We start from the raw sequence: 144,179 nt of genomic DNA on the forward strand, positions 1-144,179 counted from the left end.
CGGAAGAAGCTGTTCTTGTTGTCCATGTAAATGCACCTGGGGTTACACATACTGTTCATGGCATAATGGCAGTCTGGCTCTGATGTCATCTGATCATCCTGACATGTATTCTTTGACCTTTTCTAACCTCTTGGTGTTGTAGGTACAATGTAAAGCAAAGGCCCATCTTGCAATATAACATCGGCTGTTAAAAAATTTAGAGTACACATTTACGAACTCCCTTCCCGACAGGCAATAAGCTTAATAGCCATTAACAACCACAGGAAACATTGGAAATCTGAATGCCCTCACTTGCATGTCTTTTCAATGTGGAGCAAACAACACCAACAGGAGACCAGGTACCTAATTTTGCACTTAGCAGAGCGCAAAATAAGTGAGGAGCTAACAAATTCAGTATTCATAGATTTTTCTGTCCCTCTTATTCAACAGAGTACCATTTCTGCAGCACATTTCTTGTCCTGACAGAACAGTAGACATATTAAATTAATTTTGGACTCAGATAGATAAGCACATTCCTCCATTGCTAACCAAGGGAGTGAGGATTATAAACTAGTTCTCCAAAAATAGGAAATTATGAGTCATTGTGATGCTAAATCAGGGTTATGATAGAGTTAGCTGACAGGAAAAGCAAATTTTACTGAGACCTCTGATCCATTCTGTTTTAGAGACAATACCAGATTTATGGAAAAAATAAACCACTAATTGATACCAATTTACACAAGATTGACTGATTCATGGTTTAGGTTTCTGTGGCACACTGAGTTTATTGTACATTTTCTTTTTATAGTACCATGTGTTGACAGATTTACAACCTTATTTAAATACTTTTTGAAGATTTTCCCCCCAGTTCTGCTGAAGGTATCAGTTTGACACTGGCATCTGCTATAGAGCATTGCAAGTCAACAATACTGAGCTTTCACTCTTGCTTTAGTCACTCCCTTAGGGAAAGTAGAGCCCTGATATTCCCATTTACACCTGCCCATGACCCATCTTTTGTTTCTTTACTTATCATCTCCTTTTGCCTTGTTTCTCTCTCCACAGATGCTGCCTGACCTGCTGAGTATTTCCAGCATTTTCTGTTTTTATTTCAGATTCCCAGCATCTGCAGTATCTTGCCTTTGTAATAGTTTTAAAGGATGCCACACTGGGTATGCCCCTTAATATATTAGATTATTCGTGGAATCACTGCTCCAGCTTCAAAAATACTCCACCACAATTAAACTATCAATATTTAGTCTGCATACGTGATACAAACGTATAGTCAATACCTTAATGTAGTCCCACAAATAATAAATATTGTGTTCCTTTTTAACTCGGTTATTCTGCTTGATTCAGGGGGCATGCAATTATATCGTAGCCACTTTGTCTTCCTCCTTAGTGTAAAAAGTTGGAAGCCTTGCAATCTATGTTTTCTTGCAGAACGTATTGTCTATACTGAAATGCTAATGAGTAGGTGTAATTTTATTAAATTCGGTTTTACGGGTTGAGTTTTTTAAAATTCAAATGTTTATTTTGTCCTTTTCTAACTGCTGCAATTTATCATCAAAATGGAAAGTGAACATCGGATTCACTTTGCTGTATGCACAATATATTCTGCAGGAAACGTTAAGCACCATGTCTGTACATGGCATGAAACACGAATCATAGTCACTGACGTCTGCACTGAAAACAAACAGTGCCATGCAATATTAAATAGCCGAGCCTGGCATCTCAAATTTACCGACCACTTTTCTATTCACATGTCTTAGTGAAAGGAGTAGAATAAGGTACGGTAAATTAGGCAGCGAAATAATACTACAAATGGCATATAGATTACCGACTTAATAAGTGCCAACATATTCTAGACTAAGTATACTGCGGTTGTACAACAGCAAATCCGACAGGACTTCACTGGATCCCTGGCGTGCATGAATAATTGAGAAGGTGGAGGTGGAAAAAAGAAACACTTTGATGTGAGGACATAGCCCAGTGCCCCCACAGGATTTATGTCTATGTGTTACAAGAAGTATTAAAATCGAACGAGCCATGTGGAGTAAAATGGAAATTTAGACGGTTTATAATGTGTATACGTTTTAATGGCACGGGTGATTTTACTAGTACAGTACCGTCAAATTGTAGGAGAAATACATAAAATGCTATAATTTTTACATAACCAAATAAAACCAACAATGATGAGTATCGTTTTACACATGTCGCTTGGTTAAACTTACAAAGCAATGTTCGACCGAAAATTGAAACCATCTGAACTCACAAATAAATTATTTAAAAGGTCTTGTGTCTAGTCACCTGAACCTATTGATCATTAAGTGATAAATGCGACCTTCCCGCTTGTGATGCTTGATCCATTAAAAGGACGGACGAGGATTGAACATTGAAAATTTGGCTCTGCGTGAACTCGCCTCTGGAGCAGCCAAGGAAACCCGACTGTGGCTGTGCGGTTCTGGGAGCTTTCAGCACCATGGAAAGTAACAAGCGCCTTATGCAGATCATCAAAGAAATGCGTTCAGACATGAAGAAACTGGAGTCAGAAAACAAGGCCCTACGAGTGAAGTTAAGTCAGTCTGGGAAAAGAGCAGAAATGTTGGAAAAAGCAACTATTTCCGCTCTTCAACAGCAGCTAAAAACCGAGGAGGCATTAACGCACGCTAACCTGCGCAGAAATATCTCCGCCCCTATACTGGAAGGAGAAGCCAGAGGTAAATAGTGCCAGTGTGAACTGGAAAATGCAAAGAATATACAGAGTATCCGCATTTGCCACTGATCGCAGTCATTTTCAATGTCCAGCTACTTCCTACCTTTCCAGGCATGACTTATTGCTTAATAACAACAGAAAATGCTGGAAAAACTCAGCAGGCCAGGCAACATCGGTGGGGAGAGAAATAGAGTCAACGTTTCGGGTCAAAACCCTTCTACAGAACTTTAAACAACTTCGCCTTCTGTAGAAGGGTTTCGACCGGAAACGTTGACTCTGTTTCTCTCTCCAGGGATGTTGCCTGGCCTGCTGAGTTTTTCCAGCATTTTCTGTTGTTATTTCGGATTTCCGGCATCCGCAGTATTTTGCTATCGTATGACTTATTGCTTACTTGGCGCTACTGACATGTCTGTGTTGGTTTCAAGTTAATCTTCTAGTTCACACTTCTGCTTTAGACACGTATGTGTTTACTGTTTATCGATAATGTCAGCACATTTCAAATGTTAAATTGACCAATTCACGTTTTTCTTCCATCTTCAGCAACTTTGCCTCATTTCCAAAATAATCGTATAAACCGAGTTGGTTTGCAGAAAAGAATCTCAAAAGAACAAATTGTTAGGAAAAGAACATGCATTTACATAGCGCCATAACACGCTCTCGCGCACGACCTCGCAAACGCTTCATCAGTGACTCCTAAAGTGTAGTGACTGTTATTTTGCAGGCTAACCTATAGTGACACCTCATAGTTATTATGCAGGCACATTACTATAAAATAGTAATCCTTTCCCAGAATTCTCCCAAAGCTTATTTTCCAATAAGCAATAAAGTATGTGATATTGGATTCTCTGACTTAATGAAGTGTTGCATAGGGATCACTTTTATTTTGAACCTGGAATCCTCTTACTAAGGATTCGATGAGAATGGATATGGGAGGCGAAGTTGTTTAAGGCCAAGACAATAATAAGACAATAGTACAAAAGCAAAATACTGCGGCTGCTGGAAATCTGAAATAAAAACAGAAAATGCTGGAAATACTCAGCAGGTCAGGCAGAAAGGTCATCGACCTGAAACGTTAACTGTTTCTCTCTCCACAGATGCTGCTTGACCTGCTGAATATTTCCAGCATTTTCTGTTTTTATTTAATAAGACAATAGTGTCATGTTCATTCTAAATGACGTGGCTTCAATTTTAGGAGCTGTACCGTCAAAGTACGTAATGTGTGAGATTAACTAATCTGTAAAATGGTTGTTACCCTTATATACGATCAACCTGAGTACAATTTGAGTTCTGAGCAGAAGTGGAGTGGCGGCGACATTCTATATATTTTGATTTCAATAAGATGTATTTTCGCCAGTGTCTGAGAAATGCATTGGACATATAATGCACAAATTAATTTGCAGATAACACGATGACCGTGAGACGCTACTCCATATCATCTTTACGTGCCTTCACTGTGGGCAATAAACGTTAGAAATCTCCAGATCAGAATCAAACCGATCAAATGAGTGAGCAAGAGGAGCCAACATCCGTGGCAGCGACTCAGCCTTGCACAATAATGAAACTCGCTAAAAGCCAAGGAATTCTTGCTCGATTGCCGGGCACTAACACCTCTGAAGAGAAATATCCCCAAGGAACAACCTTGCAAGAATACGTCCATAAGTGCAAGTAAGCAATAAAATAAGCCTCTTGAGATCAAACTGAAAGTTACAGCTGACTGTCCAGAAATAGCACTTCAACCAGACTAAAAAATGTAAATTCAGATTGAGAGAGTGCCTGTGACTAAATATAAAATGATTCTGTAAACAACTCAGTGATTGATTAGCCATCAGCCCTAGAAAAATAGTTGAGGTGATATATTTCTGAGTTATGATGACTAGATCAGTTTAGTGAGTGTGTATGTTATCTTAGGTTAAATTATACTTAAATATAACTATTTTTATAAAGTGTTAAATGTCATACAAATTTACACTTGTATGTATCTAAAGTAAAGTAAAGCTGAACGATTAAGTCTATAACATTTATTCAAATAACGATGTAGAACAGAAGGTAGTTGCTTTCGGTATTAAATCTATAATTGTTTCAGATACTAATGTAAATACTGCGGATGCTGGAAATTTGAACAAAAACAGAAAATGCTGGAAAAAAGCAGGAGTTCTGCCTGAAGCGTCATCCTGTTTACTCTCTCTACAAATGCTGACTGGCCTGCTGTGTGTTTGCAGCAATTTCTGTTTTTGTTTAAGAAACCAATGTTTTGTGAAAATTATAATTTAATTCCTACAACAGAGGAAATGTGATATTAGAATTATTAAATGAAGTTGGTGCAGTGCCAAATGTTAGAAAGTTAGAACAGATATCAAATAACTTAAATCATTGGAGCAGATACATTCAAGCACACTGTACCCTTGTATCCTTGTGTAAATTGTATATTTTATATGGTCACAGGTCCGTACTAGATTCAACCAATATTTCAGTTTGAATTGCTATCATTCTAGTTTTGACCAATTAAATGCATGCTGACAATTGCTCAATAACAATTTCAAATGATTTAAGATCATTGCAATGTAAAGAAATGATAGGCGGTAGAGTATTCTATGTAACACTTCAAGTTATGTAGTGCAGTGAATATGTTTCTTCAAATTCTCTCAACAGATTTAAAGTGAAGTCTGTAACCTTTCTTTTGCCTGTGGATGTTGCATCTCATTCTGAAAATCAAGGCCCTTCCCAGCACCCAGAGAATCAGAATTGCGATCAGCTGTCTCCTATTCAGGAAAACGATTCCTAAGTAATTTGCTTTATATTTGAATAGTTTTACATACACATTTGTATCAAATTGCTACATTCTTTCAGGAAAGGGTTTCTTTACCTCGGAGAGGTATAGTTTCCAGACCTACGAAATCTGTAATTCCATGAATGTAAGTAACTGTTGTGGCTCAAATGTGTACCCATAGTAAACAATGACTTGAGGAAATTCAATACGTGTTTGTCTGCTGACCTGAATTTCTACTTCATTGAGAAACTGGTGTGTGCGTGCAAGTATGTATCTGTGTGCACCTTGGTGTTGTGCTTATATCTACCAACGAAATGGAAGATATAGCAAAATGAGATAAGCAGGTCCAAAATATCATTGTTCAACGCAAGCAGGAAGATTTGGGGCGATTATACTCTCCCTCCTCTTTTACCACCCAGACACATTTGAAATAAACATGTCCATTTGGGCAAATAGGCTGCCATTTAACCCGTGCGTTATGAAAATATTTTCTTTCGCATCAAATTTATAAAACAAAATCATTAAATGTTGCGTTTATTTAGCCTAGTTTGTTTTTTTCTTCTGAAACCTTAATGCATGCATATATTTACTTAACACTGGAGTTTTAGTTAACTCTGGTACGTGAAGATGGGTTGGATGAGGGCGATGAAGAGTTTTTTTAAAACTCAGTGAGTTATGATCTGGAAGGCACTGCCTGAAAGGGTGGTGGAAGCAGATTCAACAGTAACTTTCAAAAGGGAATTCGATATATACTTCAAAAGAAAATATTTTGTAAGGCTATGGGGATAGAGCAGGGGAGTGGGACTAATTGGATAGATCTTTCAAAGAGCTGACAAAGACAGGAGGGGCTGAATGGACTCCATCCTTGCTATAAGATGAGGAGGAAATCATTAGGTAGGATTCCGTTCAAATTAGGATAACGGAGCCAAGTTAAAATTTGGCACATTCTTAATAATGTATAAATCTGAATATTTATTTTATATAATGCCTTCAGTGAATATTAATCACGATTCATAAAAGTAAAATATTAAAATTGTATTGCCTTCTCACAGTGTCATATGTGGCAGATAGTCTGTGGGATCCAGAAGCATAAATGTTGTGCAGTACATTAAATAGATTTACATACATTGTCAGAATGGAGTGTTCATTGTAAATTACTGAATTTTCTGATGTAACGCACAATTTATCAGGCAATACATTAATAAAACTGTATTCAAGAATGTGTATATACTGCCCCGTTTCCTTTCTCTTTTCAACATAAATTTAATGTGTTGTTGAAGTAATTACATTCGGAGCAATTGGGCTGTTTATTTAGCACAACACATAACATTGTGAAAGTTGAATAAGAACTGGTAATCTTTTTTGTTTTTATTTAGAGCATTTATAGTAAAATGCACAAGTTTGATTTGATGTTTTTCTGACTGGGTTTCCCTGTTGCTTGTTCATCATGATCCTTTGAAAGCTGATGGGGGTCACAGTCTGATTGCTGAATGCTATGTACACTGTGCAGACTGCCATAACTTTCCGAGTCACGTGTTTTTCCTGTGGGGGGAGGAAAAAGAATCCCACATTATTTCCATTTGCGACTTCCCACCACTTACTTTATTTGTTTGAAAAATGAAGCGAACCTGCCATGTCCTTTATTATTGGATAATTGTTTTCTGGGACAACCTCGGGCCTATCGGTGTATTTCATTGCAATGGTGGGTCGCCGATCCTGATATGTATTGCATCTGGCATCTATCCAAAAAAAAAATGAAGCACTTTAAAGAAGAAAATACAATCTGTTCCAACATTTGGAAATTGTAATAACGTTTTATTATTTCTCTGTAAGGGAAATCTAGAAATGGAACTACTAACTGGAATATCTCTTAGATGCTCCTGGAAAAGGTTCTGGAAACAGCATGGAAGGGTCATCAACACATAAATTATTCCAATAAAAGATGTAACTTTTTTCTAAAATTACCTGAGTGCAAGAACGAATAATAGTAGTGTTGGGTGCTATAATTATTGTTTGTTTATGCGAAATAGATGATGAGGGTTTTGCAAAATGGGACATTTTCCAGCTGGCAACTTTATCAAGTGCGACCAAATACACAATTGGTTGGATGAAATGTGGAGCTCCTTACCTCACTTAGCCAGTGTCCCAGTCTCTCCATGCCCCCTTAGTGCTAGGTCAATTACACTACATAGTTTACCTGGAGGGGATACAGTTGGACTTGGAATGAAGACAGATTGTGCAGTGTAAAGTCAGGTGCCAAGTCACTGACTTTACAAATAGTGCAACGGAAAGTTTAAAAATAATCTCAAACAATGCATAGAGCTGTATGGGAGCTTGGAAAATGTATTTTACTTTTTGAATTTTTGTGCTGATCAATGTGAAAGATGTTAGTGCTGGGCATGGAATACATTCCAATTGAAGAAGCCAATTTGTGCACAACAAGGTCCCATAAACATCAATGAGATAAATTACTAGATTGTTTTAGTGATGTTGGTTGCAGGATAAATATTGTCCAAGACACAGAGAACTCTCCTGCTCTTCTTAGGTGCCATGGGATCTTTTATGCCTACCTGAGTGGGCAGACAATCTGAAAGCCAGCAATCTCATTCAGTACTGCATTTTGAAGAAGTCATTAGGTGCTGTACTGAAGTGTCACCCTGGAGTTGGCTTGAACTCCTGACCGATCTTCTGACTTGGAGTGCTACCAATGAGCCAAGGCTGAAACCTAAAATATTAACATTTTTGATGGGGTCTTGGCAGTCGAAGTGGGGGAGGATTAAAGGTGCAGGTAGCATCTTGGAATAAAAACAAGATGCAGCCTCCACTGAAAATTGTCAATTAAGCAATGTGGCTATCTTGCATCCATTTAATTGTCTATTGTGTCCTTTTCATTTATTTCACATGTTACACATCACCTAGCAATGCTGGATGCCTGCTGCATTCAAGCATTAGTAGACTCTGGGGCAATTGAAGCGATAATGATGGAAAATGTGATGCCACTCCATTATTACTGCCTCATTTAAATATACAGGAAACTTTGGTTTATCTGGAGGTTGTATGTCCGGAAACCTCGATCTAACGGCAGAAATCAGCAGCCATTTTGGTTAGTTTTTTTTCTTCTCCTAGCATTTTTTTAACAGTCAGGCGCTGGAAAGCGTCTCTGTAGCTTAGCAACAGCTTCAGAGACGCTTCCAAGGTACGGGCCGAGTGCTTACAAGCTGTTGCTAAGCAACAGTGTTTGTTGTCAGATACAGAGATGAAAACCTCCGTATCCTTCAACATTAGCGCTGGTCTATCCGGAATTTTTGATAGATCGGCAGCAGCTCGGTCCCGTCGGTGCCGGATATCGCGAAGTTTCCTGTACCTGCCCGCATTTGGATGGGCACTACTGGTATCTGGCAGAAATGATGCCAGAAGATCAGAATGGCCATACAAATGAGCAAAGTTCCTGTATTTCTGGTCCCCACCCAATTTTCTGTCCCTGCCCAGTATCACCAGAAAATATGAACAAAAGAGAGAAGGGAAAAAACAGCCATATACTTCTAGTATTGTATTTTGTTTTATGATACTGGTCTAAAAAGTTAGGTAATTGACAAGTAATTTTAAAAATCTTGTATCTGCATGCACTTCCTGTTAACGAAACCTTACTTCTTGTTGTCACACTTGTGTGCAATTTTTCCCATTATAAATTCCTATCAAATTTATAATGGAAACTGCCTATGTTCATTTGTCACACTGTAATTATGCCCTCCTGTTGGCACTGAACAGGCCCAGTGTTGTGTCTCTTAGCTCCTCAGTCTGTACTGCAGGTTAATTGCTACACTCAAATACGACTTCTTTGCATCCCAACTTGCTGTAACTTTTGCTTTGCATCCTGGTCCAATTATCTTTCACCCTCTAACCCCACTTTACCTGAAGACTACACTTGGTCTTGACTCCCTGTTTTAAACACCACATCATCTTTTTGACCTAGATATATACCTATAATCATAAACTTGTGATTATGAAAATAAATCCATAACCATATCCAGAACCCAACAAACCTTTTGTCAATGCTATATTTTTCCTGGAGAACTGAAGCTTTGCAGCCTCAATCCACCATATGCTTCAGAACATTTAACTTGCATTTTAACATTTGTGGCTTTTGAGTTAAACTGTACCTTTTTGATTGGCATCTTCTGCCTTTGATTCAGGTAGGGACTGCACAGATTCTCGGCCAGAATCTGACTCCCTTAGTGGCCTGCCCAGGATTTCATTTTCTGACGCAACCAGGTTTCTAACGAGGAAATAAGTGCACATCTTCCCTTTTCCTTTAACTTCAATCTCACCTCTTTCATGTATTTCAAAGTTTTTATCCTTAAGCGCTCTGAAATAGAAAACAAATGAAATTAAATCTCAATTTATCATTGGAGCAAGGAAGAAATAAACATCCTCTACTTGTGGCTTCAATGGAAAAGAAGATTTTCAGCTGGCTGCTTAGTATTCTGTAACATTTATATTTTAATAAAGTGCATGTATAACATTAAGGTTATGCTACAAAAACATTGAACTGAATCTTTTACCGGAAAGCACTGGGACTGAGGTGGATCTTGTTTGGTACGCCATGGCTTTCCATTCTTGAAGCTGTGTTGACTGTATCTCCAAAAAGGCAATATCGAGGCATCTTTTCACCAACCACTCCAGCCAGGACTGGGCCAGTGGTTACTCCAACTCTTATCTTTATAAAGAGACAGAGGCTACTGTACTCACATAACTAATATGATAATTAAAAACACAAACATGGCTCTGCAATTTATTACTTTGCACTATCCAATTTGAATCAATCAATAAACTTTATCTTTTAATACTATTGAAAATAATAACGTACCTGGATAGGTTTTCCAGTTACAGGATTTGTTACACCTTTAGCTGCTATGATCATTCCCAAGCTAAAATTTGCTACCCTCTCAGCATGTGAAGATACTGGTACAGGGACTCCTCCGACCACCATGTAGGCATCTCCTATTGTCTCCACCTTTACAATTTGGAATAAAGATATATCTTTAAAGTATCACATTCAGGGGACTTGAGATTATATTAGTGAGGCTAAATTATTACTGTCTTGTCAGTGTTAATTAGTGGCAACTGTTTTTCTGTGAAAACATGCATGTCAATGAAATCCTACCTTCTTACTATACAGCATTAATCCTGCATTTAAATAAGTAACTAAAATACAATCTATTACTGCCTTCCTGCATACCCATTGAATGAAGAAAATTGATACCTTATAGACATCATGGACTGTGGTTAGTCTGTCAAACTTCAGGTACATGGTATTGAGCATAACCACTATTTGAATTGGTTCACACTGAGCGCAGATACTAGTAAATGTCACAACATCACTGAACAGTATGGTACACTCCTTAAATTCACCTAGAGCAGAAAACGTGATATCAGTAACAATTTAACTAACTGTGAAAATCATTGTTAATACTATTGATCTCTTGAAACTTGTCAGTTTGACAGTTCCATTTTTATTAGAATTAAGAAAAATATATAAATTTTAAATTGTTACTATGCGAATGGGGGGAAAAAGTTCGGAACAGTTTCTTTAAGCATGGAATTATTTATTCAAGGAATGATTTGCCACAGGGTACAGTTGAGGCAGAGAATATTATGAGGGTGATTTTCACATATCGTGCAGATCGAGGGGCAGTGAACAAAGTGATCACGCTGCCCGCCCAATGTCACCAGCGAGAGGCCCGAACCATTTTCATGGTCGGGCCTTATTTTAATTTGAGTGGAGAGCTACCAGCACTCAGTGGTGGTAATTTAAATTTTTAATCAAAGACAGCAAACTGGTAGTCCATTTTACACTTTGCCAGGTTTCACACACTCCACCCAGTGGAACTTCAAAATGACGTTGGAGTCCTCAATTTAAATATTTTATTAAGGCCCCTGCCTGTTTTGGACAGGAGCACTGGCTGCACATTTTTAGGCCCGTTCGAAAATCGACAGGCTTGGGCGGCTAGTGAGCGGTAGGTTTTTAAAAAATTGTCTTGCCTTTTCAACATGAACATGGCAGTAGGGAGATGAAAATTTCCCCATGTGTCTTTTAAGGGAATAGTAGATAAACATTTGAAGCAGAAGATACACAGCTATGAGGAGAGTCCAAAGCTGTGGTATTCTGCCAAAATAAAAATGGAAAAATATAAATGCTGGAGATCTGAAATAAAAACAGAAATGACTGGAAATACACATAGGTCAGTGAGCATCTGTAAAGAGAAAAGACAGGTTACATGTGAGGCAAGGTCTTGATCCTGATGTGACAGGGCAGTTGCCTCCACAGTTGCTCATAGGGTGACTTCCCAATCCTGACCAGATAATCAAGGAAGAGAGATTCTGTGTAGACAGACACTTTCTCCCAGCCAAGAAGGGTGGGGAACTCAATGATACATTAGCACAAAGCTTAAATTGGTAGAATAACACCACTTTAAGGATGGATTGCTGCATGGACTGAGGAGATGTAAATACCAGATAAGAAAATGAAATAATTTGGAAAATGTCAGCATTACAGGAATCGAGGTATTGTTAACAACAATTGACCTTTGTAAAGCGCCATCTCTGCATCTAGCATTTACACACCACCTGTGGTATTGCTGTGAAGTGGTTTCTACTCCACCCTTCTAAAGATGGTGTGTTAATAGAGTCGTGATGTCAGATTGCATCAAACTGCAGACCGAGAAATAGAAGCCCCAGCATTTGAACTTGTGGGGCCCACACACACATTACAGACTGCAGTGTAAATGAGATGCTCTCTGTAAAGGGAGAGCACATCTGGAACTTTGCTAGCAAGGCAGGAAAATATTTAAATTGAAGGAATAGGTTTGTAGAATTGGTCATCGCTCCTAAGGATAATACAAGAGATCATTATTAATTTCTCATAAATTTTATTAACTGTGCACTTATGTTGTGACATCATCACACACATCATGAGGCAATAACATCAACAGTCTTCATAGACATTTGAATCCAGGAAGTAAGATGGTGTATGGAGGAGTCAGTATTGAGCAACTTTTCAAACCTGAAGTGAACTCTGGAGCGAATTGCTCCCAGTTTCTTGAAGTGAGAAAGTGCCATTAAAGAGAAACACTACAATTGCATGTAGCTGAACTTCAGTGGCTGACTATTGGTTGTACAGGGCAGTAAATGCTCAAATAATGATAATCCTTCCAAAGAATGTTGTATGGGGAACATGCTGCAACAGTTATCAACTCTTCATTATCTCAAGTATCTTCCTATTTTCATTTTTGAGCTCTAACTTTAACAATGAATCAATCCTCTACAGTCAATGTGTTCATATAATATTAATATAAACTACTTTAAATCCATTCACCTGCCTCAACTTTTTTGCCTTCTTTGAGCTGGTTAGCCACATGCTTTGGTAGCATTGCATAGAGCAATGCTTCTGTCTTCTTCTTTTCTTCCTCTAAATGCTTGGAGAGAATTCTCAGTTCTTCTTTTTTTCTTTCAAGCTGATTGGATAATTCCATCTCAGCAAGCCTCTGCTGATTCAGAAGAATAAGATCCCTGGTCACATCATGAGAGGCGATGTCTGAAATGTGCATGTGCCTTTCTTCAAGCTCATGCAAGCTACGCAACAGAGGAGAGCATAGATACAACATGCATTGTAAATATTCCATCCACACCATTTGACCTGAAGGAAGATGATGAAAATCAGTGTGAGAAGCACCTATTAAATTCCTTTGCAACAGTAATACTTTGGTAACTGTCAAAACATTCCATGCTTTAACTGGTCTGGAGTACATTTCTACCAAATACATCAGTCTATTAACTTCTATTACATTTGACCCCCTTAGAAATCGCTGAGATTTTCCTCTTCATTGGCTATCGTGTAGTAAGCAGGATATCTGGCCACCTGATGGTCATACTGCTGACCTCAAAAATGTTTCCAGAGTCAATCTAATTTACATATTTTGGCAGCTCCCAACGGAGTATTCACCTGCACAAAGGAGACGCCCTGGGGCCAGAATGGAAAATCCTTAATGAGCCCCTGCTAGATCCAGTGTAACATGCCAATAGGGGAGTGTGAATCATTCGCCCGGTGATCGATTCCACTCCCTAGAGTGGACTGTTGAATTTTACTAGCAATAGCAATTCTATGATGGTAATGATAGAGTCACATCAAAAGTCACATTTTCTATCATTACCGCTTTATTTTGTTATGTCCATCCCTTACTAGGCAGAGCATCCAGTGGAAGTGAGATTGGAAAATTGCTACTTGGCCAGAACTAAGCAGAGATTCAGTGGGACACATCCCTGTCCAATTTCCTGCCTTTGCCTGAGTTACTTTTCTAGTGTAACTCGAGAGTAAAATCTTCCCAAATCTCAAATGGGAATCCAATGGAAATGTGCTTCAGATTTAAATCTTATTTAAATTTTGTATAAAACATTGAATAAAGATATAAATACATATGGTGCATACAAATCTATAAAGAGAAAGATCATTAATATTAATTTACACTTAAGAGACAAAGATGGTTATTGTGAAAGCTTTATTATGTTCACATTTCAGATTTGCAATATAGTTTAATTGGTCATTAGTTTTTCTATCCTGATTTATAATAATGTAAAGATTCTTTACAAAATAGTAACACTGATCAAAATATTGAGTTCGAAGCAAAGCACTCTAAGCCTAAGCCTGTTGGAGATCCACTTTGTGAACTTTACTACTTTGGTTGTGCCATGAAATGCATCCCATAATACAATGTCTTAGAATCTTCTGATCTGTTCATACATATTAACAACTTGCCATTATATCACACCTTTAACATAAAGAGATGTCCCAAGGTCCTTCACAAATAGATATAAAGAAAACAGATGTCAAGCCAGGAAGGGAGAAATAGGAGAGGTGATCAGAATCTTGGTCAAAGAGATGGATTTTGAAGAGGTTTTAAAAGGTGGAAAGAGACATTGCAAGGTGATCGAAATTTGGGTCAAAAGAGATGGATTTTAAAGTGGTTTTCAAATGTAGAAAGAGAGATGGAGAGGTTGAGGCAGGAAGTTCCAAAGACTAGGACCCAGGTAATTGAAGGACCTGCCACCAAAGGTGAGGCAAAGGAAGGGGCGGATACACAGAAGGGGAAGTCAGAGGAACATAGTGTTCAGGCGGGGATACAAGGCTGGAGGAGATTGTAGAGATATGGTGGTGGAAGGTCATGGAGGGATTTATGGACAAGGATTAGGAGATCAGGAGCTCATATAAGCCAGCAAGAACAGAGGAGATGGAGATGTGGGACCAGGTGCAGGACAGGATACATGCAGCAGAGTTATGGACAAATTGCAAGATGTTGGATGGGGAGCCAACAAGGAGAGCACTGCAATAATTGAGTCAGGAGTTACAAAGGCATAAGGGTTTCAGGTTTCAGCAGTGGAAGGGCTGAGGTAAGTGTGGAGGCAGGCAACGTTGTAGAGGTGGGCATAAATGGTCTTGATGATGGCTAGGATGAGAGGTTTAAAGCTTGGCTCGATGTCGAACAGGGTGCAAAGATTGTGGACAGTCTGGGTCAGCCTGAGACTGTGGCTGAGGGAGGAGTTTGTGGCAGAGACCGAAAACTATGGCTTTGTTCTTCTTGATGTTGAGTAGAGGAAGATGTGTCTTGATGTTAGAAAAGCAGTCTGATAGAATGGAGGCAACATCGAGAGAGGATAAATGGAGTTGTGTATTATTGGCATAAAGAAAGAACTGATATTGCTTTTCCTTTTTAGATTCAGTGGCCTAGAAATTGGGTTTTGGCTTAGCCAGGGCTTTAGCGCCGGAAGTTAGTGCCGGCGCTAAGTCCCCCTGCGCGCGCCAAAAATTCAGCAGGGCCGCGCCCAAACGGCTGCCGGCGCTACTGAAGGGCCTTTGCGGCGGTAAATCGGCGCTAACTGCCGTTTCGCGCCGCAATTCCGGCGCTGCGGCACCCGATGCGGTGCGGCAGGCTCGGGAAGTGCAGGCCTCCTCCTTCCGTTAAGGAGGAGCTGCCTGCACCCGGCCGCGGCCCGCGCAAATCTGTCTAAAAATGAGCCCGGCACCTCGGACAAGTGCCGGGCTTGCATCTGTTCCGGGGGGTGGGGGGGAGAAGTCCGGGGAGGGAGCTGCGGGCAGGCGGCCGGCGGGAAAGCGGCCGGCCGCCGCGGGGCCTTTAATGCGCCGGCGCAAACTCATGCAAGACTCTGTTGCTAGAGTCTTAGTTGCGGCTGCCACGGGCGAGGCGGCCGCAACTGAATTTCGGCGCTAGGGCCCGTCGGCATGGCAACCGGGACGCTGCGCACACCGATGACGTCATCGGTGCCGGCGCAGCGCTACCGGTGCAACGCCGATTTAGGGCCCCAGGGAATTTTTAAACTGGCCATAACTCTGGCGCTAGTCCCTCTAGCGCCTCAAAAGCGGCGCTAAGGCAACTGAATTTCTAGGCCATAATATATAATGTATTTGACTTTTCAGGGGAGATTTTTGTTTAGTATTTTTTGATTTTAAAAAGTTAGTGAGCCTTTAAAAATTGCAATTGCATAGAACTATGGTAAACAACTTTTTCTTTTATTCTTCCTATTTAGTTGGTTTTTGAAATGTTTTTGTTGAGTCATATTAGGGTACTAGCTCAGACGGGATATGGAATTCACTGTGCAGAACCGCTGAATTTATGCGCGTGCACAGCCGATGCTCAATCGTCCCTGGATTTAGGACTCTCTCTTTGAATGCCAATTCAATTCATTCTTATTTTTGGGCGCCATAGCTCCTTGAAGCCAATACCCTGATGAGGTCATTAGTACTATTTAAACAACATAAAAAATATAACAAGAACCTTAGTTTTAATTATAACTTTTTTTTTAAAAAAAGGTTGCGTTGGTAATTGGTTTCGAGTAATGCTCATAAAGAAAGGCTACCTGCAGACAGCATTGCCATTTAATTTATGGACTGCAAAATGTGAAGGGCTCTATTTTAAATACATGTGAAAGCTGACCCCATGATATTGTCGAGGGGTAGAATGTAGATGAGGAAGAGGCGAGGTCCAAGGATAGGTGGCAGTGTGAGAAAGAGAAGAGAAGCCATTGCTGCGTTTGGATAAGTAGGAATGGAATTGTGCAAGGGAATGTCCCATGGAGCTGGACAATGTAAGAAATAATGTTGTTAGAAGGTGTGATTTACAAATCCAGTTCTTTTTCCATTATTTTTACACTGCAACTTATATTTCACTTTAAATACATCTACCCCATTTTAGAAGTTGTTTCATTTTTTAACACACCTCTTAGTTCCAGCATTGGTCGCTGCTTCCATGATTCTGGCATCATTTCCCGTTTTGTTCTTAACACAAACTGGCTATTAATGAATTTCCGCACACTTGGTATTTTGAATGTTACTTCCGGGTGAACAATGATGAAGTACTCGTCAAGTCGGATGTCCATTGTCTGAAGACCTGGGACTATCTTCTGTATATTTATCCCTGCTTGTTTTACCCTGAGCTTAAAAGGCCAAGACCAAGTAAAGCATTCAATAATCAACATTTTCACAATAAGTAAATTGAATCATCAGCTTGCAATACAGAATGCTGGGACATAAGGCATCTTTCTTTTGTTCAAATATATGGAGTTGATAATTGTTACCTTTTAGAAAGCCTTTCATTAGCTTTCAAACCAGATGCAACATTAATTTCTAATTAAGGCCATATTTACACTCCACGTTTAGTATTGCTACATCGTGGTTTCTGATTCATTCCAGTGTCAGACCAAGCCCTGACTCCAATTTAGACTGTGTTTATACTATTATGAAATGAAACTGCTTTGCCCCAAAATTACAGTTGAAGTGTAAACGCATTCCCAATTAAAATTTCCAATCCTGATTTAAGGACTTAATTGTAGATAACACGTTAAGGAAATACATTGGCAATAACTAAGCTAATTTAATCTAATTACAAAATAAGTGTGTTTTTGCGGTACAGTATTTGCTATTTCAATACTGTGTATCCAATTACAACTTTGTAATTCAAAATGATTAAAAGTATCTAATTTGAAAGCATACAAAACCAGTTGTGCATGATAATAGAACACTGATGAAGCAGGTGAATTAAATACATATCAGTTTATAGGATAAGGAAGTTCCTAATATTGATTCCATTTTTTCGTGAAAAGGCTGGATATGAGGAGATGTTTGATCTTATGAGGGACTAATAGCTGCATTAAAAAGGAAAATACATCTCAGTATTCCCTTAATGACTCAGTGGATTGACCCAGTAAGTAATTGAGCCATACAGACTCGGAATCATAGGGGGAAAAATTGGGTTGGTTTGCGCCTTTCGTTGGTACCCCCGGGGGGTGCTAACGGGGCGCAAATCCCCTAGTGCCCGGGCGCAGCATCGCTAACGCCTCCCGCAAAATTCAGCGGGAGGTTAGCGGCGGTGGCAGCCATTAGCGCCCCGCTGGCGATGACGTCATCGCTGTGCGCAGTGCCCCGCTTGCGACCCGGTCGCAAACTTCCCTTGCGCCCCCCTGACCCATGGATGATATGTGCGACAGCATCAGGGGGCGGTTTTGCCGCGGCGGCGGTGCAAGTTAAAGGGGCAGGTATCGGGCGGCCATTTTTATTTTGGCCGACTGCCAACACCTGTCCCCTTTCACTTTTGTATGTAGGGTGTCGGCCACGATCACTCACCCAGCTCCCCAGTGGTTCGGCATGGCCCTGATGAGTGCAGCACTAGGCCACTCCCCTTTAATCGGGGAGGAGGCCTGCAATGATGTGACACTACGAGCTGCCGCGACATTGAATAGTAGCGCCCCAAGCAGGAGGTGGAGTGCTTTCCAGTAGTGTTCCACCTCCTGCTTGGAATGCTACTACTGAATTTACGGCCGAGGGTCGCTAACCTTTTCGGGGCCCTAAAATTAGCGCCCCGGCGACATTAGCACCCCAAAAGGGGTGCCACCCAATTTTCCCCCCATCGAATCTTACAGCACAGAAGGAGGCCATTTGGGCCATTGTGCCTGTACCAGCTCTTTGAAAGAGCAGTCCAATTTAGCCCCACACCCCAGCTTTTTCCCCATAATCCCGCAAATTAGTCCTCTTCAAGTACGTGTCCAATTGCCTTTTGAAAATTCCTATGGAATCTGATTCCACCGCCCTTTCAGGTAGTGCGTTCCAGATCTTAACCAGCCTCTGTGTGAAAAATATTCACCTCATTTCCCCTCTAGTTCTTTTGCCAATTATTTTAAATCTATGACCTCTGGTTACCAACCCATTTGCCAGAAGAAACAGTATCTCGCTACTTGCTTTATCAACACCCCTCATAATTTTGAATACTTTTATTAGGTCTCCCCTTAACATCCTCTGCTCTAAGGAGAATAATCCCAGCGTCTCCAATCTCTCCACATAATTGAAGTCCCTCATCCCTGGTGGTATCCTGGTAAACCTCCTCTGTACCTTCTCCAAGGCTTTGACATCCTTCCTAAAGTGTGGTGCCCAGAATTGTACACAATATTCCAGCTGAGTCCTAACCAGCGATCTATAAAGGTTTAGCATGACTTCCTTGTTTTTGTCTTCAATGCCCCTATTTACAAAGCCAAATAACTCATACGCTTTATTAACCATCTTATCAACTTGTCCTGCCACCTTCAAAGATTTGTGAATATGCACCCCTAGGTCCCTTTGTTCTTGCACCCCCCTCAAAATAGTACCATTTAGATTTTACGGCGTCTCCATGTTGTTCCTCCCAAAGTACATCACTTCACACTTATCCACATTAAATTGCATCTGCCATGTGTCTGCCCATTTCACCAGTATGTCTATGTCCTCCTTAAGTCTGTTACTGTCCTGCTCGCTATTTACTGCATTGTCAAGTTTTGTATCATCCACAAACTTCAAAACTGTACTCCCTATACCCAAGTTCAGTTTATTTACATATAAGAAGGAAGGTCCCAGGTTCATCCCTGTTCTGTGCTGTGTTTGCCAATCTGAGATGCGCAGCAGCAGGAATGCTGCAATTTGCCTCAGAGCCCTTGGGTTAAGCTAAAAAATCAGCCAACTTACCAATCTTGATTGCTGTCCAGTGGTCCCTGCATGAGCACAGGTTTGAACTCTGCTGTGATGGTCAAATAGGCTGTCAACATTTACTGTCAAGGCTTGCACATGAATAATGGACACTTAGGCAGGTTACACTATGGTACCTAACACACATGGAACCTATCCCAGCAAGAGGTCAATGTCTTCAGGAGAGAAAGGCAAGAACTGAGGGGAAAATACATTTTAATCGTCATTTGCACAGGCCCTGGTATATCAATAACACATTGTAAAAGGACAAATAGATTGAAGACCCACCTCTTGGTTGAAAACAATGTGAAAAGGAAAAGAATTACAAAATGTTTTTATATCTATCCATAGTCTGTCAGGGTAGGCTGGTTCAAACCCTCTTAGCAGTTTGCCTATGAAGAGAAACAAAATATAACGTGTGATTCCATACTTTTATATTCATGTGACTGATATAAAATATGATGTGCAGACAGTTGAATTTACAAATACAGGGTAACAAAATTATTTACTATGTTTAGGCACTTTACAAAATTATCACTCAGAAAAATGTGTATGGTACCGACAGGTGTTTATTTTTCAAGTAAATAAAATTTTTGACACATGGAAAACAAAGTGCTGCAAAACTAATGGCTTTGCATCCTTTTGTTCTAAATCATCTGTACTGATTTTGGAAATGGTCCAAAGGTTACCTTTTCCCAATTTGACAATCCCACGAACTGTTTCCCAGTGGTTTTTCCTGACAGGGGATCCAGAGACACAACAAGTTCTGTTTCTAATCCTATTCATTGCTCTTTCCAAATCCTGAAACACAGGATTTTATTGTATGTGCATTTAAAACATTTTTATTTAGTTTTCGTCTACTTTCGTCTACTTATGCATCTGTTACATAAAGTTCAATAGTTAACCAAAGCAAAATAGTATCTCTTTGATGTCAACAACAATTTTGCATTTATAGAATACTTTTAATGTAAAAAAAATCCCAATGTGCTTCACAGAAGCATAAAAAAAATGGATGCTGAGTCACAGAACGATGCACTAGGAGGGGTGACCAAAACATTGTTCAAATAGAAAGATTTTAAGGAAGGTTTTAAAGTAGGAAAAGGAAGTGGAGAGGTGGAAGAGTATAGGGAGGGAATACCAGAGCTTTGGTCCTAGGCAGCTGAAGGCATGGCTGCCATTGGTGGGGTGAAGGAAGGGCAGATGCAAAAGGTAACAGAATTACAGGAACAGAAAGTTCATGGATGGCGTTGTAGGGCTGGAGGAGGTTATAGAGATGGGAAGGGATAAGGTCATAGAGAAATTTAAGCATAAGGATGATAATTTTAAATTTGAGGCATTGGAGATTTGGGAGCCAATGTAGGCTGGCAAGAACAGGGACTTGGTGAACAGACTTTGGATGGGAGGTATGATACAGGTAGCAGAATTTTGGATGAGCTGAAGATTACAGAGTGTGGAGGATGGGAGACTGACCAGGAATGCATTGAAATGATTGAGTCTTGAGGTTACAAAGATGTGGATGAGGATTTCAGCAACAGAAGTAGAGGCAAAGGCAGGCAATGTTATGGAGCTGCAAGAAGGCCTTCTTTGTATTAGAGAGGATTATGGGGTTGAAAATTCAGCTCAAGAGTCGAATGGTGACTTTGCAAACAGTTTGGTTCAGCCTAAGGCAGTGGACGAGGAAGGGGATGGAGTTGATCAGCCATGATCGCATTGATTGGCGGCGCAGGCTCGAGGGGCCGAATGGCCTACTCCTGCTCCTATCTTCTATGTTTCTGTTTCTATGTTGGTGGCAAAGGTATGGAGTTTGTGGTGGAGCTGAAGACAATGGCCTTGGCCTTTCCAATGTCTAATTGGAGGAAATTGTGGCTAATTCAAGACTGGACGTCAGACAAACAGCACAGAGGCAGTGATGGGGTCAAGAGAGGTGGTGGAGAGGTAGAGCAGGGTACACGTGGAAGCTAGCCCCATGTTGATGATGTCACCAATAGACATCATATAGATGTAGAGGGGGTTCGGGCGATTCCTTGGAGGACTAGTCGGTTCTTTTGGCTATTACTATATTAAGAAAATTTAAACTTTGCAACATACCAATTTATTTAACTGTTTTTCACTTTGTTTGCGTGTATCAGCCAGGTACTGTGGCTTTGCAGACAATCTGCTGCGTCGTTTATGTGAATATGCTGGTTTCTGAGTTACCAGAAAAACGACATGCTCCTTTTTACCCGTTCGTTCCTCCTCTTCCATTTGGCTCACAATCTCCATTGTGATCTCACTGTTAAAAAAGTCCAGAGCTACTGCTCCAATTATGCCTATTAAAGATAAATAGATTAATATTTAATGTTATGAAGGTTACATGTTTTCACTATTAAAACTAACAATTTCATAACCAAAAACAAAATTCCATCTTAAATGGAAAAAAAAACTAATAATCAATATGGGGTTACTCGGAAGATGTACTGTATAATGCAAGACCCAATGAAAGTCGTGCAAGTACTTTCATCATATATTACATAACCTGGGTTTAAGTATACTTACAGTATTAAATAATGCACATTTATTTCCTTTGCAGTCAATAAAAATATACACTGTAATATGAGTCATAGAGTCATAGAGTTTTACAGCACAGAAAGAGGCCCTTCGGCCCATCGTGTCTGCGCCGCCCATCCATCCCTGTCCAGTCTAATCCCATTTTCCAGCATTTGGTCCATAGCCTTGTATGCAATGGCATTTCAAGTGCTCATCCAAATGCTTCTTGAATGTTGTGAGGGTTCCTGCCTCTACCACCCTTTTAGGCATTGAGTTCCACATTCCAACCACCCTCTGGGTGAAAAAGTTCCTCCTCAAATCCCCTCTAAATCTCCTGCCCCTTACCCTGAATCTATGCCCCCTTGTTATTGACCCCCCTACTAAGGGGAAAAGTTCCTCTTTGTCTACCCTATCTATGCCCCTCATCATTTTGTACACCTCAATCAGGTCCCCCCTCAGCCTTCTTTGCTCCAAGGAAAACAACCCCAGCCTGTTTAGTCTTTCTTCATAGCTGAGGCGCTCCATCCCAGGTAACATCCTGGTGAATCTTCTCTGCACCCTCTCCAAAGCAATCACATCCTTCCTATAGTGAGGTGACCAGAACTGCACACAGTACTCCAGCTGTGGCCTCACCAGCGTTTTGTACAGCTCCATCATAACCTCCCTGCTCTTATATTCTATGCCTCGGCTAATGAAGGCAAGTATCCCATATGCCTTTTTAACCACCTTATCTACCTGTTCCGCTGCCTTCAGGGATCTATGTACATGTACACCAAGGTCCCTCTGACCCTCTGTACTTCCTAGGGTCCTACCACTCATTGTGTATTCCCTTGCCTTATTTGTCCGTCCAAAATGCATCACCTCGCACTTTTCAGGGTTAAATTCCATTTGCCACTTTTCCGCCCATCTGACCAACCCGTTTATATCGTCCTGTAGCCTGAGGCTTTCCTCCTCGCAATTTACCACCCCACCAATTTTCGTGTCATCTGCGAACTTACTGATCATACCTTTTACATTCTCATCCAAATCATCTATGTAGATCACAAACAACAAGGGACCCAGCACCGATCCCTGAGGTACCCCACTGGACACAGGCTTCCAGTCACAAAAGCAACCTTCGACCATCACCCTCTGCCTCCTGCCACTCAGCCAGTTTAGGATCCAACGCGCCAAGGCACCCTGGATCCCATGGGCTCTTACCTTCTTGACCAGTCTCCTATGCGGGACTTTGTCAAAAGCTTTACTGAAGTCCATGTAAACCACATCCACAGCATTTCCCTCATCCACCCCCCTAGTCACCCCCTCGAAAAATTCAATCAGATTTGTCAGACATGATTTACCCTTGACAAAGCCATGCTGACTATCCCCGATTAATCCTTGCCTCTCCAAGTGGAGACTAATTTTGTCCCTCAGAATTTTTTCCAATAATTTCCCTACCACAGATGTTAGGCTCACTGGCCTGTAATTCCCTGGTTTATCCCTGCTACCCTTCTTGAATAATGGTACTACATTAGCTGTTCTCCAGTCCTCTGGTACATCCCCTGTGGCCAGAGAGGTTCTGAAAATTTGTGTCAGAGCCCCTGCAATCTCCTCCTTTGCCTCCCACAGCAGCCTGGGATAGATCTCGTCCGGGCCTGGGGATTTATCCACTTTTTGGCCTGCTAAAACCGCTAGCACCTCCTCCCTCTCGATGCTAATATGTTCAAGTATGTCACAGTCCCCTTGCCCGATTTCTATGTCTGCATCGTCTTTCTCCATAGTGAACACAGATGCAAAAAATTCATTTAAAACCCTGCCTACATCATCTGGCTCTACACACAGATTGCCACTTTGGTCCCTAATGGGCCCTACCCTTTCCCTGGTTATCCTCTTGCCCTTAATATACTTATAAAACATCTTAGGATTTTCCTTTATTTTGCTCGCCAGTGTTATTTCATGGCCCCTCCTCGCCCTCCTAATTTCTTTTTTAAGTACGCCCCTGCACTTTTTATACTCCTCTAGGGCTTCTTCCGTCTTTAGTCTTTTGTAACTGCCAAAAGCCCCCCTTTTATTCCTAATGCATTTTTGTATATCCCTTGTCATCCAAGGTTCCCTTTGCTTGTTGGTCCCACCCTTGACCTTTACAGGAACATGAGAAGAAGCACTGCAGAGACTGAAATTCAAGAAAGTCATTATGGATCTGAGATGGATCTGTCCGATCTCGTAAAAGGGCAACAACAATAAACTGGCAGAGAATTTTTAGAAGTATTTTCAGCTATGCGTCCCTCTTGTTGTAACAAAGGTTTGGTTGGCAGCCAAACACCATAATATAGCAATAGCTTCCTGAACTTCTTCAGCAGGAAGTTAAACTTTAACCTATGGTCCCAAATCCCCTGTTTGGTTTTTCTTCAATTTTCTTGATCCAGAATTTGCAAGAGCAGAGCACCTCACAGTATGTCCTGTTTAGTTAGACATGTTCCTGGACCCTTCAGCTCAAAAATGTTTTTCCCACAAAGTTGCTGGAAGTGTGAGCTGATAATAATGTGGTGTGGGCAACAGGGCATCTGGTGAACAATGGGACAAACAGTGCATCTCCTTAACCAATGAGATTAAAGGATTGAGAAAGAAACAGAGGAAGGACCGAGAAGGAGAGTGAGTTATAGTGGGTGAATTCAATGTCAAATCAGGTACAGAAAGAGAAATGAAAAGAGGGAAAGAAAGATTTGATTAAGAGTGAGAGGAAAGAGACAGAAAGGAAAAGTAAGAAAAAAAATAAAAATTTGTTATTTTTAAAATCTCCAACAACAATTCACAACCTGAAGGAATGAGACTCCACGGGGGAAAAATTTGGTTGGTTCTGTTGTATCCGTGTGTTAATGGAGACACGGAATGCAGGAGTTGGTTTAACAGGTGTTTACTGAACAAAGTCTGGAGGTGAACTAAAAGATACAAGACGCTATACAGGCTTATATACCCGAGTGGTCACTACCGGTATTACAGTACACAGGGGCTCTTAAAGGTACATACACTACAATTCCTCCCCTTTTAGATAATTAGTACATAACATTTTAAGTAATCATTAATTAACATGTTTACAAGAACAATAATATACACATTTGCTGCAGTTAATCAATTATAAGTCAGTCTCTCTGGAGGCTTCCTGACTCGGTCCGGATAACGCCTCGGTGGTGTAGTAGTTTTCGGTGGTGTAGTAGGTTCTTTTGGCAAGGTCGATTCGGCTTCAATGCCAGTGTCGGGTTCATCTGGTTCCAGTATCACCGGATCGGAGGTGGATACTATGGGTATCTCTGCTTCATCATTAGGCGTATAGAGTTGCGGTGTAGATTGTCCCTTTTCGGATGACTCTATGATCTGGTCAGCATGGCGCCTTATTATGCTTTCTCCAATGTCCACGGTATACATCAGCGGTCCTAGTCGTGTACAAATAGTTCCAGGCTGCCATTTCTCGGTACGGTAGTCCCGGGCCAAAACTTGTTGACCTATCTGGAAGGTTCGAGTTGGCCTTTCATTCATGCCTTGAAATTGCCGGTTCTCTACGTCCCTTCTGATGTTTGGCTTGATCAAATCCAGCCGGCATCTTAGTCTTCTATTGAAAAACATCATGGCGGTGTAAGATTCGCAATTTTCAGCAAACATCACGCAAGAAAACTGGATAAAATAAGACTGTTTATTGACCAAAGTAAGCTTGCACAGAAAAACCTTTGATAAAAGGGCATACAAAATGGCCGCCAGGCCCCATGATCAGTTTCTGAACCATTTTATTTCTGTTACTGCAAGCCAGACAGGCTTGTGGATTGAAAACAGTAAGCCCGCGAAAGCCAGTATCTGGGAACCGAAACTCAGAGGAACAGCATACATATTCAATGGATTACAAGTACAGGATGGGGCCCATCAAGATATGGGCGGACAATGCAAAATCACTCATACCCATTTATTGTACAAAGGAAAAACCGTTTACCAGCCATCAAGGAAAATCTCCGGACCGATCAATATGCGAACCGAGCCGCGGTGACAATGCAAAAGACATTAAAAGACATTATCGGCCAGGAAGGCCAGTTTAAGTTATCACCGGCTCCGTTACAAGACAAAGCGCCCCTGCAGAGATTTCTGCCCGCCAAAATTAATACAAAGACAGGACTATGATTTGGCGGGAGATAAGACTGTTCCAAAAGAGTATAACTATGGATTGAAAGTCCATATACGTTACTTCAACTTCTTCGGACGGTGCCAGGATCGGCGCCTCTTCCACTTCGGCAGATGCAGAATCGATGAAAACGTTTTCGTCTTTTTAAAGACGGACGGTTTCGGTAAAAAGACAACGTGGTCGGTGTTCAGCCAAACAAGGCTCGGCCACGACGAGAAGACGACGAGGGTGGCCCGGGTACTGGGGTCGGGAGATCATCGACGACCCAGGCCGACGGAGAAGAAACCCTCTGGAGAACCAGCCAGGCCGGAGACAAAAAGACAGTCCGGGCCTGACACTTCCGTGTCTCAACATCCCATCTGGTTGTTGGTCTGCTCCATGAACCAAAATCGACAACAGCTTGTAGCTGATCTTCAACCTTGACGAGCACTCATCGAGGCTGTGTCTACCCCATCGCCTCGAGAGAGAGAGAGAGAGAGAGAGAGAGAATATCGACTGCGCCAGAAGTTTCCAAATCCACGTGACGACGGAAAGCGGTGCCAAAAAGGCTGCGAACCCCCCTTTCTCGCGATTTCGAGAGTGGTGAGCATGATCCCAGGTTCCCCAGGTCGAAACTTAGTTTAGGTATAGGGGAGGGAGTTAAGGGAAATCGTAATGTGTTTCCCCTTTTACGATGTGCCGTGTGTTCCCCATTTCCATAGAGTCAAGTTCATAAATTTGTGCATGATTGTAGTTACTTTAATCTGTGCCTATGACATGTATTTTGTAATGCTTCAAACTGTTTAAAAATAAAAGCATCCATTTCGTGCTATTCAGCCTGGTCTATTGAGTCCTTTCTCTGCACTACTGTTCTCTGCATCTAAGTCCAAGGTCTAGAACCGTAGGGGGAGTGGGTCGAACCACTCAAGGGTAATTCTTGCACGAAGCCTGGCAGGAGGCCAGAACGGGCAGGAGAGCAGGAAAAAAACCCCTACAGCGGGAGTTTGGTTTGTAACCACATGTGTTGCATTCCTGTACGCAAACAAGAAGTTATCTACCTTATGTTGTAGATTTATGTCTTCATTACCCATGGCCTTTATGGCCTTCTTGAAGGTCTGGACAAACCTTTCAGCTAATCCATTGGTGGTGGGATGGTATGGGGCGGACGTGTAGTGCTTAACCCCATTGTTTTTTAAGAACTTCCTGAATTCTTCGGACACAAATTGCGGTCCATTATCAGAACAGATCTGTTCAGGCAGCCCATTCCTGGCAAATATGGTCCTTAATACTGTGATGGTTTTTTCCGTGGTGGTGGAGGACATCTTTATTACCTCCGGCCACTTGGAGTGTGCATCCACCGCGATTAAGAACATTGAGTCCATAAATGGACCAGCAAAGTCGATATGTACCCTTTGCCATGGAGATGAGGGCCACTCCCATGGATGTAGAGGGGCTTGTGGTGGGGCGTTTTGGACCTTCTGGCATCCTAGACAGCTCTTGGTCATTTCTTCGATGTCTCCATCGATACCTGGCCACCACACAAATGCTCTGGCTAGGTTCTTCATTTTCACTCCACCCAGATGCCCCTCGTGAAGCTCCTTTAGCACTTTATCCTGGAGTTTGGGTGGAATCACTACACTGGATCCACACATCAAGGTTCCTCGGCGCACTGACAGCTGTTCTCTTCTTTGCGAGAATGCTGGCAACAGTGGTTCGCCATGTGCTGGCCATCCCTTCACCGTTAAATCGTAGACTCGTGAAAGAGTCAGGTCATTTCTCGTTTCCTTTTCAATGGTAGAATTTGTTACTGGTAGACATTCCACTATGGTTGAGTGGAACATCTCCACTGGGTCCACTGTAGGTGCCTCTTCTACTGTTGGCAATAGTAGGCGCGATAAACCGTCAGCATTCCCATGCTGTTTTGATCCTTTGTATTCTATGTCATATTGGTGTGCCCCTAGGAAAAGGGACCACCTCTGTAGCCTTTGCGCTGTCATAATGGGAACGCCCTTTTTAGGGTTGAATATTGAGACGAGGGGTTGATGGTCAGTCAACAAGGTAAATTTTTGTCCGTGTAGGTAATTGTTGAATTTCTTCACTCCCCACACCAGGCTGAGTGCTTCCCTGTCGATCTGGGCATAGCTACGCTCAGCTGAGTTCAATGAGCGTGACGCAAAAGCTATCGGCCACTCCGAGCCATCAGGGAATCTATGCGATAATACCGCTCCTACGCCGTAAGGGGATGCATCGCACGCCAGTCTGATTGGCAGTGATGGGTTGTAATGAGCCAACACTTCCTTGGACGTGATCAAGCCTTTGCATTTATGGAAGGCACGTTTACAGTCTTCGCTCCATTTCCAAATTACTCCCGTTTGTAGCAGTGCGTTAAGAGGGTGCAGAACAGTTGACAAGTTCGGTCAAAATTTATGATAGTAATTTATCAATCCCAGGAACTACCTTAATTGTGAGACATTTTCAGGTGCTGGGGCATTTATGACTGCTTCAATTTTTTCAGGTGACTTATGCAACCCTTCTTCGTTAATTATATGGCCACAATATGATATTTGTTTCTGGAAAAACTCGCACTTGGGACGATTTGCTCGTAGGCCCCGTTCTCTCAGCCTAGTGAGCACCTGCTCCAAATTGGCAAGGTGCTCGTTGTCATTTTCTCCTGTTACAAGGTTGTCGTCTAGGTAGCATTGAGTCCCCAGAATCCCTTGCAGGACTTGCTCCATAGCTCTTTGCCAGATAGCTGGAGCTGATGCTACTCCGAAAACCAGTCGATTGTACTGGTACAGGCCTTTGTGTGTGTTTATCGTGAGATACTTTTTAGAGGCCTCCTCAACCTCCATCTGTAGATATGCCTGTGCCAAGTCAATTTTGGTGAAACGTTTCCCTCCGGATAGTGAGGCAAAAATATCTTCTATCCTCGGAAGAGGATACTGTACCGTGTGAAGGACCGGGTTTACAGTCACCTTGAAGTCCCCACAGATGCGAATTTTTCTCTGTTCTTCAGACTTATCATTATTCAACGTTTTCTTCATGACCGGGACGATGGGTGTTGCCCACTCGCTCCAATCTACCTTGGATAACACGCCTGCATTTTCCAAATTCTCCAGCTCTGCCTCGACTGCTGGACAAATTGCGTATGGCACCGGCCTTGCCTTAAAAAACTTGGGAATTGCCGCATCTTCCACTTTTATTGAGGTGGTGACGCCTTTCAAGGTTCCTAGTTCCTGTTGAAACACTTCTTTGGCGTTGGCCAAGATGTCTTTTAATCGTTCAGGTATGACGTCATCATCATTTTTTTGCTTACTGGTCACCGTCAGTGCCTGAATGGAGTGCCAGTCTAAACGTATCTTCCTGATCCATTCACGTCCCAACAGCAGTGGACCACCATCTTGCAGAACGTATAAATACAACTTCTGCATTTCCTTGCCGTTGTACACAACAGGCACCCTTATTTTCCCTCTGGGGTATACTTTCTGCCCCGTATATGTCTTCAAGATAATGGATGTGTCTTTCAAAGGTATATGCGGAAATAGCCGCTCGTAATCCCGTCGACTTATGATGGTCAGAGCTGATCCTGTATCTAGCTCCATTTTAACTGGGGACCCCGCTATCGTGAGGGTAACCCAAATGGTCTGGTAATCTTCTTTGGCAATTACATTATGTAATTTGAGACAGCTTAGTCTCTTGTTTCCGGAGTTGCTATCGCTCTTCTGGTCTTCGGAGCTACTGTCCGTCATCATTTGTACCTTTCTGTACTTTTCCTTATTGATTTTTTTTCTGTCAGTGGATTTTTTGTTTCCAGATCGGCATACACGTGCAATGTGTCCCATCTTTCTGCATTGCCTGCATGCTTTGTCCTTGAACCAGCAGTCCCTCTGGTCATGGGTGGATCTGCCGCAGCGATAACATCTCTCGAAACCCCGTGTCATTTCATGGGTGCCGAAGTCCTGTGGCTTTTGCTGTATCTCTGCAGCTCCTCTTGCTGCTGCTTCGTATGATACAGCCACACTGAAAGCCTTGTCCAGTGTCAAATCTTTCTCAGAAAGTAGCCTTTTTTGTGTTCCTTCACTTAGGAGACCGCAGACGAATTTGTCTCGTAGAGAATCTGCCAGTCCTGCCCCGAATTGGCAGTGCTTTGACAGCTTTCTTAATTCGGTGAGGTAATCAGCATTACTTTCATTCTTGTGCTGATTCCTCCTGAAGAATTTGAATTGTTCCACTATCAGCAGCGGTGTTGAGTTTAAGTGCTCCTGTAGGGTATCAACAATTTCCTTAAAATTCTTGTACATCAGTTTGGCTGGAGTGATTAAGTTTCGTAACAGCCCGTATGTCCTTGCGCCCATCAGATTTAGAAGTACCGATGCCTTTTTATCATCCTCTACTTCATTCGCTGTGCAATATACCTCCACTCTTTCCACATATGTGGTCCAATCCTCTATATTATTATCGAAAGCAGTAATATTGCCAGTCTTAGGCATCCTGAAAATCAAAAATGGCGCCTCCCGTGCTTTCCTTTCTTCCCTGCCGAGAAAAAATGGCGCCTCCCACGCTTTCCCACCACTGCCGCTGCTGACAACGCTGTTCTCCGCGGTTTTTATTTACACAGATATTTTTAATAGTTGGAGACTCGTTCCCGCCGGACTCTCTGGGACTTTTCCCTCCCTCTGCTTGGTCCGAACGCCGACTTGCTTTGCAGCGCCGGCCGTCTCCCGAGTGCTCCACCCTCCGTCTCTGTTTGCCTCCGCCTTCCGACTCGCTGCTCGGCCCCGCTGCAGAGCCACCCGATCGAGCCCCAGCCCACCACCCAGGAAGGATTAGTGCAGTACCTGCCACCAGCCCGGCTAGCTGGTGAAACCACAGTTTTTTTTTTTTTTCTTCGACCTTCGTCTGAGGAATCGATCTCCTTGAGGTGCTGCCGAATTGCAGGTAAGTCCGTTTCCAATTCGTCACCACTGTTGTATCCGTGTGTTAATGGAGACACGGAATGCAGGAGTTGGTTTAACAGGTGTTTACTGAACAAAGTCTGGAGGTGAACTAAAAGATACAAGACGCTATACAGGCTTATATACCCGAGTGGTCACTACCGGTATTACAGTACACAGGGGCTCTTAAAGGTACATACACTACAGGTTGCGCCACCCATTAGCGCCTAAAGAGGTCAAGAAGTGGGGCGCTAACCAACTAGCGCCCGGGCGCAGTGAACCCTGCGCCTCTTCCCAAATTGAGCGGACATTTAGCGCCGGCGCTAAACTGTAGCACCCGCTCACTGGCGCACGCAGATCATGACGTCATTTCAGTGTGCAACGCCCTTGGGGCGCACCGGACCAGAAATTCAGTGGTGCCCCCCTCCGTTCCGCCTGTCACTACCAACGACAGGTTACCTGGAACGTTTTCCAGTCGCTGTCGGGCTGGGGGGGTCGCTATTTAAAGGGGACTCTTCCTGGATTATTAGTGGTAGCCATTTTTGGACCACACCTTCTGTGAGAGAGAGAGAGTTGCTCAGAGACAAACGGAGAGCCATTTCTGCAGTGAGCCAGTGCTGGCTGAGGAACTTTAGCCTTCTGAACATAACTTTGCAGTTGGTAGGCTTCTCAACCGGCATAACTTTCAGTGCGCACTTACTCTGGGGGCTGCATTGGATGGGAACGTCGTCCTTCTCAATCATATTGACAGGGCACAGAGACGCAGGGATAGAGTGGCAGGCATGGCCAGACGGAGGAGGGCCAACAGACGTCGGCACACGAGACCTTATGCTGCCAGGGTTTTCCGCCAACAGTTTTCGTATATCAACATGTCGGAGGAGCAGTGTTTCCGAAGGCTGCGCTTCAGTAAGGAGGTGGTCACTGAGCTCTGCCACCTGCTTCAGCCAGATCTGCAGCCTCAACTAAGGTGCAGGACATCTCTGTCGGTGGCTGTGAAGATCACTGTGGCTCTAAACTTCTATGCCAGTGGCTCCTTTCAGGCCGCTGTTGGGGACATTGCCAACATCTCACAGTTCGCGGTGCATTGCTGCATCCGTCAAGTGACTAATGCCCTCTTTAAAAGGAGACGGCAGTACATCTCCTTCCCAATGACCCCGGACAAGCAGCGAGAGCGCGCAGAGGGCTTCGCAAGGATAGCGGGCTTCCCCATGGTGCAGGGCGCCATTGACTGCACGCATGTGGCTTTGCGGGCGCCTCTAGAGAATGTGGAGGATTTCCACAACCGAAAGGGGTTCCATTCTTTGAATGTGCAGCTGGTCTGTGACCACCGACAGCTGATACTTGCTGTCAATGCCCTCTTTCCAGGCAGCAGCCACGACGCCTTCATCCTGCGCCAGACTTCTGTGGCAGACCTTTTCGAAGCCCCGGCTCACCCAGGAGGCTGGCTTCTCGGGGACAAGGGCTATCCTCTGTGCCCTGGCTGCTGACCCCGCTCCATTCGCCCAGCATCCCTGCTGAAGAACGATACAACGAGAGCCATCAAGCGACCAGGAACATTGTGGAGCACACAATCGGTGTGCTGAAGCAACGGTTCTGCAGTCTGGACCATTCCGGAGGAGCCCTTCAGTACTCACCTGAGCGAGTCTCCCACTTCATGGTTGTGTGTTGCATGTTGCATAACCTGGCAATCCTCAGGACCCAGCCAATGCCACCAGACATTGAAGCACCAGAGGAGGAGGAGGAGGAGGAGGAGGAGGAGGAGGAGGAGGAGGAGGAGGAGGAGGAGGAGGAGCAGCAGCAGCAGCACCAAGATGGGAGGGAGGCACAAACTGCAAGGGCCGTCCATCAGAGGCTTATAGCAAGTCGCTTCTAGGCCTCTCTGAGGGAATGCTTTCTGCCATTCCAAGAACATGAATGGAACCGTTCTGCTACCCCTAAGCCGGTCAAGGCAACAATTTGTGCAAAGAACAGACATGGACATTGTGAATAAATAAACTTCTTTATTTAACAAACTGTGTATCCTTCCCACATGACAAAGCAATGGAAACAAACACCAAAACAAACAGACTGCCACATAACTGGCTCTCATACCCTGGAGACAATGTCCAAAACATAACTGGCTCTCACACCCTGGAGACAATGTCCAAAACATAACCAACATTCAGACCAGCATCCTTGGCCTTGAATGAAAGAAATAACATAATTTAGCAACACCTCCTACTTTTTGTCCCTCGATGGTGATCTGCTTCCCTTGCGGAATTGCCCCCTTCCCGTCCTGCAGCTCCTCCATAATGGGACCCCAGTGGCTGCAGCAAGACTGGGGGAGGCCTGCTGACTGTCCGAAACTGAGACTGCAGATGCCCTTGAGGTACGGCCTGGACCAGCTCTGGGCCTGGAGGGCCCGGCTGCTGACTGCTCCAACTCTGCATGGGCGGCAGCAGTCTGTCCTACAGGTGGTGGCAGCTGCAGTGGAGAAGTGCCAGTGGTGACATCAGGAATGCTGTTATCCTGAGAGCGGACAGCAGCTCCCTGGTCGGCTGACACACTGGCACTCTGACGGGGCAGCACCGCGCATGCGCAGCAATCGGCTGGTGCACAGATTGCTGGCCTGCTGTGGTGCGGCGAGGGCCCCGGGGAATCCTGCCCAATCCAGCGAGGGTGGCAGCAGTCAGTGCTCGCGTGGCCTCAATCTGCGTCTGCATGAGACCAGCCACTGACTGCGTGGCAGCACTCAGCGCTTGTGTGGCAGGTGCCAGTGCTTCGCCGAAGTCCTGGACAATCCTTGCCAGTGCTGCGCTGAAGTCCTGCACACTCCTTGCCTGTGCTGCGCCGAAGTCCTGGACGCTCCTTGCCAGTGTCTCAATGGAATCGGGCATCCTTGCCACTGCAGCCATGAGCTCAGTGTGCCTCTGCCCAGCCTGGGCGCTCATTTCTGCGAGGGGACACACCTCTTCTGTGTTCTGTGCAGCAGCACTGGCGGCCCGACTCGCCCGCCGGGGAGACGCGTGCCCCCGAGCTTCCCTACCCCCCTCGCGTTGCTGCAGGCCGCTGGGTCCTGGAGCTGCATCCTCCTCAGACCATTCCGCCCCGCTCCCCTCCAGGGAAGGCATCTCCCCAGTCTGGACATGGGCTGGCTCGCCTGAGGGTGGCACGGATGGTCCGGCTTCCTCCTCCTCGTCGCCTCCAAAGTCACTCGCACTGGCAGCTTGAGGGCCGCCTCCCGAGCTGGTGATGCAGCATCTGAAAGCAGGGAGATTCAAGAGTGGCTTTAGCGAAAGGACAGGGTGGCAGCAAGGGATGCATGAGTGCTGCAATGCTCTGAGTTGGCTCGAGAGTGAAAAAGCATGCTGGTGTGGGGAACAAGTGGAAGGAGAGAGGTCAAAAAGGTGATGACTTTACCATTGCTGTCCACAATGGGATCGGCATCTACAGAGGCGACAGGGCCAATCATCCGGCTTGCCACAATCCGATGGACTCGCTCCTCCAGGTCTGTGAGGGTCTGCAGGTGAGGCCGGCCTCCTCCGGTCCGATGCTGTTGCCTTCTATTATGGGCCAGCTTGGCCTGCAAGAGAAAGGACGGGGTGTGAGGAAACCTGCAGCCCTGATCTGTGATGACATGCCTCCCATGGTCGATTAGCCCTTACATTATGCTGCCCTGATCTGGGATGACATGCCTCCCATGGTCCAGGAGCCCTTACATTATGCACAGAGCTGAATGTGCGTGTGTGTTTCCAGAAAGGGCCATGGGTGCTGGATGACAGCTGGCCAGTGGGGCTTTGCACACCCTCTGGCCATAAAGTGAGGTCCAGATGGAGGGATGAAGATGATTCTGAAAAAGGCACTCACCCTGACGACCCGAGTGAGGTTGTTGAACTTCTTCCTGCATTGCACAGGAGTCCTGGGAACCATGCTGCTGGAGGTGACTCTGTTGGAAACCTCCCTCCAAGCTCTGCGATAGTCGCTGTGCTGAGGCCTCCTGCCATTCTCTGGGTAGAGTACAGATCACCTGCGCTCCACCACGCCAACCAGAGCATCCAATGCCCCCTCGTTGAAGCGCTGCGCTCTCTCCCTGGCCCTCTCCATGTTCAGGCAGTTGTCGACGCCACAGGTAGGTTACCGCCGAGTTTGAGGCCTACGATGCGCAGCGTGCGGCTGGAGATGATGATCGATCCGCCCCTTTAAGAGCTGTCCGGCGCCAGCGTGTCTGGCTGCACTCGATAATTGACAGCACCTGCGCTGCGCCCGCCCGCGGAGATATTGCGTCGCGTCGCCGGGTTAGTGCCTTAAGACTGTCATGTAGCACCTGATTTAGCGCCGCAATCACCTTCAGGGGCGCAGGTACCCAATATCACTGGAGGTGCCGATAATTTGCGCCTGGTGCTAAACTTTGCACACCACCAATACTAACGCCCCAAACGGGGCGATACCGAATTTCTCCCCCCACACTTTTAATTGTTCACTTTCTGGGAAAAGGAGGTTGATTGGCATACATTAATAATTATCACTTCTTTAAAAGGGTACTTACTCTGTTAATCACTGGACATAACTCTCTGTGTCGAGTTTAATGGGCAATTAATGAGCAAATTCAGCAACTTCATGAAAGACATGGGAAGGTTAAGGGTGAAATGCGGTTTTCACAAAGCTAATGGTGGATCAGTGCAAATCAGCCAGCAACTTGAGGTGATTCGCAATTCATAAGTTATTTCTTCCTTGCCACAAGTTTCCAGATGATTTTCATATTAATAATGGCATGCGCCATTCAGACGCCGTTATTTTTTTCAACAAATTCTGGACCATTGAGTGACTTGCCACAAATCTGGGCACTGTGCAGCTGAATTCATGGCCCAAATTTTCCTGTGGACTTGCAGCAATGTTATAGGCACCCTTGAATGGTGCAAAAAAAAAGGGAGGTTACGGAATAAGTGACTTGCACCATTAATTATGCCACTCTATATGCACCACTCTACGGTTACCCTTTCTGAAAACAGTTAGAAGGTAATTATCGTAGTTCCACCCCTCATTGGAATCAATGGCAATCGCAATTTAACCCAGTTTTCACTCTGCTGCCACTTAGACTGAAATATAATGGTGCTGGTGGCCTGGCAGCAGCGTGATTTATTGACTCTGTAATGCATTCATTGATTGATTTTAAATGACTCGCTAACTATGTTTGCTGATCGGGACTTTATATTACTAACCAGTTACAGGAGGTATTTTACACCCAGCCAGACCTAACCTCTGCCTTCATTAATAATTTTAAGTCTTGATTTATTAATGAGAAAGTTGTTCCAGGCACAAAACTTAACTATTGAGTAGTTGAATGCGTTACATTTATGGCTTACTTACATTTGATTTTAAAACAGAATTGGAGGATCCCAATTCTTTCCTAATCCCCAATAGTAGCAAATACTATTGATCGTTTCACAAAATGACAAAATACAACCGAGTATGCTTCCAAACGCTAATGACCATTGCCGAGATTCAACTTTGATCTCGTTCTTTGACCGGAGTTAGTTCTCAAGTCGTTGGTGTAAAAGAAACCTTTAATGAGCCTAAGTGCTAGAGTTGGGGGGAACTCCATGAGCATAGCAATTTAATAGGATGTAGAGATCAGTTAATAAAAGGATCTGTCAACCAAGCCACTAACTGGGAAGGATCTGCTCCCCGAACCATTAGCTGAGCAGGATCCGCTGACAAAGAAGTTAGCTCATTTACAATTTCATGTGCGGAAATGGAGTCTACATCAGAATCTAGGTTACAATGAGGCAACAGTAATGTAGCACTGCTGTTGAGTTCATGTCTCCAATTACCACCACAACAAAGAAATTGCACCGTTAACGACAAGATCAATACATTGGCCATCGGCTGCGCAGCTTCTGATTCACTGCTATGCCTGCAGAGGTGTATTCTGATTAGAAATGCAAGAAAATATGGGGCAAAACTGTGGCAGATGGAATTCAATGTGGAAAAGTCTGCGGCCATCCACTTTGGACCCAAGAGAGATAGATTAGAGCATTTTCTAAATGGTGAGAAGCAATGTCCTCCATAAGCTGCACTGCCACCTGCGCGGCCTGCCTCCCTCAATGCGCGGCCCATTCAAACGTTTGCGCATGCACGGTATCTATAATGTAAAGGCCAGTGAGCGGCCTGCCCAGGACCGTGCAGATGGCTGCGTGGCCTCGCAGCTTAGCAGAAACATTGGCGAGAAGCTAGGAACTGCGGATGAGCAGAGAAATTTAGGGGTCCAAATACAGAAATTCCTAAAAGCTGGTGGGCAGATACAAAAAAATAATGTAAAAGGCTCATGGAATGTTGGCCTTTATCTCAGGAGGGCTGCAAGTTATGTTACAGCTGTACAGAGCTCTGGTTAGACCCCATCTGGAGTCCTACATTCAGTTCTGTGCTCCCGCACCTCAGGAAAGATACATTGGCCTTGGAGGGGGTGCAGCGCAGATTCATCAGAATGATATTGAGGCTAAAAGGGTTAAATTATGAGGACAGGTTGCATAGACTAGGCTTATATTCCCTTGAATATAGAAGATTAAGGGGTGATCTAATTGAACTGTTTATGATGATTAAAAGATTTGGTAGGTTAGATAGAGAAAAATTATTCCCTCTGGTGGGAGAGTCCAGAATTAGAGCTAGGCTGTTCAGGGCTGATGTCAGAAAGTATTTCTTCGCACAAAGGGTAGTTGAAATCTGGAATTCTCTACCACATAAAGCTGTTTGAGACTAGATCAATTGAAAATTTTAAAACTGAGATTGATAGATTTTTGTTAGGCAAGGGTATTATGGGTTACGCATCCAAGGGAGTAGATGAAGTTAAGATACAGATCAGCTAGGATCTAATTGAATGGTGGAACAGGCTTGAGGGGCTGAATGGCCCACACCTATTCCTATGTTCCTAAGTTACCAATGGCGAGATCGATGCACTAGACGGTGAAATTTATGGTGTATGTCACTGATCCCACCGTTGCAGGAAAATCTGGGTCAATGTACTTAAGTGGCTCATTAGCTACTTGAGAAGTGTTAATGATTGACTGACTGTGAATTTTATTTGTTATCACTGTAAATTGCATTTTAAGAAATGCATACTGCTGAACTGCGCATTTCCAAAATGTTGTTAGTGGTTTGCCACATCCTTTTCCTGCCCTAGTCCTGAACTTGCATTTTCTGTAGTTTCTCTATCTCCCCTCATGCCTTGCGCGCTTATCTTGTCCATGAGACCCACCTCTTGCTCTCTCGACCCTATTCCCACTAAACTGTTAACCACCCAAATTCCCTTCCTGGCCCCTGTGCTAGCTGATATTGTTAACAGTTCCCTCTCCTCAGGTACTGTCCCCCTCCCTTTCAAATCTTCCAACATCACCCACCCTCGACCCCTATATCCTTGCAAACTACTGCCCCATCTCAAACATCCCTTTCCTCTCCCAAATCCGAGCCTCTCGCAACTCCATGTTTGAACCTCTCCAATCACGTTTCCACCTCATCACAGCACAGAAACAGGCCTTATTAAAATCACATCCTATGTGACTGTGACCATGGTACACTATCCCTCTTCATTCTTCTCAACCTGTCTGCCGCCTTTGATATGGTTGAACACACCCTCCTCTTCCAACACCTCTCGTCCATTGTCCAACTCTTTGGGTAAAGAAGTTTCTCCTGAATTTCCTATTGGATTTATTAGTGACTATCTTATATTTATATCCTCTAGTTTTGGTCTCCCTCGCAAGTGGTAATGTTTTCTCCACGTCTCAGTAATTCAGTTATGTTTCCAACCTGCTGATGCAGATTATTTTTTTAAATTGTATTTTGTTTAAGAACTTGGCTGTGCTAGTGAACCATTTTGATGTTACTAATATATAAATTATTTTTAAAATTTACATATTTTAGGAGCCACATAACTCTGTGTTAGACCACCGTGTTTGCTTTGCATGTTATGTTTTGCATGCGTGTCTTGTTGCGCGAGGCCCCTTGCGTCGGAGCGATCATAATATGATAGAATTCTTCATTAAGATGGAGAGTGAAGTAGTTGACTCAGAGACTAGGATCCTGAATTTAAATAAAGGAAACTATGATGGTATGAGGCGCGAGTTGGGTAGGATTAATTGGGGAATGTCACTCAAAGGGTTGACGGTGGATAGGCAATAGCAAACATTCAAAGATCGCATGGATGAACAACAGAATTTGTTCATCCCAGTTTGGCATAAAAATAAAAAAGTGACTCAACCGTGGCTAACAAGGGAAATTAGGGATAGCATAAGATCCAAGGAGAGGACATATAAATTGGCCAGAAAAAGCAGTAAACCTGAGGATTGGGAGCAGTTTAAGATTCAGCAAAGGAGGACAAAGGGATTAATTAAGAGGGGGAAAATAGAGTATGAGAGTAAGCTTGCAGGGAACATAAAAACGGACTGTAAAAGCTTTTATAGATATGTAAAGAGAAAAAGATTGGTGAAGTCAAGCATAGGTCCCTTGCAGTCAGAATCAGGGGAATTTATAATGGGGAACAAAGAAATGGCAGACCAATTAAATATATACTTTGGTTCTCTCTTCACAAAGGAGGACACAAATAACCTCCAAGAGATGTCAGGGAACATAGGTTCTAATGAGAGGGAGGAACTGAAAGAAATCAGTATTTGTAGGGAAATGGTGTTAGGGAAATTGACGGGATTGAAGGCCAATAAGAACATAAGAACATAAGAACATAAGAAATAGGAGCAGGAGTAGGCCAATTGGCCCCTCGAGCCTGCTCCGCCATTCAATAAGATCATGGCTGATCTGATCCTAACCGCCAATCCACTATGACAGGACTATCTCCTGAATCGAACAGCATTAGACACACGAAAACAGGAGCAGGATCAGGCTACACGGCCCCTGGGCCTGCTCCGCTACCCACAGGGCCATGACCTATCCGAACCTAGACTCATGTCCAAATTCCTGCCCATTCCCCGTAACCCTTAATTCCCTTTTCTACTAGGAAACTGTCTATTTCTGTTTTAAATTTATGTAATGATGTAGCTTCGACAATAAATCCCCAGGGCCTGATAATCTACATCCTAGGGTACTTAAGGAAGTGGCCCTAGAAATAGTAGATGCATTGCTAGTCATCTTCCAAAATTCGATAGACTCTGGAACAGTACCCATGGATTGGAGGGTAGTTAATGTTACCTCACTATTCAAAAAAGGTGGTAGAGAGAAAACGGGGAATTATAGACCGGTAAGCCCAACATCAGTAGTGGGGAAAATGCTAGAGTCCATTATAAAAGATGTAATAGCCGATCACTTGGAAAACAGTGACAGGATCGGACAAAGTCAACATGGATTTACAAAAGGTAAATCGTGCTTGACTAATCTACTGGAATTTTTTGAGGATGTAACTGGTAAAATAGATAAGGGAGAACCAGTGGATGTGGTGTATTTGGACTTTCAAAAGGCTTTCGATAAGGTCCCGCATAAGAGACTAGTGTGTAAAGTTAAGGCACATGGGATTGGGGGCAAGGTATTGACTTGGATAGAGAACTGGTTGGCAGACAGAAAGCAAAGAGTTGGAATAAACGGGTCCTTTTCCGAGTGGCAGGCAGTGACGAGTGGGCTACCGCAGGGATTGGTCCTAGGACCCCAGCTATTCACAATATATATTAATGATCTAGACAAGGGAACTAGATGTAGTATCTCCAAGTTTGCAGACGACACAAAGCTGGGTGGGCATGTGTGCTGTGAGGAGGATGCCGAGAAACTCCAGATTTGGACAGGTTGGGTGATTGGGCAGAAGCATGGCAGATGTAATATAATGTGGATAAATGCGAGGTTATCCACTTTGGTGTCAAAAACAGGAAGGCAGATTATTATCTGAATGGCAATAGATTAGGAGAAGGGGAAGTGCAACGAGACCTGGGTGTCCTTGTGCACCAGTCGCTGAAGGTAAGCATGCAGGTGCAGCAGGCGGTTAAGAAGGCAAATGATATGTTGGTCTTCGTGGCGAGAGGGTTCGAGTACAGGAACAAGGATGTCTTGCTGCAGTTGTACAGGGCCTTGATGAGACCACATCTTGAGTATTGTGTGCAGTTTTGGTCGCCTTATCTGAGGAAGGATGTACTTGCCATGGAGGGAGTGCAGCGAAGATTCACCAGGCTGATACCTGGGATGGCAGGAATGATGTATGAAGAGAGATTGGGTCGATTGGGCTTATACTCGCTGGAGTTTAGAAGAATGAGAGGGGATCTCATTGAAACTTATAAAATTCTAACAGGACTAGACAGACTAGATGCAGGAAGGATGTTCCCGATTGCCGGGGAGTCCAGAACTAGGGGTCACAGTCTAAGGATAAGGGGTAAGCCATTTAGGACAGAGATGAGGAGGAATTTCTTCACCCTGAGAGTGGTGAACCTGTGGAATTCTCTACCACAGAAGGCAATAGAGGCCAATTCATTAAATATATTCAAGAAGGAGTTAGATATATTTCTTAAGGCTAAAGGGATCAAGGGATATGGAGAGAAGGCAGGGACAGGGTACTGAATTTGGATAATCAGCCATGATCTCATTGAATGGCGGAGTAGGCTCGAGGGGCCGAATGGCCTACTCCTGCTCCTATCTTCTATGTAAGAGTAAAGACTTATTTTGGATTGAATAAAAAGTCGCATGTAATGAATAGTTTTGAAGGTGTTTGAAAGGAGGTCAGACATTGTTATTTCTGTATTATGTGTGTAAATGTTTGCCACAGAATACAATAAAAAAAAGTAAAATATGCCAAATTTTAAAAATATGTACCCAAATCATACAGAAGGTTATTTAGGCTTAGCTCTAATTATTCTGTAATGTCTGTTGTTTGGCATATATGGTTAATAATACAAGCAGGGCAACAAGGGTTATGAAATAGAGTTCATCAAAAAAGCACACCCTACTTTACTTGTTATTTAGAATCCATGATGGAAGAAATATACCAGAGGGATGAGCTTCAATGGATTAAATTACCTTTTATAATTCCTGACTTTGCTTATGTTCTTGTGTACTAAGGCTGCATTCCAAAAATGTTAGTCTTGGGTAATATCTGCAATTTGATGAAGCCTCTTTCTGAGTAATTTTACATAGTGTTTTAAATACTTTAAACCTTCTGTAGCCTGATTTTCTGTAATGTTGCATCAATAAGATCTTCCAAATTTATGTTTCTAAATCCTTTGTCTGAAACATCAAACAGTAATAATGAGGTTAATTGAATGGAAATTAATTCAAGGTAAGGTCTCTGTTCCCATTATTTCACTGCATGGAATGCTTTTATCAATAAGTTATTTGAGCAATGGTTCGAATTCTGTTTTCTCGGAGTAAAATGGACTGGACAGATCATAAAATGTCATAAAGGTTACCATTCATTTTTCACTTTCTTTATCTTTTTCTCACTCGGCATTGCATCACCAGCCTCCACCACATTCCTACTCTCTTCAGAATGTGAACACTCATACGACAACACTTGGTGCTTAAAGTGAGCGTGTGATTACAGGTAGACTATCCTTTGTCCGAAAACCTCGGGGCCAGCCGTGTTTCGGTTTTAGGAAAATTTCGGTTTTCGGAAGGTGCGCGAAAACACTTCGGTTTTCAGAGGTAATTCGGTTTTCGGGAGTGCGGATAAAGGATACACTATCCCTTATCCGAAAATAACGACTATAAATACTGTAGTTACAGGGATAAATACTGTAGTACAGTTTATTTGTAAGGAAAACATTCAGTAAAACTTCAAACATGTACAGGTACAAACTAAGCTAAATACCTGTACATAAACATGCAATAAAAGGTACATTACATCTGGCTTGAGGATCTTGGAGAAGATGGTACATCAGTGTTGTCATCATTGTCATCAGGTTGGAGTTGGACATCTGAAGATGGGCCAGGAACAGGATTCTCAAGTGATGAAGCAGCATTACATCTGGCTTGAGGATCTTGGAGAAGATGGTACATCAGTGTTGTCATCATTGTCATCAGGTTGGAGTTGGACATCTGAAGATGGGCCAGGAACAGGATTCTCAAGTGATGAAGCAGCATTACATCTGGCTTGAGGATCTTGGAGAAGAGGGTACATCAGTGTTGTCATCATTGTCATCAGGTTGGAGTTGGACATCTGAAGATGGGCCAGGAACAGGATTCTCAAGTGAAGAAGCATGACTACGACAGACGGCCTTTTTAAAGACTTCTTCCAGTGTCATCTATCTCATTAACATTGGTTTCTGTCTAAGCAGTCTCTCTTTAATTGAGTAAACTTGCATAATCTCTTGCTCACTGATAAATGCACGTTGTTCAAGGCCAGCAATTAACTGATCACACATTGTCACCATATCGTCTATGGGGATTTTTTCACCTGTGTTCACAATGTCATCATCATCATCACTACTGTCCTCATGCTTGTCTTTATTTAACACCATTTCAGCAATTTCCCCATCACTCAATGAATTCACAACAGGTGCATCATTGTCAATGTTCAGCACTTCTTCGATGTCAGCTTCCTCTAACGTATTTACACTTTCGGATGATAAACCTTTGGCGTAAGTGAGGAGGTTTGATATCATCATCTTCTCCTGACTGACAGGAAATCCTTCAAACTCGTCATCTGCAGGTCCATCTTCATGAAACATCGTTGAAGGCCAAAGTCTGTGCCAAGCATTTTTTAATGTTGGTTTGTCAACATCGTTCCAAGCATTAGCAACTGCATAAATGGCATCCTTAACATTGAATTCTTTCAGGAAGCTTTGGATTCCTTCGCCTCTGTTGATTGCATCAAGCATAGAGTTCAAAAAAACGTCTTTATACTTGCTCTTCATGGAGCGTAAAATTCCTTGGTCACAAGGCTGTATTAAAGATGTCACATTAGGGGGAAAGTTAATGCCGAAAACATAACTTTTCACAAGAAGTTCAGGAGGGGGATGTGCGGAGCAGTTTTCCAGGAACAATAAAATTTTGCAGTTTTCTTCCAGTCCAACTTGCCTGCAATGAGCTCGTGTCGCTGGTACGAAGTGGTTATTGAACCAGTGAGAAAATATTCCTCTGGTTACCCATGCTTTCCTGCTCGCATAATAATGCACAAGTAAATTGCATACACCTTTCAAACATCTCGGATGTTGGCTTTTTCCAATCACTACCAACTTTAACTTGTGTGTGCCTGCAGCATTGGCACACCCAAGAACAGTCAACCTGTCCTTAGCATCCTTAAAACCTGCTGGTGCACTCTCATCAGCCGTTGCTAATGTTTTTCTAGGAACGTAGCGCCAGAACAGAGCTGTTTCATCAGCATTGTAAATTTGTTCAGGACCGAGGTTTTCATCCGATATTATTTTTGCAAACTCATCTATGTAATTTTCAGCTGCTTCATGATCAGCAGAAGCTTTTTCACCACAGATTTTCAGATATCTTATACCATGACGCTTCTTAAATTTATGCAGCCAACCTTCTGAATATTCACACTCAACTTCAATGTTCAGTTCTTCATGGTATATTCTAGCTTGCTTCATGACCATCAAACCAGTCAGTGGCACACGTTCACCTCAGCGTTGTCGAATCCACTCAATCAGCACACGGTCAAGATCTTCATTTTTTGCCCTATGCAATGTTTTCCTAATTTTCATTAGTTTATGGTCATCACTGTCAGTGTAAAATCTCAACAACTTGTCTTTCTGTTTCTTTAAGTCATATACGGTGGTACTTCCCACACCATATTCTTCAGTAAGATGTCGCACAGACACACCACGATCAAGCTTCTGCAATAACTCCACTTTCTGCGATATCGATAATGAGCGATGCTTCCTTCTCTGCTTCTCACTGTTACCCATTGGGGTATCTGCAGCTCTTTTTAGCATTTTCACAAATTGTTAAAAGCCAGCAAATATCTAAGAGAGCAGCAAATATCTAAGAGAGCAGCAAATATCACACAGAGCAGCATAACACCTGCGTGGGTCAAGCATCGGCAGCGTCGGGTCATGCTTTGCGCCACTTTCGGCTTTCAGAGGTTTTCTGGTTTCGGATGTGCGGATAAAGGATGGTACACTATCTCTTATCCGAAATTGGGTGGGGTTCGGCGGGGGTGGGGTACGGCGGGGGGGTCGGGGGTCGGTGGGGGTCGGCGGGGGTCGTGGTCGTGCGCATTTCGGTTTTCAGAAGTCATGCTTTGCTCCACTTTCGGCTTTCAGAGGTTTTCTGGTTTCGGATGTGCGGATAAAGATTTTGGTTTTCAGAAGTGCGGAAAAATGCTACACTATCCCTTATCCGGCTAGGCCTGTAAGTCGTGCGCCACTCTGGTCATGTCGTGTGCACGACTTACGCTGACCGAAAAAACCTTCGGTTTTTAGAGGGTTTCGGTTTTCGGAAGTCCGGATAAAGGGTAGTCTACCTGTAACGCCTTCCTATGCAATTCATTTGTCTGATATTTTAACAGAGGTGTTAACCCATTTATTTTAAACACCTCCATTAAAATAGTAGAATGCTATGTTTGCCCCATGTAATTTCAAGGCCTTGAAGTATTGTTGCTGGCTCATGAGTTTCCTTTGTTTTGTAAGTGATCTACAACCTTGACAGCAATAACACTCAGGTTTTACTAAAAATAATTTACAGAATATAAATCAGCAACTTCCCCAATTTGATTTCCCACTTTATCATTTTCATCAATTGTTGATTGCAGTCAATCCTTGTAAGTGTGCTTATAATTGTTTTGCTTTAATGAGGGAACTTTTATAGCATATTTTCCCCCATGATGACAATCAAACTACTGAATTGAAGTACATGGCAAATTAATGGATTCATCTTTGCACTGTGAGCACTTGAACTATCAACAGTAATGGGTAGATTTCCAACTTGAAATCAATGGAAATGAAAAGCAGGCGGTATGTATAATGGGCTACCAATCAGCAACGCTAATTTTACACTTGGATGACAAGTTGAAAATCAGGGGCTAGATTTTCAGTTGCTTGCGCCAGCAGTTAGCGCCTTAAGAGAAGTGATTTTCGGGCGCTATGCGTGTAGCGCCTGGGCGCAGCGCAGTTTGCGCCCCGCCCCAAATTAAGTTGCCCATTAGCGCCGGTGCAAAGTTTAGCGGCTGCCCGGATGCGTGCGCAGAAAATGACGTCACATCCTCGTGCAACGCCCTTTGGCCGCCCCGATTGCAAACTTCAGTCGGACCGCCCCATTGTGCGCCTGGCGTCCAGAGCGTTTGTAAAATGGAACGCAACACACCCTGGGGAGCGCAAATTAAAGGGCACTCGTACAAAAGGCACTCTGCATGTGTTGTGTGGAAGTAAGCTGTGTGTTGTACTGAACGGCTCCTCCTCCTCCTCCTCCTCCTCCTCCTCCTCCTCCTTTGCATTTGGAAAAAAAATACATGCACCCTTCCCCTTTAAGAGCTCACTGGCACCAGAGTGTCTGCCGTGTGCTGCGCCCGAGCTCGGGTGTTGCGCTCTCCACCGCCGGCTTAGCGCCTAAAGATACTAGTGGAACGCCTCTTTTAGCGCTCCACCAACCTCTTAGGGCGAAGCCACTGAATTTCCGGCAACGGGGCGCTACTTTGGGGCGGGCGCTAAGCTTAGCGCCCCAAAACTGTCTATACTGAAAATCTAGCCCCTACCCCCTAAATGTCAAGTGCAGATATCATCTTATATGTGCAGGATGTTATCAATCAGTTTTCCCAGAACAAGGTCAGAGACATCCAAATGCGTGATGCATGTAAATATGAGTAAATATTTCACTGAACCTCAGCCCACATCTATTAAGCGACTGTGATCCAAAGAAAAAAAATTCCATATAATTTTACTGAACGTATCTGCTGCCTTTAATCAAGTGTGGCACAAAGGCCACAACACAGATAAATTGATGACTCAGTTTCATCAGTACATAAGAGTGTAATGGAGAGCTAGACCTAATTGGGTATAAATTTATCTTGGGCTGCAGGGCAAAATGAGCGATAGCAAATCAGCAGCACATTTTGCACGCCGTTTTCCAAGTCAATGGAAAGAAAATCGGGGAAGTGCAAAGCGGGCTGTTGACGTGCTGTCGGCCATTTTGTGCTACATCCCAAAATCTGTCTATGCTGTATAAATTCAAACTTAAGTTTCTTGTAAAAAGCAACACAAGACCTGCAATGGCAGCCTCCTATTTTAGCAAAGCACTTCATTTGACACTTTTTTCCTTGTCCACCACCAGAAAGGAAGTCCACCTGCAAACTTGAGAACAAATTAAATGAGCTAACTTTATGGTCATGGTTGTGACAGATATCCTCCCATCACAGCACATATTAAAGAAAAGTGTTTAAAATTATGAAAGGAATTCATACTATTTTCAATATTGTGTGGTCTAGAATGTCAGGGCATAGATACAATTTTAAATGTAAGAGATTTAGAACAGAGGGCAGGAGAAACTCCTTCACACAACAGAGTTGCGAGGCTGTGGAATTCACTTCCAGGGTTAGTGGTTGATGCAGAAACTATCGGGGTAATTTTTAAATCCCAAACCCGAACCTAACCTGCCCACTTTTACTGAGGCGAGATGGGATGTGGGCAACCAGCCCGCTCCCAGGAGGCGGGTTGACGTAATAAAACTCACTACGCACTTGGTTTGAGTATAAAGCAAGGCTTTAATCAACTTGTTTCAAAACATGGAGGTCTAGTTATCTTTCACTAGTTCCTGTTTACACAATGTCCTGGAAGCCGGGCCCACGCCTGAGTATTTATACTCCTTGGACGGCGCCACGAGCTGGCCGTCCATTGTTATTTCATGAGTCTTTCTTCATGGATCATAAGATTCATAACACAGGTTGGCCATTTTAAATATTATAATAAGGCTGCGTGCCTCATATTGAACTTGTCTTCCAGGTTTAACCCTGGCCAGCCAGGTTTCCTAGGCCTCAGGAAACCTGGCAGCTGAAAGGAGGTGAGGACTGCTTTGTGGCAAAGTTACGTGCCTTTACAGCAATTGTGGGCCAGGAGAAGCAGCAGTGTTTCTCCTGCAGACCCCCAAGCTTAGCTTCTTCCCTGCTCACCATCAGCCCAACCGCCCCCCTCCCCCCCACACCATCCAAAGATGCTCCGGGATCGGGATTAGACCCCCCAGGATTGGGGATCGGAACCCCCCTCCCCAACAGGGATCTGGGATAGGACCCCCCCTGGGATGGGTATCAGAACTCCCCCCACCCCCCCAGGATCTGACCGCCCCACACTCCCACTAATGCAGCTGCAAGCTCCCTACCTGCTCCTGGGGCTGCGGCCTTCTCCGGAGCATTCCCCGCCTAACAGGGAGCCAAGCCTGTCAATCAGGCTGGCTTCCAGGTAGGGAACCTGCTGGAAAAAAAAGGCACACGCACCACATCGAACAAATATTGGCCCCCCCCACCTCCCACTCACGGAACCTGCGCCAGTCAATATCGGCGGCAATATCAACATTCAAGATTAGATTGGATAGATGAAGGAAAATGGGTTGAAGGTACAGTATATGGGAACAGGATGGGTAAATATAATTAGAACCATTTGCTCGTGTGGAGGTTTAACACTAACATGGACTATTTCCAAGTTGAAACTTCTGTGCATTTCTATGTAAAACAGTATTAGAGGAGGTAACTAGCCATTGGATTTTAAAATGATGGATAAGAGGAATTTGGGGGATTGTTTCTGTAAATTGTTAATTTCAAGTGTGTTCATGGTAATTATCAATAGTCAAAATTGTCATTGGGAAGCTGTTATCAGTCTCTTCAGAAATCGGTCCTACAACCCCTGCTGTGCACAATCATTAAATGCCTTGGTGAGGATACTGTTATAAGAATATTTACATTTGTGAATTAAATTAGATAGAAATAGACAGAATGCTCGAAAGAGAGAGATGTTCAAAGAAAAGTACATAGACTTTACAGCTGTACAAATTAATAGATGTCATTTAATATTAAGACATGCAAGATCATGTATAATTGTGATTCAAAATACTGATATGTTACAGGCTGGAGATTAAAATGCAGCTGATCAGGATTTTGCAGGAATGTTAAGAATGATTAAATGAAAGGCAGCAGGACAGGATTTGGGCACAATAGTTTAGCACACTTGTCAAACAAATAGCATATCTGTTCTCAGTTATAAATATAAGCAAAGATTAAGTTAGAATGAAACTAGGTTAAAATCACAAAGTGAATCACTTGAGAAAGTTACTTGAACCAGAAAAGCCATACCAGGGACATGATTATTATTAGCTATGGAAGCCATAAGGTAACATCACTTGGTGAGTACCTTCTTCCCACTTGGAGATGCTAATGTAGGGAACAGACTACCATCTAACCCAGGATATTCTGACCGAAGTAATACATTGACGAAGAAAACTGACACATTTCTGATTCACGAGGAAATAGATGGATCTGGATCTGCTGGCAAAGCAGGGGACATGGATTGTGTTACTCTTGAATGAGAATGTAAATGATGTAGGCTGAATACACTAAATTACCTTTTCTCATTCCTACCTTATTTTCTAAATCAGCAATAGCAATCAAATAAATGTGAAATGGAAAATGCTGCACTGGTGCTCTCCTGAAGTTGGGGTGAAGGCACATTGTTACGGAAAAATAGAGGAGGCTTTACTGTATTATGCTTGATGCTGGCACTGTGTGTCGAAAATTGAAGTTTCTTTCCATTTCCCAACACTAATTACTCTCAAAAAATGATTAATTGAAACTCATCTGACATTACTTTGATAAGATCAAGTCCTTTTAACTATTCAAAGTATTCTATAGACTTCTTCTGATTTTACCAAAAAATTAAGTGCAAATATTCGGGGTAACTTTCTGACTTTGTGAATCTGACGAGCTGCTTCACCTGCTGAAGGTGCATATTAGAAACGCAGGCATGAGTCTTTTATTTTACCATTTAAATGATTAGCCAGAAAATCATACACAACACCCTTCTAAATTTCCAATATGAGTTGCCGGTGGAGCAGTAAAATTACCCCAATTATGTTTACTTGAACTACTCAGTTGCCTTCCATTAGTCATGTTCTTCAAACAATTATAACCTTTTTCTTTTAGTTTCTTCTGCCATTGTGTATGGTTTTGCTTTCAATCCATTTGATAGTATTTTGTTTAATTTCATTAATTTATGCATGTTTTTATCATTGGTAATTAATCTTTTAACATTTCCTTGTGTGTGCAATTAATACATACCTTCTCTTACTTAAGCTATTTGGAATGTTTGGGAATACTTTTGGAAAAAATAGTATAACTACTGTAAACTAAAGTTACCGGCGTTCCACCCTATCCCATGGGTTTCCCAGCTGGCGAATTAGGTTAAAATTGTCCCCTTACATCTCGACATCCTTCACTCTGAGATTTCTGGGTCTTTGCCCAAGGAGTGGAGCATGCCTGGACGTGCAATAGGCACAGGCCTAATACCTCTCATTTAAATAAGGTAGGGAGGGGACCTTCCCGATCCTACCACCTCGCTTTCCTGTGGTTTGGCCAGTCAGGTGTCTAGGTACAAGGGCGCCCAAAGAAGCTGGCAATGGGTTTTGTGTGGGTGAACGCCTCAGATCAGAGGGTTAGCAAGGCCAAAAGTTTGGTGACCCATTCTTTTCTTTGCAGCACCACGTGAATTTTCAGGTCTAGATGCTTTATAACATTTATTACTCTACAACAACAGCAAGAAGGAGCAAGACCAGCAGCCAGACCTGCAGTTACACTTCTGTTTCTGCTCTTGTTTCTTGCAACAAGGCTCTTCCAGGAAGCATGGCTATGCACCGGAAGTACAACTGGGCCCTGTAAATGGATTAACCCATCAAATTTGGGTGCTGGTCGGCCTGGATGCACTGAACCTGTCCAACACCAGATAAAGGAGGGCCAGGAAAATCAGCCCCAAACTTTCTTGCAGTCTGATTATGGGCCTACTTGCATGGCTTGTGGTCCTTTAATATTGCAGTTACTGGTTTCACATTGATTTCTGCTTTCGAGTGATGCGAGTTAGAAACACTGAATTATACTGTTAGCTTCACATTCCTCTCTGCTTCAGCAAAGTAGAGCTGTGCACATGGATGCTAAATGCTCCATTCAGCTTACCCATTAAATTCTTAAAGTTAGTGAAGGACCAGCTGCCTTGTCGGTTCATTATATATAATATCTACTGGATGTTATTAAAGGATCAGAAATCTTCTGCCCTTCCGGCGCACTCCCACAAGGGCCAGGAAATAGACTGAGCCCTAGATATGCCAGATGCTGTCCTGACATTGAAGATTCCATAGGGCTTTATAAGGGGCAAAGCCTCTGCCCACCCCTTACAAGGCCAATGAATTCAGATGCAGGGGATAGAAAGGTTGGGGCAGTAGAGTCTGATAAGGGGTTAGAAAATATTTAGAAGTGTGAATAACTATGACTGATAAAATTCAATACAGATAAGTGCAAGCTCTTGCACACTGGGAGAAAAAAATGGGGGCCATATTTGTCTAGCTAGTTTGATACTATTTATTAAAGGAGGAGCAGATAAAGATCTAGGAATAGAGAAACTCAATAATGACCGTGGCCACTCATGGCATAGCTGTAATCAACAATGGCAAACTGAATACTCCGCTCTACTACCAAAGCAGTAGAGCCCAAGTCTGAGATCATCATACTGAAGCTGCATAGTGCTTTGGTCAGGCCACACCCTTCAAAATTGTAGTCAGTTCCAATCACCAAAGCACAAGGGAAATATTTAGACCCTGGAAGTGGTGTACAGAAAGTCCATGGGCTCGATTTTACCAGGCCCGAGGAGGTGGGTTTGGAGGCGTGCGAGTTGTCAAAATCGCAAAAAATGGCGGGCGAGTCCGATCCCGCCTCCACCCCGCCTCTGAGCAATTTTCCCACATTTGTGGTTTCAGACCCCATTTCAATCCCGCCTCCAAGAGGCGGGATAGGCCCTTAAGGCCCTTAACAACCAGTTAAGTGCCTCTATAATCCCATTTTGAGAGGCAGTTCTGATTTTACCACATTTCCCCCATCCTGCACGTTTCCTCTGGAACACACCAGTTAATCTTGGCGGCCTCACAAGTGGATTGCTTACTAACAGCTGCAGCTCCACCATTAAAAAGGAGTTTTCACCGATGATCATTTGCAGGTGGCAGAACTTTGTTGTCTCAGGTCTGGGGAAACTTTTAGCAGGCATACTCATTGTTGTGGAAGTTTGGAGCCTGACACCCATCTCCAGTGTGACCTCCTGGGAAACCCCTCTCCCCACCTTGACTGAGCGCTTCCTCAACTGAAGTATATACTAGAAGCATGGGAACCATTTATTTCCTTTCCTTCTGGACATCAGATTCGGACGAAGACCAGCCACGGCAGCAGCAGAACCCTGAACAACAGCACCACCAACAGCAGGAGCAATAACATGAGCGCCAAGCTGCTGCTCACCCACCTGAAGCTGCACAGGCCAGAAGGTGCCAGCGCGCAATCACATTGCTGCCCAGGATGCAAGGGATGCACTCATGTTGGCCAGATTTGCTTAGCCTGCACAAACACTTTTGCCTCACACCTTCTTACCAGAGCATCGACAATGGACAAGAACCTGCGGATTCCTATCACTCTGACCACCATACTAACAATTGCAAGTCGCCCTAAGCCCTCAATGTGGAAGTCCCATTTGGGAAATGACACAGGCCACAACTTCTACAGTTTGCCATCAAATCTGTTTATCATAACAATTCAAGGATGGCTTGTCAAAAATCAATACAACAGAACACCCAAGTGACTACCCTTGTGACTACTTGTGCTTTATCTTCCTCTTACGCATGCTCCTACGTGGTGCTTCCCCTGTGGCTTCAGCAGATGTGGAGGCCCCTTGCTCACTTTCTTGCTGCTCCTGTCTCGACACCTTTGGTGGCTGTCCTCTGGGGTTGTGAACCTGTGAGGGCTCGGCAACAGTCTGCTGCTCCTGAGGCTGTGCAGGGGCTGAGACGCCCATCTCAGTTGGGTGAGGACTCTGGTGGGGCTGTAACCGAGGGCTTTGCAGTGGCATGGTCGTGTGAGTGCTTGGAGAGGAGCCCCCACTTCTTTGTTGTCTGCCACCAACACTCCTCTCATGGATCAGCCCCACTTCAGAGCTAGCAAGTGGCCTGACAGCACCTTGCTGCACTTCAGGGGGGCCACAAGGACCCGTTTCTGCACTGGAAGTCCTACTCTAGAGGACTTCCATGAAGGTCTGGTTTCTATGCTCAATAGCTGACCATCGCTCCTGAAGAGATGTCAGTCTATTCTGAACAATGACCATGTTTTCAATACTCTGGCGACTAAGCTCCTCCATGGCCATAGCCATCCTCTCCTCGACTGTAGCCATCCTCTCCTCTATGGTAGCCAGCCTTACCACGGAGTTAGCCATCCTTTCCACGGAGGTTGCCATCCTTTCTGTGGCAATGCGTTCATGCGCCAATGCCTCCACAAAGGCTCTGGTCATGTTCATGATGGAACCTCCATTCGCTCCACACTCGCAGTGACCCTGGAGACAAAACCTGCCAGAGACTCCTGCACCTGTTCCTGGAGTTCCAGCACCGCTCCCCTTCTGGATGTACCCGGAGGCACAGGGTCGACATGCAGCTGAGCCGAACTGGTAGAGTCCTGCGCCCTCCGATGAGGACTCTCCACTGCTGTCCCTGTCTCCACCATCTGCTGATGCTCACCTGTGAGCTGTGATACACCAGGTGACAACACTACTCTATCTCACGAAGGTCCCACCAAGGTGCGAGTATCTACGCTGGTGCTGGGTGTGCTGAATTCTGCTGACGGTGCTCCCGCAGAGGTTGCAGCTTCCTTGGAGGAGTCTTGAGGCTCAGGCTGTTCCTCCTGGACAGTGGGGACGGGGGCTCTCGATGGTCCTGTGGGGGAGTAAAGGAAAGTGTTAGAGATGTGAGGTAAAGGTTGCATGCTCATTGAATTGTGCAGATGATCATAAGTCAATCTGTTAGAGCATCAGAATTATTGGCCCAGAAATTCGGGTCCCCACGGGTGAGTATGCGCTGGGTACTCACGCGTAGGCCCAACGAAAGTGCTGGTTTCATGCATGCACTGCGCATGTGCGGGAAACCGGAACTGCTGTTCACTTAAAGGATGGGGTTCACAGGTCGAACGCGTGCGCCGGAGAGGCAGCGCGTGCGCCTGGAACTTACGTTTTTTTTGCCGGTTTCTCCAGGAGGGTAAGTCTTCAGGAGTTACACTTTTAAAAAGCAGGCGCAAGGCCTGCTTTTAACAAGGTAAGTGGTGAATTAAGTAAAATTAAAACATTTTTTCCACAGGTTTATTATTTTTAAATACTTTAAAGAAAGGTAAGTTTATTTTTAGCCCCGTCAGAAACTGTAATTAATTTTTTCAAAAATTTAAATTATTGTTTAAAATAGTTATTTTATGTAATTTATAGTTATTTAAAAAATGTGACATTTAAAAAAAATGTATTTGAAGTTTGTGTTATGTTTTGGGGCTGATTTGTATTTATAGTTTTGACAGCTCTTCCTGTCAAATTTATGAATGGGCATTCCCTGCTACCATTGGCTCTCCATGGCCCACGTGATCCCAGGGGACGCTTTGAACTAACTGCGCCCCTGGGATATGCAAGCACTGTGCGCCGGCAGTTGGAGGAGGCCCAAGATCGGAATCCCACGCGGGCCCACAGCTCAACGTCCGGCGTGCTAGGTAAGTGCAGGTCGGAGGCTTGCACCCGCGGGAAGCCTCCGACCCGAATTTCTGGGCCATTATCAGTCACTCATGCAATGTCAATGAGAGAGATGCTAAACTATTCTGTCACCAGCTTGCTGTGATGCACCCGTCTGTCCATCCCCCACTTGCGAATCGTCCTCCACTCCGGCGATCTCCAGGGCCACCTCCCCCGAAGTGGTGAGCTGGGCTACTGAAGGTGGACCTCCTCCTGTCCTCGCTCTTTCGCTCTTATTGTGAGCTCCCTTTTCCTGCAATGAGGGACACAAGTGGAGCTTGAGTGAGAATGAAGGAGTGAGTGTAGAGAATCCATAGCATAGATGCTTAGAAGGAGACAAAGGGCCCTCCCTGTGTGTTGTAAGTTGTTGTCATTGCATCACAGTGATAGGGAGTGTGAGGGCTGCATGGTCGAATAGTTAAGTGAATGTGACCATAGAGAGAGAGGAAATGGGTAAGGGTGCAGGGATGTAAGTGTCAAGTGGGATGTGGAGGAAAAGGTTGGCAAAGCAGATTGCTGGTGAGGAGAGGTGATGGGGATCAGATTGAGGGTGATAGGAATGTCATACTCATTTTTCCTGTGCGGAGAAGGTCATGAAACCTCTTCCTGCACTGCAGCCAGGTTCTGCTGCACATAGTAATTGCGTTTACCTCTTGGGCCACTTGCAGCCACACAGCTTTAGTCTGCTGGGGAGGCTTTTTCCTCCCTGAGGAAGGGAAGAGCACCTCCTTATTTGCTCTTGCTCCCTCCACCAGAGCTTGGAGGGAGGCCTCATCGATTCTTGAAGCACACTTTGGTTTACTGGTGGACATAATTGATGAAGGAAGCACTCAGAACAATGGGCATAAAGTTTAAAGGCTGAAAAAGAAGCAAGGCTGCTTGCAGACCTTAAATCCAGCAGCATTGATGATGTCATCGGAGGTGACTTTCTGTATGAAAAGGCTCATTGGGCCAAGGGTTCCCACACGCTGGAAATCAAGTGCCCAATTAGGGCAAAATCGCACTTTTATCCCACTTCACATCGGAGTCGGGATCCTGACACGATGGCCACCTGGCATGCCCCCAGCACCCCCCCAACCAATGGCAAAATCCAGCCCCATGAGTCTAATCCTTAGTGTCAGAGGATTGAGTTAAGAGGAAAGGTGAGAAAAACTTGCACGGCTCAGCCTTGAAAGGAGGTCAATGAGACATGACATTATGGAGGTCTGCACAATATCAACAGGAATAGAAAAAGCTAACCCTGAGCACTACATCAAGTTAATTAATGATTGTCAGACACGAGGATGTAGGAACAGATTGGTAAAAGGCAAGTTCAAGACTGATGTCAGGAAACACTTCACACAAGGCGCGATTAATACAATACCTGGAGTGGTCTTGCAGGTAGGCTTGTGGAGGCAAACTTCTGGAGTTATCACTGTTTTCAATGGAAGATGGAGTAGATGGGCCAAGTGGCTTCCCTCAATTGTACTTATCTTTTACATTGATATAAAACCCAAACCATTTCACATCAACAGGAAGGTGATAGTATAACCACAGCCTAAGTTTCTTCAGTATTGCATCACTTTGTTATCTGAACTTGAAGGTAGTGCCATGTATGAATTTGTTACAATTAGTATAGTTGTAGATACATGCAACAGAAGACCAATGTGAATTGGGCTGGTCAGCCATTGTCACATCTTCATTCTCACTTTAACAGATACAACCTTGACTTCCAAAGGAAAATGGTGCACTACTATAAAAATAATCTTATCTGACCATTCTTACCAGGGACAATATGACACAATCCTTTCCTGTCAGAGTAATAATGCAGTAGCATTGAACTGTCTTCGTTTTTTTCCACCCTGAATGATGGCGCATTCATCTCCTGCATAACATTAATGAAATACTAAAATTGAAACGTGTTGGATTGCATTGATTAATGTAATTCCATGATCAGTACTTTAACATCATACGCACTAATGACAATTAATGATCACTATTCAAGAAAGGAGGGAGAGAGAAAACCGGGAACTACAGGCCAGTAAGCCTGACATCACTCGTCGGGAAAATGCTGGAATCCATTGTTAAGGAAGTGGTATCAGGGCACTCCCAGTGCACAGAAAGGAGTGGTGCATCAGAAGTTTTTCCACTTCAACTCAAAGAATGACAAGAAATATTATGCATATACTCTTTACAAGTTGCCTGGATATATAACAATCACAGGTTTGTTTTGTGCAAAAACCCACTGCCATGCTTAGGAGTCTACAAGCCAAGCTACAGAGCAACCACCTACATAGGTTTTTTTGCCTGCTATGTAATTCATACACTTTCCTAATAGGGACACGTCCCACTTACCTAAGTTTCGAGAGCTTAAATATTGGTTGGAAAGAGCTGAGGTTTAGGAACTCCAAAGTGTGCGCAGGGTTACTGTTGTAATTTTACCAGCTAAAACCATACAGTTTACCCGTACAGAGCACTAGTAAGCTTCACACTGTTTGTTCAGACAGTATCACCCTAACCATTAGAGTTTTAGATTACAGGATTATCTGGAGGCAAATGCGAAGAATCCCAGCCACTTAGTGGCAGGTCTTTCCCTCTAAATTGCATTAGTGATCCACACTGTTTGGTTAATAATCAACAGTGTGCCAGAATACACAGAGCCTACCTGGCTCAGGTATCAAATAGTGGAGTCTGCAATAGGGTGTTTACTTGGTTCCCATCTTCTATTGGACAGTATATCATCTTGGAGCCCACTCACCCCTACGGGACACAAATAACCGCACCGCCCCCCCCCCCCCCCCAAACCCCTGGAGGAAAATAGCACACACAGTCTGTAGTGTAACAATTATGAGTACAGCAAATAAGCAATATTTATGTCTTTTGTGTGGCATCCTGGTATGTAAAGTAAATATTAATTGCATATAGGAATAGAAATTGGATTTATAATATTAACACGCTAATAGTTCAGGTCTTGTGTTTGCGAATGGATCTATTCATGCAATCCTAGAGTTTATTATTATCCTGAAACAAAATGTTAAATCAGCAGCATTATACTGGTTGTTAAAATTCTTATAAATTGGTCTATTTAATAAATATACAAACTTCTATTGTATTCAACTGACCTTAAAGAACCCCAGATAACTTCTTTAAACTTGCCTGATAAGACAATGAAAGGTAACTATGTAATGCATCAAGATTCTCAATGAACTCCATCAGGTTACCTCCCAGTGTACGGAGCATGTGATCATATCCAGATCTTTTGCAGAACTCAAAAAAATACTCTCCGAATTGTTTCAGCACCACATCTGGCGACACATCTGGAAGTCACAATAAAAAAATGTTACCTGGATAACACAATGATAGACTTTCAGCAACAACTTGCATTTATATAGTGACTTTGATGCAGAAAAATTCTGAGGCGCTTAAAGGGGGAGGGGGAAAGAAAATAAATAAAATAAAGGAACAGATTCCAAACCATGGTGGGAGAGTTTAGAGAGGAGACTGAAAGCTTATTCGAAAACATGAGCTTTGAAAAGGTTTTGTAAACTGGAGAGAGGTGGGAAGGCAGAGAAATTCAGGAAGGGAGATAAATAAAGTAGGGATAAGGTGGCTGGGGGCATTGCCACTAATTGTAGCATGAAAAGCAGGTAGGGTGCACAAAAGGCCAGAGTCAGAGGACAATGTATAAATGAAGAATGAGTGTTTTTTGCTTGCCACATATTCAAATAGCATTAATATTTATTTAATGTCTATAATTCTTAAATTATTGCTTACTGCCAATGTTTTTTTACTAAGTATAATGGACCATAATTTGCTGTGGCAGGGCATTCAATGGCATCTGTCATTAGGCTTGCCCTTGCACATTTAGGTTTTTAAAATTTTGCCTTGGCAAATTGCTGAAAGTGTGAGCTGATAAGTCACAGTGAGGGAAACTGGGCATCTGGGGCCTGAGTGAATCCTGAAGCAACTATATATCTCCTTAACCAAATCAGATTGTAGGATTGTGAAATTAACAGTGCAAGGACTGAGAAGGAAATATAAGTTAGACTGGGGAATTCAATGTCAAACCAGGTACAGAAAGAAAAATAAAGCGAGGGAAAAGATAAGATAAGATATACTTGCTCTCGAGGCAGTTCAGAGAAGGTTCACTCGGTTGATTCCAGAGATAAGGGGGTTGACTTATGAGGAAAGGTTGAGTAGGTTGGGTCTCTACCCATTGGAATTCAGAAGAATGAGAGATGATCTTATCGAAACATATAAGATTGCGAGGGGGCTTGATCGGGTGGATGCAGTGAGGATGTTTCCACTGATGGCTGAGACTAGAACTAGGGGGCATAATTTTAGAATAAGGGGCTGCCCTTTCAAAACTGAGATGAGGAGAAACTTCTTCACTCAGAGGGTAGTAAATCTATGGAATTTGCTACCTCAGAGAGCTGTGGAAGCTGCGACATTAAATAAATTTAAAATGGAGATAGACAGTTTCCTAGCTGATAAGGGAATTAGGGGTTACGGGGAGCGGGCAGGGAAGTGGACGTGAGTCTAGGTTTGGATCAGCCATGATCCTATTGAATGGCGGAGCAGGCCCGAGGGGCCGTATGGCCTACTCCTGCTCCTACTTCTTATGTTCTTATGAAAGAAAGATTTGATTGAGAGAAAAAAGAGACAAAGGAAAAGTTTTTAAAAAGTTAATTTTAAATGTTACATTTTAAAATCTCCAACAACAATTAAAACCTAAAGAAGTGAGAAGCCACACTTGTAATAGTTAATTTTCAGTGCCAGCAAGATTGTTTGGCAGTGATTAACACTTATCACATCATTAAAAGGATACCGAGACTTAACTTTCGGTGGTGAGTTTAGTTCGTATCTACCATGCAACTTCACGTCGTTCAATGCATTTTGACGGTGAGTCAGAGAAGAGAGATGCTGTTTCTGCAAAGCTAACATGGGAGCAGTGCATCTCGAATGGCAACTTTTGGATTTCTGTGTTTAACTGCGCCTCTGCCCTCGTCTGAAGTTGCTGTACCATTTACGCATAAATAATGGTGAGAGCTATTAGCCTCACCGTTATTTTGACAGCAAATTATGGGCCAGTGCAACTTGGTACCTTTTTAGGATGCATTTTCACTGTAAGTTTAACAGTGTAAATCAAGGTGAAGCCCAACCTCAGTCTGGAGCAAAGTGTAGTATCTTCCCAAAGGTGGTATTCTCACTGCTTCTGATTGAAATTGCATGGGGTATTGATCCACTGCAGTGTCAAATTAGGTTTCTAAAGTGCTTGTGGGGTCCGTTGGAACTCCTGGATATTTTTCAAACCTATATGACCACAATTTAAATGTTAGAGAACAAGGATTCTCCTCTCCATATACTCTCAACATTTACATTTCTAACTTTTAGGAGAAAACTCTACTCATGGTGGGGTAGTTTGAGTATTAATTTAAATGCAATACTATGAATTTAGAACTACAGTGTATTAATAGTTGTAATAATATGCAACCTACCTAACAATTTGCAAGTTTCCTCTACCAGTCGCATTGTATTATCATCCGAATACACTTTAAATGTCATAAAAGTGTCTGGGACTCCAGCTGCGATTCTATTGAAAGACGTGTATTAGTTTCAAAATATAACCATAATGCTTTAATTCCCTAATTATTAGGGCTCCTATAAATGCTTATTAAGGCAGATATATATATATATATATACACACCACAACTGTTTTTGCATTTTAAAAGTTGAGAAGTGCGTCACCAGTTACCCTCAACCCCACAGCTCCAAAGTCACTGAAGCGCGCCACCTGCTGGAAATTTAAACTCAAGCCTCCTCAATGGAGCATTCGCACAGCAGCAACTCCAGGCAGGACTTGCAAATACAGGCTGCAGCAGTGACGTCACTCAACTATAGTTATTCATTCACAGCTGCATGCGCCTTTAAGGACACGCGTTAGCTAATTCTTTAAAAAAAATCAGATTTACCTTAACTTATTAATCACGGCACATCAAATTGAGATATACCATTTATGTTAGTGAACAATATAGATTTATTTTGTAGATATATGCGGTAGCACTAGGGTGATAAGTGCTCGATTTTTGAACTAAGAGAAAGCATCCATTGGATCTATTAAGTGTAAGCAAAAATAGTAACCTCGAAGCTTAATCTATACATTCAAAAATATTGGGCACAAATATCAGATTATAATCGATTCCACCGACGTGTATGTAAATGCCCAGCTCTAACCTTAAGAAATTCTCTCTACCTACAAATTATAAATATATACGCACAAACCATAAACAGAAATCTGGAGAAGAAAGGATGTTTTCATTGATTCTATTTACTTGGATTGATATTTTATTTTAAACCATTATAAACGTAAAGATATATATATATATAAATAAAGATCACCGGTTGTAGATATGACTCTAATGATAAGTACATGTCGAAGGCACCCAGTGCCCTGATACCCGCCGAGAGAACCGAGTAATTGTTTATTTCCATTATCATTTACATGTGTATGAACAAGACTAGTACTTGGATTATATTTTGCTTTTGCTATGAAGTGAATATATGATTAGCTTAGGAGAAATATCCGAAATTACCTCAATTTCTCCCATGTTTCTTCTCCGAATTTTTCTATAACCAAAGACTTCAAACATGTGTTGATAAATCCATACTACAGAAAGAAAGCATAGATCAGTCAAATCGTAGCTTAATCTACGTCCTAGTCTTAAAAGTTCCGTTTACATTTTTCATTGGTTAAGATTATCATCCCCAAATCAGCATTTTCAGCGTTCTACAACCCCTGTTAAAAAGGTACATTTTAGCTTAGTCAACATTCCATTCCCCTAGTCTCAAATATATTCAGATTTCCATCTCTTAACTCACGGAGTATCCTGTTTGCTTTTGTGAAAATGCTGAAACGCCCTGGGGCCACACAGGAACGTGCAATTCTATGTATGTGTCGCATATTTCTATTGCCTATAGTTGCAATTGTATTCAAACTGGCATTTGCGTCCTTTAATACAATCTTGCAATATACTATCAGAAGCTTTTTGCCCACCAGGAAATTAATGTTCAATTTATTTTTCCTTAAACGTGCTCTGCTCGCCATTTTTATGCTGCGCTTTCAAGCACGTATCGTGTATATTTGTTTAAATGTGGTTCTGGGACTGAAAAATTTGCATTCACAGCGCCTCGTATGACTGCCGCGAAATCCCGCCTGCGATGTTGTATGTGTAAACCTTTCCACGAAATACTGCACCATTATAATCACTGGTACAAGTCGGGCATCTGACTCAAAAACTAATGTAATGCATCGCACACAAGATGCTGCGGTTTGACCTATATACTTGCAGACACTCTAACATACTTCGAATAACAAACGCTTTCCCCGCATATTGTCAAGGTCACGGAAGTATATTTATAACGACAGCACATACAGCACTTCTTATCATTCGAAAAAAAAAAGCACGATGAGTAACAGCCGCTCTATCAATGGTCGATAATAAACGCGCGAATTATTGCCCTGGACCATTATGGCCCTAATGAAATGAACGAGCTCTCAATCTACTTCTCATTACAAACACTTACCATCTTCAATCAAGGGACTGGGACTTGAGTCCATCCAGTTAGTAAATTGTAGGACAAAGAAGCATTCCTTATCGACATGCTAACTTCCTTCGCTTAAAAGTCACATGGCAAGTGTAATTTCTGGTACATGGCAGTTTCCAGTAGCCGTCCTTCGGAGTACAACCGACCCGACAAACGTTGACAGATACACCGGCCGGATTTTGCTGTCGCCGTTCGTTACACTTGCACTTGGCCATAGACTTTCTGTGGGCTTTTGCACTGGAAGTTCGCGGCGCCCTCTACAGAGCATCTGTGATCGGTGTGAACAGAGCAAGCGACTGTGTATCTCCTTAACCAATCAGATTGAGGAATGGCTAATGTGCAACAGAGTCTGAACCAGGAAGTGTCAGAATATTGAATTCATTGTCAAATCAGGTACAGAAAACGAATTAAAGATAGGGAAAGAAAGATGGGATTAAGAAAGAGAGATACAAGAGACAGAAAGATAAAGTTAAAAAAATTGTATTTAATTTTTTTTATTTTATTGCCCCGGAATTTGCGGTCAGCGGCGAAGCAAAGGCTTTCGTCGCTGGCCCTGAACAAAGCTGCCCACAAAGATCTCGCCGTGCAATTGAGTTCAGTGTAGTGCAGTGGGAATCCCATAGCGCAATCTGCTGTGATGTCAGCAAGCTGTCTAAGCAGCCAATCAACAATAACATGAACAACAACTTGTATTTACTGTATATAGCACCTTTAACATAGTAAAACGTGCCAAGGCGCTTCACAGGAGTATTATAAGACAATAACATTTGACAATGCAGAATTCTCACAGACAGGGAAGCAGTAAGTGAAGAAGTGCTTTTATTCTGACTTTTAAAAAATGTTATAGAGAGCAAAATAAAGATTGCGGCTCTCACATGGGGAAAAGGTAAGCCTGAAATAAATATGAACAAACTTTTAAGAAAATATAATTTTTAAGTTTCTTAAAATTTGTAATTTTTATTATAATGGAGAAATTTGACATTCCACAAAATTAAAATTAGTTTTACAGAGCCATAACATTTGGTTAGCAGTCAATATGGTGTTAAAACCCCAGTTACACCTAATCCAACAAGGTCTAACTTTTAAAAGGGTATTTAACAGCAACATTACTGCAGAAAAGTCCAAGTTTTTGTACGTTTCACTGATCCCCCTGATTACACTGATTGCCAGCTAGTGGCACAGTGCAACAAGTGTCATAGTCGTGAATGACTGACCGCAACTTCAGGATTTCCACGTTAGGATGCGCATGCGCTAGATTCTGAAGTTGCGGTCAGTTTCAAAGGGGTAATAACAGCGAACGCTGTTCATTCACTGTTATTACCCATCGCAAATCTGAGTCTTTGCATCTTGAGTAATAATTAAAATCTGAAGGACTGAGATTCCATACTTGTAACAGTTAATTTTCAGTGCCAGAGAGGTTGCTTGGCAGTAATTATGACTTATCACACCATAGAAAAAATGTATTTACACTGGAATGGAGAAGCCCTAACTTTTCCTGGCAAGTTTACTGGGTATCTAATGGGCTAGTACAGCAACTTCACGCTTTCCATGTATTTCAATGCCAAGTCCCTCGGTGATATATGGGTGTAGCATAGCTTCTGGAGGAAATGAGCAACTTGGACAGCAATTTCCTGATTTCTGCATTTAATGTCGTATGTGCGGTCACTGGAAGTTGCAGTCCGATTTATATGTTAACTAGCTCAAGTGCCCGGCGGTGCCAAGGGATTTTTGAGGGCATGTTGTTGTTGGAAGAGAGAGAGAGAGAGAGCGACTGGGGGGAAGAGAGAGAGCGACTGGGGGGAAGAGAGAGCGCGACTGGGGGGAAGAGAGAGAGCGACTGGGGGGAAGAGAGAGAGCGACTGGGGGGAAGAGAGAGAGCGACTGGGGGGAAGAGAGAGAGCGACTGGGGGAAGAGAGAGAGCGACTGGGGGGAAGAGAGAGAGCGACTGGGGGGAAGAGAGAGAGCGACTGGGGGGAAGAGAGAGAGCGACTGGGGGAAGAGAGAGTGCGACTGGGGGGAAGGGGGGAAAGGGTGGGAAGGGGGGGAAAGGGGAGGGGAGGGAGGGGAGGGGGGGGAGGGGGGAAAGGGGGGGAAGGGGAGGAGGGGTGGAGAGGGGGGAAAGGGGGGGAAGGGGAGGAGGGGTGGAGAGGGGGGAAAGGGGAGGGAAGGGGAGGGGAGGAAGGGGAGGGGAGGGGGGAAAGGGGAGGGGAGGGGGGAAGGGGAGGGGGGAAAAGGGGGGGGAGGGGGAAAAGGGGGGAGGAGGGGGGGAAGGGGAGGGGGGGAAAGGGGGGAGGAGGGGGGGAAGGGGAGAGAGGGGGGAAGGGGAGGGGGGAAAGGGAAGGAGGGGGGAGAGGGGGGAAAGGGGAGGGAAGGGGAGGGGAGGGGGGAAAGGGGAGGGGAGGGGGGAAGGGGAGGGGGAAAAGGGGGGAGGAGGGGGGAAGGGGAGAGAGGGGGGAAGGGGAGGGGGGAAAGGGAAGGAGGGGGGAGAGGGGGGAAAGGGGAGGGAGGGGGAGGGGAGAGGGGGAGAGGAGGGGAGGGGTGGGGGAAGGAGGGGGGGAGAAAGGGAGGGGGGAACCAGCAGACCCTCTCCCCTCTGCTGAGCTCCGTGCCGCCCCACGCACTGACATGCCGAGCGCAGCGCCCCGGTCAGCCCGAGCCCTGCCCTCCTGAGACGGCTTGAGATGGCCGATTGCGGCTGGCCGGGCCCGGTTGCCTTGGTAACCCTCCTCCCCTCTCCGCCTCCCGATCTCCGGGACTGGGCCTGAGCGGCTTGAGACGGCCGATTGCAGCTGGTGAGCCCGGTTGCCAGGGTAACCCTCTCCACTCCCCCTCCCCTCCTGAGCCCCGCCCCCCCCCGCTAACCTGCTCGCTTCCCTCTGGCCGCGCTCTGTGTGGAGGTGCGCGTGCGTTGTGCAGCGCGAGCACGAAGAGCTTGCAGTGAGCCCAGCCAGCCTTTACCAAGATGGCTGGCTGCTGGTTCGGAATCGGGCCCAGCGGGGGGGTGTGGGGGTGAGGGGTGGGAGGAGCTTGCCACAAAACAATTGCCTAGGGTCCAGCATGGCTGGCAACAGACGCCCAGGCTTCGAGGCCTACCTGCAAAAATGGGGAAAGGTAGGAAAATTAATGAGATTAGATAAAAGATTTAGAAAGTAATTAACTTTTTTTTAAAAAATGTGTTTTAAAAGCAACTTTTTTTTTAAAGACGCAGAAAGCGGGAAAAAGAAATGAAAAATTTGGAATCAAGATGGCGGCGACTCACCTTGGTTCAGAACGATAAGGCCCACCCACACACGCACCGATTGGTCGACCGTCAGGTCACCGAAGCGTAGGATTGGTCAATCATCCCATCACTTGACTCTAGGAGGGCCCGCCCGCACACGCCAGGAACCCGCCCCCGCCACGCAGCGATTGGGCGACCGTCGGGTCGCTCGACCGTACAATTGGTCGACCTCAACGTCACTCAATGCTAATGAGCAGATAATGAGCAGAATTTTGAACGTTTTTTGGATACCGCGGGCACAATTTTTGTCTCACCGAAACGTAAGTATGCTTACGACCGTTCTGGAATCGTAAGCTTTCTTTTGATGTAACACACGTGTAGGTACGCTCTATAACTTTTGATTGTATAGCCGGACAGAGAGACAGAAAGACAGACAGAGCGACATACCGTTTTATATATATAGATAATGGTGAGCGCTGTTAGCTTCACCATTATTTCTACTGCAAAAGCCGGCCCAGTGAACATGCTCCTTTCACATTTACCCATTGATGTTTAGCTTGCGCTTCTACTAGATCTCTATGGGCTAGATTTTGCTGTAGAAATAACAGTGAGGCTAACTGTTATTTATATGGAAATCGGACAGCAACTTCCAATGACCGCACATGCACAGTTAAATGCGGAAATCAGGAAGTTGCTGTCCAAAATGCCCTTTTCCTCCAAATGCTGCATGATAATGGTATCCTACCATCTGACTCACCATTTAATTATATTGAACAGCATGATGTTCCTGTACTTACCTCAGAGATAGGAACTAAACTTGCCAGAAAAAGTTAGAGCTTGTTCATTCCAGTGTAAGTACCCATTTAATGGTGTGGTTAGTCTTAATTACTGCCACTGAAAAATAACTAAATGTGGAGTCTCATTCCTTCAGATTTTAATTATAGTCAGAGACTTTAAAACATTCAAAAAAAATAAAAATGCTGTCACTTTTATTTCTCTCTCTCACTTAATCCCATCTTTTCCACACTTTTTTCATTTTCTATACCTGATTTGACATTGAATTCAATAGTCCGGATTTTGTGATAAGAATAATAGTGAGGCTATCAGTGTCACCATTATTACAGGGTAAATTGGACAGCAACTTCTGGCATCCACACATGTGCAGTTAAATGCGGAAATCAGGAATTGCTGTCCAAGTTGCCCTGCTCCTCCGCAAGTTTCTCTACACTAGTACCTTGCCGAGAGACTGAGCATTCAAACACATGAAGGGTGTGAAGTTGCAGTACTTACCCAATAATTACCCACTAAACATGCCAGAAAAGGTTCATTAAAGAGCAAGTGAATTTTTAACGGCATGATAAGTCTTAATTACTACCAAACAACCTCTCTGGTACTGAAAATTAACTTTTACAAGCGTGGAGTCTCATTCCTTTAGATTTTAATGATTGTTGGAGATCTTAAAAACATTTTTTTTACTTTTTCTTTCTGTCTTTTTTATCTCTACCTCTTAACCCCATCTTTCTTTTCCTCTCTTTATTTTGCTTTCTGTACATGATTTTACACTGAATTAAATATTCTAACTGACACTTCCTCGTTTAGACTCTGCGTGCCTCAATAAGGATTCTTCAATCTGGTTGGTTGAAGAGACACACTGGGTCATATTTTGCGACCCCTGCAGGTGCGTACGCGCCCGTAGGGGCCGCGCAAGTTCCTGGTTTAGGCATGTGAAGCGCATGCACTAAAACCCGGAACTTGCGATCTGTCAAGAATCCTCTTGACAGATCCTCTGCATCCCTGGAAGAAGAGCCTCTGTGGGTGGAGAGTTGCACTATTTGTCCAACTTCCGCCCGCTGAATGCCCATGAAATTCTTGCGCCTGATAAAAGCAGGCATAAGGCCTGCTTCTATCAGCATAAAAGGTTTAAAAAATAGAAAAATAAAATGTTATCATTCATTTATACATTAAAAACCCTGTCCAATAAAGTAAGTTTATTTTAGGCCTGTTAAAACATCATTAAAAAAAAATTTTGTTTAAAATATTTAATTAAATGGCATTTTTATTAATTTTAAATATGTAATTATTTTTATTTATTTCATGTGTTCGTGTATTTTTTAAGTGATCCCCATTCATACTTATGGGAGTTCCGTACGTATGGAGCCCCATAAGTATGAATGGTGACTCCCTTCTTTTATTGGTTGGGCTGGCCCATGTGATCCCAGGGGCGCTTGCGAACCACATGCGTCCCTGGGATACGTGGGGCTCAGCCCGCATGTACCCGAAGAGGCCCACCAGGTAAATGCGTAGATATTTTAAAGGTCAGAGGCATCCGCCCACGGGAAGCCTCCGATCGCAAATGTTGGGCCACTGTTGCTTTCCCTGTTCACACAGTTCTCAAATCCCCTGTAGAGGGAACCATGCTGAAATGGCTCTCTAATGACCATATGTTGCACACAAAGTCTAACCACAAAATTCGGGTCAATATGACACTTCCTAGTTCAGACTCTGTACTGCTCATTAAGATTCGCCAATCTGATTGGTTAAGGTGATCCACAGGTCCCCTGTCGAGGGCGCGCCACCGTTTTTGTCTCTAATTTATAGCGACCCGGATTTTGCTCTCAGCGGTGAACGAATGGCACCAGGCATTCATTGCACTTGCACACACACATTCTACGGGATTATGCACTGGAACTTGCTGCAATTAGACAGCCATTTCAGCACAGCGCCCTCTATGTTACTCTTTAATAATGGTGCGCGCTAAGCCTCACCAAAAGTTCGACTGCAAAATACGTCCAAATTAAGTTCCAGTGCAAAATCCCACAGAAAGTTTGTGGGCAAATGCAAATGTAAAGAAAGGCTTTCGCCTTTCGTTCGCCAGGGAGAGCAAAATCCGGCCCAAATGCCGATCTTTTAAAAAATATATATAAATAACCATAACACCAGCGAAACTAGAAAATACTTCTGGTGCATACCCTCCAGATTTGTTTCTGTGCTGAAGATGTGACGAACTGCTCTCTCGCACCACACTGACTTTTCTGTCTATCGCTGTCCACAAACCGAGGTGCTGAAGTGTTAGTGCAAACCGTTTGAGGCGGCCGACGATTATTGTATCTGACAAGTTTCCAGTCCGTTTCAATCCAGCACAATCAGTGCGCTCCAATTGGATGCGCATCTATTCCATTTCATGGCAAATAGATTCAATTCTTGAATGGCTCAAATATTACCAGAGCGGCGAACTGATTGAAACTCTTCCATATTACAATGATGCACAATCTTGTCATCTTCCACCAAGCCTCATTTTACACAGATGTTTTGATTGATTTTGACCCACCTGCTGTATAATATATTACATGGGCAAAACATCGAAATGGTCTTAACGCTCAACCCCTATAGGCTGTTGTTTCACTTTCTGCTCAGCATGAAGCTGTTGTTCCCATATTTACTGAAATTAGTCAGGAACAATATATTCCATGCTATCTAGATGGAAGACCCAGACTAGAGAAGAGTCATAAACAAGGCACGGCAAAGAGGCGAAGCCATAAAGGAGTAAAATATAGCTGCAAAGTTCAACTGGAAAAATCCATATAAGGAACCTTATCATTTACTTAACTATACACGAAATTTTCTGTTAGAAATAAATATTAAACGTAAAATGGGTCAATCCTTTTTGATGAATCCTTCTGGTTATATAATGTGTGTGTGCGACAATCGCCACTTTATTATATAATAAACGTGACTTTCACCGCTGTGCATGCCAGAATGATTCTTTCCGTAGTTGTATCGAAGACATCTGCCTAGTACCAGTGTGATGCAATTTTTCAACGGCGAACGAATGGGTTGAATGATAGAAGCAACGAGGACTCGCGCTGTGTGAAAACATGGATCTCAGCTGTCAACTATTCTCTATTAATACAATGAAACTCGTGATAATTGTTAAAAACTCAGTCACAGAAAATAAAAGTTTTAAGTATTAGTTTATGTAAATTACTTGTTGCACTGACTTCCACCGAGGTAATACTAGACAGTCTGCGAATTGCAGTGAAACAATGAATTGCTACGATTATTAAGTTAATGCCTAAAACGGTGTCCTGTGAGACATTACGAAGCAGTTTTTTTGGCTAATATAAAATCGTTACATTAAATGGTAGAAAATGTTTGTAAATATATCTTGTTATAAACTTATGCTTCTTGTAGATTTCCATTTTACTTTGTTTTATTGAAGTTGGTCCTTTTGCCACTTTAACTGTGCATCAGTCAATAGAAAGCAACTCAGTGGAGATATTCAAGTGAAAGTTTAACCCAGTGTGATTCTTCAATAGTTTATGGAAATCATGCAAATTATGGTCTTGATACGATTCCTTGGTCTCTGTTTTCATAGATGTATACACAGAACGTTGTATTTATGTTTGTAGTTCTTTACAACCTTGGTGGTGGGACCAAGCATCGGCTGTTTGATACGCAATACGGTGGTATGCTGATCTCTATAGAGCTGGAGAGGGAGATGCCAGGTGATGCTAGATGTTCCCCTATCGGGGGAGGAAATGTAGAGATTGATACATTTAGGCCTCCGAGCAGTTGGTTACCTGCAGGAATCGAAACCAGCTCTGAAGCACCGATCTATCCAAATGTGGTGAATTAAACTGAGTGTTATAAACAGGAAATAATAATGAATAAAATAGACACATTTTAAACAGTTTATAATTCTTTCGTGTATGGCTGCTGTGTGTGTTTTGTTCACTGTATTCTTAGGTCCGAGGCTGACAGTGTTGCAGTATGACCTTCACAGACGAGGGTAGGCATGTGTGTGATAGGAAGGGGTTTAGTACTGCGCCTAAGCTTATTCACAACTTTGAACTTAGAGATGCGCCACAGACTTGAAGCACGCCGTTAGATAATTGTTATCCGTTGATTGCATATAATGGAACTGAAAGATAAGTTGACCACATCCTCTAGTCTACTAAAGCTTCCCCCACACCACTTTCGTCGTGCTAGATCTGTTGGCGCCTTCAACACCCTCCTTAAAACCTACCGCTTAGTCTTTTGGCCGGAATCCCTTGCCGGGTGTTTTGCTATATTACTGCCCCTCATTAAACGCAAGTTATTGTTGATTCCAGCTATGTATCTCTATTCAAGTGGACAAAATATAATTGCAGTGTACCACAGGACTTAATGATACTGCAGCCATTTCAACTTGTAGTTGTTTGATGGCTGAGAAATGACTTGCAAATATTATGAGCTAGTTTCATTAAAATACAGTACAATATTAGTTTAAGATAGATAATAGATTAAAATAGATACTAAAACAACGTTGCCCTGCTTAAAAGGAAATCCACCCAAACATCTTGTTTTGTTTAGCTCAAATCGACCAGGAAATGTATTTCCTAGCATATGTTATATACTTTGTACGGTAGAACTTTGTTTATAGAAACAATAGAAGATAGGAGCAGGAGTAGGCCATTCGGCCCCTCGAGCTTGCTCTGCCATTTAATGAGATCATGGCTGATCATCCAAATTCAGTACCCTGTCCCTGCTTTCTTCTCATATCCCTTGATCCCTTTAGCCTTAAGAAATATATCTAACTCCTTCTTGAATATATTTAATGAATTGGCCTCAACTGCCTTTTGTGGTAGAGAATTCCACAGGTTCACCACTCTCTGGGTGAAGAAATTCCTTCTCATCTCTGTTCTAAATGGCTTACCCCTTATCTTTAGACTGTGACCCCTGGATCTGGACTCCCCCGCCATCGGGAACATCCTTCCTGCATCTAGTCTTTCTAGCCCTATTAGAATTTTATAAGTTTCAATGAGATCCCCTCTCATTCTTCTAAACTCCAGCGAATATAAGCCCAATCGACCCAATCTCTCCTCATACGTCATTCCTGCCATCCCAGGTATCAGCCTGGTGAATCTTCACTGCACTCCCTCCATGGTAAGAACATCGTTCCTCAGATAAGGCGACCAAAACTGCACACAATACTCAAGGTGTGGTCTCACCAAGGCCCTGTACAACTGCAGCAAGACATCCTTGCTCCTGTACTCGAATCCTCTGCGCCAATTTCTTTGTGCTTTGCTGCAGTTTTCGCCTAAAGGATTTCTCCATGCTGTGAACCTGGGATGTCACAAATGGAACAGACACTAAATATGTCACAGCCGCAAAAGGAGGTGAAAACACTTTAATAATGTGCACGTTTAATGAGTCCCACTATTCACATTTTAAATATATTTAAATGTTTAGATCCAATCTTTTTTTTAAAAAACCTCTCTATATGTTCAGTTCGGATTAGGAAATGAGTATAGGTAAAGTTATGAATAAAATGATGGAGAGAAAGTAATAGAAGACAGAGAATTAAAGTACAAGTCAAATTCTGGAACAAAAGAAGAAAAACAGGCACACGAGCATGAGCATAATCGACAGAAAGAGGCATAGCAGCAAGGTTGTGGACAAAGAAAAATGCTTCAGTAAAATACCAGCAAAATGGGTTACAGAAAGAAAGTGGGTGAAAAACAATTCAGAGTGAGGAAAGAAAAAGATGTTTAAGGTAATATCAGTAAAGGGAAATGGATAATTAGAAGCAATACACAATCAAGCATGTGTGACAGCCAATTAACGCAAGTGGTTTACTTCAACAGAAAGGCCTGGAATTGAAAGGAAATGTCAGTCCGAGGGGCTGGCGGTGTTAAGACATGTTTGATCTTATGAGAAGGTGGTTTTACAAGAGTTGCTTCCTACAGAGGCATCCATTTCAAAAAAGACTCATCCAACCAAACAGGCTTTTTTAATTTGCCCGATTTTCAGTGATGTCAGATGAACAGGCCACAAAGTTGCAACATTTTCATTAAGAGCTGTGTGTGGACTAATGGTATGGGGAGGGGAGAGGAAAATACAAGTATTGTGATTAAGCAGCAAGGAAACCAAAGGAGGAACTTGGGGAAAATTTATGGAATCGGATGCATCCGAGCAAATCAGGAAAACTGTAAGGAACATAGGGACAAGAGTAGGCAATTCAGCCACTTGAGCCTGTTCCACCATTCAATTAGATCATGGCTGATCTATATCTTCATTCAATTTACCTGCCTTGATTCCACATCCCTTAATACCTTTGTCTAACAAAAATCTATCAATTTCAGATTTGATATTTTTAATTGATCTAGCCTTAACAGCTTTTGGGGGGAAGAGAGTTCCAAATTTCCACTACCCTGCTTCCTGAAATTACCCCTGAATGGCTTAGCTCTAATTTTGTATACCCCCTTGTCCTGAACTCCCCAGAGGAAATAGTTCTTTTCTCTAGCTACCCTATCAAATCCTTTAATAATCTTGAACCTCAATTATATCACCCCTTAATCTTCTATACTCAAGGTAATACAAGCCTAACCCGTCCTCACAAAATTAAGCCTTTTTGTCCCGGTATCATTCTGGTGAATCTGTGCTGTATCCCTTCCAATATCAATATATCCTCCTGAAGTGTGGTGCCCAAAACTGAACACAATTCTCCAGATGCAATCTAACCAGAGCTTTATACAATTGTAACATAACTTCCACCCTTTGTAATCCAGCTCCTTAAAATCAAGGCTAATATTCCATTAGCCTTTTTAATTATATTTTGTAAGCGTCCACTCATTTGTTTTAATGTATTTACATGGACCCCTAAATATCTCCACTCTCCATAGTTCCTAGCTTCTCACCATTTAGAAAATACTTTGATCTATCTTTCTTAGGTCCAAAGTGGATGACCTCGCACTTCCCCACATTGAACTCCATTTGCCACAGTTTTGTCCATTCACTTAATCTATCAATGTTCCTATGCAACTTTCTGCTCCCATCTACACTATTTACTATGCCATCTAACAGCAAACCTGGATACATGGCTCTCTATTCCTTCATCTATAAATATAGTGTAAAGCTGAGGTCGCAGTACAAATCTCTGGGGGACACTACCAATAAAAAAAAGTGATATAAATTCATTTTATATAACAGGTGTCAGCCTTGGTTAAGTTGGGAGCACTCGCACCATTGAATTAGAAGGTTGTGGGTTCAAGTTCCACTCCAGAGACTGGAGCACAAAGTCTAGGCTGACACTTCTGTGCAAAACTGGGGGAGTGCTACACTGTTGGAAGTGCTGTCTTTCAGCCTTCAGTCCTCTCAGGTGGACATAAAAAAATAAGAGCATGGGAATTCTCCCTGGTGTCCTGGACAGTATTGCTGCCTTGACCAACATCACTTAATAAAACAGATTATCTAGTCATTATCTAATTGTTGTTTGTGGGAGTTTACTGTGTACATCTTGGCTGGGCACCGGAGGGACAGGAGTGCATCATCACCCCGGGGAATAGGATTTTGATTTAACTTGTTAAGTTTCCTTTTAATTTTGGTTAAGCTACAGTTTTTATTTGTTGTGCTCCTTTAAGAAAGGGGCACATGCTTACCTCTAAATTGGTGATGGCAAGAAGAGTGAGCAGTTGTAACTTGGGTGTGACTCGAAAAGGTGCATCTTGGCTGCCCCCTTTTCTACATTGCAACAGTGACTACACTTTAAAAATACTCAATTGGCTGTAAAGCCACTTAGGACATCCTGAGGTTGTGAAAGGCGCTATATAAATACAAGTTCTTCTTTAATTATTTTACTAACTAAACTCTACCTTAATTGTGCTCTTTTGATAATTTTTTTATAAACAAAGAAATATTTTAGAACTAATCTGTGCAAATGGACAACTCAAAGAAATTGGCAGGGCGTCAGCCCAGTTCAATGCTATTGGTGATTTGCATCATATGTGAAGGCTTGTGTTTGATGGAAAGTGAGGTGGCGAGAAGAAATATAAAACTGAAAACAAAAGCAAGGAAAACTGGAAGGATTGGAGCAAAGAAAGACACTGGTGCAGCATTGAAATTAGAAACAAAAGAAATGGGTTGAGAAGAAATAAGTCTTTCAAACTGTATTTTATGACTAAGTAATCTTGTTGTTAGATATAACAATGAACGTATGTTAAAACAGCAAAAGATGTGACCGTTGTGTTGGTTTTGGTCCTGCAGGTTGCTTATTGTGCCCTCATATTATCACCACTACATGATTTATTTACAGCATTTACCTTTTACATACCTGGTCATTGAAGCACCAGAATATGAAATCTTTACAACAATGATACTTTACATTCCAGTTCTAATTTGTTTTGATGTTGTTAGCTCAAGTGAAAAGCCATTGTATTTGATGAGCTGTATGTCTTCACACTTCGAATATGGACAATGTTGTTTTTGCCAAATATTGTTTCAAAAGCTTTATACTTGGCACTTATTGTGTAGTGTTGCTACAAGAACAGGAGTAGAAGGAGCTGTTTCCAATTTGTTGTTCAATGTACTTTTTGTGGTTCCTGTTTCCTTCTCTTCTTCCATTTTATTTCACTAACAATCAAATGACTATGCGTCACCTTTCTTGTTGTTGAGTCTTGAAACTTATTGGGTTGCTGCGTGATTATTATATTTATTTGAGATCTGTTAGAAAATTGTTCATAGAAATTCCTTTTGAATTGGAGGAATTTAAAATTCTGAATCTTGAGCCGCTTCTTCTAACCTTTTGGCTGCAGATGTTTTGGTCTGCACCCTTTGTATGGTATAGTCATTGGCGCCTGTGACATTCTGCACCTGTTCTTAGAATTGTGTTAATTTCAGTTCCGATTTCTTCCATTCAGATTACTCCTAATAACATGAACATTTAGACTAAAGGTAATTATACTTGAAACTTGTCCTACCTTTGTTTCCAGGTTGTTGTGTGAAGGAATAAGCCATATAACCTATTCAGAAAAATACACCATTCTATGAAAGAATTCTGGCCTTATTAAAACATGACATACTGGGTCTGGAAATCTAGAAACCGAACCATGAAAAGCTGTGATAGCATTCTGGCTATAGAGATAAGATAAGTTGTTGACACTGAATCAATAACCTTATTGAAACAGAAGGTTAAAGGCTCCTGACAGTCTAAATCTTTGGGAACAAGACAATAGTTCACCCTGTACAAGGTGTTCTAATTTACATGTTGTAAAGAAGCACAAACATCTGCCTTTGTAAAAATGACATCAATTAAAATGCACCTGCTGTTACACCATTTTTTATGATAAACTTAGAACACCTAGAGGAGAGACATAATTCTGTAGTGTTACCAGCTGATGTGACTGTAAGAATTGCAGGGGTCAGCAGAAAAATGACTAGAGATAATTAGCTAACATCAGCAGAAAACTTTAAAGGAAAAGGGTATAAATATTGAACTCTCAAATGGGATAGTAGACTCGCTTTAAAGGGGCAAAGTGATTCTCGGCTTCAGCGGTGGCTCTGCACGTCTCCAACTCTTTGTACCTCGGGGATCAAAGGTACTGTATTTGAATCTGTTGGATATCCTGTAGAAAACTAAGAACTATAAAACTGTAGTGAAGTTAAGATTTGAGAGTAGGTTCTCTGATAATAGAATTGTAAGCTTTCTCATTTTGGAACTGTTAATGTTGTGATTGACTCACCAACTGTAAATTATATGTTGGTTCTTTAATAAATCTATATATTTTTAGAATTGTCTCAAATAATACTTCTGTATCAAACTCACAAACTCAATCTCTGTACACTGTTTGGTGAGGAGTTGCAGAATTCTGGTGGAGTTTTCTGGACCCTCATAATATCTGGAACGTTACAGTCTAGCTAAACTTATTAAAAGTGCTATCTGGAGGACGGTAACATTTTCAGGTTATTCCTTTCCATTAGGGAGAGATAGTCCGGACCTTTAGACCCAATTAAGTGTCTTTAGGATTCAGCTACCTCAAACATTAGTTGAAAGTGAACGTCTGAGGAATACGCCTGACCTGGGTAGCCCTAAAGGGGCTAGGACTAGTAATTATCCCTTCAGTTGGTGTGTGTGTGTGTATGTGTGTGTGGAGGGGGGTGAGGAAGTCTATCTACAATTGGCAATTATAACACATCTGAATAAATAGAATATGGTTATAGGAAATCATTTAACAGCACTACTGATCGCTCACTGCGGTATTCCACTGGACTACAGGTTTGATTCCCTATCTTCATAAATGTCCAGATCATCCCGTCCTCATTTAGGGAACTGTTTCATGAAGCGTTAATTTTGGTGACTGGGAAAACTGTGGTATGCTAATACTTTCTAAGAACATGAACGGCGTCCCCACATATAGAATAGATTTCATATTTACCTTAAATCCAGGTTACATTATACAAACATGTTTGCAAACAAAGAGAATTCAATGAAAGAAAACTGTTGAAAAGCACCTATTAGTTGTTTAAACCAATAAAACTAACCATGACAACTTTCCCACAAACCAAAACTACACTGTTCGGAAATAAATATAACATACTACCGATCATCATTGCTGCCGAAATCTTACTGGTACCTACTTCATAATTAATCGTGGATTTTAATTTAGTTCTCGTATTAAGAAAATAAATGGGTTACAGTGTAACATTGTTTATCATGAAAGCATTTCTACTCCAACATGTGCTGTGTCCTGAACTAAACATGAATTGCTCACACTGAATAAGCTAACCTGGGAATGATGTGGGAATTATTTTCAAACGCTATCCATGAGCATATAGCAGCGGGAAATCAGTTCAAATATCTGGAAACAGTATGGTTGACTAACATAAAAATAACAGCATAAATAGTCCGTTGGGTAAAGTAGTTGTGAACATTTGCGGGAAGCAAATTTGTCTTTAAATTGTTGAACATGCAGGAATGTGGCAATGTTTAAATAATGCTGACCCAATAGAAATAATGTCTTCAATGAGCAGGGCAAAGAGAATATTCGTGCAATGGTGACCTGAACATTTAATGGGACATCGGCTCCTTTATCTCATGTATCTATCTGTGTGGAAATAAAATTAGAGTAGTTCTCACGTGAAACTGGGATGGACACCGTCTTACAAATAGTCTCCTTCTCTGCTGAAAATTCCACCATTCGATATAAAGACTGTAAACCTGTCGTATTCCAGAAATTGCGCACCAGATAACATACTTTGTTAAATATATAAAACATTCTTTTAAAGAATGGAGAAAGAAAGTCAATTGTTCACCTGGAGTCTGAAATTTAAAAGCAATAATAAAAGCCCTCTCATTGATCGCAGGAGGATTCCCTCCCTCCCTCCCTCCCTTAAGTCAAGATGCTGAGGGCATTTGTTGTGCTTCTACCATCCAACTGAGATCAGGTAACTCGGCATCAGCACTGGCTGGGATTCATCCTATGGTTGGATCTTCTCTCTTAGCTACTCCCTGAGCCATCGTGAGATTTCCCTGGTTGTGAAACTGATTGACATCTGGGTCTGCCGCGGATGCCATTCAGTGATGCTCCCATAATGGCTATAGATTTGGCTGCCCCCCTGAAAGCTTGTCGCCAACCAGAACCCTCGGTTGAGAACCCCTGATTTATAGGATGCATTAAAACCTGATTTCTGAGTCAGTGCATAATCAGTCTTAAAAGGAGAATGCAATACAGGACTTGCTTCTGAGTAACAAACCAGAGTAATTCTGCAGTGTAATGGTAGGTGATAAATTAGGGATGAGCCATCACAATATATTTGGTTTTAATGGTAAAATAGAGAAGAAAAACAGTCAAAAAAGTTGATTGGAGAAGAGCAATGTACAGAGGGATGAAAGAGGACTGAGTTTAGATAAACAAAGGGAAAAGGAAAAGTTAGCTGGTAAAACAGTAGGGCAACAATGGCAAACATTTCAGTGTGAGATTGGTACAACACCATCTCAGAATATTCAAATGAGGAAGAGTGGTCATGATTCCATGGATGAACAGTCAATTAGGCTGAAAATAAAGGCTAGAAAAGAAGTTTGACAAAGTTAGCGACACAAAACCAAATAAGCAAAATACAACAATTTACAAATAGAAACAAAGAATGGGTGAGGAGAATTAAGAGAATGAAAAGAACCTCACAGCCAACATATGTTGACAAAGGAAAGGTTTTTGAAAATACATTTGGACAAAGAGTCAGTTAAGTATGGGATGCAGCCTCTTATTAATGAGCATAGTGAGATTATAATACTGCTTAACGAAATGATAGATTTTCTTAATTAATATGTTCCTTCAGTATTTACAGAGAGGAGTGAAGGAAGTATTCAAAGACTTTAAATGAGAATGTAGAAGGACAACCAACTGAAACAGTTCTTAAGGAGCTAAGGGTACTAAAATATTATAAATGTTTAGGACCAGATGGTATGCACCCAGAATATGGAAAGAGGTTAGTGAGAAAGTAATCAGTGGAAATTTTCAAAATTCAGCAGAATTGGGTGTTGTGTGAAAGATTAGAAGAGTGGCAAATAATATGTCTCTGTTAAAAAGGGTGTAAAGGGATTAGACTAGTAACTATCAATTGCTTAGCCTTGCATGAATAGTAGGAAAATGACTATAAACCATAATTAGAGATAAAATAAATGAATACTTCAAAGGACATGGATAGATCAGAGATAGTCAACATGGAATTGTAAAGGATAGGTCCTATATGACTAACACAATATAATGTTTTGAGAGAATAACAAAGTATTGATGGGGGATGTGGTATATGTAGTTTATATGGACACTCAAACCATTTGATAAAGTTTTGCATAAGAAATTTGTTGAGAAAGCTAGGGCCTCTGCCTTAAAAGGGGAAGTGACAGTACAAATAGAAAGATGGCTGCTAGGCAGATAGCAAAGAGCTATGGTAAATTCATTTTGCTCACACTGGCAGGTGGCATGCCCCAGTAATTGGTGTTGGAACTACTTTTGTTCACAGTATATATACATGATCTAGTTGTAAACATATCGGGGTGGATATCAAAGTTTGCCAAAGATGCAAAACTGGGAGGAGTAGCAAACTGTCAGGAAGAATGCAGGAAAATACAAAAGGACATAATTAGACAAGGGGAATTGGTCGTGGGAATAAGTGGCAGATGCAGTTTAATACAGAAAAATGTAATGTAATACATCTTGGAAACAAAAATAAAGAATGAAAATATATCTTTGCTAAAACTTGTTTATTCTAAGGTCATTACCATCTGCATTACACAGCAAAAGTAGCCAATACAACATTGTTAGTCCAGCCATGACTATTACATTTGTTGTTTAAATAGGCGAATGAATGAATGTTTTAGAGTAGGTAGAGATTTAAAAAAAATGAAACAAAGAGGATTCATAGACCTAATAAAAATAGTTTGAGCATAAATTTCACAAACAATGCTGGTCCTATCAGTAATACTGTTATAGAGTCATAGGCCTAGAAATTCAGTATAGCCACTTTTGGGGCGGTAAAGTCGGGCAGCCGCTAAAGTTTGCGCCCGGCGCAAAGTCGAGCCCCCTTCGCCGATATTCAGTCGCATCGCCCTAAGAGGTTGCTGCTGCGCTAAAACAGGCGATGCACGACTATCATTAGGCGCTAAGCTGGCGGCCCGGGGCGCTAACACCGGAAGTTGGGCGCAGGGCAGGTGCGGCGAGCTGCTGATTGATGGCAGACACTCTTGCTCCGGTGAGCTCTTAAAGGGGGAGGGTGGAAGGCCGAGACTGGTGTACTTGTGTTTTTGGGGAGGGCTTCTCTCCATCAGTTTGTTATATGGTACCGGCACACCAATCATTATGTGGTACCGGCACACCAATCATCATCATCAATCATCATCAATCATCATCAATCATCATCCCTCCTCCTCCTCCTCCTCCTCCTCCTCCTCCTCCTCTAAATCTACCTTTGTCTCTCACAAAGGAGTGTTGCAAAACGGCTGCCCTTTCTACTGCAGGAGTGCCCTTTAATTTGTGCTCCCCGCGGCCTGCATCGGCTGAGCACCGTTCGACTCAACAGTCGCTAGGGCTGCCAGGCGCACAATGGGCCGGCGCGACTGAAGATCCGGTTGGGGGTGCACAAAGGGCGTTGCACGAGGAAATGACGTCATGATCTGCGCGCGCAGCTGAGCGCGCGCAAAGACTTTGCGCCGGCGCTAAATGTCTACTGAAGTTGGGGCGAGGCGCAGATCGCGCTGCGCCCGGGCGCTAAGTGCCTAGCGCTCAACGGGCTAGAAATTCAGTTGGTTGCGCCAGCCGTTAGCGCCTTAGGAGGAGTAGATGTCGAGCGCTAGGCAGCTAGCGCCCGGGCGCTGCGCGATCTGTGCCTCGCCCCAACTTCAGTAGAGATTTAGCGCCGGCGCAAAGTCTTTGCGCGCGCTCAGCTGCGCGCGCAGATCATGATGTCATTTACTCATGCAACGTCCTTTGTGCGCCCCAATCCGGAATTGAGTCGCGCCGCCCCATTGTGCGCCTGGCGCCCCTAGCGACTGTTGAGTGGAATGGTGCTCAGCCGATGCGGGGCGCGGGGGGCACAAATTAAAGGGCACTCCTCCTGCAGTAGAAACGGCAGCCGTGTTGCAACACTCCTTCTTTGTGGGAGACGGATTTTCTGGTTTGGCTCAACGAGGAGGAGGAGGAGGAGGAGGAGGAGGGGGAGGAGGAGGAGGAGGAGGACTGCCCGTAGCACATAACAAACTAATGTCGGCCTTTCAGAAACACAAATGCACCCTCCCCCTTTAAGAGCTGACCGGCGGCAGAGTGTCTGCCGTCAATCAGCAGCTCGTCGCACCTGCCCTGCGCCCGACTTCTGGGGTTTCGCCCCGGCCCGCCGGCTTAGCGCCTAATGATAGTCGTGCATCGCCTGTTTTAGCGCAGCAGCAACCTCTTAGGGCGATGCGACTGAATATCGGCGAAGGGGGCTCGACTTTGCGCCGGCCACAAACTTTAGCGGCCGGCTGACTTTACCGCCCCAAAAGTGGCTATACTGAATTTCTAGGCCAACATCTACTCCTCCTAAGGCGCTAACGGCTGGCACAACCAACTGAATTTCTAGCCCTAGAAAGAGGCCCTTCGGCCCATCGCCCTGTCTAATCTAATCCCATTTTCCAGCATTTGGTCCGTAGCCTTGTATGCTATGGCATTTCAAGTGCTCATCCAAATGCTTCTTGAATGTTGTGAAGGTTCCTGCCTCTACCACCCTTTCAGGCAGTGAGTTCCAGATTCCAACCACCCTCTGGGTGAAAAAGTTTTTCCTCAAATCCCCTCTAAACCTCTTGCCCCTTACCTTGAATCTATGCCCCCTTGTTATTGACCCCTCTACTAAGGGAAAAGTTCCTTTCTATCTACCCTATCTATGCCCCTCATAATTTTGTATACCTCAATCAGGTCCTCCCTCAGCCTTCTCAACTCCAAGGAAAACAACCCCAGCCTGTCCAGTCTTTCTTCATAGCTGAAGCGCTCCAGCCCAGGTAACATCCTGGTAAATCTCCTCTGCACCCTCTCCAAAGCAATCACATCCTTCCTATAGTGTGGCAACCAGAACTGCACACAGTACTCCAGCTGTGGCCTTACCAGCGTTTTGTACAGCTCCATCATAACCTCCCTGCTCTTATATTCTATGCCTCGGCTAATGAAGGCAAGTATCCCATATGCCTTTTTAACCACCTTATCCACCTGTTCTGCTGCCTTCAGGGATCTATGTACATGCACACCAAGGTCCCTCTGATCCTCTGTCTTTCCTAGGGTCTTACCATTCATTGTGTATTCCGTTGCCTTGTTAGTCCATCCAAAATGCATCACCTCACACTTTTCAGGGTTAAATTCCATTTGCCACTGTTCCGCCCATCTGACCAACCCATCTATATCGTCCTGTAGCCTAAGGCTTCCCGCCTCGCTATTTACCACCCCACCAATTTTTGTGTCATCTGTGAACTTACTGATCATACCTTTTACATTCACATCCAAATCATTAATGTAGACCACAAACAGCAATGGACCCAGCACCGATCCCTGCGGTACCCCACTGGACACAGGCTTCCAGTCACAAAAACAACCTTCCACCATCACCCTCTGTAAGAATTCGCAATAATTTACAGTTCTGAAGATTCATGTTTTTTGATGAAAGTATCCCTGGGCAATGTGCTTTTTAAATTTCCAGGGATAAAATGGCTGTCACACCACATGGCCGAATGACAAAAGAGGTTTGGAATGCAGCTTTCTGTGTCTGGAAGTAAGGTTCAATGAAGACAAAGGACATTGCTTTGTTTATAAAGCAATTGAATGCTATTAGCATTTGTTTGTATATCGAGTGGATACACCTAAACTGCAGAAGAGACTCTTTGTATCTTGAATGGGTTTCCAATCACCCAGTACTGGACTATAGAGCAGATGTATCTCCCTTTTGTTTCAGCAAAGGGAGCTCTGAAAACCACATTAACTCAATCTAACTACTTTGTTAGCCTATCACAGCTTTGGGGTTAATTTTGCACACAGCCCTTGTAAGGCAGGATGTGAGGGGCTCACCAGGTATAAAAAAAAGGCTGAGCAGCCAGCTCGCTCTCTTGGCTCTTGGCTCTTGACTTCCTGGGACGATAGGTGAGCTCTCTCTCTCTCTCTCTCTCTCTCTTCGCTGGACCACATGTCGGCAGAGTTTCTGACTCCACACAAGGCAACCTAGCAGGAGTTAAGGGGGAATGGTGATTTAAGGGAATTGCTAAGATTGTCTAAATACATTGTAGCCATTGTATCCCTCGTTTTTGCCGTGTGTAGCCCCTTGATATATAGTTTTACAATTTTACTGTGTTCGTGTGGGATAGTTTGATATTGTGATTGTAGTTTCTTTTAGTTAATAAAGCTTGATTTTTGTTCTCTCATCCAAACCACGTGTTCCGTTTTAATATCATTAATTATAAGTTCCTCCACTCAGAACTAAAGGAGGGGTGGCGATTCAAAACCGTTGTTTTAAAATTGGTTTTATTGGAAATGGTCTGATGTGCAGGCAAAGCTGCAAGACCAGGAAAATTACTTTAAACCAGTTTAAAAGAAACCCCCGAAATCCTTACAATGGCGAGCCAGGTAAAGTAATTTCTGACCCCCCACAAACAACCATCCCCTGTATTTACCTAATAGCTATCTGCCACTGATCCCCGTCCCATCTATTCCCCTTAAATTCAAGAAAAAAACCATGGTACGGTAGGCATTTTACAGATACTTCAGTTTTCACTAAGGGGTCTCATACCCCTACACGCTTGTAAAATTATACAGTGTAAACCAAATTTACAATCACCTTTTTTTTTACATCATAAGTTATTACAAAATGTTGCAATCTTAGTTACACAATGTACTCAAAAATGATCGCAAGCACGGAGAGGGTCCTACGCCTCTGCTCAACTTGGAGTTGTCACAAACTGGTCCCAAGCACGGAGAGGACCTCACGCCTCTGCTCAACTTGGGGCTGCAACACAAAATACAAAAAATCATTAAACAACATGCTTAAATGAACCCCGATCATCACGTGCCGATGATGGGTCGCGAAATTCGAGTGGGTATTGTTCCTCCCACTCGGGCAGTAAAAGTACCCGATCAGCTTAAACTTTAAAACAGGCAGAATGGATTTACCGACCAGCCTGTTCCACCAGCCCCGAACCGTTCCCTTGTCCCTTTGTGGAGGCGGGGTACCCCTCACGTTTAAAATTACCTTGGCTCAGACCGAGACCGGGGAGTATGGGATCTCATGACTCCCAGTCCCTCCCCCTCCGGTCTACCCTCGACTGGCTGCAGAAAATGATGGGTGCCTGTGTGGCGGCACTCTCTGGCCCCACACTGATCCGGCCACCCACTCATCCTTCCCAGCCACACTTATCCTCTTTGCCCGTGGGCCCCCGGGTGAGTTCCTCCCTCTCCCGGCCGCACCCACGCGACTCTTGGGTCTCCCCCTCCTCTATACAATCATTCCCGGGCCATCACCACCCACCCCCGGGGAACGCGTCCCTATGACCAGGCGCCCGCGCTTCCCCATCGTGACTCCTCAACAGCGAGGTCTCCCGCACGTGAACTTCGGTCAGGATAGTGCTGGGTTGGGGGCCGTGCCCCACCCAGCTGGGGCCATCTCCTCCCCGTAGGAGGAGTAGGCAAGTTCCTCCAGACTCTGTCCGGTTTTTCCCGAAGATCGCTGCGGGGTCTCCTGGATTCGTCCAGTGGCGAGGTGATCCCCAACATTCCGTATCTTCATTCGATGTCCAGCTCGGGCTGGGCGAACATGGCTGCTTCATTTTCCAATCTCCTGCAAAAACTTAAAAGGACATGCAGCCAGGTCTCACTGACCTGCTGCCTTAGGTGGAGACATGGTCGGGTCCCTCGACCTCGGACCAAAACACAAACATTTGGGCACACATGTAAACTTAAACTCTTTAAACATACTTAACAAACTTGTTAAATCAACAAAACTTAAAATACACCTTAAAAGCACGCTATATACACACACATTGCTATAATACAAATGCCGCCCGTCTCCGGACGGCCCGTCTAATCTCTGGCACTGTCGCAGATTGCTGCTGGCTGCAGCGAAGCTGGTCTGCCTCCTGTCTCTGGTCCCCCGCAGCTTATGGCTGTTGAGTGGGGGCCTCTGTTCTCTGGCTTTTCCCTGGCTCAGGAAACCGTCCTACTCCACTGTAAAGTGGGTGACCATGCTTTCTTAGGCTGGGGCACCCGCTGAGACCTTCTGAGGGGTGTCTCTATGGGGGAAACTTTGGCTGGTGGACCCTGAGCTTGGGTCACAGCCCCAGCTGGCTGGGAACCTTCTCCCCCATGTGGTAGCCCGCACTGTATAATGTACCTGGCAGCCTGCCGGTGCAAATCTCTCTCTGGGTTTGTCTGCTCTTTCCTGCCCACACAAGCCACAGCGCTTGCTTGTGAACTCAAACATGCTGTGGGCTGAGGATCCCTCTTCTCAGGCTCACTCCTCATGGGTGGACCGTACCTCCGTTGTTGGAGGGGGTACACTGGTCCTGGTCCCCGCCTGCCTAGCAGGACCTGCTGGTGTTCTCCTACCACCCCATTGTCCACCCCTCCTCGCTGCCAGAGCTCCTCAAAACTCGGAGCTGTGGGCTGCTGTCTTCGGATCTCTAATTCCCAATCCAGCACCGTTCTGGGTGCTGCCTGTGGGATAGTTCTACTTGGGCTGCCAGTAAAGTCCAGCTGACCTGCCTTCAGGCTGATCATGCAAATCATCCCCTTAAAGGCATTTAAAGCCATGTTAAGGCTTTCTATCTCTGCCCTACAGGGGCCATGATCTGCTTCCTCAAACCTTAGGGCGCAGGCCAGCTTATAAGCTGCCTTAGGTTCCCTAAACCTTTCCTCCTGCTCTCTCTTCACAACCTTCCTAACCCAGCCACCTATACCCCGATAGGTCGGCTTACACACTGCCACTACCTTCCGCAGGGCTACCCACATACTGAAAGCAAGAAAGACAATAACTGATGCTTTCTCTAGATCCAGACCACTTATCATATCAAAACTGCCTCCACTCCTACTTGGCTCGCCATTGTAAGGATTTCGGGGGTTTCTTTTAAACTGGTTTAAAGTAATTTTCCTGGTCTTGCAGCCTTTGCCTGCACATCAGACCATTTCCAATAAAACCAATTTACAAACAGCGGTTTTGAATCGCCACCCCTCCTTTAGTTCTGAGTGGAGGAACTTATAATTAATGATATTAAAACGGAACACGTGGTTTGGATGAGAGAACAAAAATCAAGCTTTATTAACTAAACGAAACTACAATCACAATATCAAACTATCCCACACGAACACAGTAAAATTGTAAAACTATATATCAAGGGGGTACACACGGCAAAAACGAGGGATACAATGGCTACAATGTATTTAAACAATCTTAGCAATTCCCTTAAATCACCATCCCCCCTTAACTCCTGCTAGGTTACCTTGTGTGGAGTCAGAAACTCTGCCGACATGTGGTCCAGCGAAGAGAGAGAGAGAGAGAGAGAGAGCTCACCTATCGTCCCAGGAAGTCAAGAGCCAAGAGCCAAGAGAGCGAGCTGGCTGCTCAGCCTTTTTTTATACCTGGTGAGCCCCTCACATCCTGCCTTACAAGGGCTGTGTGCAAAATTAACCCCAAAGCTGTGATAGGCTAACTCAAAGTGGTTAGATTGAGTTAATGTGATTTTCAGAGCTCCCTTTGCTGAAACAAAAGGGAGATACATCTGCTCTATAGTCCAGTACTGGGTGATTGGAAACCCATTCAAGATACAAAGAGTCCCTTCTGCAGTTTAGGTGTAGCCACTCGATATACAAACAAATGCTAATAGCATTCAATTGCTTTATAAACAAAGCATTGTCCTTTGTCTTCATTGAACCTTACTTCCAGACACAGAAAGCTGCATTCCAAACCTCTTTTGTCATTCGGCCATGTGGTGTGACAGCCATTTTATCCCTGGAAATTTAAAAAGCACATTGCCCAGGGATACTTTAATCAAAAAACATGAATCTTCAGAACTGTAAATTATTGCAAATTCTTACACCTCTGCCTTCTGCCACTAAGCCAGTTTTGGATCCAATGTGCCAAGGCACCCTGGATCCCATGGGCTCTTACCTTCCTGACCAGTCTCCTATGCGGGACTTTATCAAAAGCCTTACTGAAATCCATGTAAACCACATCCACTGCACTACCCTCATCCACACACCTAGTCACCCCCTCGAAAAATTCAATCAAATTGGTCAGACATGACCTTCCCTTGACAAAGCCATGCTGGCTATCCCTAATTAATCCCTGCCTCTCCAATTGGAGACCAATTCTGTCCCTCAGAATTTTTTCCAATAATTTCCCTACCACTGATGTTAGGCTCACTGGCCTGTAATTCCCTGGTTTATCCCTACTACCCTTCTTGAATAATGGTACTACGTTAGCTGTTCTCCAGTCCTCTGGCACATCCCCTGTGGCCAGAGAGGTTCTGAAAATTTGTGTCAGAGCCCCTGCAATCTCCTCCTTTGCCTCACATAGTAGCCTGGGATGCATCTCATCCAGGCCTGGGGATTTATCCACTTTTAAGCCTGCTAAAACCGCTAGGTTCTTATTACCCTATGGTAAAAAAGCTTTTTCTCATCAAATATTTTTAATTGTTTTCAAGTGTAGCATCTATCCATTCATAGCTACTTTCTAAACATGTAGGACTAGAGTTTGCTATAACCATCAAAAAGTTACATTAATTTCCATACGGCAATGTCAGACATGCTTAAAGTGATAGCAATCAACCATTGTTATACTGGTAACTCAGTCTCCACCACATCAAAACCAGGTAACCCAGAGGAGTACCTTTTAATTACATTCAGAATTAATGCATTCCCACCTCTGAGTCAGAAGGTCATGGGTTCAAACCCCACTCCAGAAACTTCACACCACATAGTCTAGACTTGACATGTCAATGCAGTACTGAGGGAGTGCTGCACTATCAAAACTGCCTTTTGGATGAGATGTTAAATCAAGGCTCCATCAGCTTTCTCAAGCAGCTGTAAAAGATCCCATGGCACCATTCAAAGAAGAGCAGTGGACCTCTCTTGGTGTCCTGGCCAATATATTTCACTCAGTACACATTGTTAAAACTGATTACATTTTTTTTGTCATTTCCTAGATAGATAACTTTGCTTGCTATGGCCTGCCATTGTCCCTCATGTCAGTGCTTTGTATTGCTTTATGTGAAACTATGGTGAAGGGATCTGAGGTGTGATTCTAAGTTTGTCTCAGTAGCAAAAAGTGCTTGAGGTTGCTCCTGTCCCTATCATTGAGCTATCAGAACTTTCACCAGAGTTCCGGTGGCAATAATGTGCCACTTTTCACTGCCTTCTCCCAATAAAGATAGTGCTTAATCTATTTATGAAGATCATCTGGCTTACTTCCAGGCTGTTGAGCTCATTAAAAAAAAATTCAACTTGGATTGATTAGCAGATTTATTGTTATACTAAACTTTGAAACATGTACATGATCCCTTTGCAAATATTGTGCAGATATCAGCAGATTTAGCACCAAAAACTCTTCACCACCCACCGAGAAAAATCTAATCTCCGGCCCTTTCAAAGCCAAGATGTAAAGAACTTTACATTTCTCTATGATCAATGTGTTTCTAATCATTTCTATAGTAACCATTTTAGCCAATTGCAAAATTCTATCCATAGCAGTTTGACAAGAGTTGTATCCTTTGATATATATTTGCATCTTATGGTAAATATTTATTAATTTCAATATTAAACTGTTGATACAATACTTTATGCCACAGAATTAAATGTGAACATTTTATTCAACAGTAACTCTATAGATATATCAAGTACTGCTAGCTTTTTATTTTTTTTGTTAATTGAAACTCTCATCAATGTGACTTTGAATTTATTCATTTTAATCATATCATAAGATTAGTTCATAAGCCTTCATTTGAAACTAGTTAACATAGTCTCAGTATGACTGAGAAGGGCTGATTTACTTTTACTTTGTGCCTGGGGAACACTTATTTCCTTGGTGCAAAGCAAAGGAAAAGGAAACGGAAACCTGTGACGCTAGGTCCTTGTGCTGTTTGTGTTGCCCAGGAACTTCTGGGGGTTTGCCTGGGAGATGTTGGAGAGTGCTTCAACCTAATATAGGTGCAAGCATTAAAATTATAGGGAGATGAGGTGGGAGCTATGTCACAAATTCTCCTCCATAATTTTTCCAAGTCTCTACATCTCGAGGGAAGGCAAGAAACTTGATGGAGAAAATTGGTATTAAAGATAAAGAAAAATGCCAGAAATCTTTGTAAAATTCTGAGTATATGTATCAGTAAATATATCTGAATAATAATAATGGGTTTGAGGGTAGTAATTGAAGGACTCATAATTGAAGGTCGTATTCCTCAAATCAACCAGCTTGACCTCAATTCCCTGGTATAGTACAGTTGGGCATCTGTACTGCTTTTTTTGTCTGATTAGACCTTGGGATGTTTTGCTATGTGAAAAGTGCTATATAGATGCAAGTTGTTGTTGCTTCAGAATCATCCACAAAATGCAATAGGACTTCCAAAATACTTTTCTACTTAGTGGTGGACATACAAGTATATGATGACTGTTGTTAATATCTTGCAAAAATGTGTCAAATTTTTTCCTATTTGTGTGTGCAAAAATTGACCTGTAAATTGGATTCCTAATGATACGAACATACAAAAATGGACAGGAAAAGACCAGCTGGTCCATCCAGCCAACTCCACACCACGATGGCTCAACCATCATGGCTAAACACACCTTCCCTTCCACCCCCGCAGCCATGTAATCTCCTGGGGGAGGCCAAAAAACAGAAATAAAAACCCAGGGCCAATAAGGGAAAAAGTACTCTGTAAAATTCCTCTCCGACCCCCTCAGGCGATCAAAACCATTCCAGGAGGTCACATGGACCAAGTGTTACATATAAAGACACTTACTTTCTATGTGATTCCATCTCTGCCCCAGTCAGGAACCAGTCCAGCTCTCTCTCGAAGGCATATAGAGAGTCAGCACCCACCACACCAGCCGGCAGCACATTCCAGAGGCTCCCTACTCTTTGGGAAAAGAAGAACTGCCTAATATTCAGTCCATTTCTACACTTACATAGTTTAAGCTCATGTCTCCTGGACCTCCCCAATCTGATAAACTGGAATAAACTATCAATAGCGATGCTATCCAGCTCTTTAATTATTTTATAGACCTCTATCAGGTCGTCTCTAAGTCTACGCTGCTCTAAAGTAAATAGACTAAGGTCTTTGAGTCTACACATAGCTGAAGTTCTTTAAACTAGGAATTGTTTTTATAGCTCTCCTCTGCATCTTTTCAAAGGCCATTATATCACTCACCATGTGGCAGGACCAAAACTGGGCACAGCACTCTAGATGTGGTCTGACCAGTGACCTGTATGGTGTCAAAATGGTATCCTTTGATTTATACTGAATGGTTCTATTAATACAACCCAATACCTCGTTAGCTTTAGCTACAGTTTCTCTACATTGGTCATGAACCTTCAGTGGTCTGTACACAATAACACCAATAACTCTCTCGACCTCTCTCAGTATTGTTCCCTTCAAATTATATGTATATTCTGTGTTGGCCCGCCCAACGTGCATGACACTACATTTACCTAAATTAAATGCCATTTGTTGATATGTGGCCCATTCCCCTAGCACATCTAAATCTTTCTGGATTTGATTGCACTCCTCTACTGTCCTTTGGTGTAATCTGCAAACATACTTACCATACTCCCAACACCACTGTTCAGGTCATTAATAAAGATTGTGAAGAGTAGCGGGCCTAGGACCGATCCCTGGGGGATACCACTAGTAACATATTTCTAAGCTGAACCACATCCGTTTATTCCAGGGATTCCAACCAATTCCTAATCCAATGTTTCAAATTTCTACTGATAACATAAGAGTCCATCTTGTGAAGTAACCTAGGGAGAGATACCTTATCAAAGGCTTTCTGAAAGTTCAATTAGACAATGCCTACTGGATTTCCCTCATCCACTATCCTTGAGACTTCCTCAAAAAACCTATTTTTTTGGAAGCTGTGTTGTGAATTTAATGATTAAGTTAATTTTCCTCAATATTTAACTGTACCACATTAACTTTTCTTTTTTCATAAATTTGTTGCACATTTTATTATCTATATTGGCCTGGAATTTGTGGTTTTAATGATGGTAAAACTCAGCATTTGCCTTCATTACTCTGTAACACTGACAGCAACATCTGCCATCCACACATGCACAGTTAAATGCAGAAATCCAGAAGTTGCTGTCAATTATATCCTGCTCGTCCACAGTGTGCGCTGTTTCAGTCTTCACCAATGGAATCAATTAGAAATCACTGATTCGATGTAAATTTTAACTTTTTACGCACTATCCTCACTGTAAAAACCCGTGAAAAAGTTAAGCCTTGTTGAATGAAGTGTAACTGAGTTTTTAATGGTGTACTAAGTCATAATTACTGCCGAACAACCTCTCTGGCCCTGAAAAACTCATTATATATTGCTGAGTGTCATTTCCTCCATTCCATGATAAAAATTCAATAGATTTTTTAAATAATTAATTTTTATTTAATTTTTTTATTAAAGTTTGTTTATGAGATTTCAACTTGTACCTTAATCCCTTGTGTATGTTCCCATGTTTATTTTACTTTCTGTAAAATTATTAAAAAGTGAATCATAAAACCTGCTTTTTATTTCCTGGTTTGCTGTCTGTGAGAATTCTTCAATATGATTGGCTGTTCGGCTTGCTTGATGACATCACTGTTGCTGAATGCCACAGATCCTTATAGATGGCAGCAGATGGAAATACACATCAAAAAAGGGGAGATCGATCCCACAGAGCCCACTAAAACTTTGTGGGCAGCTTTCTTCAAGGTCAGCAGTGAGCAATGTCACTTCGCCACTGACCGCAAAATCTGGGCCAATATTTATTTTTCAGTTTTATCATGAGGGATAATCAACACACAAAAATAAGTATCTGTACCAAACTATTGTAAATACTCTGCTGTTTTTTTTAGAAGGAACAGCAAACTCTTCTGATTTGTATTTTTTCTCAGGGTATCATTGCCATGTGGTGAAAGGAGGGACACAGTGTAATTACAGTAACAACTTTATTTATTACTACAGCAATGATAATATCTTGATAAAAGCAGAATTTTCCAATCTTTTGTTCAAAATTTTAAAAGTGCAATGCTTAAAAAATTAATGTATATATACTTTTATAAAATAATAAACTTCCCCCACCAAAAAAAAATCTGTACTTTATTAACATCTGACAAATTGGCATTTTGCAACATCTTGGACCTTGCTTGGAGATGAAACTATGTCTCTGAAAGATCCTTTAGGCATTTTTATTTTTAAATTATAAAAGATTTTTATATATACAACCTTGACACTTTTTGTGAATGTGATGTACATAAAACATTTAAACATTGTTATCTTACATTTTAAAACTGTTTTGAAATCTGCTGGAAAGTAGCCTACATTGCTAATCTTCATAACATTGGCCACCTCCACCCCTGCCTCAGCCCATCTACTGCTGAAACCCTCATCCATATATTTGTCACCTCCAAACTCTCCTAGCTGGCCTCACATCCTCCATCAACTTCAGCTCATCCAAAACACCGCTGCCCATATCCTATCCAGGACCAAATCCCACTCACCCATCACACCTGTCCTTGCTGAGCTACATTGGCTCCTGGTCCCCCAATGCTTTCATGACATCATCACTCTCTATCTCTGTAAGCTACTCCGGCCATACAATGCCCTCAGAACTATGCATTCTGCCGTTTCTGGCCTCTTGTGCAATTCCCATCCCTTTGCCCCACTATTGGTGGCTGCACCTTCAGCTGACTAAGCCCTATGGTCTGGAATTCCTTCACTAAACATCTGCCTCTCCACCTCACTCTCCTCTTTTAAGACCCTCCTTAAAACCCACCTATTTGACCAAGCTTTTGGTCACCACTCATAATATCTCATTCTTTGGTTCGGTATCCATTTTTGTCTGATTACAGTTCTGTGAAGCCCCTTAGGATATTTTTCTACATTAAAGGTATTCTATAAAAGCAAGGTTCATTATCATGCTTTCAGCATTAATAGAATAAAAGGATCTTTACTCTTTCACAAATGTGTTCATTCACATGGGTAAAAATCTATTATTACCAAGTTAAATATTTAATTTTTTGACACTGAATGCAATAACAGGTTACTTGAGACATTGGGCCACAATTTGCAGTCGGAGAATCTTGACAGATTGCAAGTTCTGGGGTTTCGGGCATGCGCGGCGCAGCGCATGCGGAAACCCGGAACCTGCGGGGCCTTTAACAAGGATCACCATGGTGTACACCATCATCGGCCCCACACAATCCAGGCCATTAAGATTTCAAGCTGCATCTCGGGTGTGGAAGATATTTATCGACTCCTGAACATTTACTTGAACAGAAAGCAACAAAAATGGGTCTAGCTTCCTGTCAGGTCAATTCATATTGGCCCAGAAATTTGGGTTGGGGGCTTCCCGCGGGTGCAAGCCCCCGACCTGCACTTACCTTGCGCGCCGGCCGTTGAGCTGTGGGCTCCCGTGGAATTCCAATCTGGGGCCTGGCCCAGCTGCCGGCGCGCAGTGCTTGCGTATCCCAGGGGCGCAGTTAGTTCGCTACGTCCCCTGGGATCACATGGGCCATGGGCAGCCAACTGGAGCAGGGAATGCTCCATTCATAAGATTGACAGGAAGACCTGTCAAGACTTATAAATACTACGGCCCCAAAATAGCAGTAAACCTTCAAATAATTTTTTTTTTTAAATCACACTTTTTAAATAAACTATAAATTACATTAAATAACTATTTTAAACAATAATTTAAATTTTTGAAAAAATAATTTTATATTCTAATGGGGCTAAAAATAAACTTACCTTGCTTTAAAGTATTTAAAAATAATAAACCTGTGGAAAAAATGTTTTAATTTTAATTAATTGACCACTTACCTTGTAAAAAGCAGACCTTACGCCTGCTTTTTAAATTTCTAAATTCTAAAGACTTACCCCCACAGAAAAACCTGTAAAAAAAATGTACGTTCAAAGCGCACGCGCCGACTCCCCTGCGCACGCGTTCGACCTCTGAACCCCTTCCTTCAGAGGAACGGAAGTGCCGGTTTCCCACGCATGCGCAGTGCATGCATGAAACCGGCACTTCCATCGGGCTTACGGGTGAGTACACCGCGCTTACTCACCCGTGGAGACCCGAATTTCTGGGCTATTTTCAACATTGATTTTAACTAGGTTTAATGTTTTTCTTTTGACACTTTAGACATCAGAACAACATTTTCTTTTACCTGGAGAAATGTTTTTTCTGACTAGTCCTGTTCAATACAGTATTCTTTAATCTCATTATTTCTCTGTCCTAGAGCAGAAACCACTGATTTGCCCATTGTTTGTGGAAAATTGAAAAATGTACATTAGCTTTACACCCATTAAACTATGGATATATGTTATTGGGTATGGTGCCCCCTTGTGGTTATTAATAAAATGAATCAAATGCTCTCAAATTGATTTTGTAAAGTGATCCCAGTAGTAACAAAGCAGTAATCCTCAAGTAATACATTTCAACAGTAAGGTGACTTTAATTAACCACTTGAGCCTCACTCTCAGGGTTTATGATGATGAAGTGCTTTGGGATGTTTTACAATGTTAAAGGCACTATATAAATGCAAGTTGCTGTTGTCATGTCTACTGCTTGATTTGTTATTGTTTAGCAAACACAGTGCAGAGACTGCTGTTCTATGTGTCTCATCTGTATATCACTGATATTTTTGGAGCAATCAATAAAAAATCATAATCCCTCAATTGTAGCCAGAATAAATTATTTGAAAACATTGCCATTCAATTGTAATTTCATACCACTTGATTGTGCCATTAAAGTTACAGGAGTGGAGCTAAAGTCAAAGGATTGGGGAGGGACATGAAGCCTGCATTTGGCCAACTTGGCACAACAGCCACAAAATCCTCCAATGCCGCATTGCTGTCTATGTCAGCCTCAAAACCGCAACGTGATCACAATCGGGAATTTAAAAGTTAAGTGAGTGAATTATTTGCAGTCAGTTTTGTCTGAATCATGACCTACAACATTGGCTGACCTCAAATTAATAGGGGTGTGGGGGGGGGAGGGATGCAGGGGTCATGAACCTCCTGACCTCCCCACTGCATCCACCACTGTAAAGTGACATATGACCCTGAATTTCCTCAGCGTCTGAGGCAGGTTCCCTGTGCAAAGTGGCAGGTAGGGAACCCAGAAATGCTAAGTCTCCACCTTAAAGAAATAAGTTGGGATTTCCTGCAGTGAGCAAGGAGGGCAATTATTCCATTTGCCCCACAAATGGCCTGACGTTTGAAAGGTGGTGTGGTTGGCGGAGTGGCATCATCCACAAAATTTCCTGCAGCTCCCACTTCCTGAGCACCAAGCGACCTGGACACCAGAAAGATACCGGCATCCAGCTGCATAGATCAGCAAAAGTGGTGCCCACAGAGGTCTCGAGGGTGGGGTTATGGCCTGGAAGATACAGAATTGTTCTGACTAATTTTTAAAATTTTACCCTCTTATAAAGAGGGTTGATTATGCAAGCCGTTGCTTTTTAAGCTGGTTGGACTGTCACCAGATACCGTATCTTGTGCCCCCCGCCCCACCCCAGTAGATGCACCTATTTTGCCTTGGACACCCACTTAATTTATTACATTTGATGATCCTGCCTTGACCTTTGATACTCCAGTTGGGTCAGGAACTGATTGGACGTGAATCTTTCTCCACTGCAGTTATGGTGGGATCAGAGAATTTTGGTCCCTACGTGATCATTAAAATTGCCAGCTACAAAATTCAAATTGAATCAATATTTTTTTCAAAAATGTAAGGTTACCAGCCAAAATGAACTTGAATTTTGGACAAGAACCAATTATTCTGTATATATTATCTAATGTGGACTTTATTTGAAGGACCCATAGCACAGAATTAAACATAAATGGTAAAATCATGGGCCAAAGCCCAGGAAGCATAAAAAGGTGGCTTTATAACATCTCCTAATAAGAGAGCAGGTTGAGAATGTTAATTTATAAATTATGAGTACAGATTGTCAGTTCTTCTAAATATCTAAAGAATATCTGTACATTTCCCATGGTGTTGTTTATGGGTAATCTGGGGCACGGACATTGGAATGGAGCTGTTAGATGGAGAATGAAGCAAGTGACAGGGCAGGATAGCAGTCAAAAGGGGAATGGCAAATGGGGTGGCACAGTGAAGCAGGAACCACATCAGTCAAGGAATGTGGAAATATAAATAGGATGGACTAGGCTGTAATGCCCGAATTGAAATGGGATGGCGCAGGATCAGTTTCCAGGAAGCTGTCCTCTGGGAGCAGGAAAGCATAAGGCCTAGGGTGGCTCTGCCTAAGTCTGGTAGGGGCAAAGTCTGCGGTATAGAACAGGCAGAGGGGTTACTGAGGCTGAGGCCAGGATCATAGGCATTACTGGGCATGAAGCTGTGGGATTGAGGCTGGGACAGGAGCTAGGGAGAAGAACAGAATTGATGGTAAGGCTCAGAATCTTGTAGTTTTTAGCATTGTTGTAAAAATGAAATCTGACAAGTCCTTGCTCATTGGTTGGGTCTCTGTCATGTCTGTTACTTCATTGGTCAACGACACTGTCAATGAAAACTAGGGCTATGAATCTACCGCCCCTTGACATTCAATAGCATTACCATCGCCAAATCCCCCACCATCAACATCCTGGGGGTCACCATTGACCAGAAACTTAACAGGACCAGGCACATAAATACTGTGGCAACAAGAGCAGGTCAGAGGCTTGGTATTCTGCAGCGAGTGTCTCACCTCCTGACTCCCCAAAGCCTTTCTACCATCTACAAGGCACAAGTAAGGAGTGTGATGGAATACTCTCCACTTGCCTGGACGAGTGCTGCTCCAACAACACTCAAGAAGCTCGACACCATCCAGGACAAAGCAGCCCGCTTGATTGGCACCCCATCTACCACCCTAAACATTCACTCCCTCCACCACCAGCGTACCATGGCTGCAGTGTGTACCATTTACAAGGTGCACTGCAGCAACTCGCCAAGGCTTCTTCGGCAGCACCTCCCAAACCTGCAACCTCTTCCACTTAGAAGGACAAGGGCATCAGGTGCATGGGAACACCATCTCCAAGTTCCCCTCCAAGTCACATACCATCCTGACTTAGAAGTATATCACCAATCCTTCATCGATGCTGGGTCAAAATCCTGGCACTCCCTCCCTAACAGCACTGTGGGAGTACCTTCACCATACGGACTGCAACGGTTCAAGAAGGCGGCTCACCACCAACTTCTCAAGGGCAATTAGGGATGGGCAATAAATGTAGGTATTGCCAGTGACGCCCACATCCCATAAACAAATTTAAATCTTTTAAAAAATGATGAGGGAGCTGGATCTCACAGCATAAATGTCAGGCACCAGCTCATGGATGCTGTTTCCTGGAACCTAAATTAAAATGGCACCAATATAAAAGCAGTCATACCACTGGTGTCGTGTGTTGGTGCTGCAACATGGCATTCTACCACTCCACCACTTTGTTTACTTTTCCTATTACTAATAATGGTAATCTTAACCTGAAAGTAACTCAAGTTCTAACACCATTAAATTACCCCACTCCCTCATGACTTTCTTTTGTTTTTCTACTACAAAAACTCTCAAGCAACAGCTTTTAGAGAATAAAAAGAAAAAAACTGTGAATTCTGGTACTCTGATGTTCCATTGAAGGGTCACATCTGAAATGTTAACCTATCCTTCACTTTCAGGTGCTGCTCAACCTACTGTGTATTTGCAGTGTTCTCTGTTTCTGTTTCAGAGGACAGAATTTTTTTTAACAGGCAAACTGTGATCAATTTTCAGAGTTAATTACATGACTTTTAGTTTAGAGATTTTCACAATCGGGCAGGAGAAAAAGTTAAGCATGGTATTTTGATTAAAGTATTATGACTATTAAGTAGTGCCATTAGGGTACTGTGTCAAAAAAATCAAAGTTACTTAAAATAAAAAATCTTCCAGAAAGTGCAAGTTATAGCGTGGGAGTTATCCTTGACATTTTCCAGGGTTCAGTTCTTCCTTTTCTGTTGCAAAACAAACCATATATACTGAAACTGTGTTTGTACATAAGACAATTATTAGTAAATGAACAATATCAAACTTCTGTGTCACTAGAAGCACTAAAATTGTTTCAGGTTTTTTTCTGACTAATCCTGATGATTAATGAATACTATTTTACATAAAACATACAAGTCTAGAAATTATTACTGGTGGTATTAGTGGCTGAACACATAGTGCATTTGCATTATCTTCCTTTGTCTGCTATTTTGATGGTGACATAAATACATTTAAAAGAACAAGATCATGCTAAAAACTGGGTTCAAATCCTGCTAAGATGGAATGAAAGCCTTCTGTTATTGCTGAATTTAATGGTTGTCCTGATTGTCCACCACTTCAGTGGAAGATCTGCAGAAATCCTGGAGAGACAGCATAGAAGGATTTATGCCTTTTCTCTGGGGCTTCCATGGATCGTATGCTGAATTTACGGTGGACGATCAGGAGAAGCCTTGCAGAAAAAGGGTCCTCTGTGAAATAAATGTGGATAGTCTCAATCCAGTTCCAAGGTGTAGACATACAGTACAAGATTGTCCCTAATTTGGCATTAATTAACAATGTCACTCAGACAGGTCAGGTTGGTGTAGAAATGGAAAAGCTGCCACAATGTTTCAGTAGGTTTTGAGGTTGGAGCTGAAGTACATTGTTGAGGCAGAGTGGAGGTCTATGTTTGTACCTGTGCTGTACTGATCTGAGAGTGCTTGATGCAGGGTGAATTTCTCGAAGGGTTCTCCCATTCGCCCACCATGGGCCAGAAATTGGTGAACGGGGTTTGCCGCGCGTGCAAGCCCCGTATATGCACTTACCCCGCGCTACTGCCGATCAGCTCCAGGGACGCCTGGACTTGGTGTTTGAAAAAGAAGAATCCCGGGCAGCGTATGACGTCACGCCGCCCAGGAGTGCAGCCAGCGCGAAGCCAGGAGTGTGCAGTGTAAGTGAGACACGCCCCTTGAGGTCTCAGTTTCACTGGACACGCCCCCAATGTTTCTGTCAAGCTGCTAAGCATTTTTACATGCAAAGCAGCAGTTTAAATAGGTTTTTGGAAGTTTTTTGAAGATTTTGGTAACTTTTATAAACTTTTTAAAATGTTTACATTATTTTGAGTAATCTGAAGTAGTTTTAAAGAGAATTAAAGCAATTTAAAGACTTTTAAAAGCCCTAAAATAATTTTTTAAATTCCATTTATTTATTTAGCAATGTCGTCGTCATACGTGTCTTCACACTGTTCCCTTTGGGGAACTGTATGAAGTGGTGGAAGGATTTATGGCCATGATTAACGCTCATTCCGTGACCGTAACCATCTTTGAACCAGCCATTAGGGCGGTTAGTCCTATGGCGGGAGGGTTTTACGGGCTCCCACAAGCTATACAAGGAGGGGGGGCCACCCACACCCACGGACGCAAATATCCCACTGGATGTCAACCCAGAATTTAGAGCCGGAGCTCCGACTCCACTTGCCGGGGCTGTCTGGAGCGGGGTTCGAAACCCTACCCTGATCTGGCCCAGCGGCGGGGATCCTACCGCTATGACAAAGGCCCAATCCGATTAGCAACGTGAAATGGCAGCATAGGGCTCCAGTCACGGGGAGGGAAAAGGCGCAGGAAACGTATGGGTGTCACCTTTTGTGCGGAGTGGGCCTTTTGCGTAGCAGTAAGCATCCCCGCCGCTGGGCCAGAAGGAGTAGGGTTTTGAACCCCACTCCAGACAGTCCCGGCAAGTGGAGTCGGAGCTCCAACTTTAAATTCTGGGTGGACATCCAGCGGGATACTTGCGTCCGTGGGTGTTGGTGCCCCCCCCCCCCTCAGATGGGTTGTGGGAGCCCGTAAAACCCTCCCGCCATAGGACTAACCACCCTAATGGCTGGTTCAAAGATGGTTACGGTCACGGAATGAGCGTTAATCACGGCCATAAATCCTTCCACCACTTCATACAGTTCCCCAAAGGGAACAGTGTGAGGATACGTACGATGATGACCTCTTGCGCAATGCACCTCCTTGGACCCTCAGTCGCAGATGCGAGGGGGCAAGTCGTGCAATTGTTAAATTTTTCATTTTATTGACATGTAAAATGTTGGCCCAGTAATTCCCTTCCAAATGCGCGAGTACGGTCGGGGTACTTACGCATCTGGCCGGATGAAATGCATGCACAGTGCATGTGGGGAAAACCGGCATTTCCTGTCCTCTGAACGAAGGGGTTCAGAGGCAGAACGCGTGCGACTGCACAGGCAGCGCGTGGCGCAGTATAATTCGCTGCTTTCATTAATGCTTTCAGTGAGGTCAAGTCATTACAACTTACACATGAAAAAAGCATGGGTACAGTTGCTCCAGAGGCTGCGGAGGAAGATATTTATTATCGTGGAGCTTCTGAAAGTATGTATGTCTGTATATATTCCTCTGCGTGTTATGGATATATTCCTTTACTTATGTGTATGAATGTATTATTTAATTATGACTTTCAGAGAAAGTAACTTATTGGAAAATCATAATTAAAAACATACATTCATACACATTAGTAAAGGAATATAAAACATACATACATTTACATAAAGGAATATATGTGGACATACATACATAACTCATTCTCACATTCCATTCACACAGCCACAATTGCTCCTTCTACCTACCGTTCTGAAAACCCTTTAAAAAAAAAAAATTTAAACTTTAAAACTTACTTAAAATTTCTTAAAATAACTTCCCTCCCTTTCCCAAACAAAAATATTGCATTTCAGAAGCTCCACGATAAAATATATCTTCCTCCGCAGCCAATGAACAACTTTACACTTGCTTTTTTCAAGTGTAACTTCTAAGGACTTACCCTCACTGAATCCATCATTGAAATCCACAAAGTTCACTGCGCAAGCGCTGCCTGTGCAGTCGCACGCGCTGTGAATAGACCTCGGGTCTGGAAATGCCAGCGTTCCCCGCATGCGCTGTTCCTGCTGAACGCCGGCATTTCCAACGGCCACTCTGAAAAATGCCGTAAACAATGTTCACGCCATTTTTCTGGGGTTTACGTGGCCCTTCCGCTAAAGTTATGGCGCAGGAGTGGGAGAATCCAGGGGAAATTCACTCTCTGGGCGTTTGAATTGGAATGTGCTCCATTCCTCAGCACTGACATCCCGTGCCTTGATCAGCACAAATAAAAGAGAAACAAATTATTGCTTGTATTAAAGCAGGAAAGTTAATAATCTGCTAATTTCACCAACAGTATTTCTAGGTTATAATGTAAAAGAAACTTATTAAAGCATTTTGATTTATTAAAATTGTTTTTTTCCAATCAAGCTGACATTTACTTATGCAGAAAACAGACAGCAAATATTTCAGGTCTCGATCTGCTTTTCTAGATTTCACAAGCAGTTTCGATGGGGGGAATTTTTCAGGGGGGGGTCAGCGGGCACTTTCGGCGGCAGGTTGGGTGTGAAAACATTTTTTTGACAGTGGGTCGGAACCCGCCACCGACGTCGCCCACCACAGACCTGCCGAAGGAGGGGAAATTGCGGCCTCAGTGTCTGTGTATATCTTCTCCCAGGCTGTCTGTCTTCTCAAAACTCCAATGTATTCATCCTTAGGTTTTTATAAAAATACCTGACCTTTCTAAATTTCAGTTAAATTTACTCTTTTAAAAATGTATCCAATCAGTTAGAATTTTCTCATACCAAAACGTAATGGCCCAGAAATTCGGGTCGGGGGCTTCCCGCGGGTGTAAGCCCCTGACCTGCACTTACCTTGCGCGCTGGCCGTTGTGCTGTGGGCCCCCGTGGAATTCCGATCCGGGGCCTGCTCCAGCTGCCGGCACGTAGTGCTTGTGTATCCCAGGGGCACAGTTAGTTCGAAGCGTCCCCTGGGATCACGTGGGCCATGGGGAGCCAATCGGAGCAGGGAATGTTCCATTCATAAGTTTGACAGGAAGTGCTGTCAAAACTTAGAAATACTACGGGCCCCAAAACATCACTAAATCTTCAAAGAAATTTTTTTTTAAATCACATTTTTTAAATAAACTATAAATTACATGAAATAACTATTTTAAACAATAATTTAAATTTTTGAAAAAAATAATTTTATTTTCTAACGGGGCTAAAAATAAACTTACCTTCCTTTAAAGTATTTAAAAATAATAAACCTGTGGAAAAAATGTTTTAATTTTAATTAATTCACCACTTATGCCTGCTTTTTCAATGTGTAATTTCTGCAGACTTACCCTCACGGGAAAACCTGCAAAAAAAACGTAAGTCTGATGCGCACGCGCAGCCTCTCCCGCGCACGCGTTCGGCCTCTGAACCCCTACTTTCAGGGGAACGGAAGTGCCAATTTCCCACGCATGCGCAGTGCATGCAGGAAACCGGCACTTCCATTGGGCCTACGGGTGAGTACCCAGTGCGTACTCACCCGTGGAGACCCGAAGTTCTGGGCCATTATCATTGTCTCTAGATACATTGTTTTAGCTGATCAGATTTGAAACTATTTCTTCTACCACATCACTCACATCAGCATGCAAACAATTTTGACAAATCCTTGGGACATGGCATTCTGGTTCTGAGATACCTCCTGATACTTAATGCATCAATTAAAGTAATAGCATAAGGTACTTTTCCTTTCTTTTGATAAGTACAAACGATTGACAAGACAGAGTCGGTTATGTGAAGAATATGATTCATTGTGAAGAAGGCTGTTCAACAAATGATGCACCAGACCTGGAACTCAATTCTTGAAAAGGATTATGTTTTTTCATGCACTTGACATTGGAGATTTATGCACAATTCTAAATCATTACAAATTCCAGCATGAACTTGTCATAGTGAAGTTGTTTGGCCTGCCTTCCAAAGAGGGACAAAGACAAGACAGGACAAGACAAAACTATGTATCAAAACATTGACATTCACCTGCAAGCCATGTTTCATAAACAGGTTTGGTGTAATTGCTCATTCTGCTAGAGGCAGACTTCTTAATTATTTAGTGACTTTTAAAAAGTGTTTTGTTCGTTAGGTTAGTAAGGCCCCTCTGAACTGTAAAGTCATTCTGGAAAAATAACATATCGATTAATACAAAGACCATTTTAACTAGTAAAATTATCCTGCTCCTCAAAAATATCATGTAGGTTAGTTGAGTTACATTTAAATGACAATAATATTGAAAGTTCTAAGTTACTTTTAAAGAAAATAAGGAAAGAAACAAAGCATTTTCCCTCTTTTAAGAGAATACAATTATTTTTTTACAAAAGTTTGAGCTTTTAAGGATATGAGACTCTTTATAACCTTTGATATTTTCACTTTTCCTTGGAAGATGACTCCCTGCTAACATCGAAAAGGTCAACATTTAAGTTTAACCAGCTTTCAGGTAGTCTAACCAAATGCATGAGGCCTTTTTAAATGTTGTTTAACAACAGTTGCAGATATGCTGTAGCTGACATGAAGCTGAAGAGGTGTGAGGTTACCTGCTCAAGGCCTGTGAAAATGCAAATCGCTGTCAATTCAGAAATTTCACTCTGGAGTTGTAGTGTATACTATTTGTCAATATAAAACTGCAACCACTTTGCATTGATGCAAAGTGTGTAGCATAACTACAGGTTCTTCAAGGAGAAATGCCACTATGTTCAGAATGTGAGCTGTTTTGGTAGAATAAGCTCAGTTGTTACTAGAATCATAGAATGATACAGCACAGAAGGAGGCCATTTAACCCATCGTGCCTGTGTCGGCCCTTTGAAAACTATCTAATAGTCCCACTCCCCTGTGCTTTCCCCGTAGGCCTGCAATTTTTTCCACTTCAAGTATTTATTCAATTCCCTTTTGAAAGTTATTAGCCGGAATATTATTTACCTAGGCGGGTCCGGTGTGGGCGGTTGCCATGGCGGGTCGTGACCCCGTTGCTGGCTCCATCTCACTCCACAGATGACTTTACGTTAATAGGGCCTATTAAGCCCGCCCTGCGCGTTACCCGGCCCAATTAAATGGCGCGGGTCTGGTGACGTCATTCATGATGTGTTTTCAGCCGGGATATTTAAAGGAGCCATGGCCACATTAGATTTGAAAGTTAATGTACTACAGTGCTGTCCGTGCACTACAGCATTGGAGTGCTGCAAACACTGACAATGACTTCACAGAGGCAGAGGGCAGCACCCAGGTTCTCCGATGACACCCTCCATATGCTTATGGGGGGCGTCAGAGAACGCAAGGAGGTCCTCTTCCCTCCCAATGGGCGGAAGAGCCCTTCCCAGGAGACTTAAACAGCCTGGTTGGAGATTGCAGAGGAGGCCACCAGCAGGGATGTGGTCAGGAGAACCTGGGTGCAGTGCCGCAAATGTTTCATTGATCTCATTAGATCATGAAACATTAGTACAAAGCCACACTCAACTTCATCCTGCTGTGCCTCTCATCACATCCCCATCACTCTGCCTTCCCAACCATACTCCTGCAAATCCTTACTGACATCAACATACCTTGCATGTCCACCCATCCCACTACATTATTACATCCTCATCTCAGTAGCCACCTCTCACACTCACCCTTATCCTAGTGCAATCATACCAACTAACAACGCACAAGGAGGCCACTTGGCTTTGGCACTCCACTCCATCATAGTCTCCCTCAAGATCTAACCCATCCATTCCTTACACTGATTCCATCACTCTCACTCAACTTTCTCTTCTTTCCCTTCTTGCAGGAAAAGGGAGCCTAAAATAAGAGGGAGAAAGGGAGACCCGGGGGTGGCCCTCCATCATTTGTAAACCTTACAACAGCAGAGTAGGCTGCTTTAGAAAAAATCTGGAGTGGCCGAGCAGCTGGAGGTGGGAGATGGAGAGAAGGGGCATCTCAGCAATCTAGTGACAAAATTACATATCATACAGCTACATGCTGTACATCAGTCACTCATATGGGGACTGATGTCAGCAGCCAGTGAATGGTCATCATGTGCATAATGGTATCTGTAGCCATTCTTCATCTGACATAGCTAACTCATCTGTTTACACTCCCACAGGTCCATCAAGAGGCGCCCATCACCCCGCCCCCCCGCCAACTGTCCAGGAGAAAGAGGAAGACGACTCCTCAGAGGAGCCTCCAGCCACTGAGGGCGCACCAGACATAAGTGCACCCAGCACCAGCACAGATACGCACACCTGGGTGGGTCCCATGCAAAATAGAGTAGTGTTGTCGCCTGGTGTCTCACAACTCACAAGTGAGCAGGAGAAGATGGTGGAGACAGGGACAGCGGTGGAGAGTCCTTGCTGGAGGGCGCAGGAGGCTCCTAGCTCTGCTCAGCTGCATGCAGATGCTGAGCCTTGGGGGCCATCCAGAAAGAGGGCGATCCTGAAGGTGCAGGAAGAAGTGCAGGGGGCTCTGACAGGTTTTGCGAGTGCGATGTCTGCAAATGTTTAGAGAATGGCAGAGTTCATCTCCAACATGAGCACCACCATGTCGCAGGAAATGGTGACTGTAGGCTCCTCCATGGATAGGATGGCCACCTACATGGAGCAGCTAATGCACCACTCATAGGAGCACATGGTCTCTATGAAGAATAGATGGCTATCTATGGAGGATAGATGGCTATGTATGGAGAATAGATGGCAGAGGCTCATACACCTCCTCTCTAGGAGGGGTGTCAACGTTGACGTGGGTTCTCATGGCCCCACTGATGTGCAGAAAGGTGCTCTCCAGCTCCCTTGGCAGCAGGGAAGTGAGCAGGCTGCCTCTACCTCTGCTGAAGCCACAGGGCTAACACCTCATAGAAGCACGCAGAAGAGAAAGATGACACACGGGTAGATTCAAAAGGGTAGCCACTTGGGTGTTTTATCCAATGTTTATGTAAAGTTTCTGTTAATGTGCTGCCAAACATAAAAATCTTTATTTTCACCACTTTCCTGTCTTGGACAGATTTGTGTGCACCTTTGGAAATGGCTTAGTGAGTTGCAGTGAATGGTGAGACATGACGGTACCTCCAGCAATGGTGGTGAGTGTGAAAGGAATGGCTTGGTCATTGCAGGGATGCTTTATGGTGTTGGTGTGGGGTGGTGCCAACCCGGCGCATCATGTGGCAGCCATATGGGTGTACTGCGTAAAGTTAAGTAAATCTGGCCATGATGAGGCCATCCCTGGCCTCCCGGGCAGCAATGTGCTCGGGTGCTGATGCCCTCTGTCCTATGCAGCATCAGGTGATTACGGAGAAGGTTGGTGGTGTTGTTGTTGGTGCTGCTGGTGTGCCTGGTGTTGCTGGTGTTGGGGCTCATCGTGGTCAGATTCTGAGGACCAAGGCGAGACAGTATAAATGGCATCCATGTTGATGGAATAGATGGTAGGTGAAGTAGAGATGACAGAAACAGAGAGGTTCTTCCAATGAGGTGACACTGGATGGAATCATTGCTGGAAAGACTTGCAGCCTGCAGAATCTGTGCTGGGAATGCAGTGAGCAACAGCTTCTGCCTGAGGAAAGTGATCAGCTGTCAGGTGGGAGCTTTGATAATACATTTCATGCTGTCAACTAATTAGCTGGATCAATGGCCACTCAACTCCCACCTCAGGTTGACAGACGTGGTTCCTGAGCAGCACGTTTCCAATGGCCATGCAGATAAATTTAAAATGTAGGGGGGAAAAGGCTCTTAACAGTCTGAAAACAAGGTTATAATTATTTCAATTAGGTCACCCACCTCTGCCGGTCGGGTCGCTGACACACCGGCAATGTGCCCAAGGGAAAGGCGCATGGGGGCAGGATGACGGGGGGTTCCCAACCGGCTCCCAAAAATATCAACTTTCCCACCCGACTTGCCTCCATTCCCACCCACACGGACCCCAGAAAATTCTGCCCATTGAATCTGCTTCCACCACCCTTCCAGACAGTGTATTCCAGATCATAACAACTTTTTTTCTTCATGTTGCCTCTGGCTCTTTTGCCAATTACCTTAAATTTGTGTCCTCTGCCACTAGAAACAGTTTCTCTGTATTTACTCTGTCAAAACCCTTCATGATTTTGAACACCTCTATCAAATCTCCCCTTAACCTTCCCTGCTCTAAGTAGAACAACCCCAGCTTCTCTAGTTTCTCCACATAACTGAAGTCTTTTATCCCTGGTACCATTCTTGTAAATCTCCTCTGCAACCTTCTTAAGACCTTAACATCTTAGCTAAAGTGTGGTGCCCAAAATTGAACACAATACTCTAGCTCAGGCCTAACCAGTGTTTTATAAGTTTAGCATAACCTCCTTGCTTTTGTACTCTATGCCTCTATTTATAAAGCCAAGGATCCCGTATGCCTCTTTAACGGTGGCATAGTGGTTAGCACTGTTGCCTCACAGCGCCAGGGGCCCGGGTTCAAATCCGGCCTCGGGTGACTGTCTGTGTGGAGTTTGCACATTCTCCCCGTGTTTGCGTGGGTTTCCTCCGGGTGCTCCGGTTTCCTCCCACAGTCCAAAGATGTGCGGGTTAGGTTGATTGGCCATGACAAAAATTGGCCCTTAGTGTTAGGGGGGATTAAATACATGGGGTTACAGGGTTACGGGGATAGGGCTTGTGTGGGATGGCTGTCGGTGTAGGGACCGGGTGCTAGGGTTTGGATGATCAGCCATGATCTCGTTGAATGGCAGAGCAGGCTCGAAGGGCCGAATGGCCTACTCCTGCTCCTATCTTCTATGTTTCTATGTTCTCAACTTGTCCTGCTGCCTTCTAAGATTTGTGTACGTACACCCCAGGGCCCAGAAATTCGTCTCGGGTGGTGGTGCAAAGCGGGCGGTATCGGATCGGCTGCCCGTTATACATAGCGCCTGATATTCAGTTCTATTGCAGTTAATGAACTGAATATCAGGCACTGCATATAACGCCACCGCCCAAAACGAATTTCTAGGCCCAGGTCTCTCTGTTTCTGCACCCCTTTAAAATTGTACCCTTTAGTTTATCTTGCCTCCTCATTCTTCCTACCAAAATGAATCACTTCACACTTCTCTGCGTTAAATTTCATCTGCCATGTGTCTACCCATTTCACTAGGCTGTCTATGTCCTCCTGAAATCTGTTACTATCTTCCTCACTGTTTACTACTGTTCTGAGTTTCATGTCATCTGCAAACTTTGAAATTATGCCCTGTATATGCAAGTGCAGGTCATTAATATATATCAAAAAGAGCAGTGGCATGGTGGTTAGCACTGTTGCCTCACAGCGCCAGGGACCCGGGTTCAAATCTGGTCTCGGGCGACTGTCTGTGTGGAGTTTGCACATTCTCCCTGTGTCTGCGTGGGTTTCCTCCGGGTGCTCCGGTTTCCTCCCACAGTCCAAAGATGTGCGGGTTAGGTTGATTTGGCTATGATAAATTGACCCTTAGTGTTAGGGGATTAAATACGTGGGGTTACGGGGATAGGGTGGGATATGTGTCGGTGCAGGCTCGATGGGCCGAAATGGCCTCTATCTGCACTGTGGGGATTCTGTGATTCTGTGAACACCGACCCTGGTCCCAACACCGACCCTGGAGGACACAATTGTACACTTCCCTCCAGTCTGAAAAACAACTGTTCACCACTACTCTCTGCTTTCAGTCTCTTAGCCAATTCTGTATTCATGCAGCCACTGCCCTTTTAATCCCATGGGCTTCAAGTTTTCTAATAAGTCTATTATGTGGTACTTTATTAAACGGCTTTTGAAAGTCCATATACACAACATCAACCACACTACCCTCATCCAACCTCTCCATTATTTCATTAAAGAACTCAATCAAGTTAGTCAAATATGATTTTCCTTCAACAAATCCATACTGGCTTTCACTTATTAACCCATATTTTTCCAAGTGCCAATTAATTTTGTCCCATGTAAATGATGATGGAACTGTAAAGGAAGCTGGTAATTCTTAGTCTCTATTTCTGCAGTGCTATTTATTTAAGTATTTTAAGTAGTTGGATACAAGAGTCTTTATGGAGGGGGCTCTTTAACGAGTCGACAAGGATACAATTTTAAAAAACATTGAATTCAGGGTTAATATCTTGCACACACTAAGTTTGGAAGTATGTAAGGGGAGGGATCTTATTTTGATATTTTCACATTTTTGTGTGTTTCCTGAGCAGCGATGGAATAATCTACAAAACATGTAATTCATACCTTAGTTTAAATATAAGCCCCAATTTTAACCCTGCCTGCCTGCCTAACGGGAACGGAGTGGGCGAGTACATACTTATCACTGCATTCTAGACATCTGTCACCATTTTAATCATGCATTTTTGAAGGCAGCCAAGGCACCCAGAACAAGCAGGTGGGGGCAACATGAACATATTTAAATCAGAGTCATATGACGCAATTAGAACCCTACGCCATTTTAACCAAAAATCATAGAAATCCTGCCCAGTGCCAGACTCGCCAGTAAAACCAGGTGTCTCAGAGACATTGAAGTAGTATTTAAAGGGGCAGTCACCTGCAGCTAATTGGATCACAGTGTTGGGATCGACAGAAATCAACAGGCTGAGACTTTCTTTTGGTAAAGGACAAAACGTGTCCTGCTTTTATCACATCTCCACATGGACTGGTGAACCTCAGCCCCGTGCAGGGTTACAAGCAGGGGCTGATGAGTCATCACGTAACCCGACACTCTTAAAGGGCCCGACACTCTTAAAGGGGCCCTGCACCAATAACCCAACCCAGCATGTACATACCACAGCATTGCTATACAAAGTGAATTGTGTTAGGTACATATAACAGCATTGGGTACACATTGTGTTATTGTCCCTTTGTGGCCTCCGCCACAACAGGATCTTTCTGCTATTTGGTTTGCCAGGAGCGTTTCCAGCTTCCAGATCACTTCTTTCTCTCTTTTTTTGCCATATCAGCTTCAGTAAGCTTTATCTTCCTTATAATGGGTACTATTATTGCCATTATTACATTTGGATGGAGAGAGGAGCAACAACAGCAGCCATGGCAACCAACACCAGAAGCAGCTACGCCTATTAGAAGACAGCAGGTATGAGGGGCTGCTTGTAGGAGGCCATATCCAGCACACAAGATGTACAGATCAAGAGTCACTTTCTTGGATCTATCTGAAGAGCAGTGCTGCAGGAGGCTGTGCTTTTCCAAGTAGGCTTTTGCAGACCTCTACAGCCTCCTGCAGAAGCACCTGCTGCCTACTGGACCAGCGGATCATGCTTTGCCAGTGGTTGTCAAAGTCATCGCAGTCCTTAACTTCTTCGCCACTGGCTACTTTCAGTCTGCTACTGGGGCCATCAGCTGCACCTCTACACAACTGCATTAAACAGGTCACCCTGCTTGCCAGGGCTAAGCAGTATATTACCTTTCCCATTGGCCTCAACAGTCAGCATGAGAGCTCAGGGATTTGTAGCAGTGGCTGAATTCCCTTGCATCATGTTGCAATCAGGGCACCAGAACACCAGCCAGCAGCAGTCATTAATAGAAAAGGCTACCACCCCATTAATGTCCAGCTAGTGTCTGATCACAGAAACGGGATCTTTTTTTCATTCTCTGGATGTGGATGTTGCTGGCAAAGCTGGCAATTATAGCCCACTCCTAGAACTTAGTGGCTTGCCAGATCACTTCAGAGGACAGTTAAGAGTCAACCATGTTGATGTGGGACTGGGGTTCACATATAGGTCAGACCAGGTAAGGACAGCAGGTTTCGTTTCCTAAAAGACATTAGTGAATCTGTTGAGTTTTTACGACAATCCAGCAACAGGTAGACAGGCCCCAATTTAACATCTCATCCAAATGACACAACCATATTAGGAAACCAAAAATTATACAAATTGCTTACCAATAAGAGCTATTGCATACACAGCCCATTACAGTACTTGCAACATTTTAATACCATGAGACTGGCACAGTTTGGTGATGTCCTTGGTGTTGTGTATGTACCTTTAAGGGAAGAACTGGTTTTAGACTGCAGTACCGGCAGTGACCACCCCTGTATAAAAGGCCCTAGCAGGCTTCTGTATTTCAGCTAGACCTCATTCTCAGCATTGCTGGCTGTGCAGCAGCACACAAGGAGAAGGAGCAGCCAGACCAGGAGAGTGGAGAGTGGAAAGTGGTGGTCTCCTGACCAGGAAGAGGAGGAGACCGGCGACCAGCGAGGCCCGAGACCACTCGGAGCAGGGAGGAGCAGCGAGGAGGAGCCCGGCTTAAAAACCGGCGACCAGCGAGGCTTACCAAATCAACAGCAGAGGAGAGAGGTAAAAAGTAATCAGAGTGTGACGTCACCAGGGAGCAGGTAAGTGATTGGTTGGTGAGTATTTCTCTTTTTTAAACTTTAACTCTGTAGTTTATAGTTACTAGGGTCTTTTCTGGTGTAGCAGGGACTGTTGGTAGACTATACAAGCGCCTTAGAGATATTTTTAATTGGGATAGTAAATTAATTTAAATTAATTAAAGGGAAGGTCATGCCAGGGGAGCCCAGCCCCGTGATATGCTCCTCTTGCTCTATGTGGGAATTCAGGGACCCCGGTGCCCCTGGTGACCACGTGTGCCAGAGATGCATCCATCTGCAGCTACTAGCAGACCGCATTGAGGCGCTGGAGCTGCGGGTGGATGGGTTGTTGAGCATTCACGATGCTGAGAGGGTCGTGGATAGCACGTTTAGTGAGTTGGTCACACCGCAGGGAAGGGCTGCACAGGAAGACAGGAAATGGGTGACCACCAGGCGGAGCAATAGAAGCAGGCAGGTAGTGCAGGAGACCCCTGTGACCATTCCCCTCTCAAACAAGTATACCGCTTTGGATACTGTTGAGGGGGATGACTCACCAGGGGAAGGCAGCAGCAGCCAACTTCCTGGCACTGGGGGTGCTCCTGCTGCCCAGGAAGGGGGGAAAAGAGTGGGAGAGCAATAGTGGTAGGGGATTCTATAGTAAGGGGAACAGATAGGCGTTTCTGTGGCCGTAGACGTGAATCCAGGATGGTTTGTTGCCTCCCTGGTGCCAGGGTCAAGGATATCACTGAGCGGCTGCAGGGCATTCTGGAGGGGGAGGGTGAACAGCCAGAGGTCGTGGCCCACATTGGTACCAACGACATAGGTAAAAAGAGGGATGAGGTCCTGCAGCAAGAATTTAGGGAGCTAGGTGAAGGATTAAAGAGCAGGACCTCAAAGGTTGTAATCTCTGGATTACTCCCGGTGCCACGTGCTAGTGGGTATAGGAATAGGAAGATAGAACAGATGAATGCGTGGCTAAAGGGATGGTGCAGGGGGGAGGGCTTTAGTTTCCTGGATCACTGGGTCTGCTTCTGGGAAAGGTGGGACTTGTACAAGTCGGACGGTTTACACCTGAACCAGAGGGGAACCAATATCCTTGCGGGGAGGTTTGCTAGCACTGCTGGGGGGGGTTTAAACTAACTTGGCAGGGGGATGGGGTACAGAGTGGAGCTATAGTAGGGGGTGATTTACAGCCAAAAAAGAGGAAAAAACAAGTCAGCTGGGAAGGCAGAGCAAATATGTGAAGGCAAAAGGGAATATGGCAGGGCTGGAAGGCATTTATTTTAATGCAAGGAGTCTTGCAAATAAGGTGGATGAACTGAAGTTGTTGTTGAACACATGGGAGTACGATATTGTTGCTATCACGGAGACATGGTTGAGGGAGGGTCAGGACTGGCAGCTCAATATTCCGGGGTATAGAATCTTCAGGCGAGACAGAGGGGGGTGTAAAAGGGGAGGGGGTGTTGCAATATTAATTAAGGAGTCAATTACTGCTGTAAGGAGGGATGATATATTAGCGGGTTCCTCTAATGAGGCCACATGGGTAGAACTTAAAAACAAAAAGGGGGCAAGCACTTTGCTGGGAGTGTACTATAGGCCCCCAAACAGTCAGGGGGAGATACAGGAACAGATATGTAGGCAAATCTCAGAAAAGTGCGAAAATAATAGGGTAATAATAGTGGGGGATTTCAACTTCCCCAATATTAATTGGGATAGTCAGAGTGTGAAAGGCTTAGAGGGTGCAGAATTCTTAAAGTGCATCCAGGAGAGCTTTTTGAGCCAACATGTAGAAAGTCCTACAAGAGAGGGGGCGGTACTGGACCTAATTCTGGGGAATGTAGCCGGGCAAGTGGTGGAAGTATCAGTAGGAGAGCATTTTGGCGACAGTGACCAAAATTCGGTGAGATTTAAGGTGGTCATGGAAAAAGACAAAGACGGCCCGGAAATAAGGGTTCTAAATTGGGGGAAGGCCGATTTTAATATGATAAGGCAGGATCTGGCCAAAGTGGACTGGGAGCAGCTACTTATAGGAAAATCCACATCAAAACAGTGGGAGACTTTCAGAAGGGAAATAGAGAGAGTACAACGCCAACATGTTCCTGTAAAGGTCAAGGGTGGGACCAACAAGCAAAGGGAACCTTGGATGACAAGGGATATACAAAAATGCATTAGAAATAAAAGGGGGGCTTTTGGCAGTTACAAAAGACTAAAGACGGAAGAAGCCCTAGAGGCGTATAAAAAGTGCAGGGGCATACTTAAAAAAGAAATTAGGAGGGCGAGGAGGGGCCATGAAATAACACTGGCGAGCAAAATAAAGGAAAATCCTAAGATGTTTTATAAGTATATTAAGGGCAAGAGGATAACCAGGGAAAGGGTAGGGCCCATTAGGGACCAAAGTGGCAATCTGTGTGTAGAGCCAGATGATGTGGACGGGGTTTTAAATGAATTTTTTGCATCTGTGTTCACTATGGAGAAAGACGATGCAGACATAGAAATCGGGCAAGGGGACTGTGACATACTTGAACATATTAGCATCGAGAGGGAGGAGGTGCTAGTGGTTTTAGCAGGCCAAAAAGTGGATAAATCCCCAGGCCCAGACGAGATGTATCCCAGGCTGCTGTGGGAGGCAAAGGAGGAGATTGCAGGGGCTCTGACACAATTTTCAGAACCTCTCTGGCCACAGGGGATGTACCAGAGGACTGGAGAACAGCTAATGTAGTACCATTATACAAGAAGGGTAGCAGGGATAAACCAGGGAATTACAGGCCAGTGAGCCTAACATCTGTGGTAGGGAAATTATTGGAAAAAATTCTGAGGGACAAAATTAGTCTCCACTTGGAGAGGCAAGGATTAATCGGGGATAGTCAGCATGGCTTTGTCAAGGGTAAATCATGTCTGACAAATCTGATTGAATTTTTCGAGGGGGTGATTAGGGGGGTGGATGAGGGAAATGCTGTGGATGTGGTTTACATGGACTTCAGTAAAGCTTTTGACAAAGTCCCGCATAGGAGACTGGTCAAGAAGGTAAGAGCCCATGGGATCCAGGGTGCCTTGGCGCGTTGGATCCTAAACTGGCTGAGTGGCAGGAGGCAGAGGGTGATGGTCGAAGGTTGCTTTTGTGACTGGAAGCCTGTGTCCAGTGGGGTACCTCAGGGATCGGTGCTGGGTCCCTTGTTGTTTGTGATCTACATAGATGATTTGGATGAGAATGTAAAAGGTATGATCAGTAAGTTCGCAGATGACACGAAAATTGGTGGGGTGGTAAATTGCGAGGAGGAAAGCCTCAGGCTACAGGACGATATAAACGGGTTGGTCAGATGGGCGGAAAAGTGGCAAATGGAATTTAACCCTGAAAAGTGCGAGGTGATGCATTTTGGACGGACAAATAAGGCAAGGGAATACACAATGAGTGGTAGGACCCTAGGAAGTACAGAGGGTCAGAGGGACCTTGGTGTACATGTACATAGATCCCTGAAGGCAGCGGAACAGGTAGATAAGGTGGCTAAAAAGGCATGTGGGATACTTGCCTTCATTAGCCGAGGCATAGAATATAAGAGCAGGGAGGTTATGATGGAGCTGTACAAAACGCTGGTGAGGCCACAGCTGGAGTACTGTGTGCAGTTCTGGTCACCTCACTATAGGAAGGATGTGATTGCTTTGCAGAGGGTGCAGAGAAGATTCACCAGGATGTTACCTGGGATCGAGCGCCTCAGCTATGAAGAAAGACTAAACAGGCTGGGGTTGTTTTCCTTGGAGCAAAGAAGGCTGAGGGGGGACCTGATTGAGGTGTACAAAATGATGAGGGGCATAGATAGGGTAGACAAAGAGGAACTTTTCCCCTTAGTAGGGGGGTCAATAACAAGGGGGCACAGATTCAGGGTAAGGGGCAGGAGATTTAGAGGGGATTTGAGGAGGAACCTTTTCACCCAGAGGGTGGTTGGAATGTGGAACTCAATGCCTAAAAGGGTGGTAGAGGCAGGAACCCTCACAACATTCAAGAAGCATTTGGATGAGCACTTGAAATGCCATTGCATACAAGGCTATGGACCAAATGCTGGAAAATGGGATTAGACGGGACAGGGATGGATGGGCGGCGCAGACACGATGGGCCGAAGGGCCTCTTTCTGTGCTGTAAGACTCTATGACTCTATGACTCTATGAGAACAAAAGACCACCACCACCTCCACCTCCACCATCATCACAACAACTGAGGTGCCTGGAGAGAGAGGACAGAGGAGGAGAAGGAGAAAGGAGGCCTGCAATAACAGCAACCAGGGGAGAGGCCTTTCCCATTACTGCCTCCCCAAATTGGCCTCCACTCCAGGAGAGGGAGAGAGGGGAGAGAAACATCAACCAACACCAACTGTTTGGAAGGAGGGAAGAACAACATCATCCTTGAACATCTACAGGTGGGTGTTATTTGGTGCACTCTCCCAAAGACTTTGTATTTTAGGTGGGGGGAGAAAAGAAGAAAAAAGGGCCGGATCATCAAGGGGTGTGTGTGTGTGTGTGTGTGGCTCTTGTTAAAAACTAGGCCACACACACCACTAATAAGCAACCCTTCTATTGCCTGACCTGGGACAGCTGGAGCTGCCTAGGTGAAGTCTTTAATTCCATTAAACATCGTTAAGACCTGGTGTGGGACTGAGCCTGGGGCATCTCCAGCTTTCCCAGGCGAAGACATCTTTCTCCCCCTGCCAGAAGACCACCTTCAAAGACTTTAATTTTTCCATCAGAGAGTGCACCCCTGCCAACACCCACCCACCCACCGTCCTGAGTGGCAACCCTGCCCTTACGGCCTCCCTCCTTCCCACCCCCCCTCTCTCTCTCTCTTTGTCTCTCTCTGCCTCTTTCTCTGAGGCACTTCAATTTCATCTTTATTGATTAATTGCCTATTGAGCAGAGGGGCGAAGGCCCCTCTCCCAATTTCAATCAATAAGGGGAGAGGTGTGCCTTCATTTTAAACAGCTCCCTCTGCTCAAATAGAGGACTTTAAAATAACCCAAGGCCATTAACACCTTCAGGCCTGTGACTTGGGGTGAGTGTAGCCCTTTATAAAAGCACCCCATAATGGCGACTGCATCTTCGCCGGTGACGGGGCCAGCCAGGACGTATGCGGGAGTGGCAGCCACAGCCACAGCTGCTCCCGCTGCTTCTGCTGCCCTGTCACCTTTTAAACTGATAACCAAAAAGCTTGGGGTGAAGAGCTACACTCACCGCACTATGACGATTGAGGCCTGCATAAAAGCCATGGCTGGGGTTGTCGGCCCCTCAGCCATCGTAGCGGCCTTAAAAATGTACGGGAAGGCTGTGTTCTTCCTGGGGTCGGAGCGGGCGGTGTCCCTGGCCGTCGCCAAGCGGCGCACCGTGGGCGGGACCTTCCTGCCGGTGGACCCCCTCGAGGCCACCGCGCAGAGAGTGGTTATTTCCAACGTCCCGCCCTTTGTTCCTGGTGAGCTCCTCCTCCCCCACTTACGCCAACTCGGGGAGGTGAGGTCGGGGATTACACCCATCCCGCTCGGCTTCTGGGAGGCTGGCCTTCGCCACGTCTTCTCCTTCCAGCGCCAGGTGTTTATCCAGCTGGCGCGGGAGGAGGACACCGACGGGGCGTTCGCCGTCCTCCACGAGGGGACTGCCTATCGCGTCTTTTGGACGTCGGACGGTGTGCGGTGCCACGCCTGCAAGGAGGTGGGGCACATCAGGAAAAACTGCCCCGCCTCCAAGGTGGCCGGATCATCTCGTGCGGCCGAGGCTGGCGCCGCCGCCGCTCCTCCCCCCGGATCTGCCCACGCGTCGGGAACCTCTGATGCGCGGTCGACGTTGGGGGCCGATGCCACCAAGGCCTCCGGCGGGGGGGAGAGCGCGCGTCCGGCCGGAAAGAAGGCGCGGAAAAAAACTAAACAACTTGGGGCAGGTCCCCCCGCGGAGGGACAGCCCTTGCCCCTTGCGCCCCTTACACCTGCGCTCCTCGCGGAGTTGATCGGGGCAGACGCGAGTGGGAGGGGCCTTGTGCCCGAGCCTGTGGCCGCAACCGCCGTAGCGGTAACGCCAATACCTGCGGCCGGGCTCAGGCCCGAGGAACCCGACAAACCTGCTCCGCCGGAGGGAGCAGAGGAGGAGGCCTCTGCAGACATGGAGGTCTCCCTCGCTCCCTCCATGCTAAAGAGAAGGCGCGACCCCCTGGAAGAGGAGGAGGACCGGGAGGAGGAAGGTCCCTCCGAGCAGGGGGAGTCGTCGCCCGCCGCGGGTACTGCGCCCCCCCCCTGCTGTCATCATCACCTGCGATCGGCAGGGGTCGCCTGTCCCTCGGGAGGGTGAGGCAGATGGGTCTGTCTGGCACGTGCCTCCTGGGGATGGGGATGAGACCCTGCCCGTGGGGGTGGGCGCAGGACAACCCGCGGAAATTGACATTTTATATGTACCGTTACCCCTCGCCGGGTCGGGCGGCCTGGGGTCCGGGTCGGGCGAGTTTGAAAAAAATGAGCTTGCCCAATGCGACCCGGACATCTCCCAGGGGCTGCTCGACCTGGTCGAGGTTTTAATTCAAGAAACCCCATCCGCTGGGTCGGCGGTTGGTGGCGGGGAGGAGGATGGCCCCCTGGCTGCGTCTCTGGTGCTGGACGTACTGGAGGAGCTGGGAGTTGTTCTCTCCCCGGTTTCTCCGGTCGTTCCGGCGTCTGGGGCGGAGGGGAGCTCTGAACCGCCGCTGTCTTCTGGCCCGGCGCCCCTAGAGGAGTTCAGGGAGGAATCCTCTGCCGCCGATCCTGGGGGTGGGATCCGGGCGGAGGCGGGGCTGGCTGGTGCGGCCAAGCCGTTCGCTGCGCACTGCGCAATGGATGGGTCAGCTGCTGGTGACGACCCCCCGGAGGAGGATGGGGACTCGGTGATGGGCACGGAGGACGATTTGGACTCCAGCGCAGACGAGATGATGGATGACCTCTTGCCACTCGCCGAGTCTCCCCTCATTCCCGTAAGGGAACTCCGGGACTTTATGGCCACGTGCCTGGGTCGGCACAATAAGATCCGGCTGGCCCTCGACAGGTGGTCGGAGCTGGCGCTGCTCATCGTGTCCGTCCGCGCCGCCGTTAAGATCATGGGCGTGGACGAGGGCGTGGACCCGCTCGAGCTGCGTCGGCTCAGAACGTTCCTCACTGGGCTGCTGAGGAAGTGGCGGCTGACCAGCGGCTGCGCACGCTCCCCCCGTTAGGTCTAGGTAGAGGTTGCACTTTGCTTCAGACATGAAGGTAACCATAGCCAGCCTCAACATCAACGGCAGCAGGGAGGCGCGCCGCAGATTCAATAACTTCTCGGTCCGTCGGGACGGGAACTATGTGGCGTGCTTCCTGCAAGAAACCCACACCATTCCGAGAGACGAAGCCACGTGGCTCCTGGAGTGGCAAGGAGGGGTCAGCATGAGTCACCTCTCCAACAATTCCAGCGGGGTGGCTATCTTGCTGGCCCCGCATTTTCAGCCGGAGATCTTGGGGGTCAAGGAGCACGTGCCGGGCCGCTTGCTCCAGGTCACTGTTCGCCTGGGGGGTGTGCCGCTCCATCTAGTGAATGTGTACGCCTCTCAGACCAGTGCGCAGCAAGTGCGCTTCTTCGAAGAAGTGTCCGCTCTTTTGGGCTCCGTTGATGTGGGGGGGGGGATTTTAACTGCACCCTCGAGGCGAGGGACCATTCGCGTCCCCCGCGAAACCCGGCGGCGATGGAGAAGTTGAGGGACCTGGTCGGGTCCTTCGACTTGGTGGACGTCTGGTGAAATCTCCACCCCGACTCCAGCGCCTTCACTAGCGTGAGGTCTGGGGAGGAGGGTCCAGAATCGACGGCCTCTACATTTCCCGGGCGTACGTCTCCTGCATTCCGGCGGCTTCCATGCGGCCGGTGCCGTGCACGGACCACCACCTGGTGTGGGCGGAGCTCGCTCCGCTGCGCGCGCGGGGAGGGGGTCCGCATACTGGCATTTTAACAACCTGCTGCTGGAGGACGCGGGGTTCTGGGATTCGTTTCGTCGGTTCTGGGCCGACTGGAGAAGGAAGCGGGGGTGCTTCCCCTCCTTGAGGCTATGGTGGGATGTGGGCAAGGCTCATGTCCATCTCTTCTGTCAGGAGTACACGAAGGGGTCGACCAAGAGGCGGGAGGCCCTGGTCGGGCGGTTGGAGAAGGAGGTGCTCGACCTGGAGTCCCGTCTCGGTCAGGTTGTCGAGAACTCGGCCCTGCGGAAGGTGTACGAAGAGAAGAAGGGCGCGCTGAAGGACCTGCAGCTCATCGGGTCCCGAGGCGCGTACGTGAGGTCGCGGATCCAGCTCCTGCGGGACCTGGACCGCGGCTCCCCCTTCTTCTACTCGCTGGAAAAAAGACGGGGGGTCCGTAAGCAGCTCTTCGGGCTGCTGGCCGACGACGGATCTCTGGTCTCAGATCCGGAGGGAATCAGCGCGGAGACCCGCGCCTATTACGGGGCTCTGTTCTCTCCGGATCCGTCCAGCGAGGATGCGCGCAGAGTTTTGTGGGAGGACCTGCCGAAGGTCAGCCCGGAGGGCGCCGAAAAATTGGACGCTCTGCTAAGCCTGGCAGAGCTGACCGGCGCCCTCCGCCAGCTCTCCAGGGGAAGGTCCCCGGGCCTGGACAGGCTGACCGTGGAGTTCCACAGGGCGTTCTGGGACGTCTTGGGGGGCGACTATGCGCGGGTCCTGGGGGAAAGTTTGGCGACCGGGGAGATGCCCCTCTCTTGGCACAGGGCGGTCATTGTCCTGCTGCCTAAGAAGGGCGATCTCCGCCTCCTTAAGAACTGGCGCCCGGTCTCCCTCCTCAGCACAGACTATAAAATCTTTGCCAGGGCCATGTCTGCTCGCCTTGGCACCTTGCTGGCCCACATGATCCAACCCGACCAGTCCTACACGGTCCCGGGCCGGACCATCCACGATAACATCCATCTTGTCCGGGACCTGGTCCACCACTCCCAGAGGGCTGGTCTGTCGGTCGCCTTCCTTTCCCTGGATCAGGAGAAGGCGTTCGACAGGGTGGATCACGAGTATCTCTTCGGGACTCTGCGCGCATTCGGGTTCGGGACGCATTTCGTCGCACGGATCCGACTTTTGTACGCCACCGCGGAGTGTCTGATTAATGTTAACGGGTCCTTGACGGCGCCCCTTCGCTTCGGGAGGGGGGTGCATCAGGGATGCCCCATGTCCGGTCAGTTATACGCCATTTGCGTGGAGCCTTTCCTGCGCCTCTTGCGGAAGAGGTTGACGGGACTGGCTCTGCAAGGGCCGGGCGTGGAGGTGGTCCTCTCGGCTTACGCCGATGACGTGCTCCTCACGGTCACGGATCCCACTGACTTGCGGAGGATGCGGGAATGCGAGCAGATTTACTCGGACGCATCCTCCGCCAAGATCAACTGGGAGAAATGTTCCGGACTCCTGGTGGGTCAGTGGCGGGTGGACTCCCTGCCGGAGGAGTTCAGGCCTTTCGCCTGGAGCACCACGCACCTCCTCTATTTGGAAGTCTACCTTAGCCCTGCCGAGGACGCCTGGCCGGCGAACTGGCAAGAGCTGGAGGCCAAAGTCACCACTCGCCTAGGACGCTGGACAGGACTGCTCCGAGTGTTGTCCTACAGGGGTCGAGCGCTGGTCATAAACCAGCTGGTGGCCGCCATGTTGTGGTACCGGTTGGTCACTTTGATCCCTCCCCCTGCGTTTGTCACCAAGATGCAGAAGAAGCTCATCGACTTCTTCTGGGACAAAAGGAAGCACCGGGTCTCTGCCGCGGTTCTGAGTCTCCCGCTTAGGGAGGGCGTTCAGGCGTTGGTGTGCCTTCGCACCCAGGCTGCGACTTTCCATCTTCAGACGCTGCAGAGATACCTGTACGTCGAGAATCCTCCGAGATGGTGTGCGCTGGCGACGTATTTCCTCCGCCAGCTGCACGGCCTCAATTACGACACGCAGCTCCTGTTTGTGAAAGTGGACTGCAGGCCTGCCGGCCTGCGGGAGCTGCCTGTCTTCTACCAGGAACTGCTATGGGTTTGGAACTACGTCACTTCCAGGCGGAGTTCTCCCCCGTCAGGAACGGCGGCTCTCCTTTGGGAGCCGCTGCTCAGGAATCCGCTCCTCCACGACCGCGGGTTCGGGCAGCTGGCGGAGGGCAGGGCTGTGCCTGGCAAGGTGACCAGAGTCAGGGACCTGCTCGATGGCGGAGGAGCGGGCTGGATGGCGCCGGAGGAGCTGGCGCGGCGCCTGTCCTCGGCTAACGTCCGGCTCGCGGTCGAAGCCATCGAGTCGGTGAAAGTGGCACTGGGCCCCAACTCCACTAGGTGTATCGAGGTGGCTCAAGCACGTGGGGCGATCCCGCCCGAGCTTACCCCCGTTCGGACGGAATTCCTCATCGGTGCCCGGCCCCGAAACTCCCCTCGGGATCCGGCGCCTCACAACTTGAGCCGTCTCGAGGAAATACCCTCCGTGCCTTTTCATTCCGCGCGGAGGGTTTTCCTGTACGGGCTGCTCCAGCACACTCTCCACTTTGCCATCTTCGTCTGCCGTCCGGACACGCCTTGGCGTGGCATCTTGCCGATCGGTGGTGGCGGAGGTCCCCAAGGGAGGGCTCTCTACGTGGGAGTCCTCCCTTGTTCCATCGGGGACTTGTCCTGGAGGGTGTTGCACGGAGCGGTCCCGTGCAATATGGTTTTAAGTACAATACGAGATTTGTCTCCTGAAGAACTTGCATTTGGGGCGGTTGGCTCGGAGCCCATATTCCTGTAATCTCATGAGCACCTGCTCCAGGTTGGCAAGGTGTTCACTGTCATTTTCGCCCGTAACCAGGATGTCGTCCAAATAACACTGGGTCCCCGGGATCCCTTGCAGGACTTGTTCCATCGCCCTCTGCCAAATAGCTGGGGCTGATGCTACCCCGGATACCAGTCGATTGTACTGGTAAAGGCCTTTGAGTGTTTATCGTGAGGTATTTCCTAGACACTCCTTCCACCTCCATTTGTAGATCCGCTTGGGCCAGATCAATCTTTGTAAAGCATTTCCCTCCAGATAGTGAGGCGAAAATATCTTCTATTCATGGAAGTGGATATTCTACTGTGTGCAGGACTGGGTTCACAGTTACCTTGAAGTCCCCACAGATGCGAACCTTCTTCGGTTCCCCAGGCGTGCTGCTCAATGATTTCTTCATTACAGGAACGATGGGTTTGGCCCACTCGCTCCAGTCCACCTTGGACAGCACACCCGAATGCTCCAGACTCTCCAGCTCTGCTTCAACGGCTGGGCGGATCGCTTAAGGTACCGGTCTGGCCTTAAAAAATTTTGGGTTTGCGTTATCTTCGATTTTTATCGTTGCCATTACTCCTTTTAGAGTCCCAAGTCCTTGTTGGAACACCTCTTTCGCGTCAGTTAGAATTTTTGACAGTCGTCCAGGTGTGACGTCATCATCCTTTTTATCAGTCACAGTTAGCGCCTGAATGGAATGCCAATCCAATTGTATTTTTCGGATCCATTCATGTCCCAATAATGGTGGTCCTCCATCTGGTAGCATATGTGTTTCCTTGCCGTTGTATTCAACTGGCACCCTTATTTTTCCTCTGGGGTAGACTTTTTGCCCCATGTGTGTCTTCAATACAATGGACGTGTCCTTCAAGGGTATGTGTGAGAATAGCCGCTCATAGTCTCGTCGATTTATGACAGTTAGGGCTGATCCTGTGTCCAATTCCATCTTTACTGGGGACCCTGCTATCATGAGGGTGACCCAAATGGTTCGGTGATCCTCCTTTGCGATCATGTTGTGTAACTTTAGACAACTTAGTCTTCTGCTCCCAGAGTCCTTATCACTCTCCTGATCTTCCGAACTACTGTCTGTCAATTTCTTTACTTTCTTGTACTTTTCCTTAGTAGTTCTTGTAGTGTTGGTTTTCTTTCCCGACCTGCAGACTCTTGCTATGTGTCCCATTTTCCCACATTGCCTGCATACATTGTCCTTAAACCAGCAGTCCTTCTGATCATGGGTTGTTCTGCCGCAGCGATAGCACTTTTCTGCTCCATACGCCATTTTGTTAGCGCTGTATTCTTGTTGTTTCTGTTGTATTTCCGCAGCTTCCCGTGCTGCTGCTTCGCAGGATACTGCTATGCTGAAAGTCTGTTCTAGCGTCAGGTCCTTTTCTGAAAGTAGTCGTTTCTGGGTTCCTTCACTCTGGAGCCCGCAGACAAACTTATCCCATAAGGTGTCTGCCAGTCCTGCACCAAACTGGCAGTGCTTCGATAACTTGCGTAGTTCCGTAAGATAGTCAGCATTGCTCTCATCTTTGTGCTGGTTTCTTTTATGGAACTTGAATCTTTCTGCTATTAGCAGCGGTGTAGGGTTTAGGTGTTCCTGTAAGATATTAACAATCTCTTCAAAACTTTTCTCCATTGGTTTAGCTGGGGTAATTAAATTCCGCAATAGGCCGTATGTTCTCGCGCCTATTATGTCCGTGTATAATTGAGACACGGACTGCTGGAGTTGATTATAACAAGTCTTTACTGAATGGAGACAACCTGGAAACTGAAACTACAGAAGCCTGCTAGGGCCTTTTATACAGGGGTGGTCATTGCCGGTACTGCAGTCTGAGACCAGTTATTCCCTTAAATGTACATACACAACAATTCCTCCCCTTTTAGATAAACAGTACATAACATTCATTTAACAACTAAATAATAACTAATTACAATTACAATTACAGTTGCTAGATACATTGGTTGAAGTTAAGCAATTAGAAGTTCAGTCTTTGAGGAGGCTTCCTGATTCTGTCTGGATAACGCCTCTTTGGGATACCAGGTTCTTCTGGCAAGGTTGCGTCGGGATCAATGTCGTTGTTTGGTTCGTCTGCTTCCAATATCACCGATTCTGCGGTAGATGCAATTGGTACTTCGGTTTCATCGCCAGGTGTATCAGATCATGGTGTGGAGTTGACGTTTTCCAGTGACTCTAGAATCTGGTCAGCATGGCGTCTTACAATGCTCTCTCCAACGTCCACGGTATACATTAGAGGTCCTTGCCGTGTACAGATCGTTCCTGGCTGCCATTTCTCTGTGCGGTAGTCCCGGGCCAAAACTGGTTGACCTATCTTAAAACTCCTGGTCGGCCTTTCATTCATATTCTGAAACTGCCTGTTCTCCACATCTCTTCGGACGTTTGGCTTAACCAAATCCAAGCGGCATCGTAGTCTTCGATTGAAGAACATCATGGCTGGAGTTTGGTTGGTAACCGCATGTGTCGCATTCCGGTAGGCAAACAAGAAGTTATCCACCTTGTGTTGTAGGGGTATATCTTCATTACACATTGCCTTGATAGCCTTCTTGAATGTTTGAACGAACCTCTCGGCCAATCCATTAGTGGCTGGATGATATGGGGCGGATGTGTAATGCTTAACACCATTGTTCTTTAAGGACCTCCGGAACTCTTCAGACACAAACTGTGGTCCATTGTCAGAGCAAATCTGTTCAGGCAGCCCATTCCTGGCGAATATGGTTCGTAAGACTGTGATAGTTTTTTCTGTGGTGGTTGAGGACATTTTTATGACCTCTGGCCACTTTGAATGTGCATCCACCGCAATTAAAAACATCGAGTCCATAAAGGGACCAGCAAAATCAATGTGCACCCTTTGCCATGGAGATGAGGGCCACTCCCATGGATGCAGAGGGGCTTGTGGTGGGGCGTTTTGGACCTTCTGACATCCTGTACAGCTCTTGGTCATCTCTTCGATTTCTCTATCGATTCCCGGCCACCACACAAACGGTCTGGCTAAGTTCTTCATTTTTACCCCTCCCAGATGACCCTCATGAAGCTCATTGAGCACTCTATCCTTCAATTTGGGTGGAATTACTACTCTGGATCCACACATCAAGGTTCCTCTGCACACTGACAGCTGTTCTCTTCTCGGCGAGAATGCTGGCAGCAGTGGTTTGCCATGTGCTGGCCATCCCTTCACCGTTAAATCATAGACCCAGGAGTGTGTCGGGTCATTTCATGTTTCCTTTTCTATGTTTGCATTCGTCACAGGGAGACATTCGACTATAGTCAAGTGGAACAACTCCACTGGATCCACTGCCAGTTCTTCTTCCACCGTCAGCAACGGTAGGCGCGACAATCCATCAGCATTCCCATGCTGTTTAGTTCCTTTGTACTCGATGTCATATTGGTGTGCCCCTAGGAAAAGGGACCACCTCTGTAGCCGTTGTGCCATCATTATCGGTACGCCCTTCTGAGGGTTGAAAATGGAGACGAGAGGTTGATGATCAGTTAGTAGAGTAAATTTCTGACCGTGCAGGTAGTGATTGAACTTCTTCACCCCCCACACCAGGCGGAGGGCCTCTCTGTCAATCTGGGCATAGTTACGCTCGGCTGAAGTTAACGAGCGTGACGCAAAAGCTATCGGCCTCTCTGAACCATCAAGGAATTTATGTGACAGTATCGCCCCAACACCGTAGGGAGACGCATCACACGCCAGTCTTATCGGTAGTGATGGGTTGTAGTGAGCCAATACTTCTCTTGAAGTGATTAGGTCCTTACTCTTCTGAAAGGCCCGCTTACATTCATCGCTCCATTTCCATGCTACTCCCGTTCATAGTAGGGCATTCAGTGGATGCAGAATTGTGGACAAATTCGGCAAAAACTTATGGTAGTAATTCACCAATCCGAGGAATGACCTCAGTTGCGACACATTTTCAGGTGCTGGAGACTTAACTACTGCTTCAATTTTGTCAGGGGACTTATGCAACCCCTCTTCATCAATCACGTGGCCACAATACGATATCTGTTTCTTAAAAAACTCGCACTTAGGGTGATTGGCTCGTAGCCCATGTTCACGTAGTCTAGTGAGCACCTGCTCTAGGTTGGCAAGGTGTTCACTGTCATCTTCACCTGTCACTAGGATGTCGTCCAAGTAACACTGAGTCCCCGGAATCCCTTGCAGGACTTGTTCCATCGCTCTTTGCCATATCGCCGGAGCTGATGCTACTCCGAATACCAGTCGATTATACTGGTAAAGACCTTTGTGAGTGTTTATCGTGAGATACTTCCTAGAGGATTCTTCAACCTCCATCTGCAAATATGCTTGTGCTAGGTCAATTTTTGTAAAACGCTTCCCTCCAGATAGTGAGGCGAAGATATCTTCTATCCTTGGAAGAGGATATTGTACTGTGTGGAGGACTGGGTTCACCATCACCTTGAAGTCCCCACAGATGCGAACCTTCCTTGGCTCCTCAGACTTATTGTTTAACGTTTTCTTCATGACAGGAACGATGGGTGTCGCCCACTCGCTCCAGTCTACCTTAGATAACACGCCTGCCTTCTCCAGATTCTCCAGCTCTGCCTCGACGGCTGGGCGAATTGCATATGGTACCGGTCTTGCTTTGAAAAACTTGGGAATTGCATTCTCCTCTATTTTTATCGAGGCAGTTACGCCTTTAAGAGTGCCCAGTTCTTGTTGAAATACCTCTTTGGCGTCAGCTAAGATTGTTGACAATCGTCCAGGAGTGACGTCGTCATCCTTTTTACCAGCCACCGTCAGTGCCTGAATGGAGTGCCAGTCTAAACTTATCTTTCTGATCCATTCACGTCCCAATAACGGTGGTCCACCATCTTGCAGAATGTAGAGATACAATTTCCGTATTTTCTTGCCGTTGTGTTCGACAGGCACCCTTATTTTTCCTCTGGGGTACACTTTTTGCCCCGTATACATCCTCAAGACAATGGATGTCTCTCTCAAGGGTATGTGTGAGAATAGCCGCTCATAGTCTCGTCGATTCATGATGGTTAGAGCTGATCCTGTATCCAATTCCATTTTGACTTGGGACCCTGCTATCATGAGGGTGACCCGAATGGTTCGGTGAACCTCTTTTGCGATAACGTTGTGAAGTTTGAGACAGCTTAGTCTCTTGTTCCCGGATTCACTATCGCTCATCTGGTCTTCAGAACTACTGTCCGTCATCTTTTGTACTTTCCTGTACGGTTCCTTAGTAGCCTTTTTGTTGTCGTTGGTCTTCTTCCCAGACCTGCAAACTCATGCAATGTGTCCCATCTTTCCGCATTGCCTGCATATTTTGTCATTGGACCAGCAGTCCTTCTGGTCATGGTTTGTTCTGCCGCAGCTATAACATTTTGCAAATCCCCGTGTCATTTCGTGGGTGCCGTAGTCCTGTGGCTTTTGTTGTATTTCCGCAGCTCCCCTTGCTGCTGCTTCGTACAATACTGCCACGCTGAAAGCCTTATCTAGCGTCAGCTCTTTCTCGGAGAGTAACCTCTTCTGGGTTCCTTCACTCAGGAGTCCACAGACAAATTTATCCCGTAAGGTATCTGCCAGTCCTGCTCCGAACTGGCAGTGCTTTGATAGCTTGCGTAGTTCCGTAAGGTAATCAGCATTGCTCTCATTTTTATGCTGATTTCTCCTGTGGAATTTAAATCTTTCTGCTATCAGCAGCAGTGTAGGATTTAGGTGTTCCTGTAGGATAGCAACAATTTCGTTAAAACTCTTCGCCTTCGGTTTGGCTGGAGTAATCAGGTCCCGCAATAGGCCGTACGTTCTTGCGCCCATTAAATTTAGCAATACCGCTGCCTTTTTCTCATCGGCTATTTCGTTTGCCTCACAATATATCTCGACTCTTTCCACATACGTGGTCCAGTCTTCTATTGCATTATCGAAGGCAGTGATATCGCCAGTCTTTGGCATCTTGAAAATCTAAGATGGCGCCTCCCGCGCTTTGCCTTCGTCCCCGATGGATCAAAATGGCGCCTCCCGCACTTTTCCGCCACTGCCGCTGCTGCCAACGCTGTTGCTGGTGATTATATTTATTTTAATATCCTGTAATGGCGACGCCCTATGGTCTTCACGCCTCCCCGATCGCTGCTGCCAACGCCGCTCTCCGCGGTATTTTTATTTTTCTATCGCGCTTCAATATTTGCTCCGTTAATTGAAGAACTGTTCCCGTCGTGGAGCGGACCCTCTGGGACACTTCCCTCCCTCTTCTTAGGTCCGAACGCTGCCCGGCTGCGAAGCACCGGCCACGCCCTGTGTGCTCCACCCTCTTTCTCTCTCTTTGCTTCCCGACTCGCTGCCCGGCCCCGTTGCAGAGCCACCCGATCGAGCTCTAGCCCGCCGCAGCCCAGGAAGGATCAGTGCACTATCTGCCACCAGCCCGATTAGCTGGGAAACCACAGGCTGGAGACCAAGCCTGGCTCTCGACACTCTCTCCTGCACTTTTCAATTCGATGATTTGGAGGGCGGTTGCCCACGGCCGACGCCCGTTTCTCGAGTTTCTTTGAATTATTATTTTTTTCTTTCTTCTGGCTTCGACCTTCAATAACGTCGTCTGAGGTGCTGCTGAGTTACAGGTAAGTTCGTTTCTTACTCGTCGCCAGTATTATGTCCGTGTATAATTGAGACACGGACTGCAGGAGTTGATTATAACAAGTCTTTACTGAATGGAGACAACCTGGAAACTGAAACTACAGAAGCCTGCTAGGGCCTTTTATACAGGGGTGGTCACTGCCGGTACTGCAGCCTGAGACCAGTTATTCCCTTAAAGGTACATACACAACAGCGCCCATCAAATTTAATAATACCGACGCCTTCTTTCCATCGGCCACCTCATTTGCCTCGCAGTACACTTCAATTCTTTCCACATACGTGGTCCAGTCTTCTACCTCGTTGTCGAAAGCAGTGATACTGCCACTTTTCGGCATCTTGGGTGATTTAAAATGGCGCCTCCCGCGCTTTTTCTTCTTCACCAATGGATTAAAATGGTGCCTCCCGCGCTTTTCCTTCTTCCCCAATGGAATAAAATGGTGCCTCCCGCGCTTTTCCTTCTTCCCCTTGCTGCCACGCTGCTCCTAGCATTCTGCAGGGTAATGGCGGCGACCCGCGGCTTCGGCGCGTCTCACTTTTCCTTCCCCTTGTTTTATTTTCGCTACGCTGCCCGGTTCTTGAGCACCGACCGCGCCCTGTGCGCTCCACCCTCTCTCTCTCTCTTTTCTTCCTGACGACGCCGCACGGCCCCTTTGCAGAGCCACTCGATCGAGCTCGAGCCCGCCGCAGTCCGGAAGGGTCAGCGCACTACCTGCTACCAGCACGATTTGCTGGAACACCTTGACTGGGGAGCCAAGCCCAGCTCTCCACAGCCTCTCCTGCAACTCTCCGAACTCCGATGGATCTTTGGGTGCTTGCCCGCGGTCGACGCCCGTTGTTCTCACTTCGACCTCCAAGAAGCTTCTTCTCAGGGAAAGATCCCCGTGAGGTGATGCAGTACTGCAGGTGAGTTCGAACCTGTTTGTCACCAATGTAGTGTCCGAGTATAAATAATACACGGACTGCAGGAGAACAATAATAACAGGTATTTACTGAACAGAGGGTACTCTTTTATTTGGACCCAAAAAAAACCAATTCGACTGTAAATAAACAAAAGTTCAACTAAAGCTTAACAAATCAAACTAAAATTTGGTTTTCCGTGTTGATGATGCACTCCAGTCCCCGCGGCGCCCACCGGTCGCGGAAATACTCAAGCGCACCGGCGGACACCGCGTGCTCCATCTCCAGGGCCACCCGGGCGCGAACATGGCCGCGGAAGAGATGCAGGCAATCCGGCTGGACGACCCCCTCGACCGCCCGCTGCCTGGACCAATTGATGGCTCTTTTAGCCAGGCCCAGGAGCAGGCCCACAAGGAGGTCCTCCAACCTGTCCGCTCCCCTCCGCACCGGGTGACCGTAGATCAAGAGCGTGGGACTGAAGTGCAACCAAAAATCGAGGAGCAGCCCCTTCAAGTAGTGAAAGAGGGGCTGCAACCTCTCACAATTCATATAAACGTGAAACACGGACTCCTCCAGGCCGCAAAAAATGCAGGCGGCCTGGGAGTCCGTGAACCTACTTAAAACCTTATTGCACGGGACCGCTCCGTGCAACACCCTCCAGGCCAAGTCCCCGATGGAACAAGGGAGGACTCCCGCATAGAGAGCCCTCCATTGGGGACCCCCGCTACCGCCGGTCGGCAAAACGCCACGCCAAGGCGTGTCCGGACGGTAGACGAAGATGGCAAAGTGGAGAGTGTGCAGGAGCAGCCCGTACAGGAAACCCCTCCGTGCGGAATGAAAAGGCATGGAGGGTATTTCCTCGAGACGGCTCAAGTTGTGAGGCGCCGGTTCCCGAGGGGAGTTTCGGGGCCGGGCGCCGATGAGGAATTCCGTCCGAACGGGGGTAAGCTCGGACGGGATCGCCCCACGTGCTTGAGCCACCTCGATACACCTAGTGGAGTCGGGGCCCAGTGCCGCTTTTACCGATTCGATGGTTTCGACCGCGAGCTGGACGTTGGCCCAGGACAGGCGCCGCGCCAGCTCCTCCGGCGCCATCCAGCCCGCTCCTCCGCCATCGAGCAGGTCCCCGACTCTGGTCACCTTGCCAGCCACAGCCCTACCCTCCGCCAGCCGCCCGAACCCGTGTTCGTGGAGGTGCGGATTCCTGAGCAGCGGCTCCCGAAGGAGAGCCGCCGCTCCTGACGGGGGAGAGCTCCGCCTGGAAGCGACGTAGTTCCAAACCCATAGTAGTTCCTGGTAGAAGACAGGCAGCTCCCGCAGGCCGGCACGCCTGCTGCCCACTTTCGCAAACAGGAGCTGAGTGTCGTAATTGAGGCCATGCAGCTGGCGGAAGAAAAACGTCGCCAGCGCACACCATCTCGGAGGATTCTCGACGTACAGGTATCTCTGCAGCGTCTGAAGACGGAAAGTCGCAGCCTGGGTGCGAAGGCACACCAGCGCCTGACCGCCCTCCCTAAGCGGGAGACACAGAACCGCGGCAGAGACCCAGTGCTTCCTTTTGTCCCAGAAGAAGTCGATGAGCTTCTTCTGAATCTTGGCGACAAACGCAGGGGGAGGGATCAAAGTGACCAACCGGTACCACAACATGGCGGCCACCAGCTGGTTTATGACCAGCGCTCGACCCCTGTAGGACAACACTCGGAGCAGTCCTGTCCAGCGTCCTAGGCGAGCGGTGACTTTGGCCTCCAGCTCTTGCCAGTTCGCCGGCCAAGCGTCCTCGGCAGGGCTAAGGTAGACTCCCAAATAGAGGAGGTGCGTGGTGCTCCAGGCGAAAGGCCTGAACTCCTCCGGCAGGGAGTCCACCCGCCACTGACCCACCAGGAGTCCGGAACATTTCTCCCAGTTGATCTTGGCGGAGGATGCGTCCGAGTAAATCTGCTGGCATTCCCGCATCCTCCGCAAGTCAGCGGGATCCGTGACCGTGAGGAGCACGTCATCGGCGTAAGCCGAGAGGACCACCTCCACGCCCGGCCCTTGCAGAGCCAGTCCCGTCAACCTCTTCCGCAAGAGGCGCAGGAAAGGCTCCACGCAAATGGCATATAACTGACCGGACATGGGGCATCCCTGACGCACCCCCCTCCCGAAGCGAAGAGGCGCCGTCAAGGACCCGTTAACTTTAATCAGACACTCCGCGGCGGCGTACAGAAGTCGGATCCGGGCGACGAAATGCGTCCCGAACCCGAATGCGCGCAGAGTCCCGAAGAGATACTCGTGATCCACCCTGTCGAACGCCTTCTCCTGATCCAGGGAAAGGAAGGCGACCGACAGACCAGCCCTCTGGGAGTGGTGGACCAGGTCCCGGACCAGATGGATGTTATCGTGGATGGTCCGGCCCGGGACCGTGTAGGACTGGTCGGGGTGGATCATGTGGGCCAGCACGGTGCCAAGGCGAGCAGACATGGCCCTGGCAAAGATTTTATAGTCCGTGCTGAGGAGGGAGACCGGGCGCCAGTTCTTAAGGAGGCGGAGATCGCCCTTCTTAGGCAGCAGGACAATGACCGCCCTGCGCCAAGAGAGGGGCATCTCCCCGGTCGCCAAACTTTCCCCCAGGACCCGCGCGTAGTCGCCCCCCAAGACGTCCCAGAACGCCCTGTGGAACTCCACGGTCAGCCCGTCCAGCCCCGGGGACTTTCCCCTAGAGAGCTGGCGGAGGGCGCCGGTCAGCTCCGCCAGACTTAGCGGAGCGTCCAATTTTTCGGCGCCCTCCGGGCCAACCTTCGTCAGGTCCTCCCACAAAACTCTGCGCGCATCCTCGCTGGACGGATCCGGAGAGAACAGAGCCCCGTAATAGGCGCGGGTCTCCGCGCTGATTCCCTCCGGATCCGAGACCAGAGATCCGTCGTCGGCCAGCAGCCCCAAGAGCTGCTTACGGACCCCCCGTCTTTTTTCCAGCGAGTAGAAGAAGGGGGAGCCGCGGTCCAGGTCCCGCAGGAGCTGGATCCGCGACCTCACGTACGCGCCTCGGGACCCGACGAGCTGCAGGTCCTTCAGCGCGCCCTTCTTCTCTTCGTACACCTTCCGCAGGGCCGGGTCCTCGACGACCTGACCGAGACGGGACTCCAGGTCGAGCACCTCCTTCTCCAACCGCCCGACCTGGGCCTCCCGCCTCTTGGTCGACCCCTTCGCGTACTCCTGACAGAAGAGATGGATGTGAGCCTTGCCCACATCCCACCATAGCCTCAAGGAGGGGAAGCCCCCCTCCTTCCTTCTCCAGTCGGCCCAGAATCGACGAAACGAATCCCGGAACCGTGCGTCCCCCAGCAGCAGGTTGTTAAAATGCCAGTACACGGACCCCCCCCGCGCGCGCAGCGGAGCGAGCTCCGCCCACACCAGGTGGTGGTCCGTGCACGGCACCGGCCGCATGGAAACTGCCGGAACGCAGGAGACGAACGCCCGGGAAATGTAGAGGCGGTCGATTCTGGACCTTCCTCCCCCAGACCTCACGCTAGTGAAGGCGCTGGAGTCGGGGTGGAGATTTCGCCAGACGTCCAGCAAGTCGAAGGACCCAACCAGGTCCCTCAACTTCTCCATCGCCGCCGGGCTTCGCGGGGGACCCGAACGGTCCCTCGCCTCGAGGGTGCAGTTAAAATCCCCCCCGAGGATGACGCACTCGCCCACGTCGATGGAGCCCAAGAGAGCGGACACTTCTTCGAAGAAGCGCACTTGCTGCGCACTGGTCTGAGGGGCGTACACGTTCACTAGATGGAGCGGCATGCCCCCCAGGCGAACAGTGACATGGAGCAAGCGGCCCGGCACGTGCTCCTTGACCCCCAAGATCTCCGGCTGAAAATGCGGGGCCAGCAAGATAGCCACCCCGCTGGAATTGTTGGAGAGGTGACTCATGCTGACCCCTCCTTGCCACTCCAGGAGCCACGTGGCTTCGTCTCCCGGAACGGTGTGGGTTTCTTGCAGGAAGCACACCGCATACTTCCCGTCCCGAAGGACCGAGAAGTTATTGAATCTGCGGCGCGCCTCCCTGCTGCCGTTGATGTTGAGGCTGGCTATGGTTATCTTCATGTCAGAAGCATAGTGCAACCTCTACCTACGCCTAACGGGGCGAGGAAGCGCAGCCGCTGGTCCGCCGCCACTTCCTCAGCAGCCCAGTGAGAAACGTTGTGAGCCGACGCAGCTCGAGCGGGTTCACACCCTCGTCCGCGCCCAAGATCTTAACGGCGGCGCGGACGGAATCGATGAGCAGCGCCAGCTCCGACCACCTGTCGAGGGCCAGCCGGACCTTATTGCGCTGACCCAGGCATGTGGCCATAAAATCCCGGAGTTCCCTTACGGAAATGAGGGGAGACTCGGCAAGGGGCACGAGGTCATCCATCGCCACGTCGGCACTGGAGTCCGAATCGTCCTCCGTGCCCATCACCGAGTCCCCATCCTCCTCCAGGGGGTCGTCACCAGCGGCCGACCCGTCCGCCGCGCAGTGCGAAGCGAACGACTCGGCCGCGCCAGCCAGCCCCGCCTCCGCCCGGATCCCACCCCCAGGATCGGCGGCAGAGGATTTCTCCCTGGGCTCCTCTAGGGGTGCCGGGCCAGAAGACGGCGGCGGTTCAGAGCTCCCCTCCGCCTCAGACGCCGGAACGACCGGAGAAACCGGGGAGAGAACAATTTCCAGCTCCTCCAGTACGTCCGGCACCAGAGACGCAGCCAGGGGGCCATCCTCCTCCCCGCCACCAACCTCCGACCCAGCGGACGGGGGGTTTTGAATTAAAAGCTCTACCAGGACAAGCATCCCCTGGGAGACGTCCGGGTCGCATTGGGCGAGCTCATTATCCTCGAGCTCGCCCGACCCAGCCCCCAGGCTGCCCGACCCGGCGAGGGGTAACGACACCGATAAAAGGTCAACTTCAATTACTGCCGTGGGTTGTTCCGCAACCCCCCCCACGGGCAGGGTCTCATCCCCATCCCCGGGAGGCACGTGCTGGACAGACACATCTGCCTCAGCCTCCCGAGGGACAGGCGACCCCTGCCGATCGCTGGTGATGACGACAGCGCTGGGGGCGGGGGGGCGCAGTACCCGCGGCGGGCGACGACTCCCCTTGCTCGGAGGGACCTTCCTCCTCCCGGTCCTCCTCCTCATCCAGGGGGTCGCGCCTTCTTTTTAGCACGGAGGGAGCGAGGGAGACCTCCATGTCTGCAAAGGCCTCCTCCTCGACTCCCTCCGGCAGAGCAGGTTGGTCGGGTTCCTCGGGCCCGAGCCCGGCCGCAGGTATTGGCATTACCGCTGTGGCGGTTGCGGCCACAGGCTCGGGCACGGGGCCCCTCCCGCTCACATCTGCCCTGATCAACTCCGCGAGGAGCGCGGGTGTAAGGGGCTCAAGGGGCAAGGGCTCACCATCCACGGGGGGACCTGCCCGAAGGTGCTTCTTTTTTCCCCGCGACTTCTTTCCGGCCGGACACGCTCCCTCCCCCCCGCCGGAGGCCTTGGTGGCATCAGCCCCCCGACGTCAACCGCGCATCAGACGTACTTGACGCGCGGGCAGATCCGGGGGGAAGGGCGGCGGCGGCGCCGCCAGCCTCGGCCGCACGAGATGATCCGGCGGCCTTGGAGGCAGGGCAGTTCCTCTTGATGTGCCCCACCTCCCTGCAGGCATGGCACCTCACACCGTCCGACGTCCAAAAGGCGCGGTAGGCGGTCCCCTCGTGGAGGACGACGAACGCCCCTTCAGTGTCCTCCTCCCGCGCCAGCTGGATAAACAGCTGGCGCCGGAAGGAGAAGACGTGGCGAAGGCTGGCCTCCCGGAAGCCGAGCGGGATGGGCGTGATCCCCGACCTCACCTCCCCAAGTTGTCGCAAATGGGGAAGGAGGAGCTCACCAGGAACATAGGGCGGGACGTTGGAAATAATGATCCTCTGCACGGTGGCCTCGAGAGGATCCACCGGCAGGAAGGTCCCGCCCACGGTGAGCCCCTTGGCGACAGCCAGGGACATCGCCCGCTCCGACCCCAGGAAGAACACAGCCTTCCCATACATTTTCGAGGCCGCGACGATGGCTGAGGGGCCGACAACCCCAGCCATGGCCTTGACGCAGGCCTCGATGGTCATAGTGGGGTGAGTGTAGCTCTTCACCCCAAGCTTTTTTGTTATTAATCGAAAAGGTGACGGGGCAGCAGGAACAGCGGGAGCAGCTGTGGCTGTGGCTACCACTCTCGCATAGGTCCCGGCTGGCCCCGCCACCGGCGAAGATGCAGTCGCCATTCTGGGGTGCTTTTTTTAAGGGCTACACTCACCCCAAGTCACAGGCCTGAAGGTGTTAATGGCCTCGGTGTATATATATATTTTTTTGTCCTCTATTGAGCAGAGGGAGCTGATTAAAATGAGGACACACCTCTCTCCTTATTGATTTAAATTGGGAGAGGAGCCCTCGCCCCTCTGCTCAATTGGCAATTAATAAAATAGATGAAACTAAGGTGCCTTAGAAAGACAGGCAGAGAGAGACAAAGAGAGAGAGAGAGGTGGGGGGGTGGGAAGGAGGGAGGCCGCAAAGGGCAGTGTTGCCACTCAGGATGGTGGGTGGGTGTAGGCAGGGTTGCACTCTCCGATGGAAAAAGTCTTTGGTGATGGTGGTCTTCTGGCAGGGGGAGAAGACGTCTTCACCTGGAAAAGCTGGAGAAGCCCAGGCTTAGTCCTGCAACAGGTCTTAACGATGTAATTAAATTAAATTAAGGACTTCACCTTGGGCAGCTCCAAGCTCTCCCAGGGCAGGCAATAGAAGGGATGCTAATTAGTGGTGTGTGTGGCCTAGCTTTTAACAAGAGCACACACACACACACACTACACCCCTTGATGATCCGGCCTTGCTTCTTCTTTTCTCCCCCCACCTAAAATACAAAGTCTTGGGAGAGTGCCCCAAATAACACCCACCTGTAGATGTTCCGGATGAAGTTTTCTTCCCTCCTTTCAAGCAGTTGGTTTCTCTCCCCTCTCTCCCTCTCCTGAAGTGGAGGCCAAATTGGGGAGGCAGTGATAGAAAGGCCTCTCCCCTGGTTGATGTTGATGTAGGCCTCCTTTCTCCTTCTCCTCCTCTGTCCTCTCTCTCCAGGCACCTCAGTTGATGTAATGATGGTGGAGTTGGTGGTGGTGGTCCAACGTTCTCCTCCTCTTCCTGGTCAGGGGACCACCACTTTAATCCACTCTCCAAAGTCTGGCTGCTCCCTCTGCTCGTGCTTGCAGCTGAACAGAGGGTAACTTAAGACTGAAGTACAGAAGCCTGCTATGGCTTTATATACAGGGGTGGTCACTGCCGGTACTGCAGTATAGAATCAGTTCTTCTCTTAAAGGTACATACACAACAGACACGGACTGCGTCAGTATCTGACGAGTCTCGAATGGTGCTGGACAGTGTGCAATCATCAGCAAACATCCCCACTTCTGACCTTACGATGGAGGGAAGGTCATTGATGAAACAGTTGAAGATGGTTGGGCCTGGGACACTGCCCTGAGGAACTCCTGCAGTGATGTCATGTGATTGAGATGAATGACCTCCAACAACCACAGCCAACTGTGGCGAGAAGTTTGACTTTTCCGACGTGCAGTTGAAATCAGCGTAAGTTTATGGGAATCCCCAGTGCAAGCTGCTGTGATGTCAACAAGCTGTCTGAGCAGCCCATCACAATGCAGAATTCTCACAGACCGAGAACCAGGAAGTGAGTAAGCTCTTTTGATTCTAACTTTTAAAAAGTGTTATAGAGAGCAAAATAAAGATCTCACATGGGGAGAAATTAAACCTGAAATTAAGATGAACAAGATTTAAAAAAAATAAAAAATTAAGTTTCTTAAAAATTGTAGCTTTTATTAAAATGGATACATTTGACACTCCGCAAAATTAAAATTTGTTTTCAGGGCCATAATGTTTGTTTAGCAGTCAATACGCTGTTAAAATCTCAGTTACACCTAATCCAAAAGGGTCTAACTTTTAATGGGGTATGTAACAGGGATATTACTGCTGAAGGGCCAAAGCTATTGTCAGTTTCGCTGATTTTACAGATTGCACTGATTGCTGGCTGGGGTCACAGTGCAGCCACTGTTGGAGCAGTGAATGACTGACCGCAACTTCAGGATTTCCATGTTAGGATCCGCATGTGCTACATCCTGAATTTGCGGTCAGTTTCAAAGGGGTAATAACAGGGAACGAACATTGTTCGTTCCCTGTTATTACCCACCACAAATACTGGGCCCATATTTTTACCCCTGCTACTACTGAATTTTCTCATCTGCAACACAAACAGTGCAAACTTGCGGGACTGGGTGAACTCTGTGGCACAGGAAAGGTTACAGGTGCCTTTTGCTGAATTATGTTGTTATTCCACTAATTGGCTCATTGGCCAGCTACTGAAGCAGTTCTCCGATGCAGGCTCACAGTTCCTTTGCTGTATAAACTGTTCCACTTTGCAAGATAGTTCTTGTCGTAGCCAGATCAAATTTAAAATAACCTCGTATTCTCCTATTTTCTTAAAATCCAGTACAAGAACTCTGATAAACAGATTCCCCCATTAGTTCAGCAGTTAATTGAACTAAGTGATGTGGTACCTAGCCACCCCGACCCAGTAAGTTCCAGGTTTGATCCCTGCTCTGTGCTGAATCAATTGATTTCAGTCACGCAATAATGGGGCACTACAACTGTCCTCCATATCTAAAGCTAAAGGAAGGGGAAATATCAAGCAAGGTTCCTGTTCCTAATTACTATCCAGTGACACCTGCTGGAGAGTGCATCTGTAGGGATGTCTGATGAAGACGAACTCATGCTCAGCTTTGATACTCCCTGTGCTTGAAGGGATTCCTGGCAAAAACTGTTTAGGCTCATATATAAAGAACAACCACTTATATGAAATAGTGAACATTTGCCATCACTCATAGAATTATAGGGGGTAATTTTCAAGTTCACCACCTGGTCAGTAGCATGGAAGAGCAGATCAGCCACCAATTGTAGAACACACCCGATTTTTGTCCCATTGATTTTGATGGAATAAAATGGGGCGCGTTCTATACGGGCTGGTGATCTGCTCTGCCGGATTATCACTCAGGTGGTGAACTTGAAAACTACCCTCCATAGGATGAGTCACTGTCTGCAGAAAATGAATTTTAAATGAATTTTTTGCATCTGTGTTCACTATGGAGAAGGACGATGTGGACATAGAAATCGGGCTGGGGGACTGTGATATACTTGAACATATTAGCATCGAGAGGGAGGAGGTACTAGCGGTTTTAGCGGGCTTAAAAGTGGATAAATCCCCAGGCCCGGACGAGATGTATCCCAGGCTACTATGTGAGGCAAAGGAGGAGATTGCAGGGGCTCTGACACAAATTTTCAGAATCTCTCTGGCCACAGGGATGTGCCAGAGGACTGGAGAACAGCTAACGTAGTACCATTATTCAAGAAGGGTAGTAGGGATAAACCAGGGAATTACAGGCCAGTGAGCCTAACATCAGTGGTAGGGAAATTATTGGAAAAAATTCTGAGGGACAGAATTGGTCTCCACTTGGAGAGGCAGGGATTAATTAGGGATAGCCAGCATGGCTTTGTCAAGGGAAGATCATGTCTGACCAATTTGATTGAATTTTTCGAGGGGGTGACTAGGTGTGTGGATGAGGGTAGTGCAGTGGATGTGGTTTACATGGATTTCAGTAAGGCTTTTGATAAAGTCCCGCATAGGAGACTGGTCAGGAAGGTAAGAGCCCATGGGATCCAGGGTGCCTTGGCACATTGGATCCAAAACTGGCTTAGTGGCAGAAGGCAGAGGGTGATGGTGGAAGGTTGTTTTTGTGACTGGAAGCCTGTGTCCAGTGGGGTACCGCAGGGATCAGTGCTGGGTCCCTTGCTGTTTGTGGTCTACGTTAATGATTTGGATGTGAATGTAAAAGGTATGATCAGTAAGTTCGCAGATGACACAAAAATTGGTGGGGTGGTAAATAGCGAGGCGGGAAGCCTCAGGCTACAGGACGATATAGATGGGTTGGTCAGATGGGCGGAACAGTGGCAAATGGAATTTAACCCTGAAAAGTGTGAGGTGAGGTGATGCATTTTGGATGGACTAACAAGGCAACGGAATACACAATGAATGGTAAGACCCTAGGAAAGACAGAGGATCAGAGGGACCTTGGTGTGCATGTGCATAGATCCCTGAAGGCAGCAGAACAGGTGGATAAGGTGGTTAAAAAGGCATATGGGATACTTGCCTTCATTAGCCGAGACATAGAATATAAGAGCAGGGAGGTTATGATGGAGCTGTACAAAACGCTGGTAAGGCCACAGCTGGAGTACTGTGTGCAGTTCTGGTCGCCACACTATAGGAAGGATGTGATTGCTTTGGAGAGGGTGCAGAGGAGATTTACCAGGATGTTACCTGGGCTGGAGCGCTTCAGCTATGAAGAAAGACTGGACAGGCTGGGGTTGTTTTCCTTGGAGCAGAGAAGGCTGAGGGGGGACCTGATTGAGGTATACAAAATTATGAGGGGCATAGATAGGGTGGATAGAAAGGAACTTTTCCCCTTCGTAGAGGGGTCAATAACAAGGGGGCATAGATTCAAGGTAAGGGGCAAGAGGTTTAGAGGGGATTTGAGGAAAAACTTTTCACCCAGAGGGTGGTTGGAATCTGGAACTCACTGCCTGAAAGGGTGGTAGAGGCAGGAACCCTCACAACATTCAAGAAGCATTTGGATGAGCACTTGAAATGCCATAGCATACAAGGCTATGGACCAAATGCTGGAAAATGGGATTAGATTAGACAGGGCTTGATGGCCGGCGTGGACGCGATGGGCCGAAGGGCCTCTTTCTGTGCTGTATAACTCTATGACTCTATCTATGACTCTAAAAGGAGGGAACAAACTTGGGGAAGATAAACTGAAACTGAAAACCAGAACTTGAGCCAAACAGTCCCTCTCCCTCCCCTGTTCTCAGTAGAGTAGTTTCTAGATAAACAAAGCTTTACCAAAGGACAAATACCAGTGGCCCACCTGGGCTTGCCTCCCCACTTTTAAGGTTTGACTTCAGGCCCAGCTCTGCAGAAGAGTCAACGGGTTCCCCCCCATCACCAATCAAATTCAAATGAGGCCCAACCATGAAAATACTTTATGCTTCTTGCTAGTGCCATAGGCTGGGCAGTGCAATCACTCCACCCACCGCTCGCCTGATGTGCACTGCTTACAGAAATTGCCATGTATATATTTCAACACTAAGTGGTGTGACACAGTTTCAGCAGGTGAGCCTTGCTTGCCACATTTATGCATTTCCCAGGAATCGGTTCAGCAACAGTATTAGTAGGCATCTGAAAACAGGCATGCTTGCACTTCTTCTCTGTTTACAAACACCATATAGTGTGCATTATTTTGGGAGATGGGGTTGAAAAACTAAAAATGTGGGGAAGTGAAAATACTTGGAGCAACATTGTCATACAGGTAGTAAGCCAAAGAAGTGTCGCAAACCAGATTTCTAATCTCCCCACTGCAATTTCCTGACAGACTGACCAGCAATCTTACTGTTAAGTATGGTAATGAAAAAGCAAAAAGAGATATTTTTCAAATCTTGATTAATAGGACAGGACTCATTGCCACTGAGTTGCTGTGAAGTTCCAGCAGTTAATGGCATACAGCTTAAACAAGCCATTTTTCACAATTCTGTATATGTCATAATTGAGCTGTGTGATAGATACAAACTAAATGCACCGCAGCAAGTTAAGTCTTGTCATTTCAAGCAGAAGTACCCTTTTAACGATGTGATAACTTAATTACTGCCAATCAACCTCTCTGCCACTGAAAATTAACTATTACAAGTGCGGCGTTTCATTCCCACAGGTATTAATGTTGGAGATTTTTTAAGTGCCAATTTAAAAAAAGTTACTTTTCCTTTCTGTCTCTTTTTTCTCGTTCTTTCTTAATCCAATCTTTATTTCCCTCTCTTTATTTATTTCTCTTTCTGTACCTAATTTGACATTGAATTTGCCCACTCTAATTTACACTTGCTTCTCAGTCCTTGTGCTGTTTATTTCACAATCCTTCAATCTGATTGGTTAAGGAGATACACAGTTGCTTGTCCTGTTCACTCAGGTCCTTGATGCCCTATTTCCTTTGCTGCAACGTTATCAGCTCACACATTCAGCAACTTGCCACGCAACACATTTAAAAACCGAAATGTGCATCGGCAAGTCTAACTAATGGCAGACACCATTAGATGCCCCAATACAGCAAATGCTGGGCCATTGTATTTAAATGGTTCCTAACAGTAAGGAGATATTTGAAAAGCCTTAGTGTCACTAACCATCAAATCCCCACCAATATGGTCAGGACCTTTCCATGAGTTCAATACTGAACAAATCCTCAGCATTACTCAGTGAAAGATAAATGATCAGTCGGTACATGACAACTTCTGCTATTGTGAAAATATCATGCTTTACACTTGCAAAAAAATTGCAACATTATGGCATTTGAAGTATTTTACTGAACAGTATTTCATATGTACCCAGGCATACAACATGCACATAAAATAAAAAAAGTTTAGAGGAAATGTTTGCTGAGATTGCACATGGAATTGAATTTCCCTCGCATAAAGAAAGTAACGATAAACAATGCTACAAGAATGAGTCAGACAATATAACAGGCAATATTGCATCTCACCCTTTTTATCCCACTTTGTTTCCCTTTGTAGTATGTTTGCATATGAAATAATTGGGCAAAGTAAGGTTTCTTATAGTTTCTTTCCTCCTGTAGTGACAAACACTTCTCCCTCCGATCTGTTTTTCATCAGGTTTTCACAATGCAAATTATTTATCTAAAGTGTTGTAAAAGTTACCACATTTTACAACATTGTAGACATAAAATTCTAGTACCACGGTGATAGAATGTATTTTGTCTGCACTGAATATTTAACTTGAATTGTAGGGAGGGAGGGGGAGGAGGGAGAGGGGAGGAGGGAGGGGGAGGAGGGAGGGGAGGAGGGAGGGGGGGAGGGGGAGGGAGGGGGGAGGGGGGAGGGAGGGGGGAGGGGGGGAGGGGGAGGGAGGGAGGGGGAGGAGGGAGAGGGAGGGGGAGGAGGGAGAGGGAGGAGTGAGAGGGAGGGGGAGGGAGAGGGTGGGAGGAGAGGGAGGGGAGGGGGAGGGAGAGGGAGAGGAGGGGAGGGAGAGGGAGGAGAGGGAGGGGGGAGAGGAGGGAGGGGAGAGGGGGGAGAGGGAGGGGAGGGAGGGGAGGGGGAGAGGGAGGGGAGGGGAGGGGAGGGAGGGGAGGGGAGAGAGGGGAGGGGGAGAGGGAGGGGAGGGAGAGGGGAGAGGGAGGGAGGGAGGGGGGAGGGGGGTGAGGGGGGGAGGGAGAGGGAGGGTGGAGAGGGAGGGGGAGGGAGGGGGAGGGGAGGGAGGGGAGGGGAGAGAGGGGGAGGGGAGAGGGAGGGGGGAAGGGAGGGGAGGGAGGGAGAGGGAGGGAGGGAGGGAGGGGAGGGGGGAGGGAGGGACGGAGGAGGGAGAGGGGGGAGGGAGGGAGGGAGGAGGGAGAGGGGGGTGGGAGGGAGGGAGGAGAGATAGGGAGGGAGGGAGGGGAGGGGGAGGAGGGGAGGGGGAGAAGGGAGAGGGATGGGGGGAGGGAGGGGGAGGGAGGAGGGGGAGGGGGAGGGATGGGGGAGGGAGAGGGAGAGGGAGGGGGGAGGGAGGAGAGGGAGAGGGAGGGAGGGAGAGGGAGAGGGAGGGAGGGAGAGGGAGGGGGAGGGAGGGAGGGAGGGAGAGGGAGGGGAGGGAGGGGGAGAGGGAGGGGGCAGAGGGAGGGAGGGAGGGAGGGGGAGGGAGGGGAGGGGGAGGAGGGGAGAGGGAGGGAGTGGAGGGGGAGGGAGGGAGGGAGGAAGGGGAGGAGGGGTAGGGAGGGGGATGGAGGGGGAGGGAGGGAGGAGGAGGGGGAGGGAGGGAAGGGGAGGGAGGGAGGGGGAGGAGTAGGAGGAGGAGGGGAGGGGGAGGAGGGAGGGAGGGAGGGGGAGGAGGGAGGGAGGGAGGAAGGGGGAGGAGGGAGGGTGGGAGGGGGAGGAGGGAGGGAGGGAGGGAGGGGGAGGAGGGAGGGAGGGGGAGGAGGGGAGGGAGGGAAGAGGGGAGGAGGGGAGGGTGGGAGGGGAGGGAGGAGGGAGAGGTGGAGGGAGGGAGGGGGGAGGGCGGGAGTGGAGGGAGGGGGAGGGAAGGGGGTAGGGAGGGGGGAAGGGGGGAGGGGGGAAGGGGGGAGGGTGAGGAGGGGGGGAAGGGGAGGAGGGGGGAAGCGGGGAGGGAGGGAGGGGGGCGGAGGGGGAGGGAGGGGGAGGAGGTGGAGGGAGGGAGGGGGAGGAGGGGGAGGGGGAGAGGGGGAGGGAGGGAGGGGGAGGAGGGGAGGGGGAGGGGGAGGAGGGGAGGGGGAGGGGGAGGAGGGGTGGAGGGGAGGGAGGGACGGAGGGGGAGGGAGGAGGAGGAGGGAAGGGGGAGGGAGTGGAGGGGGGAGGGAGGGAGGAGGGGAGGGGAGGGAGGGAGGAGGTGAGGGGAGGGAGGGGAGCGGGGAGGGAGGGGGAGGGAGTGAGGGGAGGCAGGGCGAGGGAGGGAGAGTGAGGGGAGTGGGAGGGGAGGGAGGGAGAGTGGGAGGGGAGGGAGGGAGAGGGAGGGAGTGGGAGGGGATGGAGGGGGA

The 144,179-nt window shown here is 45.8% G+C and overlaps 1 protein-coding gene across 1 annotated transcript; it reads right to left on the minus strand.

Annotated features, from left to right (window-relative positions):
* Positions 1–2,961: 2,961 nt before the first annotated feature.
* LOC147115843 (guanylate cyclase soluble subunit beta-2-like) lies at positions 2,962–62,610 on the minus strand. The gene is made up of 16 exons (XM_085990459.1): positions 62,328–62,610; positions 61,337–61,410; positions 60,242–60,336; positions 57,900–58,060; positions 56,529–56,628; positions 21,607–21,827; positions 20,208–20,319; positions 19,807–19,910; positions 16,748–16,964; positions 12,835–13,155; positions 10,723–10,871; positions 10,327–10,473; positions 10,022–10,176; positions 9,620–9,825; positions 7,088–7,198; positions 2,962–7,001 (listed from the first exon to the last, which is right to left on the minus strand). Exons 1-16 carry the CDS (start codon positions 62,328–62,330, stop codon positions 6,841–6,843), a joined length of 2,337 nt encoding a protein of 778 aa, XP_085846585.1. The 5' UTR covers positions 62,331–62,610; the 3' UTR covers positions 2,962–6,840.
* Positions 62,611–144,179: the final 81,569 nt, after the last annotated feature.

This window comes from Somniosus microcephalus, chromosome 6, assembly GCF_052327205.1.
Source record: "Somniosus microcephalus isolate GS21.2 chromosome 6, FLI_Smic_1.0, whole genome shotgun sequence".
NCBI classification, from domain to species: Eukaryota; Metazoa; Chordata; class Chondrichthyes; order Squaliformes; family Somniosidae; genus Somniosus; species Somniosus microcephalus.

Excerpts from the sequence above, each read along its gene's own strand:
- LOC147115843 (XM_085990459.1), bottom strand. Across the intron at positions 60,337-61,336 it reads GAAACATGGGAGAAATTGAG|AATCGCAGCTGGAGTCCCAG; the intron begins GTAATTTCGGAT and ends GTCTTTCAATAG. Across the intron at positions 10,474-10,722 it reads CAGTCCATGATGTCTATAAG|GTGGAGACAATAGGAGATGC; the intron begins GTATCAATTTTC and ends CAAATTGTAAAG.